A 144179-nucleotide genomic window follows, 5' to 3' on the forward strand; every position below is an offset into this window, starting at 1 on the left:
TGCTCAGTTTCTGTGTCCTTTTCCTCCCACAGAGAAGCATACAGACTAGGCAGCACTGAGGGCTGTCTCTGCAAGGAAAGTCAGATGAAAACAATGGGGAGATTAGCTCACACTGCTGACTCTTTGAAAGCACTCTCTGCACTTTAAAGTTGACCTCTTTCATTTTCTGAACACATTGACCTCAAAACAAAGCCACAATATTTTGAGGAACCACATTTGAAATAGCATCACATCTTTCCATGAAAATATTCCTGGAGAAAGCAATAAAAAATTTTAAAACAGACAGTCCACATGAAGTGAGAATACCTGAAAATGTTCCTGATTAAATGATTCTTGAATATTTCAATGCATTATGCAGTTTTGCATGTGTGCATTCATTTCTCATGTTTTGCATAATCTTTCTGATGACTGTATGCACAAGTGTACCATGTAGAAACAGCAATGAGCCAATGTGATTACTCATTAAATTTAATGAGAAGGTTAGAATTACATATTATTAAACTAAGATGAAAGCAAAATCACAAATTTGAAAGCCAACTAAGGGCTGAAACACATGCAAGCACAGTTAGTTAATACCCTCTTAATATGCCCAACAATAAATACATCATATAGATATACAGCAAATTTGGATGCATGTTACTCAAGTGGAACTCAGCTGTGATGGTGTATGAAATGATACATTTAACTCTAATCAAACACATAACTCAGAGGAAGCAAAACCACCAAGTACTTTAGGGCTCTCTTGCAACACTGGAACATTTTTGATAGCCAGATAGCATCCTGCCCTTTTCTGTTTAAACACAGTGAAGGAAGGCAGAGCTCAGTGTGTGCCTCCAGTAAGGGTGACTCCTACACACACAGGTCAGGGCTGTAACAACACAGCAAAAATCAGAAATGGGTGAAGCCCAGGGCCTGCAAACAATGTATGTGTGACAAGAAAGTGTTACAAACGAAGATGACCAAGTACAGCTGAGGGATCATGAAATTAGTTGACAAGGACTCACAAGGATCATTGAAGTCCAGCTCCTGGCCCTGCACAGGCCCATCCTCACACACCCTGTGCCTGAGGGCATTGTCCAAGCACTTCTTGAACTCTGCCAGGCTTGGCGCTGTGACCACTGCCCTGGGGAGCCTGTCCCAGTGCCCAAACACCCTCTGGGGGAAGAACCTTTGCCTAATAGCCAACCTGAGCCTCTTCTCAGCTTCACACCTGTTCCCTGAGTCCCATCACTGGTCACCAGAGAGAGACATCACTGCCTGTCCCTCCCTGTCTGCCTGTGAGGAAGTTGTGGACTGCAATGAGGTCTCACCTGTGTCTGCTCCACACTTACCAAGCCAAGTGACCTCAGCTGCTACTGATATGGCTTCCTCTCAAGGTCCTTCACTGTCTTTGTAGCTCTCATTTGGCTGTTCTTCAGTAGGCTTACATCTTTCTTCTATTGTGGCACCCAAAACTGCACTCAAGGTGATACTTACAGTTTAGTACTCCAAGAAATACACAAAAGCCCTCCTTTAAGAAGTGGCTTTAAAGACACTTTTAGATGTTTATTCTGAGCAAAACTCCCTGCAGAGGCCTGGTTTGGGAGCTCCCCGTTTTGCCCTCAGGCCTGTGGGCCCAGCCTGAGGGGTGTGCTCTGCCAGGTGGCTCCAAAGCCCATGAGGTGACTTTGAGCCCATATGTGTGTCAAAAGAGATGCACCTTCACTTACCCCTAGCCAAAACCCAACACTATCTTTTTGTCAGGCATTTTTCTCCCCTCAATTCTCATTTCTCCTCAAAGCATCATATTAAGAATGTACCACTCGCAGTGCCCACAGAGTTTGATACGTGTGCATGTGGAAGAGGCGGATTCACATTCAGTTGTTACCTCTGCAGAGGCATAATTAGAGTAAAAAAAAAAACACCAACAAAAACCCAAACCCTACCAAATACAAACCTTGCCCTCTCCTCCTCCAAACCTGTGCATGTGCTCCGACTCCCTGCCCATGGTGCTTGCAGGTCAATGGCACTCCGAGCTTTCTCCCTGTCATGCCATGCAAAATGCTTCCCATGCATTAGCACCAGTCTAGGGGTCATTCTCTCCAGACCTTGATGTCTGCAACCTGAGGTGAGAGGCCTTTTTAGTGAAGGAATGAAAAGGGGTTTGTTTTCTTTACCCCACAGTTTGTTTCTGTGGTAGAATGGGCTGCAAAACCTGAGTACCTGTGGGCATTTGAACAGCAGGTATGCAAAGGCAATATTTAAACAACTCTGTAAATGAGCTAGAGATGTGTGTTATTGGTAAAGAGTTTTTATGCTGAAAACACTTCCATTGAGACATGAGTCATATTAAGCTGCTTTGAGGCAGATGCCGTAACTCCTCTTTCATGCAATCTCTTTCTCTGAAAGCTTTGATTGAGAACTAAGCCACATTCAGGGTTTTGTGGTTGAGCCTGGGAGCTTCCTTCAGTAAACTTCTTCCTGAATTATTTGCTGCTGGAGCTCATCACCCATAATAATATTTCCAGAATCTTTCCCCTATTATCTTCATCTGTCAGGTTAAATTAATCTTTTTGATGTGACACACATTGAACACTGTAAAAGAGGAACAAAACTTTCACTACTCAACAGGGAGAAGCAGCACAGAGTCTTGTTACTGTCCACAGGTCTGCTTTGGCACTTGGTGAAATATGAAGGGCATTTCAGCAGAATGTTAAAGATAAACAGATGAAAATAAAGAATCCTCTAGTCCACAGTCCATCACCTCTGAGGAACCAAGGCTCTCTTCCCCTGGTTTTCTTTAGCTGTGATTGTCTTAGGCTGAGGGTATCCTATAGAAACAAATGGAATGATAATTCTTGCTCAAAATATTCAGCTTCCAGGCAGGCAGGTGGGAATTGCAAGTTAAAACACTCCTGAGCAGGGTAGAACTGCAGGCCATGGTAAATTATTAAATTAACATAGGTGCAAACCATGCATTCTCCCTTGTTAGGCATTGCTCCTATTGGGATTGCAAAAAAAGGTCTTACCTTTAATGAGCAGGGTTCCAGCTATGCAGGAAATGCAGACACATTTTAAATACCTAGGGATGAAAGGAGAGAAAGGTTAAGACAGTCTTGATATGTATCCCATCTGAAAATAAATGCAAATTCTCTTTCTGGCAGATGCTTTTAGAACACTTATAAAAAAAGGAACCCACAAAAATTATTTTTCTCTTATGCTTTCATGAAAATACTAAAGAATTGAAAAAATTGCTTGTGCTGTAAATATGAATGATGTATCTTGATGTATCTTACAGGTGTCCAAAAGTTTTAAAGCAAATCAAAAGAAACTGTTTCAGTAGGCTTAGATTTTCTGTACATAGGTGGAAAACATTTAGTTTTTCAACTTCTTAAAAAGCTTTTATACGACATTTGGAAAAAAATATCCCTTCAGTCACTATCACATTGTAAATATATGCCAGTATAAAATAGACAAAATATACTTTTATAGAAGTTACATAAATATAGGTTTATACAAAGATAAAAATACATTCACTCTTCACTGTGGCAGAATCAGCCACTTATAAATATGTTTGGTCTAATTTCACAAAATTTCCATGTTTTGTGGTGGCATCAAACCAAGACTGCACAGAGCTGAAGGATGATACCAGGTTAAGTGAAAGGGAATCAGAGCCATTCTGCTTTTCTGACTGCCATTATGGTAATGCGATCAGTACCTTGACAGATGCTAAGAAGAATAATTTTGCTGATTGACTTTTCTTCAAACCTAAGGCTGTGGGCAATCAAAGAAAATATGAACATCTGGCTGAGCTTTTGATTGCCATGCTCACTGATATAGTGCACCCAAATAAGCAACAATTAGTACAGCTTGTGTCAAAAGACCCATCAGTTAATTCAAATTAAGTCAGGAAAATTGAATCCAATTGGCATTCATGCATATTTGTATGCGAAGTTTAAATAAGATTCTCCTGCATTACATTATCTTTTATTTTCAAGGGAAACACATGCAAAGTTTTGTGATTTAAGCAAATATTTTCAAAAGCTTTTGGACTTCTTAAAGCCAAACTTCTGGGAAAACTGTGTCCTTTGGAAGGACAGTCTAATAAACATAAAAATGTTTTAGGTCGTATTTCTCACTACTTAAAAAATTTCACAAATTTGGACAAGTTATTCATAGGCATTTTGTCAGTAGCAAATACAATAATGCAGAACCGATATTTGGGTAAATTTACTAGCTAAGACGGTGGCCAAGATAACTACCAGACTGTAGTAAGAAAGAAAATTCAGAAAGCTGAAGACTAATTTCCTCATGTTTTTGCTTGATTCTGAGTGTAAAACCCTAGGAATATGTACTTTCTTTTACAAAAAAATAGCATTCATGTTGGAATTCTCTTTAAGGTAACAGTAAATTAGGTTGCATGAGAACCCAAGATTAAAACTAATCAAAGGCAAAAGACAAGCTGTGTGCCTGATTTTTTAAAATGAGAAATTTAGAAAAAAAAAAGGCCAAATTGATTTTTTATTTAATTCTAGCTCTTTGCAGTAAATAAATTTTAGTCATTACTTGGCAGATATAGATACCATTGTTTCCAAGTTAAGCTGTTAAAATTTTATTTGCAACTTGGTTATAAAATCTGTTTTTTCAAAAAAAATAGTGACAGACTCTCTGGCTGAGGTGCTATCTGTGCTCTACTAACTAGAGGTGAAATTTACTGTAACCTCACCTAAATCTCAGTTAGCTCAATCTGACCTGACTCTAAAATCCTATTATGAAATTCCAGGATTTCTGCAACTCATTCAGATGCGTTAATCTAAAGCCTAATGCAAACCAGTGTATCACAGACTACATGGGGGATAGGGTCACACTGGCAGCCCCAGCTGCAGCTTTGCTCATGGACTGGGGTCACATTGCACCTGTAGCCACTGCTCCTGAGTGCTGGTGCTGTCAGAGCCAGGGAGCTTCAGAGCAGAGCTGGGAATACCGAAAATACTGATAGAGCAGAAGACCACGTCAGAGGAGAAGGCTGGGTGAGTCAGTCCATTGGCCTGGGACTCACATGCTACATCATCAGCTGCCAATGATGCAATGAGCTTGGCCAAGCAGCTGTTACATTCTTTTATTTTCCTGTATTTTTATTTATTGGGGGTCCACTTTGTTTTGATGCCAAGAAATAGGTTTTCCTATTCACTGACTTCTGTGAATATTAAGACTCAAACACTCTTGAGAACAATCGGATCGATTAATTACAAAACTGTTAGCATGCTGCCTTCATAAATCAAGAGTTAGCTTGTGATCCATAACTTCAAACAGTCTTTTAGCAGCTGTTTTCTTGAAGTTCTTTTCTTTAAAATACTAATGTCTCTTGTACATCCATCTTCTGATTCAGAGGTTATAAGTCCTCCTACTAGTGTTACCTTGAGAAATATAGTTGATGGAAAATCCCTTAACTAGTCTAATGATATGGTCCAGTTACTCTCAAGTGCACAGGCCCCTTATAAATGCTACTGAAAAATCAATATCAATCCTTCAGTGCCTTCAAGAGATGTGGAGTAACACCATAACAATAGTGATGGCCTCCAGCAAATAGCTGTTCAGTGATTATACTGCAGTGGCCTGGAAGTCCAAATCCCCTTCAATAACTTTCAAAATGGATGCATACTGGGAAATGTAAAACCATCCCTAGCAGGCAGGTCAGTAGCTGCACTTTCTAGTCAAGTACCTACTTATTTACTGTGTTGCTCTCTCATTATTGACATAAGATTTTGGAGAAGAAAGTCTGCAAAGAAAAAGGTAAGCTGCAAAACAGTAGATCAGCATTTCAGACATGTTCAGTGCAGCAAAGAGGACTGTGCACCACAGGACAATCAGCTGGCAGCCCCACCCTTTGCCTGTTTTATTTAGGAATTTGAAAGTAGACTAAGGAGAATACATTTTCAAAGACAGTGGTTGCAGGGAAAAAAAATCACTCCAAAGTGTAAACAACAAAGCAGCATTCATAGTTATGGCCTCTGATATTTATTCTGTGAGTAAAGCTGCTGCTTGCTTGGAGTCAGAAACAGCAGAATACTTAGCAAAGTTTGAAGTAGTGTGGCAATTACTTTACGGCTAAGACTCTGAATGCAATGTCATGGCATTTTCCTGGTTTCCAAGGTTTGCACATGAGGAGGTTATAGTGGACAGTATCAAAAGCTCAGCACAGTCTGGATGTAGCAGCCATTGCTTTGACTCTCCACAGAGTAAGCTGCACCACTGGAGCAAGAGACTGGCTTGGCTTGGCTCGTCAAGAGCGAGTCATATAAAGCACATGTTGCCTCCGGGCATTGCCTTCCCATGTCATTATCTTCTGCATGCTGATGCTGCATCAAAACTAGCCAATCAACCAAAATGGTTTGCCAAGACATCAGGATTTTCTTAAAGTCTGCTCTTTGGTTGAATCCATGCTTGACCCATGCGTACAATTCACTCCCAAAAATTAAAGACATGACAAAGTTCTCTCTCTCCACAGAATTATTGGAAAATGAGTGCTCCATCTTTCCTAAGATAGGAAGTCCTTGCCACAGAATAGACAACCTTGCTGCATTCACACTTCACCCTATCAAAACTTTTAAACAAAAATATTAGAAAAAATTGTCCATATGCATGCATAGACCTACTGCCTGGGATGTTACTTGCTACAAGACACAATGAAGTAATGATATAATTTTTTTTTAAAAATTGGAAATATAAAGACAGTGATGTTTTTGCATGTTAGAAACAGGATTACAAAATAAAGGTTGGAGAAGGAGAAATCCCAACAGTTTTTTTAAAATCCTGCATTGGATTTAAAGTATTTTTATTTCAACCATCTCTCAAATATTAAAGTTCATTTCCTACCAGTGTTCCTACCAATTTAACTCTGTTTGCAAGTTCTGGAAAACCAATCTGTTCTGCATACATGCTGTACCACCATGTTGAGTTCTACAGCTCCATCAACCATAATAAAATCATCCTCATGTGTTCTTCCTTAATATATAATACAGTGTTTGTATAAATGCTCATTGCAACTATTGTGCCTTCTAGCAGCTGACAGTTTAAACAATGCATAAATATTAGAATAGAGAAAAGCCCAGTGTGATTTCAGAGCCAGTTTCATTGAAAATTCTCTGAACTGGCCAGTCTCTTTGTGACATCTGTTCTCATAGGATATTCTGGTAGCTGAGGGGGGTTTTATCTCAAAAACTTTGAGAACAAATGTTATGTCCAAATATATTCTCTGCAATAAGCATTAGGTAGTGAAATAAATTAGACTAAGTAGCTACCCAGGAGTAAAATTAGGTTTTACGGATGTGAGTGCTACCAGAGCTATCAGACTCAGGGAACCTGTTATGATTTAGACCGTAGTGATTATGGCAGTAATAAGACACTTTAAGCAAGCTGTTGGCTGAATCAGTCAAGTGAATCTCAACTGTGTGTTAGTGAAGTCATTTTATCCACATAAGTTGATTTTAGTCCATTAAGACAGGCCTTTTGCTTCACAGTGTGTATAGTCATTACATTTTCCTACATTCATTTGTCTTCATTCAAAGGAGCACTCAACCACCTTGGTGCTCATTGCCATTAAAAAGATTGTGGTTCACCTTACTACAGTGTCAAATGAAGTCACAAAGAGTCATGCGGATGATAGCAAGAGAAACTGCACCAGCGTGCACAATGTTATCATGCAGATGAGAAATATAAATGAGGGATGAAATGCAATTTTGGCAAACACTCAGATGGAAAACAAATGTGCCATTTCAGACAAACAATTCCTGAAACAGCAGTACAGGAGTCCTCCTTCACTTGTAATTCTTACAATGGGATTGAAAACCAGAAGAAATCAGAATTCTTAAGCAATGAGGAAATAGCAGATATTTTCCCTAAAGTTGTTGTATTTCAATGAAATATTACCTTTTACTGACAAGACAAGCATTATAAAACATACAGAGCTAACTGCATGAGCATCTTAAAAGCTTGTGTATTAAAGCTCAAAAGTTCATTTGGCAGAGAGACGAATATGCCTAAAAGCTTTCTGGCTCATTTTAACACCTTCTGGTTTTCTCTTCAGTGCTAGCACTGATGTTCAGTTACTATTGTAGGATCTGATCATATTTACAAACTCTTGCTACTTTTCCTCCTTAGAGACCTCATCTGAATCACTTTTGAATATCTAGCAGATGTTCAAGATACTCAGTTCTTAGAAAGATGCAAGACTCTTTAAAACCATGTGAAGCACAGCTACAATCTCTAACTACTGTGCCTAAAAAGGAACATTTTCCTTGAAGACACTGTCTCATACAAGTACCTGCTGCTGGTTTTATCCTCTGAATCAGATTGTCTTGATCATGGAGGATTCAGGATCCCAGACTAGACTAAGCCCACACAGCTGTACAAAGTCCCTGTGTTAATTTTGTCTCCAGCACATATCATGTTCAACATTTCCAGCACCACTTTTGATAAAAGTCTTTTACCATCAGTCCTTAGCTTCCAACCTTTTGTAGAAGAAATGTTAACTCCTGAGGCCACAGAGTTTGGATGAGAGAAGATAGTTTTGCCTTTTACAGTACTGAGCTTAGTAACTTTTAAAAATGCACGCTCAAGGGAATATGCTAATTTGACTGAGTATTCCTCACTTCATGAAAGAATCAACTTTTATCAGCATCTCAGGTTTGCTTGTATAAAATGAACTTGTGGGGTCTGTGCACAGCTAATAAGTTTAGTGCTCTTATAGAAGCAGAGTGTTTTGTCACTGTGCAGCAGCAGATGACCTGCTGAGACCAGATCAGATCAGAGTTTTAGAAACACTTGTAATTTTCATTTTCTCTGAAATTAAGAGTAAAAACGTCTTCAGCATAAGAAACATCTTCATTAAGGATGGGTTCCTATACGCACTCCTTTCTGTACACCTTGATCTCCTTCCACATTAGCCATAGGGGAGTTAATAAGTTGCTCAAAGTGAACTTCAGGAGAACATGCATATGTAGCAGGCAGTTAGAAGAAATCACTCATCTCTCACTGGCATAGCAGTCACATGATGAGGTGAGCATGGATATAGAGCTGAGAGGAACAAGAGTGATGCTATCCAAACTCAGAATGCCTCGATCCATCATCAGGGTCAAATCACAAATACTTCCCACCAGCAAGAGAGACCAGCCCCAGCTACAACCACCACAAACTGTAATTTTTTGAGTAAGCAGCAGTCCAGTAGACGATCTATGTCCATGTGTGGTAACTAAGCTCTTATAAGCTATATTTCTGATGCTAGCACACCTTTTTCCTAACTTTTCTTGTAAGACTAGCATTGGAACCAGCTTTCTCTTTGAAGAGCTTCTCAGGTCTCTTCCCTGCCTGCCCCTCTACACCACTTTTCCAGAAATATATTCCCATGTATTCATATTTGCTGTTTTAAACCCACACTGGGACTACACGAATCAAATCTAATCTGCTCATCTGCTAATTGTTGAAATAATGAAGTTTTTTCTGTGTATATCTGTATGTACCTGCCTTGTCAAATTCCCTGACCTGTGGGTGTTACCAATAGCTAACCCCAGTACTCCCACTGCAGCTGCACCTCTTAAGAATCTTGGCCTATTCTGCTCTCTGAGGAGAGAGGAAAAGCATCAACGTGACATCCCACTCCCCTTGAAATCTCTCCAAATCAGGAACAAGTTCATGCAGGACAGCTTGCTCTGATTCTGTCAGTGTTTACACTTAGGCAGAAAGGGGCTGACTCTGATGACTAATGGTACAAGGACACTAATATATAAAACTGTATCAATTAAAAGGAAACATCTACTTTAATATATTAATACAAGAATATAGTCAGAAATCTGAAAACCCTTTTTGTTCTTCCCAAATTAGATTACATATATATCATTATAGTCTTCATTTTATGGGTATGTGGAAAAAGAACATATGACTGACCTTCAAATCAACCCTCAGCTTGACAGCCTAGATCAATGTATTATCCAGACCTCTATTTCTCATTCTGTTTCAACTGTCAAATAGAATTTGTTTGTTATAAATAGGAACTCTCCAGTAACAACAGCAAATAAGATACAGGCAGCCACCTTGCAATGTACCTGTTCTCAAAATTCTCTTTGGTTTTTAAAGAACCCCACATTTCCAGGGTGCTTGCACGAACAGCATCATCATCTCTCGGACTGGAGTATTCATAATGAAGTGAGATGAACTGTTTACAATGTCCTGAAGGACATGGAGTTGACCTAAGTCACAGATTAATGGCTTTTTGTTCTCTGTGTGGGAAGGTCATAGGAGATCTCAGATTATAGCAGGTCTTAGATCATAGAAGGGTCTCAGTTTAAACAAAAATGTAAACCAGAGACAGAAACTTCAGGACAAAGACTCTATAACTTAACTGCAAACAACTTTCCTTCACTTTTTGAAGTCCATTTGACTTTAATACTGTGTTTAAATACTCTTAAATCACAGCTTCAGATAGCCAGAATTGTAACAAATGAAATTATTTTTAACCCAGGGTACCTTCAAAAGCCATGAATGTCACTGACATTCCCGTGTTGTGAAGACAGGTAAGGAGTGGGTTTCTGAAGTCATTGTTACGCCCTAACAGACTTGCATTCATTGCAGGCACAGTCTTTTGCTGAAGTACATAAGCAAGCCTTGGGAAAGAGCACATGCTGGGGAGGTGTCCTTAGGCCAGCAGTAATTAGCTCCCCTAAGAATCCTGTAGCCACGAGGCGCAGTTAGCATTAGGTAATGCACTGCACTTTGAAGATGTAAAAGGATTTCAAAGAGCTCATTGGTACCAGATTATCCACTACACTGGGATTTCAGCATTACTGTTTTCAACTCTTAATACAGAACTATAAATAGATATTCAGCCAAATTTGTAAGTTATTTTTGACAACCAGTTATTACACTTATTACTTGAAACCCCAAAATAAAAGTTTTCACTAGGAATGTCCCTTTCGTGTAAGGAAACAAAAGTTTGTTTTCATTTATTAAGGAGCCTGAAAATCTGTTCTTTTTTTTTTTTTCCAATTGTTTGCTCCTTAAAAAAAATTTGTGGTCAGTATAAAAGAACAGAATTCATAAAAGTAACTCATTTTTTCTTCCCTGATTATACTGCAAGATTCAATGAAAAAAACCCCAACAAACCACAGAAGGATTTTGTCACCTTTTGACAACAGGACAACAGAACAGAAATGTAAGCTGCAAAAGGCTTTCTTTTCCTCCAAAAGCTCAAGATTAATATGAAATTGATAATCAAAAAACCAAGTTGAAGGGGAGTCACATAGACATCAGAAAAAAACTTTTTCTCAAGGAAGGTAATGCTGCTCAGGGACAGGTCATTAGCGAGAACACCTCAGAGGTACTCAAGACAGCAAAACAAGGCCAGGACTGGCTGGACCAAGCTCTAGTAACAGCACCACCTCAAGTGAGGGCCTGGAGTTGATAATTCCCAGAAGACCTTTCCAAGCAAAAGTTCTCCTACTGCAATTACTGAAACTACCCAAGAATAATAGAAGAAAAGAGATTATAGGATTTTAGCAAAAAGGTTAAATATGGTAAACCCCCTAAATATAGAAATAAAGCCAAATATTGAAATTCTAATGCAAAAAGAGCAAAGCTTCAAATAAGGAAGCATATGCATTCCTCAAAGCCACACTATAATTTTGGGCTTTTCATTGAGTTGTACATACTAAATGGAAGCTAAGAAGGGACCCACACTTTTTTTTCCTTTCAAGTCATCCTAACAGAAATCAGATACGTTTACTTTATCACAGCAAGAGTCTGCAGACAGAAAAAGTATTTAATAAAAGTTACCCATATTATCTGTCATCTGCATTTCAAAAATAAACATGTAATTTTATACAGTAGAAATCCTTTAAAGGTAAGTATTATCACTTCAACATACTTTTCTTCATATAAGATTTTCCTTCCCAAAATTTCAACATTTCAGACTTCAAACTGTAACAAGAAATTTTCTTTTATTTTCCCTGTTCAGCACTGTTTCTACTCAGGCATTCAACTCAACGTTTTACACTAGCAGGGTTTGTAACTGGTTGGATGGGCTGCTTGTTCTGCAGGTAAAAATTTAAAATATACTAAATTCCTCTCTAATACTTGGATCAGTGTATTCCCAACAGGCAAGAAACTGATACTTTATTCTATCATCCTGAGAGCACACCTTATTGTAGACAAGCTAAAGAGTGAAGCCAGCATGAAACCCAGCTTCCCTTCCTCATAAGCACATGCCCAACCAGCTTATAAGATTGTTCTACTTCTTCAATGAATAAATAGATCATGATTCCACTACAGTTTCAGATACAGCAATTTCAAGCTACTGGGTTTTGGTGTAAGGGGAAGAATTGGCTCAGGCTGCAATTACTCATAATTTTAGAACCTGGAGATTCATGGTTCATCTTGTGTACCGGCCAATATCAAAGACATCACATCTGTAGCAACAATATTGTTCTTGCATGGGGATTTTCCCATATTTTTGGACTAGAACCTAAAGAGAATGATGTTTGAATCATGGTGATTTCACTACTAAACCAAAAAATGAGACCTACATTAACCCCACTCAGAATTCAGTGCCTGTATCAATTCCCTACATGAAACAAGTGACCATCTGCTCCACTTGCCCATAAGCAATACTAATATCTTCTCTCTCTGTCACCCTATTCATCCCCCTTCCCCCCCTCCCTGCTTAGCTTTAAATCCTTCTCTTCATATAACATGACCCACCTATTTTTAACTCATGTCTTCCAAATTTCCACTTGGCTGCTCACCTCAACATATGGTACCTCTGCTCACTGGTGCTACAGACCTCCTATCTGGGACCATTTATGAACCATCTTGTAGCTGGCACAGTCATTTACATGTCTTAAAGGCATTTACAGAATGTCACCACCTCAGAATATATCTTCAGATGAAGCTATAGCCAGATCTACTTAAAGCTGTTGATCTTAAGTTTGTTCGCTCTGTAGTGGGTCATAATTTCAAAAGTTAAAATAAAGCTTGATGTTAAGTCTGGTACTATCATTCTAATCCATCCCATTCTGATATTGAAGTTTCCATTTGATCTGGAAATTTCTCTTATATTGAAAAGTAGGGCTTTGTGAGATTAAGAAACGCTTTAGTATTTATATTTTTTCCCCCCTTCCAAAAGAAGAGGAAAGATACATTTCTACTCTTAATTTCTTCCACTCTTAATTTATTTGGAATACTAGATTCCCTCTTTCAGATGTCCAGTGAGAAAAGTGTACCTAATAAATGTTTTGTTTTTAAAAAACAAAACATAAGGATGTTTCTGAGCTTAGAGGGCCTTATTGCTGAAGTTTGAGTCTAGTGATTATCTTACAGCTGTTCAATAACAATTCTGGGTTTCATATAAATGTGTAAAGTCCTTCTTGTACATAAGCCAAGAAATGATGCAGAGCTGCTCATCTGAGCTTTTCTAATCATTCTTATACCAGCAGCACAGGAATTCGTGTAGATAGGTTTGTCATAATATCGTGTCATTTTTTATTTCACAATTGCCTCTTGAAGCTAAGCAAACCCTGGAGAAGAATAAAGCTATGGTGAATATAGATGCAATACTAATTAACATACATGCTAAATATGAATTTTTTAGTAAGAATTTAAAAAAAAATTTACCAGCATGTCAAGAAGCCAGGAAATACTTGGAAAATCAAGTTTTATTTCCTTGAAAATCTGACACTCTGCTCCATTAGAATACATTGAGCTGAAATGCAGGGCAGCAAATTAAAGCAAGGGTCTTGTGTGTGCCCCTACGCATTACTTCTCTGGTGTTGATGCTTACCTCAGCTGCCCTTTGGGTAGACTGCAGAATTTGGACAAATTTATAAACTTACCAGTAATTTCTAGGCTCTAAAATACTGCAATACAAAGTACTAACAACAGTCATCTGGAACAGACTACTGATTAGGCAGCCCAAGTTAATTATTAAAGACATAGTAGTTTTAACACTGCTGTCTCATGTTTGTAAGCAAAACAAAGGAAACGTCAGCAACATATGTACTTTGACATGTTCTAATACTCTGAAGAATGCCAAACCATGTGTATATAAGAAATGGCTAGAGAAACTCATCTGAGCTCCTCTGAAGGAAAAAAAGTTGGTAAAGTCAAAAGATAAATGAAAACAACTGATTCCTCTCCAATATTGTCTCAAGATATCTGATATTGTTGTCCTCAAGTAACTAGGAGTTCAAACTAATCCTGGTTCAGAGGTGAGGTCTGGAGGTAGATACAGAGATTTTATTAATCCTCCCCTAGTACTGCTTTTACTGTGCTAATATTAGTTCTTTATTTCCATCATGTGGCATCCTCAGGGTCGGGCTGTACCTAACCCAAGTATCACTATCACAAAGGAAGCTATAATAGAGATTGATTTGATTTGCCTTTATCTAGTGAATTACTTCATCCTGCACTCACTTTCCTTTATTTTTGCAATTTCCTGAATCAAGAGAATGAACTGTTATTGCCAAAGGAAAAGGAGAAGAAGAAAGAGAGGGGTAGAGAGAATGGAGAGGGAATCTTCATTTGTCTGCATTTCTCTGTATCTCAACTTCTGCCTTGCATTCACATAGATTCGGTGCTAAAAAATCCTCATTAATAAATAAAAGCAACCTTCTAACTCTCTATTGCTTTTAGTCCTGAAAAACATCAAAAAACTGTGCAAACCTAAAGTAAAATGCAGTCAATTACCAAGCTCTGGGGATTATTTCACCAAAGCAATTGATTTAACTTCACCACTGCAGCCACTTCTCATTGGAAACATATCAGCTGTTTAAGAGCACACTCATAAAACAAGGTAACAAATTACCTCAACATTTCCTAGGGAATAACCTTTCAGTCTCACTAGAAGAAGACAGGTCAAAAATCACCTTTTTTTTTTTTCACTTCAGTTCATATGATCTCTACTATACCTACAAGAAATGTATTACAACAGGGAATCCAACTGAGAATTTCATACAATAGAATGTATAGCTTAGGTTTCAGTAAATAATAGGATCTTTAACGACTGCATACAACAAGGATTGGGAGTTGTCACATCAAACTACATTTCTACTTAACAGCATGACAGGAAATAGATTTCAGAAAGAAACACGACTCAATTCACAAATGCAGGGTTTCCATCAGTGAAGACATTCTATCCACGTGTGATCCCAGAGGGAGTATATGCAGGAATTTGAGGACTGACATTTGTCTTAACAAAATGGAGAGTTCTGAGTTTGACAAGGGGCACTACCTTAGAAGGGAAGGAGACACTGTCTAAAATATCTTATCCAAAGTAACTTGTTTATTTCTTGGTCTTGCCACACACTTTTTTCTCTGTCAAATGAGAAAGTGATTCCTTTTCTTTCTTTCTCTTGGGCTAGGGCCACATCTTACTTTCACTGTGTATCTAAAGAGAAAACGCTCTCTGTTGATGCTGGTTCCCTTCAGAGACTTCCCATACTAGTAATAAGCAAATTCTATTAACCTTTTTTCAAAAGTGCTGAAAAATCTGTAATTGCCATTACAACTCAGCAAGACACTGCAATGTTTTTCACTGTGTTGTTGGTTTTGAAAAGCTACATAACATCATACAGAAATGAAATAACTTCATTTTCACCACCAATTCCTCTTTTTAACATTATTCAGTATGTGGATCATGTGTCTTGTATTCCCATGATCAGATATTGAAACTTAGCTTTAAAATTTAACTTTTCTCATAAACCATAATGCCCAGGACTAGAATCTTTGTCATGACACAGGGTTTTTTCAGGGAAATCCAGCAAGGTGAAATCATTCAAGCAAACACAGTTACATAGAGGAGCATAAATAAGTCATCATATACCCAGGTGGACAATACAGGAGCCCCAGGTGCTGAGTAGCAGCTGCCATTCTGATGGAAGTGCTCATTAAAAGCTGCCAGCGTTCATGCAGTGAGCTGGAAATGCCTGACTCTAGGAAAAAAAATAGGCCAGAAATTGCCAAGTGTCAAGAACACAAAGTGCAGACCACCAGCAGCACTTTAAAGCTCCTATAATTCCTGAAGATCTGTTTGGAATGGTATTCCTCTTGAAATCTGTCAGCCCATGGGCCTGCCTGACCTCTGCTGTTGCTTTTGTGGAGTCAGCTGTACCAGCATGCAAGTGTGAAACAGCATTTCTCTTGCTTGTAACCAGTCAGAATGAAAAAAGGGATATAAATATTATAGATTCCCAGATCCCAGTGCCTCAGGACAGGTGGGAACATGACAATGCACAAGTCTGTCTAAAAGCACACAGGGATGGTACAGGTAACAGCACTTCTCTGAATAAAAATTTTCACTGGCTTTGGCAACAATGACCCACTCAGGTTTTATTTTCTCCCCCTCAAATGAGAATTGTTCTCAAATCAGCAGTGTTCTAAAGAGTACAATTTGAAATTTAATTCAATCTTTATTTGACGTGTATTAACATGTATAAAGAATTGCCTTCACTACGGCAATTTTTGAAAGTTTTTTTCATGTTTTGTTTTCATTTTTTCTTTTTTTTTCAGCCAAACCTGTAACACAGTACTGGTATTTAATCATCTTCAGAGATTTTATCATCTTAATTCTTGAAAAATAAAAAAATTGTATTGATGTGTACTCTAGATACCTCATGATTTAAAGAAGAAATTTAGCATTCATGACTGATATTTTTCACTTTGCTGATGATACTACATTCTCATATAGCAGCTGAATACCCTGTAAGTATATAGGACATACCCAAGCACACAAAAAAGGAAATTAAGGTGGTCTATAAGGTGGCATTTCTATAAGTAGAAATAAAAAGTATGACAAACTAGTGAGAGAGTCACAGAAAGTCATTTGGCAGCAGTGGTTATGTCTGAAAATAATCCAGCTGCCATCTCATTTTAGACAGTCACAGGAATCTGACTGACTTTGAGCTAAGAAGCTGTCATCAAAGAGGTCTGAAAGCTTGGTAAAGTACAGAGAAATCAATTTTTCAAACCCAGCCAAACTTCAACTTGGATACTTGGGGGATACAGCAGAATAATTGACTGGTGTAAAGGAACTAGAAGAGTTAAATTACTCAAGATATTACTGGATTTGTCTATTTGTTCTGTCACCCAGTTTGCACACATGAATATTTTGTTCACTGTACTGTTATTCATTTTTTTTCCAGTTAACAGATAAAATGGACTCAGCGCTTCCACTTTTGGATTATCTTTTTTCCTCACTTGCAGACATTGTACTTACAAAAATCACTTCCATTTTTTTCTGCTAAACATCTTCACCTCCCAGTACTGTTTCTATTTATGTATACTCAAGTGTCTAAGTTCTGCTGAAAGTCAATGGACTCTTCAAAGAAATTCCCACATTTATTTTATGGAAAATACCTCTGCATATACAGTCCAAAAGGTTTAAATCACTTCTGGCAGTGACAGACAACACTGTTGCTTCATGTTTTCTCTATGGCTGTTTCCTAATTGTGGAAGTTGTGGTGCCCGTGTCCACAAGCCATTTAGACAGCTTTGAAAATGTAACCTCAGATCTCCTATCCCTTGCTCAGCTCCAAAGAATTCTCCACCTTCTCATATAATTTCTTTTACATCTGTTAATTCCAATTAAACTTACACTAAACAAGTTTAAAAAATATATTGCTGCTTTAAAATTATTGAATTCCTCTTTTTGTTTCATGCTCCCTCAAGGAATGTTTTAAAGAGTGTACTTACATATAATATTTTGCAATTTCTTGGGCATGTTGGGTTTTAAAAGTGATCAGGTTTCAATTACCAATAATGACCTTGCAGGACCTCAATAATTACCACAATTCTCAGCTGGTGCTTATTAAATTTTAGTGGGTTTTCCTCTTATTTAAGAAACTTTATTCCTTTTGCACAAAAAAAAAAACCCCAACCTAGATGATTTCAAGAGGACTATTTATGCCTAAAGCTACTTACTGATGATAAAAGAGTAGTACTGTTTGCTCATATTTTATTTTTCCATATTTGCAGCTATTTAATATTCTGCCCTACCTTGCTATGTACTAAATACTTTGCAGCTTTTAGATGCTTGATGTTATAATTTTTAACAGTCCTTATATTCCTTTCTGGTGACATCAGCTGTAATTTTAATCCTTAATTTTATTGAAATAAGTGTTATTTCTTTTCCTTATATCATAATCACCTCTAACATCTCACAGTAAACAGCAGGTGGTTCTAATCAATCTCCTTCCATCCATCACTTATTCCCACAAATGTTGTCTTTTAAAAGTTCTGTGGGTTTGGAACTATACATTGTATAAAACTGTCACGTAATTTTCATTTCTGATGATCCATTATCACAAGATACCAGATGTTCACTACTTCTTCTTAATTACCATACTTAGGGCTTATGTCTTAGGACTGAGATAATCTTTGAGATAATTTTTGATCTGGGTATTTTCTTCCAACACTGGGAGGACACAATGCTACATTACCTCAGGTTATGCTCACACAATATTTAGTAATTGCTCATAGGAAAAGCAATTTGATTGTTTGAGCAGCAAAAAGAAGTCTGCAAAAGCTGCTTTTCCATACATTCCTCAACTTCCTGTAGTCCATAGGACTACTCAAGTGCTATGTGTGTTGAAGAACTACCTTCTTAAACCAGGGAAAACAAGTTTTTGTCAGGTAGGAAAAAATATACATGCAAGAAAACATAATGCTTAGTCCTTAGGGATATCTTATTTTAAATATTGATTTTTCTCCCCTAGATCCTCACAGCTCTTACCAGAAATTACAACATTTTTGAACTGACATTCTGGGGATAGAATAACCTGTCTGCTGTCCAAAAAAAAATATTTCTTTAAAAAAATTAGAATTAAGAATTTTTTCAAAAATTTTAAATTTCATTTTTCTTCCAGTAAGTATTTCTCAAAATAGTGGATATTGTAGCCAGCATGTTGTCTACAGCCTGATTTGCTAAGCCCATCCTGCTGGTCTCACACCACAGAAAGCCTCTTTCCAGAAGGTATTGTCTGTCTTGACTGCCTGGGAAAGAGATGCTTAACAAGACCTGGATTATGCAGCCCACAGGTCATTAGAACCAAAGTCTCTCACAGTGATCCCTTTCTCTACCATGAGTTGCAGATTTTTCAGACTAGCACTCCACAGCAGTGTTAATGTTAAGGATTAAAAAAAAATTAGTTTGAAGCAGATTTAAGAGTTAAAATCTGATATTCAGCAGTGCTATTTTTAAATTGCCAAGTAAGCATAAAACTCTGCTTTAACTTCTGAGGTAAAGAAGTAGAGAGAAGAGCTTATCTTCAATGGGAGAGGGAATGTCTGTCTCTAGAGACTCTGCTCCACTGAGTGCTAAAAGGATGAACAGGCAGGTTTGTACTGCAAACTGAGACTGAGCCCAGCAGTCCAGCAGTGTGGAAGCCTGGCTTCCTTTCCTTGCCAAGTTCTCTCTAACCTTAGTTAGCTGTGCATTGCTCCACGAGTCCTTAGTTTTTGTCTTGCTCTCAATTATCGTTTTGAATGGCACTAATACAGGAGTGCACACAGTGGAACCTTCCAAGAAAACTTTTGAAATATTTAATTGGCAAAAATAATACATATTTCATTAACATTTGACCTACTGCAAATAAAACATACCTTTGTTTTCTGCAGAATTATTATGTCAACTATGAAGTCAGTTGTCTCTAATACAGGGCCATACCTTGGGGTTTGCTTTTGTCATTGTATTTTCGATGCAACTTTTCTAATGAGGTATATAAATTATAGTTCTGAAGTTCCCAATCAGAAGTCAGAAGTGTCTTTATTTGCAAGAATTCGGGTGAATAGTGAAAGATTATCCAGAAGTAAAATACTTAGAATAGTTAGCACAGGAAACAATTTTTAAATATTTTTTCTTAGCAAGAAAAAAATCACCTATTCAAATAGATTATGATTATCTTCCATTCAACACTCTCAAAGCAAATTTTTCAGGAGGTGTAAATTGACATGGCTTCACCAAAACCAGTATGCTTTTGGAGTTCTAATCCTCCATTATCCAATGTGACTTCTTAATACAATTTTACAGCCCTGGTATGGTTCTGAATCATTATTTTCCATATATTCAGAGACTCTCAGAATTCGACAGCTTCCAGCCATTCTAATAGCTCTAATTTCATGACAGTTCTTCAAAATTGGACCCCAAATTACTCAAAACTGCAAAAAATATCATCTGCATTTTCGAATCTACACACAAAGTTCCACCCTGATTTATGTATTTCTTAACTCTGCCGCAGATACCTGAGAGCTAAGTCTGCTCTAGTTCGCATGAATATGGATGATCTCACCAGATCATTCACGTACAGATTCTTCAACAGCTTAAACAAGCACTGTCATAGTTTCTAGTCTTGCAACAGGAACCATTCTGCTATCATCATCTTTACACTTCACAGGCTGAAGTATTTACATCTCATGGGAAGGATTATTCAGATCCAGTTCTTCTCTGCAGCAATTATAGATCGGTACCATTCAGTAACATGGACAGTTCTACTCCGTGTATCTGAAGCCATCAATACTGTTTTCCTGGGATGAGGTTTTTTGCTCATCACTTCCAGCTAAGTGAAATGACTGGTTTGGCATAAAGTCTCTAAGTGAAATGACTGGTTTGGCATAAAGTCTCTAAACAGCGCCTCACACACCCTCCCAAAAGGGACACATCTTAACAAGCCTGCAAACGGGGCAGGTTTTCCAAAAGCAGGACTGTTGCAGTTAGAGCTGCAGAGAACTTGCAGTGCTGCTGGCCTGTAGGCAGAGACAGATTGCACTAATTTAGATGGCTCCTTGGGGCGTTAAAAATTATGCCATGGGCCATTCCATGGGTGTGAGTTATGAGCTGCAACTCTTTGAAGAACAGCATTGAATTTCACCTCAATGTATAGGCTCTGCAGCCTGATATATATCATGTTGACAGAGTCACTTCTTTCACATCAGAGCTCTGTTGTTCAAGTCAGTGAATTCAGAACTTATTCAGGTTAACATCTGGAGCTAGTCCCTAAATTTCTGAATTTGGTAGGCATATCTAATGTAATTCTGATCAAGCTTTTATTCATATTTCTATGCTTTTATTTCCTACCCTATTTTCTTATATTTTTGTCTTTCAACCACACAGTAAATAACCTACTGTAAAGAAAAATCCTACTGATGGATTCATTACTTAGTTTGCAAAGCTGATGCTCAATTCCAGCATATGAATATTCAGGACTAGATAGTGAACAAGCCTCAGCAGGGAGGAAGAAAGATGATGAGGAAGAAGTCTTTACCTGACATATTATGCTAGCCTCGTTCTGCATGTTTTAGCTCTTCATTCTAGCACCTTCCATTTTTTTTATTACCTCATATTTATTTTTCTCCTTTTTTTGCACACTGATCAAACACTCACAGTTTGTCTTTCATACAGAATGATCCTGCAGTCACATTTTCCATCCAACCATTGCCATTGGAATAAGCGATGCTTATTTCTCTTACTAGAGCATGTTACAGTTAATATCAGACTCCAAGTAATGAACCCAAGGAACAAAAAAAATAACATCAGATTAGATCTCTGACTTCTTCTGATCCAAAATGTTCCTTCAGGTAACACTGGAGGTGTGTAAAGATTTCTCCAGGTGACCTTCAAGTTATTAAAAAAATGAACCAATTATTTCTTCTCCCAGTAAGCTTCCATTAAGGATAAAATACATTCTAATTTGATACAAGTGTTCAGTCAAAGACAGATGCTGCAAGGCATTCTGGACAACAGTAGTCACAGTTCCATAGACCTTTGCTAATTATGGACTTGGCACCAAGATTTCCCCAAATGAAAAACAAAGGGGCTGCATCCTTGTCTAGTTCAGCCTGCAGAGTGAGAAGTCATAAGAGAATGATGAGAGGCTCAGAGGCACTTTGCAGCTTGGCTAATCCTTCAGGGAAATCAGTGAAAAGCTGCACAGACTACCATATTCCCAATCACCTCCCAAAAGGCCTTCCAGGAAAAGTGTGGAAGTGAATGATTTTGCACAGGTGCCACCAATGCTGTGCAGAAATTTTCACACTCTGTAACTTACTCCAATTCCCTAAAAAATTTGCTCCTGCAACTGTCCAACCCTGGATCACTTCTGCAAAAAAGGCCCCATTGGCATTCTTGGTTTTAAACAGCCTTAGAACTTTGTGTATCCAGGAAGGCAATAAACAAGACCTGGACTGTGCAAGGGCAAGATCTTTCCCATCTTTCAAAATTGCCAATCAGTAATAACCAGCAAAAAGATCATGTCTCAGATCCATCATTTTGTTTCAAATTGGTTTGTTTCCCCTCCCAATTTTTCAAGTTTCACAGGGCTTTGAAAATGCAAAGCCATACATTGAGTTCCCATGATTTCCACAGAAATTGAAAAGCCTGAAACACAACACCAGATGCCTAATATTGCAGGACATTTGGTTTGTGGGATGCAGTACAAGCCAGATGCACTATTTTTCAGTATCTTGTCTCACCTTTTTGCTCCATTTCACATGATACTTCACTACTCATTCCATCAGCATTTTTCCTCCTTTTCTCCTTTTGCAGTTTGGGAAACTGAGATAAAGCTAATTCAGAACATGTTCAACTACCAGGATTGATTTTATTAAGGTTTATGTAGACAACTTGCAACTACTGCTATTGTTATAAATTATTTCTTCTGCTTTACCTTTTACTGAAGTATTGTAATTACTTCAGTACACAAAAGTACTAAAATCAGCTACTAGATTAATATACCAGAGTAAGACTACACCAGTTTTCACAAAATTAATAATTGTGGACTTGGTGTAATGGTATATATTATCTGGCTTCCCTGGAATTTTGTTAGCTGTTATATTTTTGCTATCAAGACCATAGTCTGATAAATGTTCCTTCCTCATCCCTCCCCAAAAAATAAGTTTATGTTCTAATTATTGTGACTGATAAGATCACAATAAGAACAATAAGAAGTTCAACCCCCCCCAATAATATTTCCTTGAAACTTAAAGTTAACTAATACCTGCAAAAGCCCATCATTTCTAAATTCAAAATACAGTTCAGTATGCAAAAATCTATTCAAGCACACATTTTCCTGGAAGACTTTTATTCCTCCCATTTCTCCAATTTCTGTATGTAACAACTAGAATCTGAAGCAGGACTAGAGCAAAACCACTTTGATTGTACTTTAATATTTCTCAAAGAAATTTTGTCAGACACAACTTGTTAGTCAGTGTCCTCTCCTTGCAAATCAATAATAGACGTTGCAGTATTCTAAGCACAAAAGGACTGGAAATTGGCCTTTTTGGCAAAAATATGCCTCTGAGTCAGCCCTCAGCATCTCTTTTCAAGACAATGCCCCTTTGCTTCAAGTACTGTACTCTGCCACTTCCAGAGCAGTGGCTCTCTTCTCAATCCATCTCCTGCCATAGCATGTATTCAACTCCCACAGCTTCATTAGAACAAGATTTCATCTTATTCATGTTCTAAAATGACTAATTTCTGTCTGGATTTGATCTACATTTTGTGACAAATACTCATTTGTAGACTAAATGCTAAGCCTAATGATTTTGATTTCATCATTTTCATGTTAGAGTCTGCTTCTCTGTTTCTAGAACAGGGTGGCTGTGTGAACCTTATTGACTCCAACTAAACCTTATTTGCCTCTGAAAAGCAGGCAAACTGAGCTGGACCCTTCATCCATCACTAATTAACTATAGAAAGCTGTAAAATAGCTAGACTGTAATATTTAGTTTAGACATAAATTAATCTTTGCATTTCTCATTAGAAAGCATTCTCTATTCTTCAAAGACATTTGTCACTGATTTTGAAGATCATCACACTTTGCATATAATCACTTCCTTTGGTAACTACCCCTTTGTTATTTCACTGGTTTGCAGCTACTAGCCTGTTCTTCAGCCACTTTTTCTGACCAGGTTAAGCAGTCTAATTTTTTCTTGTATCTGTTGAGACTTAAGCAGGTAATTGAAGAAAGTATATTTCCAATATAGTGGATTCCCCCTGTTTCTTCCTCTTGTCTTGAATTACATTCCTAGACAAGGTCTTCTATTTCTCATCCATTCTCCTCACCCCAAGGGAGGTTGTGGTGAAGCTGTAGAGAGAATTGGCAGAGAATTTCAGGAGGTGGCCTGGCACTGGTCAGGGACACCACAATGTACACAAGCTCTTTCCAGGAAAGTTCTGTGCACCTTTGCAAAACACAAGTCAGTTCTAACTTGCATTTCTACTGCTTGGGTTAAAAACATTACCTTCCTTTCCCTTGCAAGGTCATAGTGTTTTAAGCAGCTGTGATTTAGATCTAGCAGCTGCAATAATTTCTTCTTGCTGAGAGTCCAAAGACACACAGGCAGTTAATTTGGGTGACAAACTCAGATGCTGCGGATTTCAGATTCTATGCATCTTGTCTGCAGTCTCCCTTGTTCTGGTTCAATAGTAGTTCACACAAGATTTCAGGCTTGTTACAATTTATGTTTCATTGCATTCCTCCGATGGACCCTGCAAGCTCTGCCAACCCCAAGAATTTCTGTTAATGAGACAGACAATTCATCTGCCATCCCATCCTCCTCAGTCCTTCAGCTTCTTAACTGCAAATATAAATGAAAATTATTCCTAAGCATTCTGCTTGACAGAGAGTGGGGGGTTTTGAGAGATAAGAGAACTAACATACCAAGCCTTTTTTAAGAAACAGTAAGCCTTTCCATCTAACATTTTGCAGGATTTTCTCTCTCACCTCTCAAAAGGTCTAGATTTCCAAAGAACCTAATAAGCAGTATTTTTTTTCACTGAATCTTCATGTCCTCAAAGAAAAACATCTCTACAGTTATAGTTTTAATTGCTATTCTTCTTCACAACTTGTTATACAGAAGAAACCAAGGACTGCTTCTACATACTTGAAAGGAACCACTAAATTCCTATCAGTGCCAATGGCACTGATCAGGGTTTCAGGCCCAGCACTCAACAAGCATTATAAATTCAGCTGTCTAGTGGGATCTGCACTGAGACACAGGATAGGTACTAAGCTTTCAGGGTTCTTTTCTGAGAAAGGAACAGCATTCCTAAACTAGAAACAGAGCTTATCTTGCAGTTACATGTCAAATATTGGGGAAAGGGCAGGCAATACCATGGCTTGCAGCTAGGTGCCTATACCTAGGTCTCTGCTGTTAAAAAAAAAAAAAAAAAAAAAAAAAAAAGAGAGAGAGTGTGACACCAAATGGTAATCAATAGATTAAAAGCCTGACCATCACATGGCCATCATGTTCAATTGTAAGAATACTTAATTCAAAACAGGGTCTTCAGCATAGCCAGCAGGAATTTCATTTCCTAGAAAGGAACTTAAGACATCCTGGGTTTAAAAACAGGTTAAGTGGTAGGTTTTCCACCCAGCTGCACCAAAACACCATTTTTGCTGCATGCAAAGCACTTGAACAACTGTATGTTCCAGGCCTTGATGGTTCTGTGGCTAAAAGCTTTGATACACTAAATTAGTTGCCTGTTGCCTACCTTGACTTCCAACCAGCCCAAAATTCCCACTTTTTGAGCTGCAAGTATCATCTTGAATGAGATGGAGGCATTTCTTTCCACCTTAGTCTCCCTAACCAGACACAGGTTATTCAGAAGTAAAGTAAGTATCCCTCATAACAAACCTACAAAATGACATACATAATTACTCATTCTGACATATCTTTAATCAGTGCATATCCATTCTTTCATTAACCAGTAGTGTTGCAGTGGGGATCCTGCAACACGCATATATCAAACCAGGAGTCCCGTGGAAAGGAAATATATATGGACAGACAGATTCTTGATAGCTGTTTCAGAGGTGTTTATTTCTCCAGCCGCATGGCCGGAGCTCTGCCCAGGAACTGTTCCAGTCACGGGACCAAGGGTCCTTCTGCCCGCGCAGGGAACACAAACCAACCCATGGGAACGAGGCTGAGCAGGGACAGGGAAGCCCCGTGTCTGTGCCCTCAGGGCCCCTCTCCCAGGGCTACACGGCAGGGGAGGGACCCCGACACCTCACCCGTTTTATTTTAATAAAAGGAGAATGAAAACAACTGGATAAACATAACAAGAACAGTTTCAAAACAAAACAAGCCACCCTCCTGAGTCTTTAAATGTCCAAACAGATTCTCTGGAACATCTTAGGGCTGACAGAAGGGAGACAGGACTCTCTGAGAATGCTTTGTGGGGAAACTGAGGCAGGAGAGGGTTTAACTTCTTCCCTCCCCCTTTTCATCCCCCACTCGGCATTGGAAAGGGATTTTTGGGGAAACAATTGGCAAAAGCATGGTTTTGTGAGGGAAACCATGGATGAAAAAACGGATTGGGAATACACTGGGGGTAATAGGACATAGGGTAAAAGGGAAAGGTGGGATTAGGAAAGGGAGACTGTAGGGGGGACTTACAATAGAGATACTGTCTAACATGACTACGATTTTTTGCATATATACTGCCTTTTACAGGAACACCATCAGGCCCAGTGACCTGCGATGCTTGTAACCCTTTTCTCCCTAGTACAATATTAAATTCCACCACCTCTCCATCTCCCAAGCTTGGGATGCATTTTCCAGGGTTATTCTTTTTAATAGCAGTTCTATGCACGAATATGTCTTGCTGGTTGTCACACCTTGTTATAAAACCATAATTTTGCTTAACATTATACCATTTTACTATCCCTAAGATCTTAGTTTCTATGATCTTTTCCTTTTTCCGAGTGGCTGCTGTTTTCTGTCTCGCTGCATCTTTGCTCTCTCCTTCGGTCGCTCCCATGTTGGAATTGTCGGGGCTGCTCGTGCCTGCGCGCTCTTCCCGGGGTCGCGTTCGGGGCTGCGCGGGCCGGGCCGGGCCGCGCCGCTCAGTTCTCCATGCGTCGCCTCCTCTGGTCGCAGCTTCGCTGCCAATGCCGGGCGCTGCACCCACATCTCGGCCGGGCCCCCGAGCGACGACTCCCCCATGCCCCGCTCCAGCACGCGTTCCGGCTGGGCGCAGCTCTGCTCCACCGCCATCGCTGCCAGCCGCCGCCCGCGCGCCGCCCCTCTCAGTCAGGCATTCCCGGGGCTCGCTCCACCACGCGCTGCGCGGGGCCGGGCAGACACTGCCGGGTCCCGCCGCTCCCGCCGCGCCTCGCTCCGCCACCGACACTGCGGCTCGCGTGGCTCCGCCCGCACGCGGGAACTGCCTCGCTGCTGCTCGCAGAGCGCTCGGTGCACGTGGCCTGGGCCGCACGGTCCCTGCGCCAGGCTTCCCTTCACCAAGACACAGCTGACATTGCTCAACAGTCTTGGTAACTAAATAATATTCACGAAAATATTCTTCCATCGGCATATATTTTGACTCCAGTATTAACTGTGTCCAAACGGTTTTCCAAAAGCCCTTGGTAAGAATTAAATCCCAAGAAACATAGAAAAAGTTCTTAAACAACCATGCCAGGAAGTGTTTCAGTTCTTTTTGAGCTTGAATCAAGCTAAAATTTACAAATCGTTGTTCAAGAATCATTTTAAGTTTAAGATAAATGTCCATATGCGGCTCTGAGAGCCAAGAGTCTTCCCACGGTTCCTCTATAGTTTAGATATGGAATAGCAAAGCAAAACCAAGAAGAGGAATCCAAAGTTTCCAGGGTTTACTCACACAAATCAGTCGCTTAGGGATCGGGGATCGTTCTGCTCTCAATTCTCCACCATTTGTTGCAGTGGGGATCCTGCAACACGCATATATCAAACCAGGAGTCCCGTGGAAAGGAAATATATATGGACAGACAGATTCTTGATAGCTGTTTCAGAGAGATGTTTATTTCTCCAGCCGCATGGCCGGAGCTCTGCCCAGGAACTGTTCCAGTCACGGGACCAAGGGTCCTTCTGCCCGCGCAGGGAACACAAACCAACCAATGGGAACGAGGCTGAGCAGGGGCAGGGAAGCCCCGTGTCTGTGCCCTCAGGGCCCCTCTCCCAGGGCTACACGGCGGGGGAGGGACCCCAACACAGTAGCATTGCTAAAAATGATGTACTGAATAAGCACATCAGCAAGATGGAAAAAACTCCACATAATTTTTGAAGCACATCAGCTGCTTACAAAACACTGCTTTTTCCCATTCAACCTTGACCACGGTGAGAACTTGTTAGTTGTCATGGCAATAGAAGCACTCAGGTGGTAGGAAAGAAAAATTAGCAGATTCCAGTTGAAACTGCTCTGGTAGGGTGTGTACTTGGGAACATTTATATACCAGGCAAAGATTGATAGTATTTACATTTTGATGTAGTTGAATGTTTTGAAAAATCAGTCAGTGTGATAAATGTGAGTTTTTTATTATCTGCTATAACTTTATCCAGCTGTCTTTTGCCAGAATACACCAGTGGCTGACTAAATATCTTTTTAAAAGTTCTTCTGGTAAAATAAATAGGAAGGAAATTAAGTACGATTTTTTTTTTTCCCAAAGCCATTGCAAAAAAATATCAACAGCAAAATAGTGATAGAGCTGATTTTGCAGAAGGCTCTTTGACATTACTCTGTATGTATCAGAGAGTTAAACTTATTTTACAAGCAAAGCAGAGCAATACTGCTACTTCAGAAAGTCTTTGGAGCTTTTAATAAAGCCAGCTTGAAGCTGTAACAGTTGGGATAACTTGCATCTGGCCTTTATTGTTAGAGCATTTCATTTAAAACAAATCCATGTGTGATCATATGCCAGTAGCTATTTTCTGACTTAGGACATACACATTATTTTTTATTGTGGAAATTTTACGGTTTAAGCTTTCACTTTCACTGATATAAAACAATTAGAAGTAAGCTGGTTTGGTTTTTTTGTTTGTTTTTTGGGGGGAAGGGTGTTCTTGTTATTGCTTTGGGTGGGTTTCATGTGTGTGAGAAAAGGCAAGCAAGAAAAATTCAGCTCTTTTCAGTGAAGACTTCAGAAAAAGTCCTAATGACTCAACTACACCTAAATAATTCTTGACAGATACTTGCCTAGTTTATTCTTCACCATCCCCACTGATGGGGACTACACAGCCTTCCTAGGAAATCCCCTGCAGTGTTAACAATCCTAGTAGCTGGGAAATGAATCTTAAAATCTAACCTATGATTTTCATGCTGTAGTTGCCATCCTTTTCTCTTACACACAATGAATACAGAGATTGATGCATTCTCTTCCTGTTTGCACTAATCTTTAACATTTGAAGACTGTTATTATGTCTGTTCTCAGTGAGGATCCATTAAAAAAAAAAAAAAAAAAAAAAAAAACCCACCCAAGAGTAAATTTATTTCAGATCATGTGTTTATGCCACCCACCAACTCACCTTGGATAACTCCACTGCTCTTTCCTGGCTCAGCTGTGAAGGGAAGTACATAAATCCAGTTGAAGTTAAAAGCAAGGGCTCTTACAAGTGGGGCAAGATTAGAGCAATCTCATGGCTTCCATCAGTCAACTGACAGGAAATAGCTCTGATGGTTTCAGCAGAGCAGCTATACATTAATTTGTCTAAACAAAACAACTTGAGGCTTGTAACTGTTTCTCAACGATCTTGTCTTGTAACCTACTCCTTCCTATTTCCCTTCTACAAAGTAAACTTTTCCTCTTAAATTGTGGTCTGGTACATGCACCTGGAGATAATATTGAAACCTCTGTTAAGAGCATGATAAAAATAGTACCAACTATTCTATACCCTTTATGCCTTGCATTTTCCTTCCTCCTCTTTACAGCAGAATGATAGATTCAGTGGAAGTGCTGCTAAGCCAGGCATAACCCAGCTTCTACTCTGCAGTTGATTATCTGCAGTTGATTAGTATTGTAAAAAGCACAATACTTTGCACTTACCTTCACAGAACTGCCTTCCATTTTTTAGGTTTGGGGGTTTTTGGTTGTTTTTTTTAATTTCCTACTTGTCCACACTATTTTCAATTCTACTCTTGTCTTCTAATATGCTTGCAGCCCTTCCCAGTTTGGAGTCAGTGATTGCAGTGAATGCTCTATAAAGTGCTCAGCAATTACAGTTCCCATGCAGAGCTCAATTCTGCATATCTGGCACAACAGGGTTTGCAGACTCATCTTGCTGCTATTAGATATGGCCCTAATTATATTATGGAGCAGGTAGAATGAAAAGCCAAATAATTTAATTATCATGAAAATAACACTGCCTTCTAAGTCCGAAGGGAGTAGCATGGTCACTCTTGAAAACAGGCTGCTCATATGGAAAATGCCGTGTGCATTTTTTGTTTTGAAAGAGGGCATTTAATTCTGACCTTCATGAGCAAGCCCAGCAACACCATTCTGCGGGGCTTTTTTTCTCTTTGTTTTATAGTAGTTGCTCTTATTTCCAGTGTCATTGCAATACTTGGAAAACAAAATTATCTAAGGCAGTTGGAGTAGATGATCATTGCATGTCCCTTCCAACTGAAATAGTCTATTCTATTCTGTCTATTCTATTCTGCATCTGCACAATTAATCACATGTTACTGCTCCTTCAAGCAATGTTATCTTGTACTTTTATCTTGACTGTATTTTTATGTCATTTTAATGGGTGGCCTGGTATTAGTTTAGAACTGGTTACTGTTGCATTTGCAATATTGCAAAATTTGGATTTTTCATCTAAGAATTCTGGATCAGACTTTTGGAACAATATGCGGGGACAAAGGGTACCACACAAAGTACACCACACACATTTAAAAAAATTGTTATGTCTCCTGGGACATCGAAAAAAGAGGAAAAGCCACCCAGAAGATTCCCAAAGCAAGTGTTGAAAGAGATAAAGATGTTCATTAATACTAACTCATCCTTCTCATTCACATTTTAGAGGAAAAAATATGATTATTGGTGAATATTTCTGTATATTTTGAACACTGGTTTTGAGGCACTGGAGAAAAATAATGAAAGTTGACTCCTCAATTCCCTGTCTGTGATAGCTTAAGGGCAAAACCAAGGTTCTGTGTAAAAGCTGAAATAAAGGCACTGAAACTGACATTAAAGCACAGATACAGGAATATCCTCATGGATTTTAATACACTTCACTCAAATTGTCTCTGCCTTTCCCTCTGAGGGTAGAATTCAGACACTGTAAAATTCTACCACCATAGGAAACTCAGGAAAACTGCCCTGTTTCATTTGCTTGGTATCCTATTATTTCAGTTCAGAGAGTAAACAGGCTGAAACTATGGGAGCGTCTTCAAAGCTGAACCATTTTAAAGAAATGCATTGCTTTACAATAGGGGAAATCAAATTAAATTCTGTATTCCTTCCATTTCTATTGAGTCATAATTCTCACAGGTAATTAAAAAAAAAACCAAACAAAACAACTAAGGCAGATATATTGACATGTTTCCAAAGGCAGTAATATGTGCTAAACATACAATCCCATGACTTGCATAGGTATCAGTTAACCACTGGCACTTCACACTGCTCGATCCATTAACAGGAACAACATAACCAACCCTCTATCCTTTGTTATACAGATTTTCACTTCCTTTCTCAGTCATCCTTCCTATGTCCCCTGCTTATCACTTCTCATTGGATATTTTTAGCTGCTTTGCTCAACTCTAAGCAGCAACAAACATAGCTGCTAGGTACACCTGCTGATAGCGTTATGGAGAACACTTACAACTCTATTCGTATTTAAATGTTTGCTTCCATTGTTCATGTGATTACGCTGAAAAGATTGCCTTTAACTACAACATTATGGGATTGGAGTGCAGAGGAATAGAGAACCAGGGCTAAAAATTCCAGTTCCTCCTTACATTCATTTATATTTCCTTAACGTAAGTTCATTTTTTCATTTCCCTTTTTTTACAGTGTTCTCAGTACAGGCAAGCTCATTTCTCTCCTACTGCAGAAACATATTAAGGACTAGCTATATTTCCATTTGCTCAAAAGGTAATAATGAATACTCACTCTAAGCATTTTTAGTCAGCTTATAATGTTTTTTCCTGTGTCTTTTTCCTAAGGGCTCAGTAGATTTTGAAGAATAATGATTAATTGCTAAATATAACATATTTTTTCCAAATATGAAACTGAGAAACGTATGGGTTATTGTATTCATGTTAAGCAAGTAATTCATTAACATGTCACTTGGAGTATCCACCATCCTCATTTACTATTTCAGGGGTCTAATCTACATGCATTTCCATGCCAAGGGCTGACCTGTTAATAGCAACATCAGCAAGGCTACAAGATTTATTGTTGGCCTATTCTAGAACAGCCGCATTTAAGGATGAATCTGCAACAGTGACTGAAGAATTAATTAGAATGATTGTGCAACTTATCCAACATTCTTCAAGACAGTTAGGGCAAAATAATCAGAAACCACTTTTTTATTTTTCAAAACTACTGCAGCTAGAACACGATCAATGACGACACATCCTCATGCCTAGATGCTGTAACACTCGCAGATGGCAGTCATACATTCAGCAAACACATTTCATGTGCAACATCAGCAAAGCCTGCCAAGTGTTTAAAGCCATGGTTATGTGTCAGAATGTGTATTTCATTGACTGGAATTACTTGCAGAACTGGCCAAGCAGCTATAGGCATTAAGTACACACACACATACCCACACCATTTCTTTCTGCAGTACTGTCATGATGCTGTCATACACCACTCTCTCTAGGATCACTTCTGTTCAAAGTCATAGGATATGAATTAATATATTTACCTGATTTCAGCCTCTAATCATCTGTTTGCAAACTTGTCTTTGAGGTCTTTTTCAGTTTTCCTTTTCTATCTGAACTTAATTCAAATAGGAAACTTGCAGTAATTTATCAAACTTATTTGCATTATTAGTATTTTAAAGTTTTTTAAAAGTTGTCCTTCAGCACGGGGTTGATCAGATGGCTATATGGTTATATAATATGCTTCTCCTGAAATTTTTATCATAGAGCTATTGCAGCCTTAGTGGCCTAAAGGTAAATAAAAGCCAAAGCCCACAGGGAGAGGTGAACATTTGTCTGTAGCAACTCACCTAACTGGAAATGACACAGGAGTTTTCAGCCCTGCCACCGGAACACATGAAAGAACACTCATCTGCTGAAAGTTCATTATTCAAAACAAACCCTTCAGATGCTTCACCTGTGAAATGACATTGTGACTCCTTACAAACCTTGCCTAAAAATTATTTATCAGAGAAGAGAGAATTGCCTTTTTCATTTGCCTTACCAGCTGGAAGGTCTATGTGGTGATGAGCCACATCAGAGAGCAGAGTTGTGGGCTTCTAAGGTGGAAGGTACAGCAAGGCTTGGATAACAACAGATAAATTGGAGAACTCTCCTCCCAGTTACCTTATCACAGATTGTCCACTAGTGTGTTTCCCCTTTTTCTCTTCCTGACATACCTACCAGTATAATACATATATTAGAGTAATTTAGCCTTACAAAGAGATGGTGGATGGTCACTAAAAGACCAGTAGCCTTGACCTTCCTTTGTTCTTACCTTATTAGCAAAGAAATTGAGCCTACATTTCTGCTGCCAACAGTGCCAGTATTTTAAACACATTTTGTCCTCCTCTCTGTCTCAACTAACACATCCATAAAGATCTACATTCTTCATGAAGTTATCTACACTGAATCCCCAATAATGTAACTAATTTTCAAGAAAAGCCCTCCCATTATTTCCAGAAATGTAGAATGATTCTTTAAAATGTCAAGTAAACGTGGACAAAATACTCAATCCCGGGGCAAGACTTTGCTCGCTATTATAAGACCTTGCAATAAAGAGAGAAAGGTTTCCTGAGAAGGCAATAACCTAGGTGAGCTAACCCTTGTGAGAGTGAGGGGTGTCTTGAATCAAACTAAGATGATAAATTTTGCCACAAACTATTACTCATCAGAGTTCTGTCATTATAAGGAAAATGGTGATTTTCTCAGTTTCCATTCTCCTCCCGCTCCTCAAATTTCTTCATAACATCCAGTTATTTTGTACTTAGTTGCCTTGAGATCTAAAGCATTTCACCTCCAGCTTTTGAACCAAATATTGTTTTTACAGGCTTGCCCCACTTCATGTCATTTGTGGTAAGTAGCAGGAGAAAAATATACAATGACAGGCAATCACAAAAGGTTTTTCTTTTGTTTTGAGTGTTTGCTTGGGGTCCCCCCTCCCCCCAGAAAAATCCCTAACCTATTTTCTTGCCACTGCAGAAGTCACAACTCTTGTTAACATTCCAATATTCTCACAAAAGGAAGCCTCCTTGTTCTCCTTCACTCTCTGGTGACGTCTGTCACGTCTCTGCAAAGTGCTGGTTTTGTCTTCTCAGACCTGAAATTATTCCACTACTCTACAGCATTGCCCCACTTCTTGCAGACGTAGCTAGCTAGGGTTTTCATGCAATTATGGCAGCATAAGGAACAAAAATCTTAGGAGATTATTGTTCACATTAGCCCTGTACATGCTGACATGAGACCTCTGTAAAATAGAAAGAGAAATATAACTTGGTTTTGCACTTTTGACATGGCACTTGCAATTTTTATGGACTTGTCTCAAACATTGATATTCATTTCAGTTCAATGTATCTTTCTCTTTAAAAACAAGTTCTGGAAAGTATTGTATTACTGATGTAATGAGTCATTTCACCTGATCTGACATAATCAAGTAAATATCAAAACAAAGGTATAGTGTTGCAGAAACCCTTATATTAAAACAAAATATCAGAAGTGGAAATGTAATGTGGCAAAGAGAAATGCCCAGCAAATTATGGCTTTTATAAGCTTTGCTAGATCTCCAAGTCAAATTACTTATGGAGAGCAGAGAAATGTGCCTTGTGCAAATTCCTGATATCATTCAGGTCTCTCTTTTTCAGGAACAAAATTATAATTGTGTCATCATGATTCAGTGGAAATCCGTTTTCTCTAATAGTGCCTTCAGTCTCTTGAAATAAAACCCAGTGAAAACCTCTAAGGACAATGTTTCTGTAATGCAAAAGTTCATCGGTTCCTGAAAATGTTCTTTTTATAACCCTGTGGAGCTGGGGTCTAAGAGATGCTGCTGGATCTGGAATACACAGCATTAATCTGTTAATCCATAAATAGATATGCAGCTCAAAACTTTAATTCAGAGTTCCCTAAGTGAGTAAGGAAATTATTAGATTTAATATGATTTATTTTAACTCTTCCAGATATTCATGTATGTTAAGACTGAAAGTTACTTTTGTGAGAGCCCACATACTTTATAATTACTATCTTAAATATGAAAATTATGAGAAAAGGTATCTCACAGTCATTACCTTAAAAGTCTTGGTCATTTACTGTAACTACTCAATAGTGCATTTTAATTTTGGCATTCTGGAATTGTGTTGAAAATGTTCTTATAAAAAAAAAAACCAAACCAGAAACAAACAAAACAAAACAAAACAACAAAAACAAAGAAAAAAACCAAACCAACAACCCAAGGCACTTAGTTAATTCGCTATATGGCTTTTAGTACTGAGTAAAGCTTCTTTTCTAGGCCAAAACATTTTACTATTGTAATAAAATATTTAAAACTTGATACCAACTTTCCTCTCCTCAGGGAAAGTTTTTTGTATTTTCAAAATATCTTTACTTTCTTAGCCAAAAAATTAGTCAATGATATATATCTGACTAATAGTATGACTCCAAAACTTTCAAACTTTCTTTTTCTTCACAAGCATGATATTCTCTCCCACAAAGAAAGGTTCAGAGAAAGGCATTGTGACTTTGTTACTAATGATAGCGTTGTTACTGATAAACATGAAGGTTGATTTGCTAGAAAGAAAAATACGGATGAACGATGCCAGAGATACCTGATAGGAATAGGGCTGAGTGTACAGACTTTTACCAGCAGCAAGGAGGCCCAGCCCCAGCCAAAGCTGTGCTATCCCAGAATCACACACACAATGGGGAGGGTTAGAAGGCACCACTGGAGCCACCTGTCCAATCTCCCTGCTCAGGCAGGTCCCCCAGAGCACGTTACTCTGGGTTGTGTCCAGATGGGTTTGAATTTCTCCAGAGGAGATTCAATTATGTAACAACCTCAATTATGTAACGTGCTGCAAGAAGAGAATCAGTGGCTTCTCCATTGTAAAGAGTTGGTAGAAACAGAAAGGAAGAATCATATCTTTTTGCAAAATGCTTCTTAAGCAAAGGTTTTCAGCTTTAATCAGGTCAAAAAGGAAAGTCAAGCGCAGAAGAATCATCAAATGGAGATATTAAAGAAATCATGCAGCTAGAACCCATGACGAAACATGAGCAGACTCTTCTATGTAATCATAGAATATAAACAAGGTTAAAGAGTAGATTCCACTCCTTAGAAAGAGGACAGTAAATTAAGTGCATCTACTTAACATGTGTGAAATGACAGCTTTCTGCTAATGACTACAAAATGAATAAAGGAACACTCATATTTTTGCTAAATGATCTACTTTCAGAAAAGATACACAAAGACATGCATTCCCTCTCAAGTAAGCATCTAAAGGACAGGGATAATTTAGCCCTAACAGCTGTGTCACATTTTACTATTTCTTCACATCGTAAAGTTTATTAGCATTTCAGCAATAAGTATCTTTTCTTTTCTAATGGAACATAAAATTGTACTACTTGTGTATATCTTTCATGAAATAGTTATAGTGTGCCAGTTGGTTTGTGATTCATTTTCAACAAAGTTCCTTTAAAATCAAGTTCTTATCTTTTTTTCTGGAGCTGGCTCCTCTAGTTCCCAGATCAGGTCTGCAGGTCAGAAGGGTCTGGTGCCAGCTGGCTCTGCACTGGGTCCATGCATAGCCTGGCACTTGCCTTTGTATGAGAAATGAAGGCTAATGCTCTAACCTTCTGACTCAGGCTCAGGAGAGGCACTGATCATGAGGCAATTTCAGGGCACACAGGTATTCTGAAAAAAAGGATAGGTTGGGTTTTTTTGGTATGATGTCAGCATAAACTTCGCCTTATTGTGGTGTGACTGAGTTACATTCTTGGAGACAAGCAGTGTTACCCACTCAGTTCATTCAACATTTGGCAAAAGCCAAGATAACCACACACACAAGTTCCTTCAGCAAACAAAACTTCCCTAAGAAACCACTGCTTCTGCTCTCTAGGTTTAACACCCAGCATGGAAAGAATAGAAGTCAAAATCCCCAGAAACATCAACATTTTGATTACTTTTCCAGCAAGGTCCAAGGATATTCTTCTGCCGTAAGTTGCCACATGTTAGACTTTTCATCTGCAGGCTGAAGTTACTTGTTACCAGGTAGCGCCCATTTGTCTCTTTGCCAATGTTATTCTCAAGCTCTTCTTCTTTAATGTTGAGCTTCTATAACAAAGCACCCACATTTCTAGAAATGCCTCACTTCATCCATTCTTGCATCACATTTGCCTTTATCATAGCTATCTTTGTGGCTAATTATTCCCCTAAAATGTATCATTTTACACCTTCCTCCTCTTTTCTTTTATTTCCCCTCATCTTTTTAAGCAGAGGTGTGTTTGCATCCCTGTTTCCTGAGAGCTATGAGCATGTGTATGGAGAGCTGCCACAGCTGAGGTGTTGAGGTGGACTTGCATGACCATTTATTTGTCTGTGACTTGTTACTTGTAGGTAGTAATTTGGACACATGGCTGCCAACCTATTTTTTCAGCTTTTTTTAAAAGTTAATGGAATGTTATCTACCTCTTTTATTTATATCCTCTTCATTATAATCCCGCTCTTCCAAGTCAGGCATTTACATCAAATACATGACATTGTTATGGATTGAGCAGCTATTCCAGCTTCCCTTATGTCCCTGCTTTTTGCTGCCATTGACGTTTTTTATATAGGCCTTCCCAGCATATTCCCTTTTAACGGCAGCAGATCAATCATCCTTTCATGCACGATCAGGTATCAGAGACTACAGTCACTCCAAGATGGATTTGCTCTACCTTTATAGCCTGTTTTTTGCTACAATTGCACTTAAGGTCACATTCTGATTTAGCTCTTTCCCACATTGCTGGAAAATTTCTCCATAATAGATACCTTTAGTCATAATATTACTAAGTATCCTAACAGAAAAATCACAATGACACTTAAGCTTTGTTTTTATTGTTTGACAAGGGCTGTTATAATCTCAGAAAAAAAGTGCACCCTAAAATGTTTTGAGCATATTAAACCTATGCAAAAGATTCAGCAGAAGTATGCAAGGACCAGGGCAAGAAGGGCATCTACTGTGAGCATCTGTGTAGGGAACACAGGTCACAGAAAACACCTCAAACTCCAGATTTTACAGATGGTTCCTGCTGCCACCCAGGAACAAAGGATTCAGGCTCATAGGGACTTAGGAGAAAGCAGTTAGCATGGGCATTGAGGACCCTTGTCAACTGAATGGAAACCAAAGGAGTGAGAAGGGAAGAAAGGATGACCTGCTATCAAATTACCACACAGTGGCTCTGGTTTTATAACACAGATTGTACAAATTGTTATCATCCAACAACTCTCATCTTCAAATTTTTTCTGTAGAGTCATAAATCTAGTTTCATGGGATAATCTCTTTGCAGCATATAGTCTTTCAAATATATAGCATAACTAAGGTGTGAAATTGTTTGCACCTTGTGAAATGCAGCTGTGCTAAACCAGTAAGACAAAAATTCAGCTAAGCTGAAAGACAGCAAAATCAGTGGTTACCAAAAAAAAGGGGAAAAAAAAAAAAAACAAACCACAAAAAAGGAAGAATGCAAATGGCAGCTATTCCAGACAGTAACAGTGGGTGATATTCCATACTGCAGCATCTTGCTGGCAGATTATTACTCTGACAATAGCAGTGCAGAATTTATCCTACAATCAGAACTTTAACCATCTACTTTAGATTGTAATACATGACAATTTACAAATACAAAACCACTAGAACAAATGATCTTGTTTAAATGTCACCTTCCAACTCAGCTGTTCCACTCTCTGCTTTATAGTCCTAGTCTCATTCCTTGAATATAAAACAATACATTTTTAAATTTCACTAGCCTTAAGAGCCCAGTAGAAAGTGAGCCAAGTTTTCCCCTCCCTCAACAAGTATAAGCAGGCTTATGAACTGTGTCAGGTACCAAGAATAAATAAGAACACCTCCACTGAAGTTGGTAATGTCTGGTAATTTATACCCAATGAGGACCTGAATTGGATTACAAATTGAAGTCATTTCTGCCCTTAATTATAGTTATGCCACCTCACTGCAAAAGCAATTTCTACAGGTGGAGTGTAGCAATGGGGAACAAAGACGACAGAGCCCCCTGTACGTCCCCAGAAGATCCTTTTATTTCCAAAATCACCCCCTCTTTACACCCCCAACGCCAGCTGAACCCAAACCGAAGCGCCACAACAGAACTTAACAGCACGCGGGCACCCATTGGCTGGCTCAGCTGCGGCGCTGCTGTCCACGCGCCCTGTCACCCAATCAGCTTCCCGCTCATGCGCTGTGCACGCGTCCCCCCAGCCAATCACAGTCTCACTGCCAGCTGTCACTCACCCGGCTCCCGCTCACCGCCGCCTCTCGCCCCTCAGCCGCTCCAAGCGTGCGGCCGCGGCGGGGCCTTTCCCGCAGGGCCTTTCCCGCAGAGCCTTTCCCGCAGGGCCTTTCCCGCAGGGCCTTCTGGTGAGCATAAGCCTCAACCATTTTAACAAATAGAACCCCATACTCCACAGTGGAGCTTAGGGTCTGAGCTTACAGAATATTTATGAAAGGTCGTGATGCATGAAAAGGAGAAGATTTCAGTTGGCTTTCACTTCCATCTGAGCATTCACTTAGAATATGAGGGCTTGTTTTCTAATTTGTACTCTGGTAGTAGAATTTTTAGGAATCTTCTAGTGAAAAAATGAACTTCAATACTGGGTACCAAACCCTGCATGTGTTTAAGATGCAACTGTGGCTCTCAGTTGTTTTCAAATGTATCTGTTAGCAGGAATCTCAAAGCAGCCTTAAGAAACTCCAAATACTGTACACTTCTGTAGACAAAAATTCCCATAAGAAGTTCCCTGACTAATATTAAAACTAGCGAAGTCTGAAACGATGTTTTCTCGCTGGAATTGTACAGAACCACTGGAATCTTCAGGGAAAGCAAACACAGCTGCAGCATCTTGCGTAAGTGAAGTGATTAAGTGTACTACCACAATTGCGGTAATCCATGTTCAATTTGAACTCAGACTGAAACAAGTGAATTGGAAGGCTGCTGGCGCTATCAGAAATAAAGTGTGTATTACAGGTGGAGAGGACAGAGAGCTTGCTCAAAGGGAGCCTAGCAAAGGAAGATCAAAAGAGCTCTGGGTTTGTGCTGGATGGTTCAACATGCAGAAAAAAAAGACAGCTATAGGAGCTAAAACAGTGTGGCCATAACAACTGAGGAGATTGACAGCTGGACTGACAATCCTAGAATCAGACCTGAAACCAGTCAGAAATTACTCATTAAAATATTACAGTGAAATTCTGCAACTTTAGTAAAACCCACAGAGAAGGCTAAGAAGATATTAATGAGAGAAGATGTTCTGGATACGAGGGGAGGATGTTCTTGTTATGGGACACTGAGAGTGTACAAGGAAGGACTTGTGGATAATATGTAGCAACTATACTTTTGCTTGTATAGCTGATTCTTTACTGCCTGAATGGTCATTGTTTGCTAAGCAGCCAGTCTTAAATTAAGCCACAGCCATCAGTATAAGAATAGCAGTAGAGAAAAGAAAAAATCTTTCTACTTTTCTCGACTATGGATTACGACCAGTGTGGCTTTTATGTCTGCCTCGACAACAGCCACAAACAACTAACGTTTATCACCTAGGAGAAATTTAACCTGGAAAACTGAAACGTGTTTTAACTCCAGAAAATAATCTAATTTAAATGTATAATAACTTGACTTCTCCATGATATAGGACTAAAAAACTTAGGAGGAAAATACCTTCTTGCAGTAATTCCAGTACATCTTTTCACTCCAAATCATTCACATATATCACTGAAACAGTAATCCTTCTAATAGGAGTGGTGAAGTTGTTCTTTTTCTTAGTACAGCCACATATGGGAAGGACAGATATAAGCAATGAAAACAGATGGGAAAAAAAAAAGGTATGAAAACATCACAATTTGCATCATATTTGGTATGAAATTTTGGCTTCCTATCTTACCAGCTGAACCCTTTATTCACCATTCATTCCTTTTATGAACCTAATTATGATCAGTTTAATCAGACAGAAAATAGCATCCTTTATCTCAGCTTTAAGTCAGAAAATCAGGAGGTTTCTCTACGTTGTGCTGTTTAATGCTGAGCAATTGCTTTGTCCTTTTATTCTCCAAAATACCCAACTGCAAGACAGAGGTGCAAACACTTAGAAACTCTGGGGCCAAGAGATAAAAAGCACTTCCTAAGAGCAAAGTGTTCTCACTTGCTTATGTTCGTGCAGCTTTTCTGTTATATTTGGATCTTCCATAGTACTTTGGAGCCAACCAGACTTAGCCTTTGCTGTTAGAATACACTAATAAGTAACATTATACATGGGAAGATGACGGATTAATAACCCATTTTGAAATACTTAAAATGTGTTTTGACTGAGGAGAAATGTGTAGAAGCCCATTTACTATGGAGTGATGGACAATATAAAGACTACGAGCAGCAGGACACTTCCCCCAGCAGAAAACACTTTTAGCACAGAGACCTAGAGTTGCAATGCCTTTATTGGAGCAAAGTTCTGGGATATGTCCTCCGTATTATTAAAACTTTGAACTGCTTGTGCACATGGTTCCTACTGAAAGAAGCTAAACTTATCAGCAAATTCCAGAGGTTTGTGGGAGTTTTGACAAAAGGAAAACAGTTGATAGGATGCATTAATTTCAGCAATGCTTCATTTCAAAAAAGGAATTGGGGAAGTAGCATGGAAAAATCCTTGTGCTAAACCTCTCAGTCACACAAGCTAACTTCTTCAACATGGAAAAAAGTTACTTTCAGTATAAATACACCAAACAGAAAAAATAATAATATACTGAAAATAAATACATTTTAAAATATGAATAACGTGTTGAATTTTTTTTTAAGTAAAAAACAACATAGAGTTCTTTTAGCTGAAAGACTGAGCAGTTGTGGAGTTTATTTCATTCTGTATAATGAATTTTTTTTTCAGTTTTAGAAAGCTGCAGAAAATACTATTTTCTTCCCCAAAATAAAATTCCGTTCCTGTTCAGGTCTAGTAATTAGCAGTAATTATTTCCATAGTAATTGGTGTATACTGCCTTTAAAATGTGCTGCTCAAATGTTTATTTTTGATTTGTATCTGATCAGCTAAAACATCCATATGGTTTGCTTTGGAAAGGTTCACTAAACTTGTTTTCAAAAATAATATGGACCACAAGATATTCACCCAGTCAATTTTCAGAAGGCTCTATGAATCAGAAACAGGCATTTCTTAAATTACTGGGTGCCTGACTTAGCACAATCTGTCATTGATTAAAAAAACTAAAAAGTGGTGAAATCCCCTTGGTGTTCTTTGGAACAGGCGCAGATGGCTCCCATCTCCCTGTTTAAGTTTTATTTTGTTTTCCTGCTCTCAAAAGGGAAACTTGGTAACACTGTGACAAAAAACATACAACACAGAATAACAAGTTCAGGCACTTTAGGAGAAACTGACATATTTTTTTTAAAGGAGAATAGCACTTTCTTGGGAACTGAAGTGTTTATAGGATTATAAAATGCCTGGGATGACAGCACAATATATACCCAGACAGTAAGTAGTGCTGAAATCTTTGAGTCGTTCATGGTTGTCTCCCTCAGTTTTTTATGGCTATGATATCTCATAGTTTCACTAACATTGATGAAAACCACAGTTCCATAGGACAATCACTGGGCTTCCCAGCAATTTGCTAACACCAACAGACATGGAAAAATCTGACAATCTTCAGTTCTCGTCTAGGTTCAGGAAAATAAACTATTATGGTAGGCACAGGTCCATTTCCATTTCATCATTAGAAACTGCTTTGTAGCATTGCTTTTCTATTGCTGCTCTTGGTGTTTACACCCAGTTTCAATCTTCCTTACCCACTCAGTTAATCTCCTCCTTACCTATTAACCTCCTATTACCTCCTACCTCCTAACACCTGGGCTTTCGTCTCCAGTCTCTTTCCTCCAAATTTCCCTATCCAAATTCTCTGTGGCTCCAGCAGGTTCTGCTCATCCTCATTCTGTGTATCTTTGGCATGGCTCAAGGGAAGGCAGAGGAGAGCTACCACCTCGGTGTCATCACAACTGCAGGCAGCTAACAAACAATAGTCCCACTTGGGGTGGGTTGGACAGGAAACTGCCCAGTAAGAGAAGGAAGAGAAGTCCCGATTGTCAAGTAGATTGTGAGGGAACTGGATTTCAAAGAGAAAAAAAATAAATCTTTCCTTTTCATGGAAGCTCTACATTTGTGAATCATTCTGGCATGAAAAGAGTAGGAATGCACAGAGTCGTATCTGGTTTTCAGATCACAACATGGATTTCCTACAGTAGAACCGACTGTAGGAAGGAGCAAGTATTAAACTGCATAATCTCAGATATGCAACTGTATTAGCAGCAGCTAAACTAAAATTACATTACGATCTAGATTTAAGGATTTTCTATTTAAATTGTGGTTAACTTCAGCTGACATGATTCTTACCAACACTGAAGTTAGTAATCAAAACTCAGGGCTAGTCATGTATAAGGGTACTCTAGTAATTTAGTAACTTACAAGATAAAGCTCATTTGTTTAGCTAGCCATAACTTTTCTCATTTCTACTGTGATTGATAATCTGGGACTATGGATAATCTGAGGTGTTACACAGTAAAGCCTGTCAGAGAACATGAATTATCCATACCAGGACATTATTGTGTTATTCATTAACATATATTTTGATGAAATTGAGGTAATATAATAAAATTAGAATTTTAAATGGCTTTGATGGGATTATACAAAATGTAAAACTTAAAAAAAAAGCAAACGGAGAAAGTTAAATAGGCATTTTGAGCAGCCATTTCAAAAGAATTTCACATTTTCTATGAGATGACCAGCAAATTACCTTTCGTGCATGTAGAACTCCCACTTACCAACTCAGGCCCTGTCATTTGCCCATAGTGCTGACCACAGATATTTACAGATATTTTTCCAAATCCCTTCACTTTTCTGTTTTGTTATCTAAATTTCTCATCAGAAAGAATAGCTGAGGCTGTGCTCTTCGTTCTGCTGTGACAGTACTATCCCCGAAGACACACACAATTAACAATGCACAAACTCACCTTACAGGATTTTTCACTGACCTGCAAGTAATTATTTCACTGTACACCTAGAATTTGACTGTAATACTTCTTCTTTTGTCCTCTAGTCATCAGGTGCAGGGAGTTTCAGGGGGGTGGGGTGTTGTTTGGGTCTCCTGCCACCTCTCCCTTCCCACAGAAGTTACCAGAATTGTTTGCCTTTCAAACTGCTCCAGCCTATCTTCAAGGAGAACTTTAAAAAGCTGATCATAGCGGCAGCTGAAGCAATGCAGAAGTGCCCCTGAGCTATCTGCAGGGTTCCTCTGACAGCAACCTGAGTGCCCAGAGACTGGGAGTAAAGCTTGAGTCAACTCACGTGAGTTCAGCAGGAAAAGCTCTCTGCACACAATGATGTTTATTGAGGCAATAATCAGGCTGGAACTCAACATTTCAAAAGCAGATATATTCCACTAGGAGAGTTTTGTTCCGCTGTAATTTTTGAGTGTACCCAGTACAACTGCAATTCTTCATTTCCAATTGGATGAAAACAAACCAAACTAACAAAAATGCAAGTATGTGCTGTTGAAATATTTTGCAGTTTAACCTGTGTATTTAACCATGATTCACTGGGATATTTAAGGAATAAGGTATTTGTGAACTATTAAGAAGAAGCCAAATATACTGCAGAACATTACTACTGGTCACAGTATCAATACCTAAATCAAAGCTACCTTAACAACAACTTACAGGGAATAAAGATTGCTCCGTAAGATACTAAATATTAGAGAAGACTATATGGCTTCAGAATAAAAAAAAAGGAAGAAAAAAGATAAATCTTTATGAATAGACAGAGCAATATGAAAAAAGCAATGTAAGGTGGCAATAGGAAACATGGATTTCCTCTAGTCAGACATAGAAGATTGGTGTATATACAGAATGGGGGAAAATAATCCTGAATATACGATATCAATTCAGTAAAAAGATATCTAGAAATAAATACCTCAATATAAAGTATAAATACCTAAAAATAGGCAATAGAAATAAAAAATAGAAACCCCAAAATGCCTGTATTTCTAATTGAAACCTGTCTTGTGTTTAATACTGCACTATACACACTGCTTTTGAATTGCTATACTTATACATCTGAATATGTATATAATGAAAATGGGGTAATCAGAGGTAAGTACTCTTCCAAAATTTTATAAATAGCAAGTTTATAATATAACAACACATGTGCTGAGAGGTAGTTGAGGGTTTTTTGATGAAGTGATGCTGAAAATTAAAAAGAAGAATTAATGTATGATTTGCAGAGTCTTTTTACTTAATTACATTGGCATTGGTTGATTATAATGGCTGTTTTAAAAGATTTACCAGATTTCGAATTAATGTCCACAGTTTAACCCAAGCTCTCCAGAACTGCCCTTTTTTTCTAATGTAGAACAACCTACATGGAAGTGCTGTGGAATTTCTGTTTGTTTTAATTTTATGGCAACGAAGTATTTAAACGCACTGGTCCTGCAGCTGGAATAGTCCTTACGCTGACAGAGACTTGTGCTTTCTGAAACTCCCTGGCATGGTGCTATCCATGCAAGGTGCTGGAAGGAAAGTTTTGCTGCCTGTAGCATGCCAACACTTTGGGAACGTCGATGGAGTCCTGTAATAGTAGTTGGAGTTCTGTGGCCAAGAGCTGACTTAAAGGAGCTCTTGAGTCCATCACATCAGATGCGTGCTTATCTCACAATACTGGGTCTTCTACTAAAGTCACTGCTGTACTTGTTTGTATGGGAAACCAATTTTTCATTATTTCCTTACAGATATAACCTAGGGATTAGACCCAGAAAGAAGCAATGTGAATTCTTTGGTGCTATATTCACGAGGACATAAACTGAAATGGAATGCATTTTTGGATTCACTGTATTTAAAAAAAAATCAGTTTCCCTTTATATTTAGGATATTTTATTCTATTCACAAAATCACTTTATGTTTTCCCAATTTATAATCTTATCTGTAGGTACAAATGTTTACATCAATAATTGACTTGTATGATAAAAATGTGTAATGCTGCTTTTATAGCAGCATTGTAATAGCTTTGGAATTAATGATTAACTCGAGGCTAGAGAACAGCAATTATTATTCAGCTGAATTTATTTGGAAGGAGCAAAATCTTCCTTACAATTGCTTTAGCAAAACAATCACTGGAAAAGAGAGAAGATTAGAAAGAAGAAGGTAGCCTCAACAAGAATATTGTTTTTAAAGTGCCTTACAAAGAAACTGGCATATTTATTTTACCAAAGGCTTGAGGTGGAACTTCACTACTGTGTGTAATTATCACCATCACAAGAAAATGCAGGATCTTTAATGAAGCAGAGCTCCATATGAGTAATTTCAAAAGATATTTGAAACCTTTCTAAATCTGAAGCATTAATTGACTAAATCTTCTAATGACTTTAGGCCCCTTCTTCACCCAACCTGTCCTAGTAGAGGAAACCATCCATCTTCCCCCAAGAAAACCTCAAATTAAGGTCTTGTCCACCAACAAAAGTATTATTTTCTTCTTTCTATGAAAAGATCAGTTAACCAAATCTTACACCCAGTATTGTAAAGTTTTATAAATATGAATGATCTCAGGACTTTTTATAAGTTTAGCTTTTTTTTTCCCTACGTGTCTGAAGTAGAATAAAAAACACAGTCATTGGCAACTTCAGTAAATGAAAGTACCACCGTAGTAAATGTTAAGTTCATCTCAATAGAAGTCAGTGGCAAGTGATCCATTGGACTATTTATGCATTAGTACACACATGAGTGTGTCTACATTTGTACAACGTAGTTTTGCATCCTGGCCAAATTCTTTCCTTGGTGTAACTCAGTGCAGAGCAGAGATGCTTCTTCACTTCCTATCTGCGCTGCCTTACTTGGTCTGCTCATGGAATAACAGCCCCTGGTGGAACTCCTAAACACAAGTGAATACCTAATGAATTCAACAGAAACAACTCCAAATTACATTAAACTGATTTTCCTCACGTAAACGTGATGCTTAAGCATTCCATAAAGGAAAAACTGTGAATCCAAAATAAGAGAATTAATTTTGATTTGGAAAGACACTGCATGTAAATGCTGATTACTCTTTGATTATGTTGATTTGGGAGGGGGCATTCATAATGAAGGCAGTACATTTTTTACGTAATGTGTCACACTTTTAAAGGACTGCAGTAAGACAAGTGCAATCAAAACAGCAGATTTAGTTTACTCAGTCGGGAGCTATAAGCACAACTGTTTGTGATTTCCAAACTTGCCACTGTGAATCAGATTGAAGGCCCCCTGCTGTGAACAATAAGGCAAGGACTGTGCTAAAGCATCGAGGCCCCTCAGTCAAAAGGCTGACATTCACAGAGGTTACTGCAACACAACAGAGAATTTTAATTGCAACAGCATTTTAAAGCAAGCCAAGTCAAATAGCAGTTTGAGTTCAATGATACCAGTAAGTATGAAATTATATCACACTACAATTCATAGAACATCCAAGAGTCTTGTAGAAAAATGATGTGAAATTTTGAAAAATCCAGGGATTTCATCATGATATAGATTTCTGTAAGTACTTATATTCCTTAGAAGCATGAATTTCCTTCATTTCAAGTGGTGGATTTACTTCTAAATTACTTAGTTGCTTCTAAAAATCTCACTTTCTAGCATAAGCTTCTCAAAAATGTTTCTCATGTTTTGGATAATTATTTCACCTAAAGAGCTGCTGAAGATTTTTTTAATCCCCCTTTTAGAACAGCTGCAAGTGCAGTTGTTCCTGCTTGTATAAAATAATGATTTAGATCACATATTACTATTTTAACTGTAAACAGTGAAAAATCCCAGGCTGTCATCTCAAGGGTTTTGTTTACCCCAAAGACACCTGGAATAAAGGGTAACACACAACAAAACTAAAATACAATATTTTATATTTCACAAAACCATGATCATCAGTTAAATTTGTTATTTGGTTTCAGGTTTTTGGGGGCTTTTTTAAAAAAAAGCATGTTTGATTTGATATTCAATCATACAGAAATTAAGAATCTGGTTATTAAACTTTTGGCAGTTTTTTATAACAAACTCCCAAAATTGATTTCCACTGGCATGTTTAACATCCTGTTTAACCCAAACAGAAAGTTAATTAATTAATTTAACAGCTCATTTGTACAGCTCCAAGTAACTCATAAGCAGATACTAATGGAAATTTCTAAATGTTTCAATACAATCCCACTTTAATAAACTATTACGTTATTGAAAACTACATTTGTGCAAGAAGTGACTTGAATTCTGTTGATTTTGCATGAAAAAAATTTAAGAGAAGTAAATTCCACCTCTGTCCTCTCCAAAAATATACTTAGGCAGGGAATATGCCAATGGATAAGATTACTTAAGTAGAAATCTCTCTTGATTTGGGTCTTCATTTTACCTAACGTGTAGCTTAACAGCTTTGTTATTAATCAGGTCTTAATGTAAACACTTCGAAGCTGTTGCTGCTCAGTAATGCTCATTACAAATAGTCCCTGTGGGAATCACCAGCTTATTTCATTAAAACTCCTACCTACTTTAATTGCTCTTAGGAAAACATGAACAAATTAACTGTGTTTTAAGAGCCAGTGGTGTAAATTTGTACGCTTGCGTGTTTGGTTGCTGGGGCCTAATGATTTTCCTGATAATCCTCTGCTGTTGCACTCACTGTATGATAGTTGGCAGCACCAGCCTGTTTTAATCAATAGCAGTTACAAAGGCTAAAAAAGAAAATATGGTTTGAAAACCATAGTGCTCATCATGCCAGCAGAGACACAATATCATTCTGGGTCACAGGCAATTAATTTTTAAGTTTTAATGAATCTCTTGTGTGAAAGAAATGATGCTTGTTAGCTGGGGTGATTAATGTATATTAAATGAGCAAATTAAAAACCCCAGAATATTTTTACCATGACAGTGGCATAAATAGGATATGTGACACCTTGATGGTGAAATCAAGGGATTTCCACAATTCAAAGAGACATGTGACTTTGTATAAATTTTAGTAACATTCAGTTAAAATAGTGTAATAAAGAAAAGAGCATTTTATTTTAAATGTCCTCAATCAAAATGTTAGTGAATATGCTCTTAGTAGTAGAAACAGCCTCCAGTACAATTTGGCCTAGAATGTATGAGCAAAAAGAAAATTACCTTCTTCAAGAAGATTAAGTAATGCTTGAAACAAACATCTGTTAAGAAATAAAGTTATTTATTATCTCCCGCATAAAAACCTATAGCATTATAAGATATTCCAGATAGTTATCTGGGCTTCATCACAGATGCCTAAATAAATCCCCCTGGAAAATCTGTGGCTGGAACCCAAAAATGAAAAGGAATTGAGTAAAGAGTAATATGGGAGATATATTTATATGCCATTAAAGAATTCATTATTCTCTCTACTAGGATAACTGAACTTGAATTTTCACTTTGCATATTCAGCATTGCCCTCTGATTTCAAGGGAACCAACACTTCAGATTCAGCTAGGCATCTAAAAATTGGCAGTGTGATTGTCATTAATCATCATTAGCCACTTGATCTCAAAAAAAAAGAACTTAATGGGTAACAAAGGAATGGGATACTAAAAATGCTGATGGTAAGTAAACTCTATAGGGTTGATAATGATTAATTTAATTACACAGTAATGTGTATATTTCAGATAAGAAGGCAGTATAGATGCTTTTCCCTGTTCCTTTGTCTGTGTTCATTTCAATACTCCCGAATGTATAGTAAATAATATCATGTAACTGAAAGCTGTTTTGTACAAGAGTTGTATTTTAAATAATTATATGACTTCCAGGCCCTTGATTTTCAACACACATAATACTGCAATTAAATCTGACCACAATCAGAGGAATATTTTAATAATACATGCTAAAGTTTAAATGTTTTCTTTAGTCCTACTGAAATTTTCCAGTTATCCCATTTGTAATTTTCAGTCCTCGGTTCTATTATTTTTGCAGAGCAAACTGGAATTTCAGTCGCACTCTGAGCACTCCTGGTTATTCTTAGCACATGAATAAAATAACCAATATGGTGGAGGCCCAGCAGTTGTAAACAATGGCTAATCAGAATTAGTCCCTCTAAAAGAGAATGCCATTGATGATTGTTTGCTGCGTGTATCAACAATCTTATGACATTTTTGTTAATCTGTTTAGTCATGAGAATCACTTTCTTCTCTGTTGAGTGAATGTTTTCCTAATTTGATATTTATCAGAACATCATGAAGTACCACAAAGAGCAAAGCACTTAGAAAGTTTAACAGATACTTAAATAATTCTCTGAATTTCCTTGTGTAATCTTGATTTAAATGACAGGATCATGTTAAATACAGCCCTGTATGCATAAGGATTTCTTGCAAAGATGCACCTGTTAATTTGCAAACCCTGGAGTTTTTGAGACACTCAGCCCTCTACTTGCTGAGTTAAGGAAAAAGAGCTTTTTGCACCAGAAGGTGAAAAAAGCAAGCAAACAAACAAAAGCAAAACATGTAACTCTTGTTCACAGAACAAAAGCCTTTCTAACTTTTAACATATAGAGAAAACAGAAGTAACTTGACTTGTGGCAGTCAGAAGAACCCTGTAGGGAGTAGGAAAATGAAATGAAAACAATTTGGGGTGATAATTTCTTTTTTAAAAAAAGGTATTTTGAGTATTTTGTTTACTTGCTTATTTACACTTTCCCTATTTCCCTTGAAACTGTAACTTTTCAGATGCTAGCAGTACAGATTAAATAATTCATCTGAGGCATAAATTTGACATTTCAGGTCTCCACCAGAGAGTGTAGCTTCTACACAAAATTAAAATATTTATCTCAAACCAGTGAAAATCGGCTTAATATGAACTCAGTTATTCAAGTGTGGTCTCCCACATTCACAGTGTGCATAAGCCAAATAATCTGAGCCATCTGTAAAGATCAAATCACAGTTCTAATGGAGAGATACTGCAAAAGTGTTGCAAAGTCTTGCTGGACTTGGTAGCATTAGGTTAATGGATGGAATCCATGATCTTAATCTTTTCCAATCTAAATGATTTCATGATTCTATGAAAGCCATAAAAAGTGATGCTACAACTCCAGCCCATCCATAAGTAGCTCTGATTGTAAAGTGCAAAAATCTCTAATCCTTCCTTTCTGAAAAACCTTTCCTCAAATACCGACGGGCTACCCAGTGCTACACCACCCTCATACTGTCTGTGAGGAAAATGATGGAGTTTTCTGTAATACAATGGAAATTAGCAAAGGCATGGCAAATACAAACCTACTGTGCAATCTTACAGATCCTACAAAGACTGAAGAAAACACTTGCTGACACTGCAGAAATTCAACACCATCACCTGTCCACAGAGTCAGTGGTGCTTGTAAAAGTCTTCTCCCTTGCCAATGGAAAATGAAGTGAATTAATGCCTGAAGATGAGCAGCATCAAAAAAATCATTACGAACTTGACTTGGCAAGGGTTAAAAGAATGAAGGGAAATTGGTTTATATGTGCTGCACTGATTGAAGCAATGCAACCTGACAAGGAAATGCAATTCTCTGGCTTTTTCACTGAATGAGAAGGTCTAGTGTATGTTTCACAGCTGCAAGAAAATAAGATAATGTGCAGAAGAAACAAGCTTGGATCAGTCAGAAAGGACATCAAGGACAACATTCATGATGCATTTTCATGATAAACAGTCTGAAAATGTCAATGTTTTTTGTGTCAAAGAAAAACTACAAGAAATAGGAATATCCGCATACAATTTCCAGGTCAGTGGAAAACCAAAAACTGGAAAAACACCAGAGTACATTTTAAAAATTCATCAGCATGTTTGAGGTAATATGTAGTCCAAGGAGATATCTAGGATGATTCTATAACTGTCTAATTTGGAAGGTAATTTTATTGTTTGGATTACCAGAAGGAGCAAAATGCAATAATAAGTCTCCCACAGAGCTTGTTATTTGGAAGCTGGGTTTTCAGAGAACAGCTCCAGAAAGTGAGACTGCAAGAGTAATTCAAGGTGTGTGAGTATGGTCAGAAAGAAAGGGACAGGATTTGGTGGTGGAGATGGTGCAGTATTGTAAATCCCTGCACTGGGAAGCAGTGACCGGTATTTGCAGAGAGGGGCTCAGCTGGACTGCAAAATCACTGTGTCTGGAGGCTTACCATGGCTGTTAACTTCTTTCCAAAACAAAAAATGGCTGGCATTTTGGGAAAGGTCATACAAGGGCTGCTAGGATACGATTACAGTCTTAGGACATAAGAAACAGAAATTGTTTATGATTTTGCAATGCCCAGGTTTTGCACTGTTTTGCATTTTTTATGGTTACAGTCAAAAGTAGAGGCAAAACTTGCAAATTTTTAGTCCTTTGGGATTGCATTTCAAAATTCACTGCAATAAGTGCTGAACCTCTCAAGTGTGAATAATGAAAAAAATCAATAGATTCTCCAGATCTAGGGTAATTTAAAGATTAGATTGACCAGAATGGCAACCAAATCTCCTTTTTTTTGAACCCAAAATAAACGCATAACCTGCCTTAATACCTGGTAGAAGTATTTCCTCCACATCAATCTTGCTGAAACCTATCTGGAAAGTAGAATATAATTAAAAGGGGCATATTTACTGAAACAGATACTACTTATCTTGAGCTTACAGGCTAAGGGAGAGAATACAACTTACACAGGATATTTAACAGTGACTTAAGGGAGGATATTTTTCTGATATCACTTGTTCACACCATCAATGTAACAGTTACATCACTTCTTATTGAAATGCATTTTTTTTCAAGCCTTTGAAAGATTCTTGAAAGTTGGAGGGGTTTTTTTAATGTAGCATTGTAGAGCATAAGGAAAAAAAAAATCATTTTCCTAAGATTCCAAGCATATTGGAATAATACATCATTAGTCCTGCCATCATTAGATCTTCCACAAAACTTAAGGAAAAAATAAAACTGTGGTACTGTACATATGGGCACTTGCAGTAAGTTCCAATATACTACAGTTAAAGAGTAATATATATTCTGCTACTGTCATTATTCATTCTAATAACGGTAGTATTCCGTGTGAGGTGAGCTAGACCAGAGCCATCAATTAGTGTTAAAACTCCTGTTACAGGTTCCTGAACAGATTACAAGCAGTGATGAAACTCAAATTATATTTCAATTTTTAACTATTTGTTATAATAAATAACATTAAAAAATCTCACATCAGCTTCTAACCAGGTTCAAGAAGTAGACTAAAAGAAAGATTTGATCAGACACACAAACATAAATGATTGTATTATAATCCCATATACCCTGAGCCTAGAAAGCAAGGTTACCTTTTTACATTAATTATAGAACTACAACCCACACTATTGTAAATCAGAATGTTTGGTTTTCCTTCTTAGAGCATGAATGACCAAACAATTCCCTCAAAAAACAAGGACAAGGAGAACAGAATTAATCTGGCCTTGAGTTTTATAATTTAAAAAGAAAACATACTATAACTCATATGCTTGTAATTTCTGGCCTCCTGGTTTTGTCAAAAAACATCAGGCATGGAGAGACTAATTTTAACTCAAGTTTCCAAAGACAGGCTGTGGAAGGCACCTACAGATGCTGCCTCATTCTCCTGGCAGTCTTAGTTTGGTCAGGAGAGAAATCCAAATCCATGAATGGTTTTGGCAGTCACAGGCCTTCCAGAACAGAAGCCAACATTCAGCTTCCACAGACAAGTGCTCTGAGGGGGAATATGGCTTTGTATTTCTAAAGTAATCCACCTGTATTGAAATTTATTGAATGAACAATACTCAAAGAGAAGATACCTGACTAGTAAATTACTGGGAAAAGACAAATATGCTAAGAGCCCTGCAATTAAAAAACAAATCAATCAATTTTTAATTGACATGCTAATTAGTTGAATGTGTAAAGCCAGACACAATGCTTTAACCATGTTTATTTAATGTATTCATTTAACTGTTACTTTAACAATCAATGACTGTAGCCCCAAACCCAGAATCATCTCTACTAAAAAGACTGCAAAATCTCTTTTTAAGCAGAACTTTTCCCTGATTTAAATATGTTCCAGAATGGATGGAACAAAATAAGCTCAGAATGTTTAAGAATGCTACATATAGCCTATGCCCTGCTTTTGCTAAAATGTGAAACTAATTTTTTTTTTTTTAATCACATAAACTAAAAGTCGTTTACCCTGTGCTATTGCAGAATTTAGCTGAACTGCCCTAACAAGGAAGCACAGCCTTACTCAAGGACACCCTACACTGAGAGAAAAAGCCACAACACCCAGATCTCAGTAAAAGAGTAATTTTCTATAGTTCACATGGACACATCTGTGATTAGACTTAGGCAACCAAGATCCAACTCTGATGTACTGACATTCATGGCAACGTCTCACTGTCTGTTCCTTGTAACTCATTGGAGCATAGGACATGCTTAATGACTTCAGTTACAAAGTCAATTGCTTTTCCTGATGCATGTCACACATTTGTTATCATAAAGCATTAGTAAGTGTCATAGGAAGAGAAATGCCTCCCAGAAAACTAGTGAAGCCTAAGAGAAGCTGAAAGCAGAAATTAATAAAACACTGAAGCACACTTTAGTGGGACAGGTTAAACTCTGGTGGGTTTGGACTCTAATTCAAGAAATTGCTGTATCCACTAGTTTTACCTTGAAGTTTGTGATTAAAAATGTTTTGGTGATATCATATAGTCTGAAATAAAAAGCAACCAGTCTTGCATAAACTACAGCAGGCTAGGAGCTTGTCAGAGTATCAGTTGAAACAGCAGGTTCCAAGTCATTAAATCTAAGTTTATATCATACTCCAGAGATTTCTTAAGTAGCAGAATGGTGTGCATTACTGTGTAGGCAAAATAGGAAAGACAGATGCTGAATTGACTTCTTCTCACTGCAATCTAGTTCACTATACTAACAATTGCACTAGAGATATCTCTCAAGGTGCACAGTGAACTCCACAAGAATAAAAATGAAAGGCGAATTCATTAAGATAATATCACCTTATTCACATTGCAAAAATACTGACAATTTTTTTTGTGGGAAAATGTTTTGGGGTCAATTAATAATGACCAAAATCACGCTCTAGCATAATCAAATTATTTGTGACCAATCCTAATGAAGAAAAAGGAAAACAGAAGAGACATTGATATTCTAATCCAACATCATTTAAATTATCTGGGAAAGCTTAAGTGAGGGAGCTTCTATATTGAGAGAACTCAAGCAACATCATAAAAATGTGCAACTCTGTTGCAATTAGCATAAGCATAATTAATGTAGTTTGAAACTTCTAGTGTCTGCAGGAATTAGAAAAGCCAAAACAGAAAAGCAGTTTAATTTTTAATGGTTAGCATTATGTTATGCTTTTAGGGTTGACTGGGCATGCATTTAGTGCTAGCATTATAAAATAATTAAATTGGAACTTAAGAACAAAAAGTCACTTCCAAAGGAAATGGCAGGAAGAAAATGATGGATAAACAGGTCACACTAACAAAGCCTGGAGGAATTCACACAGCTATGATCTTGTTCTATCAGGGCTCCATGCTGAGAATGTCAGATGTTGAAAGCTCAGCAACAGCTCAGCAAGTACCAGACTGCTCAGATGAAGAGTTCACCTCTGCAGCAAAGCTACTCAATGACATAAAATAAAAAGACATGGCATCAAATCCCCCAGAACACAGTGGTAAAGTTTCTTTGGATACAAACCACACCTCTTCATCTCACTTTCCCCCTTCCCTTCAAAAAATTCAGTAAGTATCTATCCACTCAGTCTATCATCTTTACTGGTGTTTACCAATTTTTTAAAGCTTGTAAGAATTTGGTTGCAATGGGAATTAACTGTATTTTTCCCTAAATTTAAGGAAAAAATTATTTTCAAGAATTCTCTGTTTTTCCGTCTTTCTCTTCTTTATGTGGAATAATATTTGTTTCAATTTTGCACTAACAACCTCAGCTGTGGCATTATGCTCAAGCTACTTGAAGAAACAGTTGGTTTTGGCAATATTGATCAGAACATCCAAGGACAATTAAGCTTTTGGGCTTACCACTTAAATCAATTATTGCTTTGTAAAGAGTCTAATGATCTATCAGTCCTTTTTGTGAATTGTACTGTCTCGTGTTATCTGTGCTATCACTCCACACAGCCTAGCAAAGATACATAAGTATTGGAAATGTTTCCCTGGTGCTTAAACAATCAAAAGTCTTAAATCATTGAGGTAATTGAACCTGTGTGTAATTTTAATGTTCTGAAGGCAGTAAGGCTAGTTATATGCTTGAAGCTGTATGGCCTTTTTTATACCATACAGGAGATTTCACTTCTGTAAGAAATACGAAGAAAATGAATTGACTTTTACAAATTCTCTGATAAGATTCAAACCAAGACATACTTAAACAAAGAGTATTGGGAGTACTTGCTCAGGGGCACTGTATCATTCTAACACTGTCCCTGATGTTTCCCCCATCTTTCAGAGCTGGGTATTTGGAAGACTCCCCTCATCAGGGCAATGCCATCTGGCACATACCACCTGGCATACCTGGGCTGCAATGGTTGAGGATAACTACCTTAGTTAAACACATTTTATCTGCCTCACAGGGATGCCAACAGTAATGGACAGTAGTGGCAAGGTAGAAACTTGCACACACAATGCACAAACACTCCCTCATTGGATCTGCAAGGCATTTGGAGAGCTTATAAATACAGGGGATATGGTAGAAAGTAGTATTAAGATTACACAGCACCCTTTTCTTCCAAATATCCTGATTTTAGCTTTTCTTTTTCCACCACTTTTCCTGCATCTCACAGTTGTTCTATGGCAATAATTTACAAATCCCACCAGGACTTTGTATATATTGCATATTCAAGCACATTGAAACATTTCTGTAACAACTCTGCACAGTATTCACTGCAAAAGAGTGCAACCCTTTGGCAAAATTTCAGCCAAAGCTGAAAAAGAAATACATGTTAGAGCCCTCAAACACAGAGTAACTGGAAAGTATTAAAATGGGCTAGGTATTAAATGGAAAGGTATGTTACACATTTTAAAAAAAAAAAAAAAAAAAACAACAATAGCCTCTGAATTGTTTATAGAGTTCTTAAAAGATTTCCTGCTAAGATTTAGTACGTGACATGAATAGATTATGTGTTACCTATTTTGTTATATTTAGGACAAAATAAATTTACAGGAGCTAAGAAGAAGATTCAAAGCCACTGGAAATTGACCATAGCATAAAACTGGGGGAGAAGTAAGAAAACCTGCCCGTCTCAGCTCTGTGTGATCAGTGATCAGTGAGGCAGAGCTGGGGATCCTTGCACAGTGATCAGTGAGGCAGAGCTGGGGATCCTTGCACAGTGACCAGTGAGGCAGAGCTGGGGATCCTTGCACAGTGATCAGTGAGGCAGAGCTGGGGATCCTTGCACAGTGATCAGTGAGGCACAGCTGGGGATCCTTGCACAGTGATGAGTGAGGCACAGCTGGGGATCCTTGCACAGTGACCAGTGAGGCACAGCTGGGGATCCTTGCACAGTGACCAGTGAGGCACAGCTGGGGATCCTTGCACAGTGATGAGTGAGGCACAGCTGGGGATCCTTGCACAGTGATGAGTGAGGCACAGCTGGGGATCCTTGCACAGTGACCAGTGAGGCACAGCTGGGGATCCTTGCACAGTGATGAGTGAGGCACAGCTGGGGATCCTTGCACAGTGATGAGTGAGGCACAGCTGGGGATCCTTGCACAGTGACCAGTGAGGCACAGCTGGGGATCCTTGCACAGTGATGAGTGAGGCAGAGCTGGGGATCCTTGCACAGTGACCAGTGAGGCACAGCTGGGGATCCTTGCACAGTGATGTGTGAGGCACAGCTGGGGATCCTTGCACAGTGACCAGTGAGGCACAGCTGGGGATCCTTGCACAGTGATCAGTGAGGCACAGCTGGGGATCCTTGCACAGTGATGTGTGAGGCACAGCTGGGGATCCTTGCACAGTGATGAGTGAGGCACAGCTGGGGATCCTTGCACAGTGACCAGTGAGGCACAGCTGGGGATCCTTGCACAGTGACCAGTAAGGCAGAGCTGGGGATCCTTGCACAGTGACCAGTGAGGCACAGCTGGGGATCCTTGCACAGTGATGTGTGAGGCACAGCTGGGGATCCTTGCACAGTGACCAGTGAGGCACAGCTGGGGATCCTTGCACAGTGATGAGTGAGGCACAGCTGGGGATCCTTGCACAGTGACCAGTGAGGCACAGCTGGGGATCCTTGCACAGTGATCAGTGAGGCAGAGCTGGGGATCCTTGCACAGTGATGTGTGAGGCACAGCTGGGGATCCTTGCACAGTGATCAGTGAGGCAGAGCTGGGGATCCTTGCACAGTGACCAGTGAGGCACAGCTGGGGATCCTTGCACAGTGACCAGTGAGGCACAGCTGGGGATCCTTGCACAGTGATGAGTGAGGCAGAGCTGGGGATCCTTGCACAGTGATGTGTGAGGCACAGCTGGGGATCCTTGCACAGTGATCAGTGAGGCACAGCTGGGGATCCTTGCACAGTGATGAGTGAGGCACAGCTGGGGATCCTTGCACAGTGATCAGTGAGGCACAGCTGGGGATCCTTGCACAGTGACCAGTGAGGCACAGCTGGGGATCTTTGCACAGGCCACTGCCAAGCAGGAGCTCTCTGGAGCAGCAGGAAGTGCATGTGCTGCACGCCTGCTGCTTGACAAGCAGAGGTGACGAAGGAGGGGCCTGCATATTGAAATGCTGTACACTGCCAAGATGATAAGAATTAAGTGGTTCCAAGTAAGTTATTCCTGTTGGGAGGCCTGGGATAGTGGTATAAAAGAATGTTAAATAACCAGGAAGGGCAATTGAGACCTTGTGTTGTGCCACCACATGAGGGGAAAACATGAAGGCTATGTCTCTACTAGCAAATAAATTTGCTTATGGACTTTTCTTTGACCTGCTCTTAACATTAAATTATGTCATAATTCAAAGCAAAATATCCACATAAAACCAGCATAAAAATATCTACCCTAGTGAAAACTGAGAAAAGAAACTAATACAAGCCTTGGGATCTGCAATAGCTTATGCTAAAGCCAGACAATTAAGAAGTCAGTCATCTTGTTGATCATTTCTGATCATCAAAAGTATGGTCCAAAATTAGTATTGATTATTATGGTCTTCAAACACAAACATAAGCAGAGCATTTCTTTCCAAGCTATTCTTGTTCCTCCTTATTGCAAAAGTGGAAACAATTTTGATTAAAACAATTTGGTTTGGATTAAAACAATCCTTTGGGTGTCTTTTTTCAAATTATTTTTCTTTCTTCTTTAGCATGCCATTTTTCTTATTGAAACACAATATACAATGACTCACCAAACCATGTTCAGAGGAGGAATCCTAGGTGGGATGAAAGAAATAAAAGAGCTGCATTGAATAAAGGGAAAAGAGAATCCACAGCAATGATAATTATGTGAAAGTTCGTAAATCATTGTCAGGATCCCTCTGCTAGTACTCCACAAATATGACTGGCAGCTCACTTAATAATTCTTCAAGGTTAAGTATTTCTGCCTTTTGCATTTTTATTCTCTCTCAGAATTTTACTTCCAAGCCTGCAGTCTTCCATGTTTGCAGTGAGTGTATTTGTAGAACTACAACATACCTGCTGAAAAAAAAAAAAATCTTAAAAGATGATCATTCAAACAAACCCAGAGGAAACACTTAACAACATCCAAAATTGATGAAAGCCATTCTTACTGGAACACAAAATGCAACCACACAAATAATCCTGGCCAAAATTAAAACTGTGTTTGTAAAGAACTAAAGCTTTGTGTTGAATTCTCCCAAAGCTGGCTGTGAAAGTTCTGCTGGCTAAATATTTGTAAATCTTGTATGCTTGGCTCTTTGCTACTGCCATTTCAATTTTAGCGCTGGAAATGGTCATGTGATTTCCAATGGAACAACTGTCGAAAAACCCATACTAACTTGTGCAAAAAAAAAATACCTAACAAACAAACCAAACCAAATTAAAACAACAAAATCACAAAAACCCCCAACTTCAGTCTTGCCTAGGTGTTCACAGTAAGTTTAATCTTTTAAACTGCAGGGACTGCTATGGCCAGCTGCCTAACACATGGACAATTCTTTATTAAACCAAAATTGACATTTGGGCATGCAAGCACAGATACATATTCTGATTTTTTTCATAGATTTCTTCTGTATATTCTTTTTCAGTTGGTCAAACTTCTTCAAACTAAAATTTGTGTTCACTTCATACTTTGACAGTTCAGAAACAGTAAATGATAACTCATGGTGTGGAACTCAGAAAGCCATCTGCATGTGGGAAAATTGTTGGTTGATTCACTAAATTGGTGAAAGTAAGAATACAACACTTAATATGCAATAACCACTAATTATAGTGAGAAAAATGCAACATGAACCACTAATTATAGTGAGAAAAATGCAACATGTTTTTATGGATACATTTTAACACATTATTAACATATTTGAAAGTGCTACCTGATATTTACATATTAAAGGTCTATACATTATATCATGCACTGTGTACACACACACACAGCCACTGTCATGCATAAATATGCAGCTTTCCCCAATAATCCAAGAAAGCAAGGTACAGTTGGACTTCCAAAATACCGACACCTTGATATCATTCAAACACTGTTAATTTATTTTGTTGTATGCATCATACCACCAGTATGATACCATAAATAAATTAGAAAAAAAGATGAGTTCTAGTTAGTCCTGAGGCTGCTTTCTGTCCTTAAGTTTTTCTGTTGCCCCCTTCACCTAGTTCTCCTTTCCAGGGATCACTTCTTGGCAGAATATCAGTGTCTTACTTAGCTAATCCCCTCATCTTCAGCTTCTCTTGACTAGCACTGTCCCCTGGAAGTCCTGGAGCTCTTTCTGAAGCCCTAGAATTTTTTATAAACTGCCTCCTGCAGACAGCAGAAGGGCCAAACTGACCAAAATGCCATATTTTGCCTATTTGCCAACCTGTATCACAGAGACTTAAAGACTCCACACAGATTCAGTGATGAACATGAAGACACAAACTAAAGCTCTTTTTAAAATTACTATGATGAAAGTAATCTCAAGGAACATTGCATTATTAATGTATGGCTAACCTTTTAACTTCCCTTTTGAGTTTTTACTTTGATCTAAGCATACTTCTTTCATTAAAGAACAACCAACCCATTTTAATTTGTCATCTTAATTTTTCAATTTGTTCATTGCCATCTGAAAAAACCTAAATCATCCCATCAGATGATGTGAGAGTTAGCCCAATTTCCATAATATTCACTTGGTGTTTAAACTACTTGCAATATCCAGGCACCAACTCTTAAGTTTTTCTGTCTTTTCTTTCTGACCTTGTCCCTTTCTATTTCTCCAAAAAAGATATTTTTCTTGTTTTAGCTGGAGTTGAAACTGGTGTGATTTTTTCTGGCTCCCAAATCAAAAAGCCTCCACCTCACATAAAGCAATCTAACCCATCAACACCCTGCTGCACACAGCAGCTTCATCAACCAATGGCAACAAAGTTCTCAGAAAAGTATTCTTTAGCTAGCTATTGATGCCAAGCCAACATAAACAGCATGAATGATTTTATTTATCTCAAGCTGTACCTTTAATATTTGATGTACTGATTGAACAATGTAAGCAATAAAGGTTGGCGGGGGCAGGGGAAATACAGCAGATACAGAGAAAATTAAAAGATGGGCAGACAAATGAGAAGGCTGTGATGAAGAGCACATACAGGGCTAGGCATAGTCCGAGGCCTTAGACCAGGCTTATCTGGATTAAAGAACCTTTTAGTCTCCAGTCAGCTGCAGCCTCAGCTGCCCCCACAGCATCTCCCGCGTTGGGCACTCCCTGTCAGACGGAGTGCACGGGAGGTAGAGCTCTCTTAACTGTTCTATCACAGTTATTGCCCTCAAAAACAGCCACTATTTTCATGCCTTTACTCCAAACTTTTAAAACCAGATAAATTCTACTCCCAAAGAAAATTGCAGGATACTTCCCTAGTAACTTCACTACCACCAATATCCAGCAGCTTAGAAAGGCAGACCCTTCTATCTCAGTCCCCTGATGTTTCTACTTTTAGTTGCCATTCCTCAAGACAGGTAAATAACTATAAACACTATAAACTGGTGGTGAGGAATAAACTCTTCCCTCCCCTTGGAATACTCTTTGCCAGTTAAGAGTGCTGATAAAACCCTTTACAAACCTCGCCATATCCAAAACAATAGTCTGTACTCTTCCACAGCATTCACCAAAGTACATATATTTACACCATTTTTCATGGAAGACATGTTTTGTAAAAAAGCACACTATAGAAGGAAAATTATTTCATAGTGAAAAGGGTTCGTGTATTTATTTCTATAATTGATAATAAAGGCATCCAGATAAATCTCGGACAAAACCCTTGTTACTATTTCTATGCATCTATGAAAAAAAAATTGTTGGTGGGATTCTCTTTAGCATCTGTACCAGCCACAGAGACAGTCAGTTTGTTAGACTTTGCATTAATTGTTTGGCTTTGTCATTTCAGAGGGAGGTGAAGCATCAATCCTAATGTGTTTTTTTAAACCTCTGTCGTGATAGAGAATAGAAATGCCCACGCTATTGGGAACTGTGTAAGGAAATGTTTGTTACATATGACAAATTCATAGTGCTGTTTTAACAATGTTAGAGTGAGTTTCTCTACTAAATTAGAGTGCCTTTTAGTATTAAAATGACTACTAACCACTTATAAAAATAGATGTATACTTATTTCCATTTTAGAAGAATAGCAGTTCTATAGCAGTTTGTTCATTTGAGAGTTTAATAGAGATGAATATTAATTTTGCCTTTAACTCCATTTAAAAAAACCAAGCAACTTGTACTTAGTGACTTTGTTTCACAGGAATTAATTATCTGCAGAGAAGCACATTAGGATATTGATTTTTCTTAATTTCTATTTAAAAAAATAAGTATTGTCAATTGTTCAGAATGACTTGCAAAACAAAGAACTTTATTAATAATGAGGATATGATTTAGCATGAATAATTACTATTAGCATGATGAAAAGTGCATCAGGAATCATCACATAATTATAGTATCTCCCTCCATCTTTACTTCCATTTGTTTCATTTATTTTTTTAATTACACTTGAGAATGAACATTAGAAAAGACAAGCCAGGAAGAGAAGGAAATGAACCTAAGGTTCACAAGGGCAATTTATTTCAAAAATGGAATGGTGGTGATTGACACAAAGTAAGATATATTGCTTTACTTTATCTTGTTCCAGAAGATCAAGGAAGTCCAAATGCAAAGGAAGGAGATTTCTGAAGAGGGAACAACCTACAGTGTCACAGCCTTCAGCTTAAAGCATGGCAATGCCTTAGGTTTATGGATTGCAATTGCAAATCAATTACATTATGGCTCAGATTTTGAAAAGGAAGCAAGAAATACTTCTATGATGTCTTGCAAATATTCTGAACAAACAAAAAAACCCCAGCAATGGGCAGAAGTGAATATATAGAAAAGTAAAAGAGATGGATTTTGCACTCAAGTCATTTAAAAGATTGTTCCTAAGCTCTTCTAAAACAAAGCAGTGGTGACATAGTAGCAAATTAAGAAAACCCTTTAAATACTGTAGTTTGCAGGAAAATTACCAAAGAAATGGAATCCCTTCCCCACTTGAAAGAGAAATTCCTGCAGTTCTGCAGCTCAATTGGTGTTCTAATTACACTTTGGCACAGCATTCACAGTCAGTGCACAGTATATGCCCAGCTGCAGAGGGTAGCATGATTAGCTCTTCTGAGTGTGAAAATTCGTAATAATACCAGTATTTAAATATTGTGATCAGAACCAAAATTTACGTTAACACCACTGCAAGATTTGCTGGATATCTCAATTTTTCTTGCAATCATAGTCAGCCAGAAAAATATTATTAAACTAGTCTCTAGTGACAGCCTGTTTCTCTACTGAAGAAAAACAATAGTGTAGCATTCACTGGTTTAATTTTCACAAAAAATAAAAAGAACATACTTATATTAAGAAACTCCACTTCTGTAAATGGACTGGAAAAATAACTTCTAAAATTAAACTTTCTATTTTAGAGGACAAAGTATTCCAGTTCCAGATATGCTTAACGACAACCATGAAGTAGGGATCAATAAAATCTAGTAACTGTCCATCAAAAATATGAAGATAAACCTAAGAGCTGTGCAGTGAAGCATGGAAAGACCTGTCTTCTGTTCTTGAATGTCACAGAGAAAAATAAGTACTTCAAAACAGTAGAATAAATGGTTGAGGTTAGGTAAGAGACCGACAAAACCAAAATTGAATTGTCTTGTTTATACTACCAGAAAAAGATAGGAAGATTCATTTAGAATGAGCTACATATTAGCGTATCACATATCACAAGGTGGTGAATGTACAAAGATTAATACAGATAAGAAAAAAGAAAGCTGGCTTCAAAACATGCCCTCACTGATTTTTTTAATAAAATACCACTGCAGGAACACTTCAAACAGCTCAATTTCAAATGGATGATGGGAAGGATTAGTGAGAAAAAGCTTGTCTTTGATGCTGTTTCTTAAGAGTTGCTTAAAGGAAAAAAACAACAGACACCAAGACCCCACCCCCTCCCCCCCAAACCTTGACAAATAATCTGTTTATTATCAAGGAACCACTTACCCTTCTCTGCTGAGGTGTACTAGGGTAGAGATGAGCAGCATAAGCCATGGATTAACACCCTTTTTGTTCATAAAACAGAATAAAAGCATGGCTTATGCTCTCAAAGCTTACAAGTGGGAGGGAAGAAAGAGCTGGGTTTACACTAAACTGAGTTGTTACTGAAATGCCCCACATTCCCAAAACCTAAACAATTAATATGAAGTCCCATTCAACCAACTTCCAAGTCCTGAACAAATTGAACATGCAGCTAAGGCTATAACCATAACTTCAATTCAGTGAATTCTCTCTTTTTAGCAGTAAGGGGAACTAAATGCTATAAAGCCCAGTCAGCCTCAATGCTACAGAACAGAGCTGATGGACCCTCTCAGCTTTCCTGGTGTCTGCCGGCCAGCTGTAATCAAAATGGGGTCAATGCCACAGGACAGCTGGGACCTCCTCCTCTGAAATATCGGAAGTTCTTTTTCCTACTAGCATTTTCCCCCCGACTTTAATCTGTGATGATAAAAATACAACAGAGCTCTGCAGCATTAATTGCATTTCAGCACAGTTTTTAAACCCTTCAGAGACTGGTATATTTTTAGCTGTTGAGGTAGCAGCCGCATTACCTGCTGAAATACTAACTGCTGTATTTTATCGTGATTTCAGGTAGGTATAAAAGAACAGCAGGGGACTCAAGGATGAGAACAAAAAGCTCCAAAATACAACAAAATTGTTGCACCTTTTAATAAATAATGTTTACCTAATAAAGACCCTTGTTCTTCTACCTACTGTTTAAACAAGGGCATTTGAAGAACCAGTTAACATGAGCCATGAATCATAAATCAGAAAACAAGTATCTCTGACCCACACATCTCTAGTCTTGTGAGGGGTTAGAGAGCAAAAGAGAAATTCTACTGTTCCTTGGGGGAATCCAAAGCTAGAGATGTAACAAGTTTAGAAGGATACACCAGAAAAACAGCATATAATCTTTTTCTTTAAATACACAATACCTCTTCTTTTCTACTCTGTCCTTTCTGGAGATACACATGGTGGCATTCTTTTTTTGACATTTTTGCTACTCTTTATATGAAATCAAACAGATCAGTTAAACATGACAGAACCACCAAGAGAATTTTTCAAAAAAAGCAAATGAAAAACCCATACCCCATTTAAATGTCTTTACTTCACTGGGAATTGTTTCTAGTGGAAAAGTAGTCTAAAAGTTCACTATATATATCCTTCAGTTCTTCTCCCTCAGCCCCAGATGGTCTGCCAGCCAAGAGCTTTATATCTCCTAAAAATTGTGCCTTTAGAAAACAGAACTATTTTAACTGAAAAAGAAACAATGATGAATATTTTAAAAATACAGTAACACAGTTTCCATGGTAGTTGTGTTGATGATGGCATTGAAATTTCACCTGTGTGTTTTGATTTTTATATTAAGTTTATCTCTTTTCTATGTTTACTTTCCATAAATAATCTTGCTCTTTTAACAAATGTTCATGAAGTGAGTGGGACTGCAGTTGTAAACTAGCCAAAAGTCATTTGCCATTTACTGTTAGAAGGCAGTATGAGGGAAAACAGAGTTCCATTCAGCCTGGCACTTTGTTTTTAACAGTGGGCAAATGAGGAAGGAATGTATCCTTAGGTAAGAGCATAAGACAGAGATACACTGGTGATTGAATTCTGCTTGCATGACCTTTATACACTTTGGTAGTCATTCAGACTGTGGACAGGAACCGCAGTCCAATAAAGAGAGATTTTTAGAATTACTTCACCTCAGGATTCCACTTCTTCCCCCTAAGTGGTGGGTAAATGCAGTGGAAAATGTGTGTTTACAATATTTTTGTGAGCATTCATATTATAAATCCAGTGCTAGCAGTTTTGCATCCCCACAGAGAGACAATGCACTTGAACAAACGAGACAATCAACTACGTGCAACTTCAACAAATTACCCACAGGCAAGCAGGGAGAGGTAGAGTAGTATTTGCACATGTTGCAAACTTCCAAATAGCTGAGATGTCCCAATTTTCACAGGTTTATGTTTTTAACAGGATACTGGGTGACTTCTTACACCATAAATAGCATTTTCAACTCTTAGGTTGCAGTGCTGTGGTGAAATATGAAGTATTCAGGGGAATGCAGTAATAGAAACTACCCAGGTATACTTTATTTCTTCTAATGTATATTTATTTTAATGTAAAAGGGGGAGAAAGAGAGTAAGACCTAATTTAAGATCTTGTTTGGGTCTTACTTGATCCCATGCTTTTAAACTTTACCAAATTCTGTCCTCTCCCCACCTTTTTAAAGGAAAAAAAATTTTTTTTTAAATCTTCTTTAAGTTTGCTCTACTGTACATGCAGCAACAAAAATCATGGACCTAAGCAATATGTGAACAAGAACTACCAGTACCTAGATATAAATCAAATGTATATTCTAAATTGGTCATTTTATTCTGTCCTAAATAAATATAAAAGTTGATTTCTTTTCTTCTCAGTCGTGTACAGACTTGGGCTGTCTGATCACCATAATTTAGGAGAGACTGAAAGAGACATCCTAATGAGGAGTTCTGTAATGGCTGCTTGCCAAGAAATCAATCAAGTGATCTCTTTCAAAGTCTATCACTAACCTCATTAAAGTAGTGAGAAATGAAGCTGTGACTCTCTCAATTCATTCCCTCCAGGTCTCTGCCACACTGAAGGCTCTCAGTGAGGAGCACTGAGTGCATCCCCAGGTGTGGGGACTGGTCACTGCCCCAGGGCACAGACACTGTGGATCTCATGGTCACAGGGATGAAAACGGCTGTAGGGGTGCTTTAAAGACTTTCTTTATTTGCTGTATTTTGCTATGTAAAAATCGAGGGAACTTAAGCCAATGTCAGCTTCACCTTTCAGGCTCCCAGTCTTTATCTGGCTCCCAGTTACTATCTTGGTGATTCATCCCAATGAGCAGCAAACAACTGCTGGGAGGTGCCCTGAATCAGTATAGCAAGAGGCAAACAGACTGGCAGGAGACTGTGTTTAAAGCACAGGTGCTCTAGAAGATAAGAAAGCCCAAAGGAACTGATAAGAAGGAAGGTGATGTATTTGCAGCTGTGTTTTGTTCACCTGGCTGCTACAAGCAGGCTCATATAAAGCTTCCTACTGCCTTTCCCTCTCTCAGATCTGGTGCCATTCTCTGGTCACCTCCTGTTCTGTCCCACACGACCGCATGATATGAATTCACTTTGAAGTGTCACACATGGCACCACCCTTCCAACAGGAATAATAGGATTTATTTTCTAATAACAGCACTAAATTACAAACTACAGATGGAATATTCAAACAATTGGTATATACCAATACGATTCCAAAACCCAACTTTCCTGAACTCTATAGAGCCAAATGCCTGCTATAATTATTGCAGCTCTCCAGACTAAGAGAGTTTTTCAATCCATATGTTATAAAATATTTGTCTGCTCACCAGCTCTTAATCTACTGGAAAAGTTCCCTAACCTCCAGAGTCTTAATAAATTCCAAGTTAATGAGATTTGATTAAAGACTTTCTAGCATGAAAAAGGTTTCTTTTTTTGTAATTATTACATTCATTCAACATGACATCCACACACATGCTGCAGTCCAGCATAAGACTTAAGCTGTGCTTAAAACATACTTAATCCCACAGGCCTTTCCTTTGCATAAATCAGCTTGTTCTCTACATCTCACAGCACTAAATAATGACTGAACAATGTTATCAAGAGTTAGAATTAGACATCAATTTACATCACGCAATGGAAGCATCTAAACAGCAGTCTGAGAAATACTACAGTATTACCAACCTATGACATATACAATATATCATGAATCCCACTGAAAATTCAAAGATTTCAAGTATACACTCCCTGAGCAACAAATTTTTGACATGCTTCTGAACATTTTGAATATACGTAGTCAAGACAATAAGAATCTCCAACTTAACTGTGCAGTTATCCTAAGAATATGCTGAACTCAATGTTTCAGACAAGCACTTTTAAAAATAGTAAAATATGGGTCTTTCAATAGGAATATTTGCTACTTAGGAGAACTGTTGTTTTTAATTAGACTGGAATGTACAGGCATTTCTTTAAGATGTGCTTAGAAAGATCACATTTTACCATAAAGAAACACTATATGAGATTCATCAGTGTTAATCCCACACAATGAAATGACAAAAATTAAAGTATAATCTGACAGATTGATGTTTTGCTGTTTAATTGGTCTAACTTAACCTGGCCATCAGTTCTGACCAGTCCAGTTGTGATATCATATTTCACAAGTGAAGGATATAGGCATAAATTAGTCCCCAAACTCTTCCCCATACTGATAAAAGAGAGATGCCCTTAGGAGAAGGTGAGAATTTAATTTCCTCAGCAAATGTTCTCCAGGAAACCTCCAAGAGAAAAACTACAATTTAAGGCTTAGTCTTAAGCATTAAAAATGTGTGGGGATGTGTGTTATTGACTCTGTCTTATCAGTTATTCAGTACTAATCAGCATACTTTGTTTTCTTGTTCAAAATCAATGTGGTGGGACAACTCTTTGCATTATTTTTAATTAGTTTAACAGTATGATTTTAAAAGTCTCAAATAAAGATGCCATAACCCAGAAGTAACAAAACAAAAATGATCAATACATAACTGCAGCTTCAGGAATTATATGGGCTCTTTACCATAGCTGAGGTAGAGGGTCACAGGCTGGGGTTTACCACCCAATGAAGCTAAAAACAGAACTCTCATAGATTTCACAGTATTATGAATAAAACTATAAATAGTTTTACTATTTATAGGATATTTTATAGTTTAACTATAAATAGTTTTCACTAAAAAATAGTGAAAATTATTCCACAATACTATCCAGAATAGTGTGGATCCCACTGCCCTTACTGGCATTGATACTGCTATAATATATTTTTAAATTATTTTATTTGGAGTAGTCTTCCAAATTTGAGTCACAAGAAGTTAATGCACACTGCATTAGAAGAGAATACGTGAAAAAACTGGGGCAAGGTTCAAGAAAAGCAATCACAGAAATTTATTTACATGAAAACTCAGAGCCCAGTTCCCAAATTATCCTAAAATCTCCCCTGGAGTTTCATTTAACACTGAAGTTACTCATACCAGAAAGAAACATCAGTTTCTCACTGTACAGGTCTCCAAAGACCTGAATACCAGAATGTAACTCAGTTTTAGTAGCATTGCTCAGCAGCTTTTCACATATATGCCTAGCTTGAATTAATTTTCATAAGCTGTTCCTGGTTTGAATTCATTTTCATAATGCTGTTCCAAGGGATATGAAAGGATTAGACATGCTTAGAAACATTTCCAAAATGTTAATTTCCTGGGTTTGGCCTCTAATTTTTTATTGTACCACTATAAGGTACGTACCACTATTTGGGGAAAAATTTCAGCAGCATGAAGATTCCTCACCTTCTCCCTTGCTCCTTTTTTTCTATCCCATCATCATGGTTAAGGCATCCTCAAGAACCACATGCCAGGAATATTAACATTTTTAGTCAAAACTGAAAAATTAACCTGGACCTCTCATATCGCAATTAGTTACTTCAGTATCGTAGTTACCACATCAAGACAGGAAGACTTGGTTTCCTTCAGACAAAGTTCAGGTTTTCTGTCAATCCCAAGAGGATGAAAAGTGAGATTTAACCCTTACCAACAAAGACAGGAACATTTAGAAAGTGACCTGCAGATGCACACTGGGGGCTGCTCCCAGTGTGAGGGCAGCATGACTTCAGTCTGGCCTTGATGTACAGACTTATTTTCTCTGGAAGCCAGAATGTAGGTTTGAGAGGAGGAGATGGAGACCATGAACAGGTGGGGATCGAGTGTTAGGGATTGCATTAGCACTTGGAGTGCCAGAGTTCAGGGCCTCAGAAGCCATGAAGCACCATGAAGCTTCCCAGTCTGAGCAGCGTCTCCCAATGGCTCTCAGAGAGAAGGCTGCTGGTGATCTGGTACCCCCCTGCAAGGCAGGAGCTCACCTGTGGTCTGCTCAAGGAGCTCATGGGCCTCTCACTGTACCTAAAACTGAATTTTTACAACACCCCACATCCCAGTGACTGTCTTTTTTAGGAATACGCCTCAACAGAAATGAGAAAGGCTGAGAGAAAGGGATCAAAGAAAACCACAAAATTATACTAGTGGGATTATACTAGAGAGCCAGGCAGTGATCTCTCCCTGCTGAACCACCACCACTGCCAAGATTTTGGCAAATGCTAAAGCAGAATAGATCTGAAGCACAGGGCAGAGCTTCCACTGATGGAAGCTGGAAGTGCAGCAATGGCCAGAAGGGAAGATACAGCCTTTGCTGAAAACAAGCATGTAGTAATCATTGAAATAGGGGTGCATAAAAGTAGTTAGTAAGTTACAGGAAAATTCATCTAAATATGTGATAGATTTTCCAAAGAAAAAGCCCTGTCCAATGTATACATGACATTTCTACTCCTGCTGTACTGTGTTTTTTCAAAACAGTTAATTTGTCTTTGTCCTGAATGCTTACAGATACAGAGAATATTTTGTAACATTTCAGATCACTTCCCATCCAACATAAGCTTTATTTCCTAAAATAAGCACAACCAGAGAAACAGGTGGTTTAGGAAACAAACCTGAGCCAGTGCAATTACAGCAAGACTTGACTTGCCTTCAGAATGTAGCCTTGATGTCTGCAACAGATTCTAATTTAAATCCCAGTGGGAAACTTAATAATTAGAATGCTTATCACTACCACGGTGTTCCTGTGTGTTATTTCATTTGGATTTGGACATGCAGCAGTAGGTATAACTGGGTGAAAGAATGTACATATATTACCACCATGCCTACCTTTTTTTTCACTTTTGCAGATTCTTGCACATCTCTACTCATGTAAATACACTGAAAGCAAAGGGATTATTACTGTGGTTAGGGTTAAGCAGATGCTAACGTGATTTACAAAATTGGAGCCCTAAAAAGCAAATGGTTTCAGATAGGAAGGAGTAAACCCAATCATCTCTGATTTCCATCTCCTCCCTGGTTTCTTTAAATTTTCTTTACTTTCACAGTCTCCTTTTGTATCAGCACCAAGTGCTACGGCCTTTTGCCTTATTTTTATTTTTGATTAAAAGAAGGATTAACTTAATAGTTCATGTAGGGAATCACAGCTGAATGTGTTTAATTTCTGTAACTGCCAAAGCAGCTGCTATGCATGGATAGCAGTGTGTATGTCTGAGCAGTCATGTCTTCATTTAACAAAGAATACACAGCCCTGTACAAGACAGCTATTCACCACCTTGATGAATGACTGCCAAAAGAAGTGAAATACCTTGTGGCCTCTCAGTGTCCAGCACCCATAACATGCCACCTCAGAATTCTGTAGTCAGTGCTGTCACCAGCAATCATGCTGGGCAAGCTGGACATGCCATCCTTCGCCCTGTACAAGCCCTCAGTCCCACCAGCAGCCAGTGACCCCTCATCATCAGTACCACGACATCTCTAGGTGACCCTGCTACCTGAACCTTCACAAAAACCCAGCCCTAATCATTTTTCCATAGTTTAGTGATAGTTTCCCACCTCAACCTAAAAGGTTGTTTTCAAGTGGCACATGCCAGCTTCAGGTCTTGGATTAGTGTTAATAGCCTCTTTCTGAATTCACACCTTATTCTAGCTCATTTGTATTTGCAGTTCATATGTTATGATTTATATTTATATATATATATATATATATATATATATATATAATGTTCATACATTAGATCTACTCCAGACACTCTTTCTAGTAATAAAAATTAGTCTTTACCAGCCACCGAAGTCACTGAACTAAGTGCTGAGGCTACCTGTCAGCATCTGTCCTTCGCTCAGCCCGGCAGCACCTTTGGAATCTGTGGCTCACTGAATTAGATCCATATCCCATGCACTGCCCTGCACTGCTTTACACCAGCACTTCCTTACTTCACTTCATCTGTCAGTACCATGAATTAAAAGATGCATCTCAGCATTTTAATCTCTGCTGATACAGCCTCAACCTTTCAACTAAAATTAGCACATTTTCACCTACCCCCTAAAAGCAGTATAGAAAATTTATAAACTAATATAAATTATTTTCTAACTTAAGAAAACTGTGTTTTATTATGGGAGATGGGAAAAAAGCCTCTCCTTTACTTTCATTAGAGAGACAGCATCCTACAGAACACTGACATACTGCTCTGCCACTTCCAAACAGGAACACCATTTCAACCTGCTCTGTTCTGCTGCTTTTCTTGAAATCAAATAAAAGTATTTCAGTAAGAGAGGGAGCATATGCTGTCACAGTACATCTGAACATAGTGTGTATATTGGCCAGCACTGAAAAGAGCAAGAGCTGAAATGCAGTAGAGGTGTTTCGCTGCAAAACCTCATTTGAAGGTATTTTCCAAGGAACGAGTCTGAAAGCTTTTCCTTGACTTCCTGAAAGATTCTTACAATTGTATCAGCAGGATGCTGATGCAAGTGCCTATGTTTATTAATGGCAGTCAGCCCCAGAAAAGCACAGGATGAACTTTCTTCCTAACAATGCCCCTCCCCAGTATCCTTAGGGTTTGGATGTGTACACTGATATGTACACTACTTTCTCAGTTTGAGGGTAACCTCTCTTGTTCCCACACCAAACTCCAATTCTCTATATATTTAAAGAAGAGGGACAGGCTGAGCCTCTAGCAACAAACACATGACTAAAAATTATTTGGAGGTTTTATGGTTCAAGTGTAATATAAAAACATCCTAGATTTGGACTTACTTTACAGAATAGGCAAGAATCTTACAAATATACACGACCACATGGACATTGGTGAAGTTCTTCTACTATGTTATCTTAGAATCTGCCACTTTGAATGGGTATAAAATTCATTATTTTTTAAAATGCTGAGTATACACTTTCATCCAGTATATAATTTAATTATCATATCTGGTATGAAAATATGTAGGTAGTTGCAGAATAAGCAAAGTGGAATATGAAACCTGAATTAAAGTAAAACTCTCTTGTAGAGTAATACATATCTTTTCTTTTTAATATGATGGGGGGAAAAAAAAGGGGTTGACATGATGGTGTTTTAAAATCAGAAACATCAACACTGCATTATAAATGATTTTATCTCTCTTTGTACTTTGTATTCAAGTAGTCTTGTGATTTCTCATCTCCAGGCATCCTAAGTATGCTTGAGAACCAGAATAAATGCAAACTCAGAAGCCTTCTTGAACCTTAAGATGAAGGAAATTCCATTAAATTCCTCATGACATTCTCTATTGTCATTTCAGCACATTTATGATAAGAATATGGAACTGCCTGCTTTCAATGACTCTTCAACCTGCTATCTACTGGCTTGCCTATCTCTTTAATAGTTCTTTGGATTGCAGAGGATAATACTGACAGTTTCTGAAATGAAATTATCTCAGATTTTAAAAAATATCCTCAGACATTAATTTTAAATATGAAGTAGAACTATCTGTGTTTAGCTTAAAATTGATTAATGGGACTGGATTTAATGTGCTAATTTATCACATTACAGTGATTTTATAAGCTGTGAATCTTCTTTTCAGAACACCTTGTTTCTAGTTCTTCATAAAAACATTCCCTCTTTCATTTATCTGGATGTGAACACGATGTGATGATAAATTACACACCACAAGTTCCCACATACCATCACACTCCTCACCTTCTAATACAGAAAGCTCTCTTAGAATTAAATTATCAGAAAGACATGTTAATGTGTTAATGTAAAAGGCAGGAACTTAGTTTTATGGGATTATACTGAGCAGTATAATGAACCAGAGAATCCCAGGTATTTTGAGTATGCATTTCATACTCAGCAAGATAACCAAAAAATTTTCAAAAAAGGAAGTCTACTGTTTATTATTTAGGGTAAATGTTTTAAAGCACTTACTTGATTTTGGGTCACAAACCCCTAATAAAAACCAATATGGTTTAACATTATTTCAAAGGTAATTATGAACTAAGGGATACAGACAAGCATCCCATCATAAATACCTAACTGTCCCTGTTTTCTACCTGTAAATATTTTCTCTCCAAGTGGAACAGAAGAGGGAAAAAGAGTAGTATGTCAGTTATATCTCAAAAATGTCACCCTACCTCGACATAACTAAATTATCTAAAATAAAAGAATATAACTTGAAAACTCAGAAATATATGATATTAAAAGAGAATAGTAAATTAATGCCTGCAATGAATTCCACATGATCTAGATGTGTGCAAAGGATCAGGATATATTACATGATACTGATACCATATCATATCACACATACTGTGGTCTAAGAAGGCAGCACAGGTATTAGTCCTTTGAACTTATACCTAACACAATTTTGTTTAGACCAAAGTAAAAATAACTCTTGAAGTCACAGAAATATCACAGCTAAAGGTTATGCAAGTAACACGGAAGAATTATAGTTTAAAATTTAAAATAACTCAGTCAACCTGATTAGACTATGCTCTACCATGTCATCAAACCCAGAGCATCTAACATATATTTTTGATTTAAAAATGCTGTCTCTAACCATTTGACGCTGATATTTCATAAGGCTTCTTGGCTGCCAACAATCACATGCATCTGTTATGCTGGCAGCGTGCTCAATCACAAGGTGTGTTGGATCTCTTCATTTTAGGCACCATTGCCAGAGAAATACAAAACCCTTTGAACTGAGTGCAAATGCATTCAGAAAGTACCAGCTAAAGGCTTTTTGGATGGGGCAACAAACTTCGGGCAGAAAATAAAGCACAGAGGAAAGAAAGGAACAGATCTAAAGAATGTAATAGCTCTAACACCAGTCCTACCTTTGCTTGAAGAAGTGAACAAACATTGAAAAGAGTCATTACTAACCAACAATCATGCTAAATGATACTTCCCATGAGACACATATTGGAAATAGCACTCTCTCCTATTTCTTCCACAGAGCTTAAAGACCACTTTCTGATTTCTCTCTCATACATGTGCATATAAAGCTATACATACATATAAATACACATGCATTTCCTAAACATATACATATGTATAGCAAATATAAATATTATATACACACAGTAACAAAGACATGCATGTTATATATACACATACATAATTTTTACTGACAAGCTCTCTGTGGTTCATTACAGCTACTAAGGAGCAAAATCTACTGTGCTGTGAAGTCTTTTTGTTTTTTCCCTGGGGGAGGAGGTAGTCACTCAATGCTTCTGCATAGCAAACACATTTTCCTGCACAGTTACAAGGGAGAAAAGCCACAAGAGAGTGTGGCTAATTCATTAAGACAAGTTCTGTATGTTCTAGAAAACCACTGCAGCTCCAAACTTGCTTCCCTTTAGAAGGAGAATTAGGAAAATGTCTTCACTTGGGCAAGAGTTTTTCCAGCCATCATTTTCCTGCTACCAACCAGTATATTGGTTCAGAAATATTTAAGCATGGAAATCTCACTGGAATTTGTGGGTTTTTTTTCTCTGCAACTATCAAGAGAGATTTAAAATAATTTATCAGCTATAAAATGTGGTGTCAGCATGCCAAATAATTTTCAGATTATTTCCATCTATTCCACTAAACAAACTCAGCTTTGTTACTCCTCAAGGCCTCAGTAAAACAGTCTAAGAGACAATTTTGAAAAAAAAATCCTAAATTTTAATTTCCTTGTAATTTATTCCTCCACACAGTCAGCACACCTCCCCCCCCCCCAAAAAAAAAAAAATACTAAATTCATAGGAAAAATGCTCCGTATTTTCCCAATCACTTATAGATAGTCGGGTTTTGCTTCTCTAGAGAAGTGGTGTCTGTGCCCTTCAGGAGAGCAAAGGAGCAGTGTTGGAACCCCTGCACTCAGCCCAGGAAGCACTTTGCATTACCAGCTGTCGCCAAGGGCTGAGCCCTGTGGGAAGAATCCCGTTCTGCCTGCAGCAACTCTCTCTCAGCTGTTTGGCCAGGGGCTGCATCAAGAAGCATCCTCATGCCAGCAACATTACAGTCTCCAGCGAGAACTGATCCAATTTGGCAAAAATGGGCTTTATCTCTTTGCTGACTGTGACCAGAAGAGATGAGGTCCCTACACAGTCAATGCCTAAAGTGGCACACCACAGTTCATAACTGCAAATACAGCACCAGTGGGATGTTCAGGTACAAGCTTGTCAAGGATTAGGAGCTTTCTTAGCACTCAAAAGTGCTTCATGATACCAGCTACAGAAATTGCTGGAGGAATCTACAATATATAGCACTAGATGTCAAAAAATGACAATAAAATGTGAGAATATTGATCAAACCAGAAGAAAAATAAAAGTCTGCAGTAGAATGGAATACTTTAGCTAAAGTAGTGAAACAGTAATATATATTTCATTTTTAGTACTATTTTTGTAACAGCAATTCTCTGAGGTTTCAATCAATTACTGATATTTTGTAATTTCTACGTGTTTGGGGAATGTGCCACAGAATCTTCACTCAAGAAGCCCAGTGTATGAAAGCCTCAGTTTACTCACCACAGAGCAGTTCTTCATCTATAATTCTGCTGGCTTGTAGATCTCTGCCTTTGTGAACTTCAAATTATATGGTTCTCTTCTTGGTCTGGAGGGAGACAAAACAATTCACCTCTTGTAAATACATTCATGAATTTTGAACACAAAAATACATAGACAGCCTGCAATTATTTTAAGAAACAATACAGCATATCAAAATTAAGTCCAGAACATGACTCCATCACTTTGATGACTGAAGCAATGTTTTCCAGCAATAAGACTGTTTTACAAATATTGTACAGTAATGCCAGTGTCAGTGATGTCAGTGTCTGGCTGTTCAGTAAGACTCTGCAAGTCAGAAAAAATTAACTATGTTTTTCCGCAGTGTGACAGTGAGCAATGAGGACTGACAGTAACTGAGTGACATCCAGTTTCCTCAGACTTTAGACCTTTCACCTGTCATATGCAGGGACACCGAGTTCTTTTTTCTTTTTGTATTTTATCCTCTTAAAAATTGCTTTTCTTCCCTAAATATAAAAGGCTAGTCTTCCACAAAGATTTATTTAAATTTCATTTTCAAGTTCAATTCACTTATCAGATTCCTATAATACTGGAAAATGCTAATTATTAGACAAATCCATAAAATAATATAATTTCTAAACTGAGATTTTTATTTTTTTATTTTAAGCTGCTTTCACTTGTGGGAGATGAGACTATATCTGAATCACAGATTGGCAGTTATATACATAGAATTGGATGTGGAAAAACTGATAGAGTTGTACAAGTCCCAGTTTCAGTTTTAAGAAGGATGATGCCTTTAGCTTGAGATCTTAAAACAGTCAACATTACAGTACAGGTTAAAAGTATCATAACCTGCACTAGTATATTTTCAAGGCTTACATCACAGAAATAGTAAAGAAAGTAGCCTTTTAAGTCCGTCAGGGCATTATATCCCACAATTAATTACTTTTCTTCTTTGTTATTACATGAACAGATCATTGAGAAGTAAAAATCTCTCTTCTTCCCAATTTCCATTTTTTCCTTCCAGTAGATCTTTCCAAAGTTTCCTGTAGTTTTATCAAACGCATGGAGTCACACCCATCCCTAGTGATACTTGTGGAGCTGATATAGTTCTGGTTCTGAGAGAACACCATCATTTCATATTGAAAAAAATCAATCAGGGAACTATTTCTCCCAGAGCTTTTCATATTATTCCTGCTATACCTCAGGCAAATTACATTCTTTGCTAAAGTAACTCATAGAATAATTTTCCCAGAAAGCAACCAATAAAAGCACCCCTCATGCCCTTCCATCTCTCTCTGCTTTCCTGAGAAATAAAGCCACCAGCTGCGCTGGCACATTTGATAGATGATTTAAGTGAATTTTTCTGGACATATTCCCTCTCTCTTAAGCATATAAGTTGCAAAACTGTTATTCTGTAGATCCTATATATCATTGAAATAGGTTCAACCTTTCAGTAATCCTGGAAAAACAGCAACTGACTTCAATCCTGAATGAAAGCAAACCAGCCCAGCTGGAAACCTGGAAATGTATGACAAAGTCACACTGAATGCTCAAAATGAGAAAAGAATTTTCACCAAATTTTCAGCAGTATTTTCTCTAAATGAATAATAAGAATTGCATTATTGCTACACAACAAATACAGAAGCAACAAATCCTCTTCAAGATTTAGGAGATTACATACATTTCTCTTACTCAGTTTACTAATGGTAGTATGTATTTTTAAAATATTCTACATTCACATTAAATTATAAACCTAGCAATTATTTAAAATTAAGGCATAGATACATTTCCTTAGCAGCATGTGAAATTATATAACTGATCTATTTCTAATCCTAAGTAGTGATAAAGGTTTGTAATGACAAGTAGTATTTTATCACTGGTTATGATTAATGTACATTTTTGTTCTAAAGCAAGGATATATTTAAACTTTTCCTACTCCTTAGCGCAAAATTGCAACGATCTTAATTTAACTTAGAAGTAAAACAAGAGCTAATTCAACTACAGGAAAAGCTAGTTTAGTTATGTAAGCCTTGGGATGAAACTTCACCTCAAATGAAACACTTGACATGAAAATCAGCCCCTTATACTTGCCTTTTTACTGGGCCTAGAAGCAATACAGTTGCAGCTCATCCACTCAATCACTTCTGATTTCCAGAGCTTTTTTTCCAGAGGGATGTTTAAATGAGATACCTAAATGTATTTTATGCCAAACAGTCCAACAGAACTGACTTTGGGTCTTATACCTAAGAATAATCTCAAAAATCATTTCATCTGTCATGTGAAGAACCCAGAACAAAATGAGCTGTCACAAAGCATTGTGTCACATCACCATACACATGCACACACACATTTTCACAAGATATATTGCAGCTCTTCACTTTCCCTCCTACAGGGACACAGTCTAAGGTGGCAGCTTTCCCTGGGGAATATGCTATCATTAGATTTCCCATGTGGGCCTTTTCCATGAGAGAGATTTTTCCTGTATCACAGATTAAATCATGCTAATTTCAAACTGGAGGCAGTCACATCAAACTGATTTTTAGAAGCTGAAGAGAGGAAAGAGATGTTTGGTGCATGGTGTGAGAGGAGGCAGCAATGCAATACACATTCTCAAAATCGTCCTTGCTGTATTCTGTATTTCAGAAGCCCTTGAGATTTGCATTGCTCTATTTACCTCATTGAACATTTCAGCTCTAGTAATTCCCACTCTCACATGCACTGTCACATCACTGGTAGCACTGGATTTCTGTGTTGTAAGCAGGATTGTGGCTCCTTTTTGAAGTTACCCAGTAATTTCTTCAAACAGAACCGAGATCTGTTCCAGAAAAAAAGCATAAATATTACAAATAATAATAAAATATCTCTGACAATAGGAAGAATCATCTTAAGAGTCCCACTTCACTTATGGAAAAATGAAAAGGTCATCAGATGTCAGAAGACTGTGTCTGAACAAAGTGTCCTTCTGTCCAAGGAGCTGAGTTCCCAGATGTAACAGCACTTACTGCTCAAATGCTGAAGACATGAGTTCTCTAATGAGTAAGTCACCACATTATAATAGAAGTTACACCAGAAGAAGCTTTGCTTTTTCAAGAAGTCTCCTCAGTTTAGTCCAGCTGGCAGAGATGCTGCCATTTATTTTAAACTCAACCAAAACAGCAATTTTACATTTCCAATACATTTTAATTTTCCAATATGTTTCAAAATTCTGAATACAAACCTCATTATTGCCTGATAGAATCAATTAAAATAAAGCACAGGTTTGTAACAGCTGATTACTAGACATTAGGATTCCTGGCACCTTGGAAAAAAACACTAATTCTTACTATGCAATAGCAACTCTAAGTGACACACCATTGATCACTAGTCTGTAGAATTGAACTAACAAGACGCCGAAAAGCTTAAAAATTGATTTTTGTAAAAATAGGAGGCAACTGTGTTTTAGTTTAGTTACAGTTTACTCCATATGGTCCAAATTGTTACAGTTGACAAAACACATCTGTTCCGCAGAATTCCTCAACAAGAATTCTTCTTCTTCCATATTCTTTTGAATATTTTTTATTATTCCTCAGAAAATTCAATTTTAATTAAGGCAGAAGCATTTAGAGTTTCTAGTTCAGGTATTATGCGCTGCTTTCAAAAACCTTACTTGCATATGCTAAGTGGAGTGCTAATAATAGACCAGTACAATGCAAAGTTTGTTTCAAACTCCAAACTTTCTGAGAAATTACCTTCTGGCAGTCTTGAGGAGAGCGATTAATGTCAATTCAGTATCGCTTTTGATTTCCTTAGAACAGATTTAGCAGTAGAACTCAATGAAGCGAGGTGCAAGGGAAGATATCCTCAACGTAAGCCTTCCAGACTTTTATGTTTAGATCAAAGGGTATTGATTTACAGTTCTGAGGATGAAAACAGTGGTGAAAAAACCCAAGCAGCTTTAAGTAAAGTGCTGAGATCAGTGACAGATCTGATTTTAGCTGTAAGTTCCATCAAATAAAAACCAGGCCAATGGCTTGTCAGAAACATGCTTTCCTTTCCCCACCCTACTTGTAACACTTGTAACTATGCAAATGCAAAAAAAGTAAAAGAAAGCTATGAAGAGGAAAAAAACAAAAACAAAAACCAAACCGCTTATATGTCCCAGCTCAATCACAGAATGAATCCAAGTGAGAAGCTGGAGGACCACATGAAAAACAGCAGTAAAAATGAGTGCAGGAGAAGAAAGGTGTCCATTGTACAATATAGTGGGCTCTTACTCAAATCTAAACACAAACCCTTTGCTGCCTCAGCAAGGAGAGGAACAGACACCCTTCCTTTTAAAGATGCAGTCCACAGCCAGGGGTCATCCAATACTAAAAGTTCTGCAGATCACATCTATGCTTGCTTTTGTTTCAGGATGAGTAGTTATTTTTAAATCTTTTAGCCATTTTTAATGTTAGCATTCGTAAGGGCCATTTTAACATAAGAGAGAGGAAAAGCTTTTTAAAGTGGATCTTTTTGAATGGTAACTATCACTTTTAATATTTGTATGGGTACAAAGTCCTCCTTTTTGTTAGTCAGCTGATTTTCCAATTTTCCTTTTTAAACTTCATTAAGGCAGCAACAAAATTCATAATCCTAAATAAATTAATACTAAACAAGAAGAAAACATAGGATACCACAAGTTTTACAAAGAGCTTCCATATGCTCAACCAGAATTCCAAAAGGAATGAAATAAGCTTGAACTCTAAGATTCCTGATGGAAAATACCAGGAGGAAATTAAGCACATCTTTCATGAGGTTAGTTCACTTTTCTCTCTGAGAAAAAGCAGAGGAAAGAGCTCAGAAGCTACCAGTTCCTCGTAGTAACACGATTCATGACATACCAGTTCCCTTGCTGTGTCTCAGTGTTTTCAGCAGCATCAGTCCTAGTATTCCTCCTAAAAAAAAGAAGCAACAAACAGTGCAGCATCTGTAAAGTTTGCCCTGGAAAGTGGCAGAAGAAGGTGGAAAGTGTAATGCAGAACAGCACAGGGGAGAAGGTGACTGTTGAACAGCCCTGCAATACAGCTTTGTTTTCAGAAATGGCACTACGACAATAAATACAAATTCATTTAATTCACTGCACTCAGTGCAATCCCTAAACCCAGGTGTCAAATTCTGCTCCACAGAAGAAAGAAGAACTTCAGCAGAACAGTGTATTTCTTCACAAAGCTAATACCAAATGGATGTGGGGAGTACATATGCCTTAACTCTGGAATTCTTGGATGACAGTATTTCAGCTGGATGATCATACAGTAGAATAGTTTTTCCTATTCCTCCTAAAGACAACAAGAAAAGCATTTCTTTCTTGTCATCACTGTGTCTGAAAAACAGCAGGTCTTTAATCAGGAAGTGGGTATGCTGATGTTATATGAACCGCAAGGCAATAAAAAAGATTAGTTTTCATTCACAGGAATGTTGTTTTTAGAAGTCATTGAAAGATAGTAAGAGTAATGACTAAGAGTAACAAATGGATTAATGTCTTTGTTCCTAATCAATTCATACAAACACACTTTCATTCCTTGAACTCTGTTTGTCAGTCAGCCTTTATGGAGAACCAGTTCATTGATAATTATAAATTTAACCTGACCAAGCACAGCTGGTAACACGGACATCACCAGTTTTTGTATCTTTTTACAAAAGGTTCTTTTTTTCTCAGTGGCATGGCTTCTTCAGCTTGAAAGAAAGAAGCAGCAGCCACGGAGATACTCTCTTGAGCAAACCTCTTATCAAGTACTTTATTGAACCTAATAGAAATAATAATGCATAATTTCTCAGACTACAATGGCCCACACAGTTTAAACCTCAGAGTACATGAAGGCATCTCGATAGCTATCTAAGGGTGAGATGCACTATTGTCATAGAGAGATCAAAAACTGCTCTACAGAGATAACATGGGCAGAGGGAGGATATCTGAATTCCTCCTTAAAACCCAGAGCAGCAGAGCTGCTTTAGTCTCTTAGATCAATGCCAGAGTTGCTGCATCACATCGCAGGGCCCGTATGGTGTCCCCAGACAGCTCTGCTGGCACTACGTTATTTTCCTTCATATAAAAGCAGTCTTCATCAAGCCATAGTGTCTCTTGCCCCCCATACATCCAGGGAGCATAAAGACTTGTGACCAACCTTCCATCTCAAGGCAAAATCACCCTGTGCACCTATCCTGGTGTTGTGGTGAGCCGTGACCAGCCAAATCAAGAGGACCAAAAGGTCCATTGGTTTGATGCTTCCACAGCCCAAAAGCCTTGAGCATTCAAAAGGCTGCGAAAAATCTATTTTCCCCTGCCTTACCATTGGCCACAGCCCTCCCCTCCCCTTATTTCTCATATGAGATTGTCTTTCCAGAGAGTTCTATGTATTTCGATAGTTAATTGGCCTCCTCCCCGCCTACCCCTTCTCCCCGCCTTGGTAAGACCCCCTGGCCGATGTTCCATTGGTTACTGTGTGTTTCCCACGCCCATATTGTGGCGGTGCAAGACCCCCTGCAAGCCACGTTTCTTCAGCTTTCTCCGTGGATTTTTCCTCTCCAGTAAAGCCTCTCCCCCCACAAAGAAGTCCCTCCGCTTCTCTCCTGCCTCCTTCACACGCCCTCACCATCGGGGGCAAGGCGGACCCGAGCGGCCGCGCTCGGAGCAGGCAGAGGATTGCCCGGTGCCCGGGACACCGTGCTGGCCGGACAGCACTGCGGCATCCCGGGATAGGAGATAAACAAATATGGAGAGCAGTCTAAAGGAAAAAAGCTATCATAGAAAATATGTTAAATGCACCGTAAGATCCAAGCGTTTAAAGTTATGTGGTTCTCTATCCTATTTGAAACATTTTAGGAAATGAAAAAGAAAACATGATAGGTCATGGATAGGGCTCAAAAGCCTTCAATTCAGTCCCTCTCCTGTCACTGAATTTCCCTCAGCTTCTTGTTTGATTCAGAATGAATGCATCAGCTTAAACTGGGACTGTTTACACATACGCTAGCAAAGGCATATAAAGTAAGAGCAATGTACAGACAAAAGGGATATCAATGAACAAATCAATTTTCTCTCAAAATACTGCAGTGTCAGCAATGTCCAACAATATTTAATGCTTTGCTTTGTAAAAATGAATTACTACACTGTGTATTGCTAATATGTTTCACGTAATTACTTGAAGTTATCTGAACATCACTCTGCACAATAGACTTCAGAGTAAAGTAGAGCCCAGTCTGATTCATGTGCAGACATGGGGAATAGAACTAATCCCTTTTGGCAGGCAGTAGGGAGTGGACGGAAAAAGGAAAAAGTGGAATCAATAAAAACAGGACCTTTTCTGTTACAATCATAGTATCTTAGGTAAATTTTAAGCATTTTTTTTCAGGTATATGTTATTTTTCCTTATGTGGAAGATAATGGCCCTGGGTTACGAAAAAAAAAATTGTGTTAATCAAATAGATTGTTTTTCTAAGCACTTGTGTATTGGAAGTGATATAAAAAAGAGCAAAAAATACATAGAAAAGGGTCTTGTTTTGTCTTTATCCATTAATTCTAATAAATTTCACAGTAATTTTCGTAAATACAGTTACACTGACCAATTTTTTCATGGCACATTTTCCCTCTAGAAAAATCAGAAATAGAAATCTGAGGTGTTTCAGTAAATTCCCATGATTGTCCACAGCAGGAAGTGAGAAATGGGATTGATCAATGTTTTTAATCAGACCCTGTCATAGTGTATTGTTGCACTTGTTACAACAAATGTTAGGTAACTATGCTACTAAATGAGGCTTTGTCGCAATTTTATCATGTCAGCATTATAGATTAAAGATTATTCTTTTTGATAACATCACAGACACATAAAATGATACTTGTGATACCAAGCACAATCTATTTCACCTCAGAAAACAACTACTGTCCAAAAAGGGACAACTGAAGAGAAACTTGCTTTGACGACTGAGGGATGAGTGAAGCTCAGAGAGGTGTGCAGCTGCTGAAAGTTAATATACTTTATATATTGCAGTTGTATTTCAGGAATAACCTAATTCTTAAATGCACTTATTTATTTCACATACTTAGGTCAATAAGTAGGAAGTTTAAGCTCAGCATGATTAACAAGAAAAATGAACTGATAAAGTACAATCACAATCCACATTCTCTTACAAACAATAAATATAAAGCTGTTTTCTAATTTATACAAAGAAACACCAAAGATCGGAAGATTCTGCAGAAAATACTTTTTTGAAGACATACAGAATACTAATCATTCCATGGCAGGATGATAATAATAGCACCCATAAAATATTTAAATACACTCGTATCTATTGTAGAATTACACCCATGAATAGGATTGGCATTAAAGTGACAAAGGAAAAGGTAAAACAAAATAATACACACCAAGAATTTGAAATACTGTATTTTCCTAAAACTGCCACACTACGCAGATCACAATAAATAATTTGTTGTTTAAGCTACAAATCTAATGCCTAAATTACCTATAAACCATTAGCCTGAATAATCTCAGGGGAATGTAATTACATATACAAAGTCTTTCATCTCAATTATACTGCATATAAAAACAGTAAGTAGTGAATAACTTTCCATAAACAAAAATCTGCTACCATTAAACAGATCAAGATTTTTTATCACTACACATGGGGCAAAGAAATAATTACAAAATGAAGATTCTTCTCGTCTGGATTCAGCAGCACTCAGACTTTGAATGTTTAACTCAATGGGTCTTCACGGGAACCCCAGTGATGGAATCAGAAATGGATCTGAATGTCTCCATAAATCATAAACTGGTCTAGATGTCACTGAAGCAAATTGAAGTAGTTAAGAAACCAACATGTACTTGAGAAGAGGAACCAGCTGTCATCTGGCTTCAGGGCTACACAGGCACACAGCCACTTTCTCCTCACACAGCCCTTGTCCTTACTGACAAGCCCATTCCTGATATTAACCACGTTACATCCCACGAGAGCTGTAAAGGAATATTGAGCCACCTTCCTTGCACAGATAATGAAAGTAACTTTTTTCCAGAAAAATCTCATACGTGCTGCAAAGTGAGAGTAAATAAAAATCAGAAGATCATTCCCTTATTAACAGCAAATCAATCTAGTTTTCTAAATAAATATTTTAGTATAAGCAATGCCTAACTCCCTTACAGATAGAAACACTGAGGTCCTCTACATGAATGTATATTTTCTAGGAGGCTCAGTAAAACTTTGAAACAAGGAGTTAGCATTGCCTTTAAAAAAATATTTAACATGATATACTCTTCCTATTTTTACAGTAAAAAAGCCAAGAATCTTCACCTGCAGATGCTGTAATGCTTTTATTTGTATTAACATGCCCCTGGTGAAGCATAAAAATTTTTAGCCAATAATAAAGAAGGCTTATGTTAATGTTAACGTATGAATGATGTTAATTAAACGGAGTACAAATGTGCTGCAAGACCTAGTTGCAAGAAAGGATAAGAGTAATCGACATAGTTTCTCTCCATTTCTACTTTTCCTTTGGAAAATAACCTCCCCATTTGCTAACCTGCTCTTCTATTTTATGGTTATGACACTTTCATCCAGCAGCTTTGTTGTGCCTGAAACAAAATTCAATAGAAGACAAAAGGCAGTTATGATATACAAGTCTGCAATATGGATTTCCCTTAACTATAGCTACAGAAAGACAAGAGGTTGACATACAAAGGAAAGATTATGAAATACATTAAAATTTTTTTTTCTCTCCTAATCCCAAAATTATTTTCAGCCTTTTTATTACCTAGCATGCAAGTCTGACTTGATGGAAACTAATGATTCGTGATAAAGCAATGAAGCCCATTTTCAGACTTTGGAAAACTTTAGTGCCAGGTTCTGTTCCCTGAACTCTTTTAAAATCTTCCCTAGTTATATTCTCCCAGTAAAGCTGCACAGTTAGGCTACAATTTCACAAGGTACTGAACTATGTGTTAAATGCATTTTTCGATCACTGCTTTATACCATACTCAATCACTCTGACTTCAGAGTGACTCACACTGGAATTTTACCACTTTTACTCACAATTAACTTTCTGAAAGCCTGACTGCATCTTAAGTTTTCCCTTATTCCTCCAGCATCATCTCAGGCTCTCCCTATTTGGTCTCCACACATCAAAGGGATTCTGAATGATAACTGAAGCTTTTGCTCACCAGATACCCAGTACTAAATTCTGCTTCAAAGACAGCCAAAAATACTGCATGCTCAGTAACAATAAAATAATAAAACATCTTTGTTTTCTTATCTGTTGTCTTATGTGAGCACATAAACTATGAATGCTTTTTAAATTTCCAGAAGCATTTAAATACACTTGATTGCTGTTTCCCCAAAGTGTTTTCCTATTTCAGGAAATGTGTCAGACCTTTGGAAGAAAATTCAGTGAAACCCTAGAACTGGACAAAAATAAATTCAATTCTATTCATACATACATTACCTTTTAGTAGTTCAACAGCATATTCTACATCTTATACTTATTAAATTATCATCAACTACCTTACTTTCCTTTTTACCTGCATTTTAATGTAGGATTTTTTTTCTCCCCATAACTACAGTTCCAGGCTCCAGCCTGCATTTTTTCAGGTAATGTTTTCTCTTTCACACGCTTTGAAAAAAAAACCAAACCAAAACAAAACCAAAAACCACAAACCCTATTTCTAATGTCTGTGCATTACAACCTCTAGGCAAGAGTATTCTCAAGTTGACATATAAAATTTCTTTGAGTTTTTTTTCAAGAGCTTTGAATGGTTTTTCTGTTACTGTAGCATTAAATCAGCTTTGTGGGAAAAAAAAAAGTTATTAGCTCAAACAAATAATATCTCTGTATGATCATTTGCTTCTAGCAATCATTTGTATTCGATTCATTACATGTAAGATTGAATTTTGGTACTATACAGAAAGATGTAATGATCAAGAAAAATTGGGGGGAAAAATCAATCTAAAAATTAAATAAAAGGTTTCAGTAGACAAAAAAGTAACTGTGAAGAAAAGCAGTAAAAAAAGGGGATGCTTAGCACTTCACCTTTAAGAAAAAATGGCATCAGTGACAAAACCCCCACACTGTACTCTAGAAAAGTCATATTACCATTGCTGTGTAGAACAGAGAGAAGCCCACAAAGAGCACTCAAACTCTAAGAGAACACTCTTTCTCTACAAGGTATCATTTACTTACCTGGCCCAAGAGAAGATGCAGGTCTGAATTCTGCACTTATTTCAGAAAGGCAGAATTCATATTTCATTATACTTTCCTATTAACTTGGTTTCTATACCTTATCACATATTAATCACTGCAAGATTAAAGTCAAGTTATCACTACAGTATCAGCTATAAGTAACTAAACAATGAGAAGCCTATCATATGTAATACAGGAGAAACCCTTTTTAATTTACTATTGTCTCCTTGTAGAATGCTTGTATTTTCAGAATTTATTTTAATGAGAAGTTCTTTGAAATAAAAGTTTAAAAAGCAATTTTTATTAATTAATATTGTATATTAAAATGAAGTTCTAGGAAATTGAGGACAGAAGCTATAAAAGGTTCAGACTTCAATGAAAAACTCATCCCTACATAATTCTGATTTCCTAAATACAGCTCTATTTGAATTCATTCCATAACTAATTTGCAGGTCAGTCTACCTGTTTCCTGTCACTTTAAAGGCCCACAACTTCACAGCATACAGGAATGAGCCTTTGTTATCTGGTGAACTAATTAGCTATAATTAGTACATTTCCACACTCTACGCTCCCGGAATTTAAAAAACAATCCTTGTAGTCCTTTTGTGTAACACAGTATTTTCCAAAGAGCAGAGAAGAGGCACAAGAAGATAATTTCAGTTTTGAAGATACTTCTGCAATTTTTGTGACATTTAGTTAAGAGCTGTTTATACATGTGTACATATATATGGAATATAATATAAATAACACTAAAGCAACATGGTTGGTGGGTTTTTTCCTTGAGGGCTCATTCTAGTCACTTTCATTTCTTAAGATGCTACTATTTTTCAGTATTTAGCAGAGGTGGTGACTATATATTCTGAAAGGTAGATAACTGCCCCAGGTACTGGTGTTTCTGTCTCAGTTTTCCCTGAATATGCTTTCCATTGCTGGCACTTCTAGTAGAACTCTGCACCCACAACATTCCTGCTTGCCACTGTCCTGAGCCATTATAAAGATGGTGTTCTAAATTTGAGTATCAGCACCTGCATCCCCACATAAAGGAGAAACCTGGCTATCACTCTCATGAGCACATCAAAGCTGATCTCTTGCTCCCCCGCTACATCAGCACAGAACAGTAGGAAAGCCCTGAGAGAAACTTGGCAGTGGATACTGTCCCACTTGTCTAAGGTTCAGCTGGCAGAAAGAGCCACAGGCAGTGTAGGGAGCTCAGTGAATTTGTGATGACCATTTCACTTCGGTGCAGATATTTGAAAATTGCAGTAGCCGAAGATTTCTGATGTTTATTTCCATTAACTGTATATGTGAAAAAACTCTCTGTGATGCTAAGCAAAGCCTCCCTCACCTTCTGAAGGCATCTGGAAGACAAAAGTTCCTACAACCTATTGGTTGTACAATTGGTTGTAATTTTGTCCCCACCATGACACTGAATTTTAAGTTTCCTTAATCTATGTGTGTCTTTGGCCTACAAGCTTCAAGCACAAAAAAGTACAAGGGTTTTAACTGTCACACTGTTAAGTGTATCCTATATATAAAAGCCATTTGCGTCCCATGCTTGGGAAAATAAGGAAGCCTAATACTTTTTCAGATCAGATGCCACTGATCAGGCAAATAGTAAAAGAAATTACACATAAAATCTTACATGCCTGGGAAAAAACCAAGAGGATTGGACACTTAAAGGAATCTAGAAATACTAAAATAGATATGTCTCTATCTAGACACTGTATTACAACTTGTATCTAGGGATCTACTTATCACTGAAATAAAGCAACAATACTTCCCAAAACACTGATATAAGAACAAAATCAGTAAAGAGAAATATCCAGTAATTACTACAGAATAATGCCATGGAAAAATCAACAAGGTAGTAATAGGTCCAGGAATATTTATGCATCTATGTGACCAGGTAAATGCCTACCAATACCTTTCAAAATATACATAACTAAAAGTTAGACTTCTGTGAGCAATTTCTTTCTCTGGGGAATGATGACACTGATGAGGAAAAAAAAGCACGCAAATTTTCTATCAAATTATGGAAGAAAAAGAAAATTTAGAAAATAAAATATTTCAGGCTAAAAAATATTTTATTCAAAGTAAGTGCGTTTGTTCAAAATGTGACTTTTATTAATATTTTCCATTGTCACTCAACCTTCATTTTAGCTAAAGCTTTTCATACAATTTAAAAAAATCATACTAATGCATAAAAATGTTACAACTCAAAATTTTATCTGCTCCTACTGAAAACTCAGTAGGTGTGAGTGAAAAAATGATTTTTTTAATTTTTCATTGTCATGTGGGATAACTCAAATACTCCCCCACCAAAACTGCATTCAGTTGACCGGCTTTACTGACTTCAAGGACCTTTGGCAAGAGTCTGGGTTGCTCCTGTGCACTGTGTGTCTTGCAGAGTGATACATATGTCCATAAATTTTGAAGTATTGCATAAACATCTATAAATTAAACCTCAGCATGACACTGTATCAGAAATTCAGTGTTTCCTCATTTGTAAACTGAGGTATTGTGTAGGCCTATTCCCTTGATGTCATTGAGATTTCTGTTGCACAAAGAATCACAACTCTAGTCATGTCTCCTCAGCTATGAAAATGAATGGAATTGATCTTGTAATTAGTTCTAAAATGACAAAGGACATGTAAGAAAACTTGGGTGTGGAAAATTGTGCTTAGGCTTCAGCAGTGCAAGTAAATTTAAATGCCTGATGTGCCCAGAGACAGCAGCTGAGCTGCAGGGTAGACACTGGCATGGTAAGGTCGTGCTGGTTTAGGTACAATTCAGTGAATACACGTGAACTTTAGCGTCCCCCTGTCATCTCACTCCTTCTGCATCCCTGGAGTATTGCTTTGTCCCAGTATTTGGGGAAGCTGACCTTAAAAGAAAGTGTGAGTTGAGGCTGTCACGTGGATTAGCCATAGGGGCAGAAATCCTTTTCTGACACATCTGAAAAAAAGCTCTTGCTGCTCCTGCACAACATTTTCTAATGAATGCAGGGCACAGCTCTCCTAGCAGATCACCAGTCTATCTTCACACTAACTTTGACCTCTTTATCAAATCCCCTCTTGTACTTCAGCATGCTCTGTCCCCCACACAGCCCCTCCCATTGCAACATCAAGTTCAATGACTGTCACGGTGTCTGCTTCTTCTTACCCCACCATCCCTCTGATCCTGAAGTCATGCTTAAAATCAAGTTGATGAGATTCTAATCACACTGATAACAAGAAAGGAGAAAGTTACAAAGTCATTCTTTTCATTAAAGGAGCAACAATTAACTACTTTTGCAAATACAAAGGTTTTTCTGTTTACAAAGGAAAAAGCAAAGTACAGTGGTACATTTTCATTTGTACACTTCTGTTCTACCAAGTCAGCCCATTTGAAGTCACCCAACTTGCCATCCCCTTTCCCATACATAATCAAACAAATTCTTGCTATAATAGTAAATATTGCAAAATAATTTATTCTCAGTTGGTAAATTATGAATTAAGATTCAGCCTAAGGCACATTTCTCATAGCAGAAATGCAGCCTCTGGAAAACAGGGCATTTATAATATCCAGATTCTCAGGTAGAACAACATAAATGATGATGCTATGGTAATTTCAAAAATAAATCTTTTTATTAATTGGATCTTAAAATTTCAAACTCAAGGAAGATGTATGAGTCATATACACATGCTCACAGTATTGAAACACTTCTTATCTGCCATCCTGCCATGCTTCTGACAAATTGCAGAGAGAAAATACTAACTTTCTTTAATCAGATTGAAATTACATAAAAGTAACCCCATGTTACCTGGCTCCTTCCTCCTATCACCATGGTGTATATTACCCTTCCACATTCTCAAGAGAACTGAACTTTCTGTGAAGATTAATGCTACACTCACTTCACTGCACATTAACGTAGAAGACATTATTACTTTGAGCTCCAGGAATTCCCACTGGCAAACAATATTAAATCCACGCATTATCTCCAGGTATGCTGACATGTTGGCCTTAGACCTGCTGTAAATTCAGCTATGTCTGACACCAGGACTTCAGCCAGAACTTTGATTAAAGTATGCACTCACTTCAAAAAAAAAAAAAAAAAAAAAATAAATTAAGCTTGGAAATACATTCCAATGCAAAACTACAATTGTTTTTTCCCCTGCCATAACATTGGTTTCTGTGGGAACACTAGAGAAGCTGCCTAATTTCACTTTGAAATAGTAATATTTCTGTAGAATTATAAGACCTTCATATTAATTATATTCTTTAATGTAATGTATTCATCGGTAAAGATGTGTTTTTCAGAGCACTAATATTCTTAGAGATTTACTTCTACTTTTTTAAGGGAAATATCCTTGAAACTGCTCTAAGGAAAAATTATGGGATAAGAAAAACATTTTGTTTATATATTCCCTATGTCTTCTTGCCCAAATAAATAAGGTAACGTTGAGAAATTTCAATGTTCTATGGTGTCACCATTCTCTAGAATTAAGTGAGTATAGTCTGTGCAGAGACTTAACAGGTCCTCTCCATCTGCAGATTTACTTCAGTACTTACAAAAATTAACTTCCCTTTCAAGCCCTACAAGATTTTGGGTTAGGAAAGAAAAATAAGCACAAGTTGATAAGATCTGAAAACTGTACAGATGCTTTCCTTCTTGGATGCATCCCTAACTGGTATTGCAGTAATTACATACACAGATTAAAATCATATGTATCAATTTTGGGGCAGAAGTTAAGAGAACAATGGAGAAAGGAGCATGTTCATGAAGACTGCCCATAAATCTTTAAAATTCTTGGAAAGCAGGATCTTACTCAGCAGCCCATCACCCAGCAAAATGTCTGGCATGAAAAATCTGTCTCTCTGGAGTTGAAGGTACATTGATGGTATTAAATCCCACAGCTCTGCATATTCCCACCTTAACACCTGAAGTAGCAAAGCTAGCAATTATGAAACAAGCCAAGGAGAATCTACAATCTAAAGGTCGTTTTTAACTTTACATTTACTATCTGGAGCGAGAGCAAGACTTGAGGTATTTACTACTTCTGTATGGCTTTAATACGGGCAGCAACAATTTAATGGTAGTAATCTTCTCATCCCATATTATTGATTTCCAGTCTTAGAGTCGAGGTTCTTTTCCTGAGAATTCCCAAGGGAACAGAGGCAGGCAACATGCAAACAGAGGAAAAGGGACGAGATTGATCAAAGTGATGCAACTGAGCACAGGCACTTACCACATATATCAGGAGCAGCAACTTTTTTTTTTTTTATTTATTTTATATTATTTTAAATATATATCATGAGGGCTTTACTTATCACAACCCCCCTCTTCAAAAATGTGCTTTTATCATACTTTTTATATGGTGAAACTCTTTCTGTTACAGGAAATAAAAGTTCTCTGTAGATAAAAAAGTTGCAGGTAAAGCAGCCCTTTGGGAAAAAATGTCCTGTCAGTCATATGCTTGTCATAGTCATGCGCTCCATCCTGAGAAGGTCTACTTCTTCCAAGTCATGCCAGCTTCAAGCTGCCTGTTTGATGGATGCACTCAACTTGGACTAAAGAAGTCTGATTTGTGAAAGCTGGGTTTGGATCCTAAAGGCTTCTCATAAGATTTTAGGATTCTAAACTAAATGTCAAATGAGAAGTGGGACTTCTTTTGATAATTTTCACATTTTAAGTCAACACAAATGTACTAAAAAACAGCACTATGGAGCAAAAAGCTACTTTTTAATTCTTGCTTCTCATAACAGCTTAGATTTTGCACCCAAAACATAACACAAGAATTCACACTATTTCCCTTGAAATATTTTTTTTTAGATTCTGTTCAACTTTAGAAAGGATGAACTTGAACTTATTCACTTTGTGTCATAACTCTGCACCATGAAATACCATGGTTTTCATTTATAGCCTTCTCCACTAGCTCAAAACTCTAATACTGCCAACATTTCCACAAAGCATCCAGCAGCAAAACATGGCCAGATTCAGAGATGCCTGTCTCTCTCTCTCTGCATGTGATCCAGATATAAAAGCCTAGTGAACATGCATAGCCTAGACCCTGTGCACAGCTTAGGTGTGTTAACAGTAATGTCAGTGAAAATGGCACATAGAAGCAGTTTTACATTTAGAATGTATCTGAAACTGAAATTGCACCTTGAGCTGAAAAATCATTTTTCCATCATTAGACTCCAATTCAGAAAGATACTGAAAGATGAAGGTAATTTTCCACGTTAAAAACTCACTTTCAAATAGTTGGCTTTTCAAGTTACTAGACAAGATTGCATTCCTTAAAATGAGGCAATGAAACTATTTCTTGTGTCTCCACCTGTCAATATGACACTTATTTGGCTTTCTATAACAATCAACTGTTTACAGGCTGCTTCTCTTACCTCAGTAGTAGCAAACAAAAACAACCATGAATACATATTTTCAAAATTAGACCAGCATCTTCTAAGTACTTTAAGGCTGCAGATTTGATTTTAAATGTTATTACTGAATTTCTTGGAATACTTATTTGTATAATTTTTCTCAATTCATGTCTGTTGTGCAAGATTCTTCAGAAATTGTTGGTATATAAAAGACCACTTTCTCCTTCTGTTTTTTATAAGGAAAATCCACTGTAAATCCACTTGTAGATCTAGGTTCTATAGATTAGATTCTAAAACTAATCTCATATTCTCTCCCTTGTTGATCTTTATGCATGATCATTTTTGCTTTGATGTTTAAATGGAAAGAAAAAAAACAAATGTGTAAGGTCTAGTGCAATTTACTAACTTTGATGCCTTTGTGAGTCAAAGGCAGTAATTTACTCAACACAGCCATGAGACTTAGGTGACTTCTTTCACCTGATGGAAGAAATCATGAAACTCTCTTCCTTTCTTCAAACCTACATGGGCCTGGGTGCTCATTGTGTGAGGAGGAAAGGTCTGAAAAATACTCTGTTTCTATTTTTTTCATTCTTACCCAACTTTTAAACACTTTTTATGCTGTCCTGATTATATTTTATCAGAGAACTGGACTCCTTGTGAAACAAATACAATGGATAACATGTTTCAGGGATAGCCCTGATGTTTCCTCCAAACTCTGCCATTTCCCAAAAAGTTATTGTACCAGATGGCTAAAATATAGCTACTCCCTTGTCTTTCTTGAATAACTTGCATATCAGAAACAATATTTTGTTAAGTAATGGCTTACATGCCTGGACAAGTCACAGTACTCAGCTAATGCTAATTGCATTTGCAGCTGATTGAGAGCGCCCCGTGGCAGTTCTTTCAGATCAGCAGCCAGCCCCAACCTGTCACTCCAGAGCAACATTTGTGTGACTGTGCTCTAATTACTCATCCTCCCTGTTCATATGACCACGGGACTTTATGACTTGCTAATCTATGGAGCTCTGCCAGACACCAGATACTACATCTTCTGTTGCATTTAAGAACAATTTACAGTATTTCCAAAGAAACATTCTGCCAGTTCCCACTGTGGCTACAAATAGCTGCAACAGCTGGCCCCAGAAGATACATTCTTAATGTGCATCTTTTAATGGAAGAGGCTCAGACCTGAATCTCCATAGAAGCTACCCGGTTTAAGGCTCTACCTGGTACAAGGAGAATGCCTGAGAGAATGGCTTGCAGAACAAGAGGCTAAATTAGTCTTGGAGAATTTCTACAAAAGAGAGACAAAGCCCATTTTAATAAAGCAAGACTATCCCTATTCTCTGGATAAACAAACCCCACCTCTTCATGTCACTCACTATGTGAAGATTCTCCCTGGATTTTATTGCTCTTTCTGTCAGTTTCCTGTTGCATAGATGAACGCTGAATTTTCCTTAAAACCAACCCAATGTGGCTATTGATGTAAAAAAGAGCTAATGGTCTATTGTTTCAGGACAAAAGGGAGTGGCCCTCCCAATCTGTAGGGAGAGAGCATGCACACACAGACTTTTAGCTGTCTGATCAAAGTGTACCTATTGATTAAATTACAATGGAAATAAAATGTCAGGTCTAGATTTTGGAACTACAGGAAAGTAAATGCCAGCTTATATGCATAGCCTCTTTATGTCTCAAAAATAGCTTTCTCCTTCATGAACAGTGCCATTGATTGATGCTATTCAGGCAAATGTCTAAGAACATTTTGTTCAGCAATTATTGTAGGCTTGAGCACACAGACTATAGAAGAAAAATCTATTTTAAGCCCAAAACTCAGTCTGCCCTTCACTGCAGGCAGGGCTGTGACTAACAAAGATGCTATGCTTATTATCTTTACCAGATGCGGAAGCTCAAAACAAACCATTGAGCTCATTAAAGACACAAAGCATGGGATAGCATCCAACAGTCATAGCAACAAATTACTGGCTCCAGGCAAACTAGCTAACTACAAATTGAAGTGGGAAAAAGGAGTGAACGTAAGATATACAATAATTATTCACAGCAAACACAAAAGTCAAACCAACAGCCAAATTCTTGATGGTCTTTGAGCTGTCAAGGAGGAATACACAAAATGCTATCATGTCTTGCTGCCTAATGGATGGAAAACTGATTATTATTAAAAATTAGACAAAAAAACATTCAATAAGAAAGTACTGCAGCCCGGGTCAAAACTTCATATAGGTATAAAACACATTTCTATAAAAGCACTTCCATGACAGTGATGCTATGTACCTCCTTCCCTCAAGCATGCCTGCTGCACTTCTGTGACTTTAGCAGAGTTCTAATTCTTCTGGCCAAAGAACAGTTTCCCTAAAGCCACATAATTTCTTAGAGTGCTATCGCTGTTGGGTAGAAAGAGAGATTTATTCTTCATTTTCAATTGCACAAAATTGTCCTCTTACCATTTTGCTGTCTGCATCTAAATATATCTTGTGTTCTTTTCTTTGTTGTAGATCAATTTCCACTGGAATTACACAATGTAAATTAGAATAAGAAAATGAACAGGGCTCAGGATTTGGGCAAAAAGTTTTATAGGTTTTTTTCAGTTTTGCCTTACTTATAAATCCATTTCTGTTTGTTTCTGCTATTTTTATTTCTCTTTTTGAGTCTTGTATCTCACAAAGGATTCTTTCGGGTTTACTGATACAATGCTTTACTCACAATTCTGTGGCATTCTGCAGAAGAAACAGACCTATGTTTTGCATGAGGTTGGATTTCTGTCTCTACATTTTTCTCAAAATCCAAAAGTTATAGGTAGGCGTTAGAAGTGTTATCCACCAATCTCAGGCTTTTGGATATACTGAAAAAACAAGCATTTGCTTTAACAACATAATTTTTATGTATTCTAATAAAAGTTAGCACCGAGAGGTCAGTGGTACTTTATCACTGAGACCAACAGTTTCATTCAGAAGTAAACTGGTGTTAAAACACACGGGCTATAATCCAGCACCTGCCTTGAAAGGTTTGGATAATCCTTTGAAAGGATCCATGCAGAAAGCTGGAGTTCAAAAGGGCTCTTATAGTGGTCCCCAGTCCATGCCTAATTGCAATGAGCAGAGCCTGGTCATGAAAAAGCAACGTCTTCCATCCTGAGACAGCCAAAAACATCATGAGAGGCTGTCGGGAGTATGAATATGTTTCAGCAAATCAATGAATAAATGGAAACTTGATTTCAGCATCTTTATCAGACTATGAAATTGTTACCAGTTGTGGCTGAAAATCAAAAACAACTTTGAGAAAGTAAGCAAAAGTCTGCTTACATTTTATGGGCATTTTTTCTTCAGAAGAGCTCTAAACAGACTGGAAATCCTACCAGATTGTTGCTATTCTCGAAAAAACACATTATCACAGCAGTTAAACCTTGGTCCATTTCAGTCAAACAGAAATATTGCGGCCTCTTGCTCTGCACCTGTCGTATTTTTCACCTCCTCTGTTAGACTGCTATAATTCATTGTTACAAGTGTGGAATTAAAGCAACACCTCTGAATCCAATTAGAAAAGTGGAATACAGTCAGTCTAAGTTTTAACAAATAAATATAACTGAGTAGAACACACTGGTATTCCATAAGAGCCTACTTTGTCTCTGGATGCATTTTCAGTGTCCATTTATTATATCTAAAAACATCAGCCTACTTTCATCCATAAAGACAAAGTAACTGTGCTGGTCAAAGTGCAAAGTTTCATGTAGACTTCTTGTGAAACGATAAACTATGAAAGGAATAGAATCTTCAGTATGAAAAACCTTCGTGTTAAGCAGTCTGCCAGCAGATACAAAGGGTCATCTTTAAGGCACAATCCAGTATCTGCAGAGGGTGTCAGAAAAAAAGTCATTAGAGAGAAACAGCTAGGTCTAATACAAAGAATATGCTTCTTTCATCTGAGATTTTAAACCTGAGTTATCTTCCTGAATGCACTAAGATTTTAAAAATAGCATTTTAAAGGTAGGTATTCAGAATCTTCAAAAAAAGAAGGTATAGACTAAAATCAATTCTCCATGAAATAATTTCATTTTAAAGTATTCTACAATACTACAAAAGGGTTCAGCAACGTACTGGGTATGACTCATTTTTCATGAAAGTGTCTTAAAAATAAAGCATAGAACCTTTTTATGAATTATCTCCTTTTGAAAAGACTTGAAAGACCAGACTGCAGATTGTTGACATGAAGATGTCAGATGAAAAGAAAAACTATCCAATCCATTTTATTACAAATTGGGTATATTTTCATTGGACTAGACTATGCACTCTCATGAATCATAATTCTAAGATACCAGGAAAAATCGAGAGTATTAAGACTTATTTAAGGGATATTACTGTTGGCCCCTATGACACTTAAAAAATAGGGCATAATTTTAAAATTACTAAGTGAAAGTTATAAAAGATAGTCGTTAGATATTCATTAAACTATGATCATTTACATTTTGATGGTCTATAATAGTTTTAAGATTGTTATGAAAACGTTTTGCATGCCTTTTTACGCTGTAAAGGCTAAATCCCTGCGGAATTACTAGGACTTGACAGCTCTACATAAAGTTGAAATAATGAAGTTTGGCATCTGAGAGCTCCATAATCCTCTTCCATCAATACTGCTGCAATAATTGCAAATGTCAGGCTAAAATGACTGTGAGCCTCAGACATCTGTCACTTACAATTACACAAAAAACCCTGCTCTGATTATTACAGTGTAAGTTCTATCACAGAATCGCAGTACTGAAAGAATAATTACTACAGCATGTGCAGTTTGTTTCAATATAAAGAAAAAAAAAATTTAAAAAACCAAACAAAAAACAACAACAACCAGAAAAAACAGCACACACACAAAAAGCCCACCCACTTGGGGCTTTCAAGGAAGCCCTAGACAACTATCAGAAGAAAATTTTCATCTTCCACAGGATAGGACAAACTGTAGTTTCCAATTCATCCGAGCATATGAAGAATGACATTGATACTGTCACTGAAAATTACAGTCACACATAACATAAACCAACAGTATTCAGATGTACATCTGCTACCCCTTCAGAGCAGCACCATGTGATAGTTGCAATTTTAATCAATAATTTTTTTGCCTTGCTCTTCCTTGAGATAATCTACCTTTTCTGACCTGTTAAACTATCACAGATCACTGTATACTGATGAAATAGTATACTGTAACTTCTTTCCTTTCCACAGACATTCCTCAGCATTTTTGTTCTTCCTTACAGGTTATGGTGACTGCAAGTTGCTGAAGGATTATGCACATTTAGCTCAGTCTGATCACATTGTGATACAAAGATTGCTTAACAAGAATTGCGTAAGTATTTCAGTCAGCTTTGCTGAATCAGGATGATTTCAGTTAGTTCTTTTAACCCTGTTGCCTTATACAGCTTTCACAATATTACCTTCTCAGAGCTAAAAGCTTTTACTACTTTCAGTTGTTTGGTAAATAAATGCGGTTAATTTTTTTTTTTGTTCATTCTAGAGTACAAATGTAAGGGCTTGCACTAACTACCCATATATTCAAATTTCTGCTTGGAATTAGTGCTGTTCTTAAATAATTGCAGTTGCTGTAGAACCATTAAAAAAAACTTTTATCTTACAAAAAGAAAATCCTTTGATTAATTGCCTCTCTATTCTTCCTATGCATTTGGCTATGAAGGCTGAGGCACTGGCATTCTACCAGACTTCTCAATGGATAATTTCCTCTAAACGATGAACTAAAACTATTTTTACTTCTGTATTTTTAGATGCTCTGCCAGTTTGTTTTTCATTATTGGTATGAGGAAGTCATTTATTACATTGTTATGGGATAGTTAGCTTCTTCTCTTTCTCTATGTATGTTCCTCTCAAGATATAGAGATAGATTAGATAGATCGATAGACAGGTAGATAGATAGATAGATAGATATCTGTTTACTCATTGAAGTAATTAACCAAACTCATCTCGATATCAGAGCTAGGAAGCTCACCATTACTTGCTCATGCAATTTGAAGTGAAATATTTGAAGGGAAAACCAGTGTTCTAACACCGAGCCTTTAGAGTTGTCAGTCAAATAAGGAAGGAATAACTGTAACAGTCTTTGGAATCTCCCTTAGCAATTTCAGACTATCTTCATTAACACCTCCACCTACTAACTTTTTTCCTACCTGTATTCTAAATATAGAGAAAAATGCTAATAAAGCAAGATGCATCTTACCCTCAGTCATAAGTTAAATGTTATTCCCTAAAATTGTATAACAAGCTGCATTGTCTGTTAACTTCCATACAAGCTAACTCCAGCTTTTCTTCCATATTCCCTCTCATGATTACAAGGATTTCTCTATAAATATTGTAAAGATATTCCCTCTCCCTGCCCTTTAAATCCTTTATGAAAACTTGGCCTTTCTGGGAAGTCTACAAAATCCTTGATGCTGATATGCCAGGAAGTAATCTGTCTTCCTAACTGGCACTATTTATTGGTTTTTTTTACTCTTCTATTTGTCATACCTACACACCATCTTATGTCTTAGACTTAATTTCTAAGCACCAGGGGCAAGGATCATTTATTAACTCTGTTTGTACAACATCAAGTGCAACAGGGTTATGATTTATGCCAGACCTGACAAATTAAATAAATAGCCTGTCTTTCCCCTGAAAGTCTCAAACACTGGTTTTTGGAACATTTGTAAAACAAGTACTGGAACTCAATAAAATGACTTGGATGGTGAGCACAAGCAATAAATTCTATGGACATTCCTCTCAAACTTAGGAATACTTTTCAACTCTGCTGGTTTTCCTAAAAATTTTCTATTTCAAGAAATCTTTCAACATTTTTCTTCCCAAACACAAAAACCTGAATAAAGTGAACATAAGTTTAGGTGCATTGCCCTGGGGTGACGTTCTGAAGCCGCTTTATTCCTTAACCATCCGCTCAATGCCCAAGGACGCTGTGCCTTTAAGACAGCCCCGGGGGCGGGGCTGGAGCCACAGGCCCGAGGGGGCCCAATGGCGCCGGGGCAGGGCTCGGCAGGGCGCTGGGAGCGCTGGGCTGTTTTTCTGGGTTTCCTTTGTGCTCCAGCTAGCTGGGAAAAGGTTCTGTTGGGTTTTTTCTTTTTCTTTTTTCCCTTTCCTTTCCCTTGCCTCACTGCCTCTCTGTGGATACAATAATGCTACTAGCAAAGATTTTCTTTATTTTCTAAGTCCGTGAGAGACTTTTTCTCTCTCACAGAGATAGTGGCAGAGTTCTGTAAACAACCAAACACCTGCAACCTTGAAAAGTCTTGTTTATAGTACAGTAGAAAAATATTTTGAACAATGGATGTTTTAGGATTCTAGCCAGTCACCCCTAAGGGGTGGCTGATCCTTTGTCCAATTAGACTATGAAGAAAAAAGTCTATAAAAGAGTTTGTAAAATAATTAAATAAATCGATCTTGGTGCACAATTCCTGCCTGCTGGATCTTCTCCTCCCCCCTACGGCTATGGGACACAATAATATACCCTAGGGCATTTTTTTTTAATATTTGGTGATCCCAACGTGATCTGCACGCTGCGAAGTGTCCTGCTGCTGCGAGCCAAGCCAAACTCTTCTAGAGGTGCGCTGTTCCCCTTCCCCACCCCGGCACCCGGAGGTCCGACGGGACTGAGAAAATGGCGAACAGCGGCTCACAAACCGATGCTGTGGTAATGGTCTGGAAAGGTGTTTTCAGTATAATGCACACCTCCATTCCTGAAAACTCACTTCGCGAATTATTAGATTGGGCTACCTTGCAAGGGATTCCTATGGACAGAGACACTGTCCTGGACTTTGGCTTATGGCAGGAACTTGGCTATGATGTCCAGCACAAACTCCCATCTGGGGACCCAGCAGCGCTAGAATTATTCCGAACTTGGCGTTCATTATTTATGCTGCTGACTGACCTTGACTGTGACAGCAGGGCTGGCTCTCCTATTTCGGTGATGAGTGACAGAGGGATGTCTGAACAGGACCCCACTGACCGGACTTCAGGGGTGTGTGGTGCTGGATCCAAAAAAAACCCCCCCGGCTTCATGGGCAGAGCCTGCGCTGTCTCAACCTGCACAGTCGCAGGACTCTGCGGCCCCCAGGGACCCCGCGCCGGCAGAGGCGGGGGTGTCAGGGCAGCGGGAAGCCACACAGCCTGCCTTACCGCTTGGCTCGGCAGTGGCCACGGCTTATCCAGGGCCGCAAATTAGTGGCTTAGAGAATTAGACCATGGCGGCTCCTAGCCCATCTGCGCATGCATCGGCTGTGCCAGGAACGCCCGGATCTACCTTCTTGGCCAGTGTAGCCCCAGGCGTGACTGCACCGAGACTGCCTGGGTGTGGTCCATTGCCCTCCCTGGCGCTGGACTGTTCTGCACAGCTGCAGAACCGAGCCATCGACCTTTTAATAGAGCATCTGCCTTTGCTGACAGAGCTGCCGAACATATCACCGCAGCTGGAGGAACTGCTCAGCTTGCAAAAGCAGCTACTGCAGATGCCAGAGGCACCCTGCCGTGTGGGGTGCGCTGGGCCCACACCACCCGCACCGCCTGCGCTGCCTGCGGGAGATGTGGCTCCAAACCAGGAAGCAGCACGGCCAGCAGTGAACCCAGAAGTAGCGCTGATGCGGGAACACACGGAAGCGGCGGCAGCCGTGCCCTGACCGGTGGTGGTGCCAAATGCCGCCGCGGAGCAAGGACCAGCAGCGGTGCCAGGCGCTGGTGCGGTGGAAGAGAGGAGCGCGGCGCCGGGCGCAGCTGCAGAGCAGGGGCCAGTGGTGGTGCCGAATGCTGCTGTGGAGCAAGAGACGAGCGCAGCGCCAGGCACGGCTGCAGCCCCGGAGATGGCTGTAGCAGCTCCAGTACCAGTTTGGTCGGGACCGGCCGAGAGAGCATCCCGTAAAGAGGCTGCTGTTCAAACTGCAGCACAGCCAGCTGCAGTCTGTGCTGTCTGTTCTGCCCCTAGCCAACCTAACCAAAGTGCCCCTCCCCGTCCATTTCTGTTCACTCACAGTGTCTCAGAGTTGCCTTTGCCCGATGATTCCTCGTCAGGAAGTGAGGCAGATGAGGTTCTGGCCCCAGGGCGTAAAGCTGCCGTAGCCGGGTGGTGAAGGAAAAGGCTGCTCCGGTCTCACCCCTGGACCTTTCAGGACTGCACGGTAACAGTGCATCCGACCCGCTACAATCGCTTCTTAGAGTCAGTTAAGATGCGAGCGTTGGAGGAGGGAGATGGGAAATTATTGGAAACACTTGGAGTGCCAAATAGATTTGAGGATTCTGGGGGTAATTGGGAAACTGTTACACTCCATCCACAGGCTGTACCAGAAGTTCAGGATGCTAGTGACTCCCCAAAAGGGGAAATCCAAGCTTTCCCAGTGTATAAGGCTCTCCCAAATTCAGGGGAGCATGACAACCATGAGGTAATTGCTTGGAAAGTTGCCCAGGACCTCCAATCCAAGGTGGCACAATATGGGCTTGGTTCTGCTGAGGTTATGCAGATAATAAGGGTGATAAATACAGATTTGCTTGCTCCATTTGATATCAGACACTTAGGTCAAATCCTATTTCAACCTATACAATTTACAGTTTTTGAGAAAACCTGGAGAAAGCTGGCCGACAAGGCTGCATTAGGGAATATGCAGCTCCCAGCTGCCGATCCTAGCAGGAACAGATGCTTTGATGGGGACTGGTCCCTTCTCTGATCCCAGCCTACAGGGTACCTTGTCCTCTAGCGTCCTGCAGAAAGCTCAACAGGTCGGCATGGCTGCCCTGTTGAAAACCATAGAGTTGTCTGCACCCAGAAAGCGATATACTGAAATAGTTCAAGGCAAATCAGAGTCATTCCTCTCCTTTGTAGAGAAAGTCACTGCTTCTCTCGAGAAGCAGGTTGAGGATGACGGGTTAAGACAGTTGTTGTTAAGGCAGTTAGTGAGAGATAACGCAAACGAGGAGTGCAGAAGAATCATAGATGCCTTACCAGGGGATCCTGAGGTAACAGACATGATCGAAGCCTGCGCTAAGGTGGGATCTGGGAACCAGAGAAGTTCTGCTTTGGCTGCGTTCCTGCAGCCTGTTCACGCATCCTCTGGTCGTGAACCAAAGCAACCAAAACAGGCGAAAAATCGGAAGCAGCCTAAGCCAAACCAAAAAGAAAGCACACCAATCCCCCAGTGCAAGAGGTGTGGGAGGCCAGGGCATTGCTCGGGCTACTGTAGATCCCAGACTCATGCCGATGGTCGGCCGTTGTCGGGAAACTCCCGCCGGGGTGCAAGGAGGGGGAATTGCTCTCCAATGCAGTCACTCCCCCAGAGAGTGGCACAGGTACAGGCACAGGCCTACCCAGCCACCCTAGAGACAGCACCCAGGGATCAGACGGCACCCACGGATCAGACGGGTTTGACGTCCACACCGCAGCCGCAGTCGTCTTAGACTCTAGCGGTGTTTATAAGGTTCCTTTGGACGCATATGGACCCTTAGCCCAGGGATCCAGTGCAATGCTGGTGGGAAAACCTGACGTTGCCCATCAAGGAATCTTAGTGCACTCAGGAGTTATTGACACTGACTTTAAAGGTCAGATTTGCGCTATGGTCTCCACACAAAAACCCCCTGTAACTATTCCTGAAAAGACCTGCCTTGCTAAATTAGTGCCTTTTAAGTCTTGTGTCCCCAGGATAGAACAACAAACTCATGAAGATAACGGCAGGGGATCTACGGGCATTCTGCAGGCCTTCTGGACTGCAGACATCGCTGACCAAAGATGACACGTACCCTGATCCTGCCGAATGCCCGTCCACCCCGGATTCAGCTTCGAGGTTTGATTGATACGGGTGCTGATGTAACTATCATCTCCTTCTCTGTGTGGCCTCCCTCATGGCCTTTAGCCCCAGTGGGATCGGCCATCACAGGATTAGGAGGATCCACACAGAGCTATTTAAGCGAACGGCCTGTGGTGGTGAAGGATTCAGAGGGGCACACAGCTACAATTAGGCCTTATGTTACTACCACTTCCCTTAACCTTTGGGGACGGGATGTGTTGGCAGCTTGGGGGATACGGATTGGGACAAATTTATAGCAGGGGTCACTGTGCGTAAGGATGCACAGTATCCTACACTGTCTTTGCAGTGGTTGATTAACACACCAATCCGAGTCAGACTCTGCTTAGTTAGTTGAATTAAGGGCTGTTATCATGGCTTTTCAATGATTCTCACAGGAACCTTTGAATTTGGTTGCTGAAGCCAACTAGAAAAAGCTTTGTATACAATTAATCAGCTTACAGTACCACAAAATTCAAATAATCCTGTTATTCTGAATCATTTTCTCTCATTGCAGTCTGCAGGCGACAGACAGCTGCCCCGGGCAAAAGTCTGGGTGCGGAATTTACTTACTAAGCAGTGGGAAGGCCCTCATGAGCTTATCGTTTGGGGTCATGGGTATGCTTGCATTTCCACAGATACTGGAGTACGGTGGCTACCTTCAAAATGCATTCGCCCTGACCTGCAGCACCAGAGGCAGAACAGGCAACCTCCAAATGATGACCAGAGCACCAACCATCCAAATGGCGACCAGAATGTAGATCATCAGCCTAATGGCTCTTCTGATGATGACCAGGATGTCAACCATCAGGCAGATGGTCCTTCTACAAGCAGAGACTGGGATGGTCCTTCTACAAGCAGAGACTGAACTTTAAATTTCTTGTTATGGAGTCAGATAGTTAAAGCCTTAAGGACATATTTAGAATTAATAACTGATGTAAATTTCTATTTAGGGCTAATAGTAGAGTTGTTATCTTATAAAACAAAAAGGGGGAATTGTAGATACAATAATGCTGCTAGCAAGGATTTTCTTGCTATTTTCTAAGTCCGTGAGAGACTTTTTCTCTCTCACAGAGATAGTGGCAGAGTTCTGTAAACAACCAAACACCTGCAACCTTGAAAAGTCTTGTTTATAGTACAGTAGAAAAATATTTTGACTATGGATGTTTTAGGATTCTAGCCAGTCACCCCTAAGGGGTGGCTGATCCTTTGTCCAATTAGACTATGAAGAAAAAAGTCTGTAAAAGAGTTTGTAAAATAATTAAATAAATCGATCTTGCTGCACAGTTCCTGCCTGCTGGATCTTCTCCTCCCTATGGCTGCAGGACACGGTAATATACCCTAGGGCATTTTTTTTAATACCTCCCGTCCCTCCTCACTGGTCTGGGGAGCCTGCAGGGGTGGCCCGGCTGGTCCAAGCCCATGTGTCTGTTCCCTCTCCAGGAATTTGTTGTATTTTGAGGGGCTTTTTTATCCTGTTCTACCCTGCTTTCTTTGTATGTTAATAAACAGTTTGGTTTCTTTTTCCCACTTTCACTTCTTGTGACCCACTTGTCTTATTGGTGGAGGAAAAGGGGAGGCCGTTTCCTCCTGAAGTTTTGTCTCCAAAACCAAGACATGCATGAATAGAATACTACAAATGACAGACTTACAGACAGAGGTATCTATCAATTACAAGACACAAAAGCAGTATTTGTTCATTACTCTCTGGTTCCCTGGCAAGCACTTGATCAAACCTTAAAGATTCCCTTTCAGCAGAAATTAAGTAAACACATATGGACACAGATTAGGCTTTTACATTTATAAATATTTCTTAAGGGGCTTATCTATCTATGGGTTCATTTGACTTATCTGTTTTATAAGGACTACATGGTTATATGTATGCAAGGCAGGGATAATTTGGCATTCCAGATTTCTGAATGTGTATTATTCCTTCTGACTCTTGAGAATAATATAAAAGAGATTTTTTAGAAATGGTTTTGATGAAAAACTTTTGCACTCTATTCACTGATAAGAGTCAAGCAGATTCAGTCAGAAGCATTAGCCTTCTATTTTGTCACTCAAAGGTTTTGAAATCAACTCAATATTTAACAGTTACAGCTTGCTGACTTTGGTAAATATGTGTGTGTGTGTATAAGCTCTTGCCTCTATTTCGTGACAGGTGACAGAGAAAAGATGATGTCCTTTCAATCTTTTCCTCCAATCCAGCTTAGCTAGTGAAAAGATTCTGCTGAAGAATAAAAACTCATGGCTTTGAAAGAAAGTGAGAATAACGGTGGGGGAAAGAGAAAACAAAAATGAATTGTCACAGCTGGTAAGGTTAATGCAATCTGGCCTGTCCTAATCACCCCACCAGGACAGTACCTAGATTTTGAGTGACTTAGTACAGAAGATAGGTCAAATTGGACTTCAAAAACTATAATACTACCATTAATCTCTGATAGACCTTTCAGTGCATTGCCATATGGTCCCACATATCCTGTAACTTAGCAACAGAATGCAGTTTTTATTTTTTGCCATTATGAAAGACAGTTTTTCAAGGTGAAAATTTTCTCAACTCAGAGACCAATATAAGCTTTTTATTCATGCAAGTAGACCTGCTGGTCTAAGGCTAGGGTTACAGTTCTCATGTATGCTTACAGAAAGCTTTTCAAGGATTCACAGTTTCCCAGGTTTTTCTCCAATAAATACGGAAGCAGACTGCATACTCCTAAAATTTAGGCCTGCATACTGCATTGGAGAAAAATCAACTGTGGTTGTAAAAGGATGCAAGAGAAAGGATTTTCACACAGTGTATATGACAAGCTGTTGCTATTTCAGTACAGGGGCACTTAGTCTGATCTGTAACCACCCTCAAATTATATGTGCAAATTCTGACCTCAGACAAACTACTGAAAGAATGAAGAAATAAGCAACCTGTTCCTATAAACTCTTGAATTTTCTGAAATCTAACCCTAGGGAAATAGATTTCCAAAGCTAAAACTGTGTCCAGACCTACTATTTTTCATCATTCACTCAGATTTGGATGAAGTTTTCCCCTCTTTGACTGACCATATTTGTGTACTCGTACTATTGAAACTGAAGAACATATGATTAACAAAGGACAAAGCAAATGCAGAATGGTAAGAATGTAATACTACACTTCCTCAGGAAGATAGAAACATAAAAGATGGGTAATGGCAGAAAGAACAATAAATAGAATCCCTTAGTAGCAGGTTTCCTTTCCTAATTAGGTAGAAATCCAGTTGATAAAACTGGACACAAATGAAATAGAAATATACTATTACAATCTACATTACAACGTTCTAGTTAAATTTGACTTAAGGGTATTCTCAGAAGCAGTGAGTTTTCTGCACAGGTAAACACACCAAGGGAGGAAAAGAATGAATTCCAACATGGACAAAAGACATGCTTTAAAACCATGTGTCAGGAGAAAAGCATTGTTACTTGGAAGAAGGGAAAGCACAAAGAATGTGTTTTTCATATCAAAGGCAGTGTTTGGAAGGAGAACGGGCATTGGTTTCCTGAAAGAAAGAATTCTTTTTCTCAACACAGTCTGACATGAATGCCCTGGGACAGAAAAAGAACCAAGTCAAAAGTACTGACATGAAAATGACTCATGGTCTTTAATCTTTGTTACCTGTGTTTCATACAACTTAAGAGACACAGCTTCTCCCAAAACAAAAATTCTGGGGATTTAAGAATAAATCTGTCACACTCTGTTCTTTTTTAAAATTGCAGTCTTTAGTCATCTTATGCTTGTTTTTCTGGTTTTACTTCTGGAATAGCAACTAATGATATATCTTGACAGATAGAAAAGATTGCCAAGGGGGAAGATCCTCCTGGCCTATGGCAAATGGAAATCATTACAGAGAGATCTAGACTGCAGGATGTCAGAGCAGTTGGAACACACACTGGCAGAGAGGAAGCCCACTGGCTGTGGGACACCAGATAGAGCATGTAGTATTATATGGCTTGATCATGAGTACTATGATACAACCATATGTTGTGCTTCTCCCGCAAATTATCCATAATCATACCTCACAGACATCCATGTATTTAATTTATATGCTTGTAATTCAGCTGAATAATGGCTCTCCTGTCTAGACGTGAACCATTGTCATAGTCTGTAGTCAAATTACCACCACTGGGCATGAGTTACTTTACTGTGGGATCACAACTGTTACATGATGAAGTAGCAATGGCATTTTGCAATCACTTCATGTTGATTTCTCACTTGCTGCTCATCTGTGTGCACCTGGATGACTTAAGTCATCCAACCACTTTAAAATGTTATCACAGTCACAAGAAATTATAGACAATGGATATTGATACAGCACAGCCGGATATTTAATTAGTCTTTTTCTAAGTAAGATCTTTGGAATTTTAATTTGCATAGATTAATGCTAGAAACCACGTATGACCAGTTATTAGACCAAACCAGGTTGATCAGGGCTTTATCCTGTCTGGTCTTGAAAATCTCCAAGTATGGAGACTGTAGAGCTTCTCTGAGCAAACTGCTTCATTGCTTAACTGTCCTCATGGTAAAAATGATTTCCCTAAATCCACTCAAGCAAATGCCCCTCCTGAAAAAGTAATGCATGAATAAGCTCCAGATACATTTTATAAACCCTGAAAGGTTCCATTAACAGTTTATATTTAATGGAGGGCTAAGCATGAAACCTAAATTATCAGAGTAACTCTCTAAAAGCAGAAGAGAAACACTGTGTAACATCCACAAAATTTGCATTACAGTTAACTGAAATACACAGAAATTTGTTTTTAATCACTCTCATATCCCAGCAATGAAGACTATACATGAATATATACTAATATGCAGTTAGCAAAAATCAATATGCAGTGAACAGCAACAGAAGTGAAAATAGGTCAATGTATTCACATCACATGGCTTATCATAGTGCTTGTTTTCTACTGAGTTAAATACTGCATGTGACACAGCTATACCCCATTATACATTACAGACACTGCAGGTTACAGTGCTAAGCTTGGTCCCTTCCATAATGATGAAATTACTTACTTGCTTTTGTTCTTTAGATTTATGTCATGCAGACTGAACTGTGCAAAATGACAGCCTTGCAGTGAATCAGTAATAAGCACTGCTTTGTTTCATTGTCCAAACACAAGAAAGGACATTTGTCTGAAGAACTGCATTTGCATTTAAATACTTCTTCTTTATAAAAGCACCTTCTACAAGTAGTAATTAGGCTACAGTATTGAAATACTGTCAAGAATGTGCTTAGTTTAGCAATAGAATTTCATAAAGACTCATTTAATGCAAAAACAGTACAGTGCAAAATTATGACTGTTTTACATTACTGAACACCATTCATATAAAAACAACATGTTTACATAGCTCTCAGATTTCCTTCATACAAGAGTATCACAGAAATCTGTGGAGTATTAAGCAGTTATGTATTGCTTTTACAGATGGCATATGCTACACAGGTTATGAGTTTGATATCAATTTACCTGACTGCCAGGAGTTAAATCAAGCAAGGCTGCTAAGGTGAAAATCAATGGAAAAGAGCACAATGGAAGAAATAAGATATTCAGGCTGCTTCAAAGTGGTAAAAAATAACATTGGCTTGGGGATTTTTAGCAGGTGGGAGCTAGTGGTCTGGCCCCACCCAGTCTACTGGATAGTTTATCCTTTTCTGGCTAATAGCCTGTAGTGGAAGGAAATCCCAAACCTTAAAATGTTGGCCAAGGAAAGCAAGAAAAATTGAATAATTATCAGGACCTTACAGCTTAAAACCATGTGAAAGAAACAGATGGACAGTTACTGTGGTACCAAATGTATGAGAGAAAGGTAAAAAGAAGCCTGGTTTGCATACTAAGTAGCTACACTTGAAGCCATTAGTTTCCAGAGTTAACCATCCAGGCACTTTAAAATGCAGACTTTCCTTGGAAAATACAATCCTGGGCTGTCAATTATCTAAAGTCATCTCATGCTCCTGATTTTCCTCCTAGCTCTACGGCTACACGTTGCCCTTCCACTGCCAGAATTCTCATCCTCCTTTAATATGAGAAGGCTGACCCACCCCTCTCTCACTCTCTCTCTTTCTCTCTTCTCTGTCTCAAAGCAAACAGAGCTTGTTCTTTCAAACACAGTACAGTTTGAAAAAAACTGAGATGGGTTTTGAAGACAATTCTGACATGCTCATCTGTTCACATCTCTACACTGCTATTTAGGAACCCACTAACTTTTCATGATAAAGATTTGTCTTCTCTTACAATGTAAAGTACACGCTCAGAATTTTAACTTATTTCAGTATCCTCTTACACTTCCATGCTCCCTCCATTTTATTCTTCCCAGTATCACCCAGTACCCCTTCCATTTTCTTAAACATATTCCAGTTCTTTATTTTTTTTATGCACTTGAAGCAAAATTTCTTACACAGAAGAAGCATTTGGTATAAAATATGTCAATTCCATTGAGCTAAGAAGAATGGACTACATCTTCTCATTACCTAAACAGTAAAAAGCATTAATATGAAATTCAAAAGATAAAATTGGGAAAACATAGGGTGCTACTACATTCCAGCTTTAGAGAAAACATCATTAAAAAGACAGGCATGTAAATGGCCTAAGAAGTGTGTAGCCTGTGGGAATATGAGGAACAAGTGAAGGAAACACTTGAAAATTCTACAGGAATACCTGTTATTCCAAAGATGCTCACTGCAAACTCTTTTAAGCAGACTAATTTAGAGTTGCAAAAATAGCTTCTTCATATGAAATCAGCATAATGGATTCCTCATTTTGGAATCATAACACCATACCTGCTTCTCTTACATCTCACCAAGGAAAGCACTGCATGCTCAGTAAAAAGAGGCATGGGACCATGTGTGACCTGGCAGTGACAGCAGAGCACCATTTTGTATTGCTTCTAATAGAAAAGACTGCTCAGACTGCAAAGCTCCATCATGATGCTGAAAACATGGAATACAAACAAGAAAATTTTTAAAGCTTTCTTCTTAAAAAATAAAAAGGAAAAAAGCCCACCCAAATGTGCTTTTTCTCTCCCACCAGGCTGTTTATCTTGTATTGAATGAAATATTTATTTCACATATGAATACAAATATTTTACAGCATCTTCCATTCCATCATCTGAAGGCTATCATGAAGATCCCAAATGTCTTTTTAATGACTGACCAGACAGGGGGTACTGTATAACTGAGGGGTGAAAAGGGGGTTGCAAACAAGCTGTACTATCCTTTCATGATTAAACTTGAATATTAGATCCAACAGTCAGTACTTAAAGCTCTACGTATTAAGCACCAACTTATTAATACAGTGGGAATTAAAAAATGTTTACGCCCATTTCACTGCTATGAAATGCTCTGCAACATACATATGAGCTTATTAAGGAGCCAGTCTCAGTCTGGAAAAAAAAATTGAATCCAGGAAAAATTACTAAATACTACATTGTTAGTCTCTGGGCAGTCTCATGTCTGTTTGGTATATTTATAATGTTAAAGTCTTCCTAATGATACACTCCTGTTGATTACAGATACGAAGCAGAGGAAGTGCAAAATGGAGTGGAGCTGATCTTTCCCACTGAGCTGAGTAAATAATTACACTGTCCTTGTGATACCAGTGAAGCTAATGGAGCAGAAAAGAGGCCAATTCTTTGCTCCTGAAACTTGGTACATCATCTGAGCAATGAAGGTTAACTCATCTGACATTCTGTTACCTTTTGAAATACCCAGTCACTAATATGAAATGGGAAAAGAATGGGTTTATGTAGGACAAAAATTAAATGACTTCCCTTGACTTACCAGCCAGTCTAGACAATGGTTCACGATATGCTGCCCATCTGCCACCTCTAATCCCTGCACAGGACAGTATATCATCTCCTTTGCTACTCCTCTGCCTTTCAGAAGTAGGAAAGAAGGTGGGTATATAATGTCATAAAGATGATAAAATGCCTGTCGTCCTAGTTTGGTCTGCTGCCTGTCTGGCAGTAGTTCCATATTTGTGCCAGATTACACTGACTGAATGCTCAGAGTGTTCTGTCCATGTCTTGCCCCTTTCCTGTCAAACTATATACACATCTTTTACTGAGCTTTCACAATGGGAGGGGTCAGTGTACTTTCCTCATCTCTCTGATGAACCATTTCACAGTTCCCTCTTCTGAACTGCAACTTTTTCTCTGAAGATGATCGTGAATTTATACAAAATGTGAACAGCTCAGATCATGGCATATATTCTGATTGTTACCTGACAATTATGATAATTGTCCTCTTGCAAAATTTTCCATTGCTGTTGATGTACTCAATAGGTTCACCACATCTTAGAAAGTAAAAATAAAATTACCATTGTATCTGGTGTCCATGAAATTATTCAGCGCTGTTTTATTGAATTCCAGACTGTGGCAGTTAGAATAGGAGATAAATTGATTAAAGATGGTACACTGTTTTTCACGTTCTGCTATTTTCCATCATCAAAGTCCTGAGCATCGCATCGCATCACATCACATCACATCACTTTCTGGCATCTCATTTGGAGGCTCATCTGCCATAATTTTATCCATAGTGTAAATGGTAGCACAGACACAGGAATTTATGGTATCCCCAAAGAGCAATTCAAAGCTCTCCTCTTAGGAACCAATGGGGCTAAATTTTGTTTAGAAAATTTAGTCTGGGTACATTCATACAGGGGAAAAAAACCCCAAAAAAACAGGAAGGCAAGTTGAGGTCAGTAACATCTGATTGATACTGGTATGATGCAGAGTAAAATTTCGTATGGTAACTTATCATTAATTCAATTTTAATATGAAAAACTCTGAGTAGCAAAAAAGCCAAACGAGGAAGGAAAATCCTTCCTCTACTTCAGGGACACTAGAAGCTCTTCCTGTACATGCTATTGGGGAAGTAAAGGTAAATTGAAAATAACAGGTACAGAAACAGCCCAACAAGAGCAGCAGATACTCTGAGAGTCTCTCAGCTCTCTCTCCCCATGTAAGTGGCTGTTCTGAGCTCGTCTTCTTTTCTCTCTTTCTCTGCACTATATTCATTTCACTGCCACTCAACCACTTCATTCCATTCTCCTTTTACTTTGCCACCAGAGCATTTCCTTCCCCCCCAGCAGTCACTTTGCTTGTTGGTAAAATGCCTCACCCACCTTGTGTCTGTCCCAGCAGTTTGGGCTGTGAGCTGACAGAAACCCTGCACCCGTCTGTGTTTGCTCACCCCGTGGCGTGGCAGTGCCTCCTGTTGGTCATCAGGGGCTACCAGCGTCTACCCCAGTGAGAGTACCTGCAACACACGGCAACGCCACACAGAGAAAGGCTCCTGTGCACATGTTCCAATAGAAGAGCCACGGCAATTAACTTTGTCACTAGTGGTATGTAAAAACTGAGTAAGTGGTGGTAGGAGGCCGCTGAGTGGTTAATTACATGCCTTGTGGATGCTGAGAGCTCTCGAGCTGTAATTTATACTGTTAGTCTAAACAGTATTGGCCAGGATTTACCATTTAGGCTAAGTTCTGTCAGCATTCATTTACAAGTGAACAAAAGTAATGCAGACTGCAGATACAAACAGAGCCATGGCCCATTTCCTTCTAAATAAAAACTGTACATTATTTCTGTTGGAAAGGATTTAAAAACAGAAGTTCAGCTGACGGTGTTCTGTGTCAAATTCCAGAAATACACAGATCCATTTCCACGAAGCAATTGTGGGTTTTTTTCTTTTTTGGACTATATTCATCTGGAACAGTAGTAAGAGAGCAGGATCTTTAAGCTCTTGTGTGAATATGTCTGTCCATTACATTTTTGTCACAAGCTGACATACAGCCGCTTATTCATTCACTGATAACGTCAGATGCTTTAGATCAATGTGGAGAAACTATCATGTTTTATACCAGCAGAAAAAAATCAACAAGTATCAAGGTCTTAACTTTATTTGTAGCTCCTAAAAGAGCCCAATTCTACACACTACTTTCAGCTAATGTAATTTCTTATGTTTTTTAAGGTGTAGAGCACAGAATTAATCTTAATGCAGGAATTTAGGATTACTGGTGTCATAAAGTATCTCCAGATCTTTCCAGAAGTAGGTAACAAGGACATCTTCAATGAAGACACTGAGCCATATTCTCAAGTAATTTCAAGTGAAATTCAAGTCACAGATGTGCAAAGCACAGAATTTTAAAAATAAGTAAATTGAACAATTCCCTGTTTGGACAGAATGGTGATCAATTCCAAACACTCTGAAAACAATGAAGAGGATGCGCTTACATTTATTTTTATATTATTTACCAGTTTGACTCTCCCAGACAAATCTTATAGCTGGTATCCACAGAGATAAGAAAGTATTTTCTACAGACTCTTATTAAATTGAATTATTTACTCTTACATGCACCTAATAAAGGTTAATCATTCTGTTAAAATTACTTCTTATAAGACCTTATTTTCCTTTGTGCAGCATGTGACCCACTAAGATTTATGGTACATTTGTAAAGATGCTGTCTTCATATTGCCTCTCTCATAGTCCAGATCGTCAGAAGCATCCCCAGACTTTATCTTATACTGCTTAATCTTACAAAGGTCTCAGGGAACAGCTCTGGGGCATGTCACATGCATGGGACTAGGTTTAGGCTAAAAAAGTTTTTCCTTTTAGCCTGATGAAACACAGAAAATACCCTCAAAGCCTCAAGTCCTTTTCCAGATGTGATCTATGCTTTGTGCTGGCGCTGATGCTTCTCTCCTGTTAGCATATTAATGCATCATCTTAATTTTTCATTTCTTTAACTTTTAAATTTCAAGCACTGCTCAGACAGCAAGAGGAAAAAATCTCTCATGTGAGGTTTACCACTAAGGTAGTAAACAACCAATACAGCCCAAAGGTAAAATAATCAATGTCCTAAAGTTGCATTTAGCTTTCTTACATGTACTGTAATCAAAGGATTATACATACACATACACACAGCCTGGACTCTTGAGACTACTGGATCTAGTCCACTCTTCCTTAATTTAAAAGGGAAAGGTTATTTCTCTCTTATGGGATGTCATTGTGAGAATGCTGCAGACATGCTAAAGTTTTCAATTTATAGTAGAGGCTGAGGTGTGCTTTTATCTGCTCCTACTGAAATACACCATTTAATACCTTCACTAGGTTGCTGCAGAAGGAATAAATAAATGAGAATCCAAAATAATGTAAATAGTCAGAAATGAATAAATAATAATAATTTAAAAAATAAAAAATTGCACAGGCAAGTCTGAAGCACCCGTGGCACTTATAAGTTACTGTGTGTATAATCCACAGGAAATGCATTGAAAGTTTCAAACCCTTTATATTCCTGACTAAACTTAAACAATGCTAATGGCTTTAAAAGCTTTTATGGTATTGAATGAGTGGTCAGTTAATACCATTTTTTCCACCAATTAAATAAAACAACTGGAGATTTAATAACTCTCAGAAAACACAACTTTCTGTAATTGTCCAGTGTATTAGAACAGGAAAGTTTGAATTTTAAGAATTTTCCAAGTGATTTAGGAATTCAAGTCAGAGCAAGTTTTTCTTTTTTTCAGCAAGAATTTACACTGCAATTTCAAAAAAATACATCTGTGAATGCATCTTTGTCACTACAGCCTTCTAGTCTACAACCAGTTGCAGCTCACTTCTCAGTGCAGTTGTACTGGTGTCTAACAAGCCTCAAATATAACTGATCACTTCCCTTATGATCATTACACTGCTGGGCCTAAGATATTATTTAGGTTCAGGCACTTCTTTAATTTTGGCTATGTGCAGTGAAATCCTGGAAGAGTTCAAGTACCTTCAAGCACTGTTTCAACTCATCAATCTTGTTAGCCTCATAATTGCTTCTTCCAATTTTACTGGGTGGTTTGGGTTTTTTTGGTGGGTTTGTTTTTTTTTTTTTTTTTTTTTTGCATTCCTGGATATATCTTACACCAGGAGCTTCACAGCAAATGTAATTATTAGTCATTGTTCATTTGATATAAAATAATTGTTTTATTAGCATGAATTCTGCTCTTAAAAGGTAGTCTTAAGGAACAGAATATTTTTCAGACTTTGAACTAAATGATAGAGTGTCTCTTTTTCTACTTTGATAATAATTCAGAGAAACCCTGAAGTGAAAATATTTCATACCAGACTTGTTGAAGCCAAGTGTGAGGAAGTGCTAGAACTTTCATTAAGTTATAACACTGACATCCCAGGAGCTGAGAAGCAGGGGGGCGGAAAAAACCCCTCAACACAAGTTCCACAAAGCAAAGAAATTCAGAGAGCAGAGAAACAGTAACTTCTTAAATGATAATGAATCATACCCCATCATCAAAACTATCCCTCATATACTTGTTTAGACGAATAAAGGAACTCTGGAAATCATTAGCAATACAATATCACTACCACAAAATACTTCCATACATCTTGCTGGAACAAGACCAAAATTGCTAGGTGTACCCTTTAAATTCCATAAGAGAATGTCATCATTTAAACACTGAAATTCATTATTGTTCAAGTTCTAAATGAATACTTAATAAATGCATGGGAAATAGTGAATACCTAGCAGACACAAATTAGCATAATAGGATTTTTTTTCTTAATAAACTGTGTCTACAGTTTTATTCAAAAGCACATTTAAATTAATTAAATGTATACCATTTGTATTAAAGTCACTAATTACATAGAAAAATGTAACAGCTCTTTCATTTACCTGAAAAATGCTTTTTTAAATTAAAATTTCTCACCTACACTACAACTTTATGCCCCTTTTCTGTCTTAATAGTCCAAATAGTCCCTTTTTCTAAATCAGGAGTTCTGCTTCTTCCTCCCAGCCATGTATGTTTGCCTTTGCTGTATCAAATGCTCTGCTTGGATTTACTATTCTAAATATTTCTTCAACATGTGACTTTTTACACACCTATAGGAAAAAAAAAACTATCTGAAAAAGTTGACACACATATGTTGGATTTATAATCTCCTCTAAACAAAGATTACAAGTGCTGTATTAAAAAAAAAAAAATTAAATTATCAAAATACAAATTTGAACAAAAGCAATCAGTAGTTATTCCTGGCTTTATTTCTTTATCATTCTATAACTGATTGCCCATAGATTAATAACATTTGCATGTTGGCTTTCATCAGTACATTAATAAGCACACAGTAAATCATCTGAAAGTAACTTCAGTATATAAACAATGCTCAACTTTCCAGTCAAAGCAAAACTTCTGCTGGTATAACCTGACATCACCAGAGCCACCAACCTGGACTTCAGCTCTGCTGGTGGAAAAGCAAGGTGGCAATCTTATTTGGCATAAAATTAAAACTGTATTTTAAAAAGTGGGGAGATTAACACACAATATCTCACCCACATAAACCCACAATTTACTGTTTATGCAACCATTCTGTTCTGTAATAATGATCTGTATTTAGCATAGTATTTTCAGTATTTTCATTTTTATACTGCTAGTGCTCTAAAAACGGTGTTTTTTATCCACCTTGCTTTCTAAATATACTAGCAGGAATCTGTTTGTCCCAGATGGATTTACTAAAATAAGAATGTAAATTCTTTATGGAACTACTATGTTTCTACTAACTTGCTACATTTATTCCTTACAAAACTTTGAGACTGTCTCTACAAGAAATTAACCTGAGTGTACTCCATTTTGGAAATTGCATTAACTCCTCTGCTCTTCTTCCAGTAAGGGCTGTTTTTAATTTTTATTACTAAGGTTTGGTCAGCTAGAAAAGCTTACTTTTATATCCATAAGGAATATGCCCAGTAGAAAGAGTAATATCTAGAAATTCCCATTTTTTTAGTTCTTTATTTTTTTAAAGAAACAGAGATGACAAAACCAGGGTGATTTTGAAAACACCCTTGTCATCCTAATCAGCCAAGTGACTAAGAAATTAAATTGCTTAGAAACCAGATCACGTCACCTGGAATTGCTTCAAATTGAAAGAAGGGAGATTTGCATTTGATGTTAGGAAGAAATCCTTCACTGTGAGGGTGGTGAGGCACTGGAATAGGTTATCCAGAGATGCTGTGGATGCCCCATCCATGGCAGTGTTCGAGGCCAGGGCGGATGGGGTTTGAGCAACCTGGTCTAGTGGGATGTGTCCCTGCCCATGGCTGGGGATGGAACTAGGTGATCTTTAAGGTCCCTTTAGACCCAATCTACCCCGTGATTCTTCTATGACATACTCCAGAAGGGAGATGCCTAAAGGCCTTGTAATTCCTGAAATTCAGAATTCTGCTCTCATGCACACAGGTTCTCAGAGAGAAAAGCACCTAAGCACATGCCTTAATATAAAATATGAAAGAAATCACAGGCTTCATGGAAAATAAAATAAAGTTCACACTCTTTTTTTACACTTAATTCAGAGAGCCTGACACTTTCAAGTCCCTGGAAAGATTCCTGTGTATGAAGCTAGTACTGGCCTGTGACTGCTCTAGAGCGTTGTAAACATCCATTACTATTACCAGGGGCATAGATACTTTATAGGTAATCTCCATTGCTAGCAAGTCTTTCCTTCCTCTGTTTATAACTGCAGTGCACCTATCTCATACCACAGCCAAGTGAGTGAAGTATGACAATTTAAACATGCACCACAGCTGCTGTCACATAGAAGAATAAACAGAATCATTCAACTGTAGAGGCTATTTTTGTCTATGTGCTGTAGTGACTGACCCAGGTAAAAAAGCAGGTATCAATGATGTGATGCTATCCATGGAACACTTACCACAGACATAACATACGTACCCTGCTATATAGATATTGACTAAAAAGTCATTACAAAACTCCATCTGATGACTGAACCATGTGTGAGCAATCAACCTATGCTACAACAGAGAGCAAAAGAGGAACTGACTACTTGCTAGAAAAAACTGAAAGGTCCATAGTCATTTGTTGGCCTCTGCAAGCAATCATTAACCACACTAGACCCTCAGATCAAGGATAATTTAGTACTGATGGGTAACAGATTCCCATAATCAAAGCAATTTGAGAGCAACCTACCTCAAAGCATGTTTTTGTAGAATTTAGTACTACTTTACTCCAAGTTCAACTGTAGCCTATTAACTTCTAGTCAACCTAGCTCCCAATTTCCAGTGACATGAACAAAATCTTAAGGACTCAAAAGATTGTCCTGTTCATTCAGCATTAGTACTAGGGCCTAAAAGTCTTTTTTTCTTTTTGTATTTCTCTGAGTAAGACTTCTACATTATACATAGACTGTCATGGCTACGGCTCCATGACTGAAGAAAGTGGAAGTCTTAGTAGTATATAAATAGTGGAAATATTATTCCTAGTTCAGCATCACACTGGAGTAAACTGAGCAAGGGAAAATGCAGCTGACAGCTCCTGACTCTCTTACCACACTGCACTGTGATCTGATTTATGAAAGGAAGGAATGAAGCCATTCCTAATTGACTCCATTGCTCAAGGTAAAGTCCAATTACATCAGCTAACACACTGATTACACATAATTCCTAAATCTAGGAGATAAACAGTTTACCCTCACACATTTAAAACAAAAATAGTGATACTACACACAATTCTGTCTGATCTTTTTTCAACTGATTTTGAAACCTGAGTAGTTTTGGCCAATTTGGGAGTCTCAGAATTTAACAACAGACGTATATTTGATTTCAGTGTCAGTTTGGACTGTATGTAAATAATGTAGACATGTATAGACTTATTTCTAATTTGGACACTATTTATCCCTTTCTTGTGTACAGCCCTACTGCACAAGTGGCAGCCCATAGCTGGGCAAAGACATATAAACAAAAACTTTGTAATCATGCTCTCAAGCAAATAAACTCTCCATAAATCTGGAATTGGGACCATTTAGATCATAGAGAGCTGAATGCCTTTTCAGTTCTTTCGAAGCTTGATTTATGCAAGCAGCTTCTCCTGCACTTTCCAGTAATTCAGTCATACACCACAAGTGCCTTAAAATGGCTTTGACTCCTTCCCTCAGGTAAATGCTATGTAATCAGGGAGAATTTAGTATTTTCCCCGTAACTTAGCTCTTTTTCTCATTCCCTGACAGTTCTGACCAAGTTAATTGGCTTGATTCGTCAAGAAGAACACAGCTATGTAATAGATACTATGTCTTTCTCAGGCACAACATGTCACGATCAATCCAATGGCTTGCTGGGAGAATCCAGACTTTCAGCTCCAAGCAGCTTCTCTGTCCTCTCAGAACATCAGTCAAACTCAGGAGTCTGGGTATCATTCACTGATGGTCACTATTCTCCCCTGACAACTATTTTGGGCCAATCTGAATTGCACAGTCATTTCCTGCAGCAGGAGGAAATCACAGCAACCTGCAGTTAACTCCCTGCCCTTTATGCCAAAGTTGCACATCTCTAATGGATATACATTGCTTCTCATAACATCAATGCTGCTGCTGACTTGTGCCAATGCCTCCTGCTGCCTGGACCATTCTCAACATTATTCTCTGGCTTAAAATGTTAGTTGGAATGTCTTTATTATCTTTCAGCAAGCAGTATCTTAGCTACACACATAGCTCTTTCACAGTTTTCAAGTATATATAGTGCAACTTCACATATTTTTGCTTCCCCACAAATTATTTCCAATTAATCTTCACATTCCTGCTTCACTGCTGCCCAAAACCAGAAGGTATTAGTCCAGGTTCAATTTTCCTATGTTATACACAAAGAGATTGTGACCTCACAGGTCTGTAAATTTTATTTCCATCCCTTATTTGTATATTCAGAAAAGTCAGTAAAACATTTCTTTTGAAACTATTATAACTTCTGCAAATGTGATTTATTGATTAGACAGCAAAGCATCAGTCATTGGCTTCCTTATACACTAGCATTGAAGAACATCACAAGAGACTGACATTTGCTTTCATTTATTAGCTTTCTAAGCTTATAGGAAGGCTTTCTGGTTCATTGGTCGTTAATAGCAGTGCTGAATTCCTACCATCAAACCAAAAACACTATTACAAAAATCAGACTTCAATCCAACACATTAAATGGAAAAATACACTTTGTATTCATTGAAGAAAGAAATACAAGTGATAAATTATGAAGATAAATACAAACCACGCCACTCTATGAACAACAGTTTCCTTCCTCACACTGATGAGAAATATGAGCTACATAGTAAAGCCTAGAGTAGCCTAAAATAAACACAGATCAGAATCTGCCTCCAGTGAATTTAACCTAAAAATTAATTAATCAAAATTATGAACAGGTAGTTTTTCTGGTCTAATTTTTGCCTGGTTTAAAGCAGACTCCATTACACTTAGACCACAGTTGTATTCATATGGCTGGATTTTTCACTGGAGTTTATACCGCAGCCACCAATACAAATGAAGACTCTATGAAGCAAGACAGAAACACTTAAGATAGCGATGAAGTAGTTAAATGAATCATCTGCAAATCACAAAGCAGCTGATTCCATTTCCCACAGCATGGAATATGAGAGGAGATCATGAAGAGTGCTGAGCCTTTACATCAAGCAATATAAAAGGTGTTTATGTGTTCTAGCAGCTGTTGCATAAGTGCTTCTGAAGGATAGCCTGCAGGTTTCTTCCTGAATATTAAAGAGAATTTCATAATTGAATTCAATCATGTTAATAACCTAAAGAACTTAATTCAAAAGTGGTTTGTTGGATTGTGTTCTAGAGGCAACTTAACAGAGTTGTGTTTTTGTCTCCATTCTGCTGATGAGTTACATAAAGAAAACCATAGTTTTTTACACATACAAAGTGAGAAAATGACAATACTTACCTTCTTCCTCATCTACTAATGAGAACTGAAATATAAAAGCTAAGCAAAATGTTATTTATAAACTGACACCTTAGCAGAAAAGAATCAATAAAATTATTGAAAAACACATTAATGTTGATCTTTTGTGTCTAAAGATCATTTAGCAACATTAAAACTTACTTTAATGATAACCCAGAGCAGTATGACAAGCTCTCATTTACCCTACACTTTCTTAAGCTCCTTATTTATTTTTTCCTTTGTTAAAATCATAGCAGCTACTTGAGTGAAAAGCAGCATCGTTAGACTCACTGCCGTAAATCCATCCTTTTCTTTTAAATTTATCACATTCGTATTAGGAACACTTTCACTGCAGCATTCCAGTTGAAATAACCTCTTGTTTAGCACCACACATTGGGAAAACATGAAATTGCCTTCTGAGGAAGATTAAATATTGGCCAATTTTTCTGAAAATTAATAAGTAAGTTGGAACACACCATGATGCCCTCCTACAATGATTATTAAACATGTATAAAGCATGATTTATCCAGTTAAAATAGTTACAAAGCCAGAAAGTTTGTGGGAAGCAAACTCATTCTCAGTAGAAATCCAGCTAAAGTCCATGGAATTGTACTAGGAATTAGGCTTTTGACCTACATTTCCTAAATGCATGAAAATAAGATTCACACTTTCTTATGAATAAGGCATTTAGCCATTAGAAACCTGGGCGACCCTTCCAGCCGTGACTGTCAGTCTGACCCAGTAATTCCCTGCATTAGTATTACCACCATGCCACCTTGGAGGAGAAAACTCCTTTCAGAACAAACTGTCAGCTCCCTTTTAGGACACTGCAATGTATTATAGGCTCTGACATTGATTTGTGAATCTTTAAACTGGTCAGTGATTTGCTGCAGTCAATGGCTCTGGCTGCAGAGTGCAAAAACAGAGCACCTCTCACAACATGTAGCTGACTCAATATTTTCCCAGTATAATTGCAATTCTTTTTATGGGGAGGATATGGACTATGATTCATATCGTCTCCCACAATCCCTTCTTGATAACATACCGTTTGAACAAGAACAAATGATTTGGAGGCTGTCACTGCCAGTTCTCTAAGGAACTATCTATTTCTACGGCCTGATGGTAAACATGTGCCATAGACTTTTGAATTTTGAAAACATTAAAATTGAAATAGCCTTTCTAACATTTATTGGAAACATATGGCCATAACTTAAAGCTATTAAATGCTTCTGTTTTCACCTTCCTTGTGAATATTCCTGCTGGGGACACAATAGAGGTCCACAATATGTGTGCATATATTATGCATACTTTAAATTAAATTATTACACAATTTTCATTTACTGTGAACAGACAAGGATTTCAAGATTCTGACAATATGTCTTTTTGAGGAACTCTCAACTCTCTAAGCAAATTAAGAGACGGAGGAAAGGAAATCATTGCAGGACAAGATCTGCTGACCTAATAAAGACAGGATAGAAAAGACAACTGGATTGATAACACAGAAGTACAGAAAAAAAGATGAGACAGACCGTGACAGAGTGTTTATCTTTGCTTGTAAATATCTAAACTATCTACAATGAAGAGGAAATGCACAGAAGTAGACATTTGGAGCTTAATTGCAGTTTTAGTAAAATATGGTACTCCCCAAAATGTATCTGACCTGCAGTGTGCTGCATCAGTTCAGTTACATTGGTGCAATACACGTTGTTATAGACCTTCTGCCTGACAGGCTCCCTCTAACCTCAAGCACTCCTTTCTTACGCTCCTATCACTTTAGATTTATGCATATTCTTCTGTGGGATCACCAAAGGATCTTCTATTATCTTCCCGAGTTCAGGAGGAGTCCAATCTGCCACTCCCAATTTTACCTCTTCCAAAACTCACTCTCTGCCACAACTAACAAGAATACAATTTTCTTTACTAGCTACCACAGCTCAACTTGGACTTATTGTGGAAAATTCTTAGGGGTGAGAGGATGACCTGATCTTGCTCTTTTCAGAGTGAGGGAATCCTATCAAAGGAACCAACTGCCTAGGATTTCCAATTGGTAGGCAAATTTCTAGTTAGAATAACAAAAGCAGCTTTGCTTTTCTAGGATTCCAACTTTAGTCCAACCAGAAGTCTAAATAAGCATTTCACTTAAATGAGATTCTTCATAAAAAGCAACAAAATGCATCACTGTTTAATATGACTGGCCTCCTCAATTCTATATAATTTTAATATTTGCAATTGCAGAAGCTCAATTACAAAAATGATTTTAAAATATATCAAGTCCAGTGACAGTGGTGCAATATTTTAAAATAAGCAAAAAACACAACCATCTATAAACATGGTTAGATAAAACACAAGACAATACAGTGGGAAATACACTTGTCAGAAATACTGTATCATAAGCCAACACATTTGCCCTTGTAACTCTGTTGGTTACCACCCTAAATTACCTGCTATTTTAGGGCATTTAACAACTCATCTTCCTTACTAACACCATCATTTCTCTAAAAGGCACAAAGCTGTGATCATAAAAGGTTCTTAAATGAGCAGACTGCTCCAGTAACAGGAGTGAGCCCTCAGGAGTAAGAAAAATAAATTATTTATCATTCATGCTTTTACATAGCTCACTTTTTGCTAAACTTCTCTTTCTCTTGAAGGCTGCACAAACTTGGAGAAAAGTATAATCAGATTGAAATATGGAAATTCACAATCAGAACACAGTGACAATGCCTGTTGTGTTTGCAACAGAATGAGCTGGTTCTATACCTTGACATATTAGCCTGGGGAAAGAAAGAGTATTATTCAGCCAGATTTGCCTGCAATAAAGCTCACTGTCAGGTAAGCAATGGGCTTACAGGGATGTGTTCCCTCACTGTCTCCCAGCAGGATTATCTGAGGTCATGCTACTTGGACAAGCAGAAAGTTCTAAACATCTACAAGGATATATAGTAGCAGGACAATGGGAATGGCTTTAAACTGAGAGGGAGTAGGTTTAGGTTAGACATTAGAAAGAAATCCTTCCCTGTGAGGGTGGTGAGGCACTGGAACAGGTTTCCCAGAGATGTTGTGGATGCCCCACTCCTGGTAGTGTTCAGAGCCAGGCTGGATGCGGTCTTGGAGCAATCTGGTCTAGTGGGAGGTGTCCTTGCCCACAGATCTTTAAGGTCCCTTCCAACCCAAACCATTCTATGGTTCTAAGAATCCATAACCTGCATGCACTCACTCCATATGACTATCACCAGGGGTGACTGAAAACTAACTGGTTTTAACTGGCAAGTGGCTACAAGTGTTCTGGTGGGGGAACATTTCCCTAAAAAAAAGAAACTGAGAGCACATGAAGGAAAATTTTCCTTTGTAATTCCATGGTATTTGTAGTACTGAAGAGGTTGTAGGCAAAGAGAGGCTAGGTAAAGCAAGAGGGAATTTGTTGCATCTTTATAATATTGTCTAGATTGTCTTTTCAAGGTTTTGGTTGTTTCAGTATTTTTTTTTTTCTTGGCTAAAATAAGCATAATTTTAAAAATGACTAAAAAAAGTACTAAGACATTAGAGAAAGCTGCTATTCAAAGCACAGTGTTAAAAAGCGCAACATGAGATAACCCAGCTGAGAAATAGGAAAATGGCCAATAATTATGGGGGCAGGTAAGAAAACTAAAAACTGGGAAGAAAAGAGAATGCCACAGGGATTAGTCATAGGAAGTGCTGAGGTGAAGAGCTAAAAATGTATCTGCTGTGCTTAGACACAAAATTTGTATCTGAAGGTGATATCAAAGCTGTGCTTGCTCCAGGTCTCATTTAGCAATTGTCAAGCAAAAGGAATATAAAATGATCTCAGTTTAAATTGCTACAAAGTTCAAGACACTCCATGTTTTAAAGAAGCTTTCAGTTGGATACGTATGAAAAGCTCTAAGCTGAAATAAAAAATTCCTACTTCTTTGCCTTCTCCATGACTCTTCTATTAAACATTTTTGCAACATGTTTTAGGAGATGTTGAAATTGGAAAAAAAACAAGAAGAGCCAAAACAGTTACAATCTTGCCAACATATAACACAATTAAGTAAAGTAAGTGATGAGCATAAGGCTAGTAATTTTTATTTATATAAGAGCACTGCAGGAAAGACAAAATGAAATAGGCAGTAAGGAAACAACGATGTATTTTCTCAGGGTATGAAGTTATTCAGTGTAGAGGTGATCTTTTGAGACATCTGTATTAGAAATATACAGAGATTAAATAAGCACCTGGTTCTAAATTTTATCTTGGTACCCATACATTTTTTCATGGGAAGCCCTTTTTGTACTGATCCAGACATGGCTTTTGCTAGCTATGAAACATATACTACAGCAGTTTCTATTATTACTCATCTAGGGTGTAAAGAAGCTCTTTGTTCTGTAAATCATTAGGATTCAGATGCCAGGAGACCAGCTCATGGTGAAACCACAGTGTCTTAGATACTCAGAAAGCCACAAGTTACAGCCCTCACAGTCCAAAACTTCAGTAGTATTAGGCGCTAAGTAGTACAAGCCCATAGAGTGTAAAAATGAAACACTTCACACTCTAACAAGATCATAAAAGCTAAGAAATATGGAGAAAGACAAAAAGGCCCTTCTGTTCTTGTGACATACTGAACAAGAAAGTCCAGAATTCAAACTACAATGAGAAGCTAGCAGCACCCTGATTCTCAAGGCCTGAGTTTTCTCTTTTGCCCTGCCCAGTCAGCTCATCTGAACAGCCTCTTCTTGAGGCTAGAAAGGACAGAAATATTTTTTCCCTTCAGGAATGAAGCTCTTTTCTTTTTTTCCACATAGACCTACCATGAAGTGTTCCCCTCTGTAGTACAGAGGATCCTTTGGCAACCTCTGCTCTTCCCAGACACTAACATAAACTGAGTATGTACCATTTTTTCCAAAACAAGTACCTAAAAATTTTACATTAGAAAAGCTTAGACTGCAGGAAAATCACAGACTACATTTGCTATGAATATAAATGAAGAAAAAGATGCTACACTGCTGTAGCAAGAGCAGATGCCTGCTCAACCCATAAAATAGAAATATATTGAGCAGGCTATAATTAATATTTGCTTCTCTTGAATATAGGCGTAGGTGTTCTAAATTAACACAAACATACATGCCATCCTGTATAACCATTTTTTAACAGATAAGACATAATAACAAAATGGACAAGAAATATAGAAACACCTACAGTGGGAGAGGAAAAACAGGGAAGACTGGCTTTCCCCACAATGCTTCCATTTCCTCTCAGCAAAGAGCTCCATAGCCTGATATCTCAATCTCAGTGACTACAACCACATCCATCAGCACTAACTGTACAGCTCTGTGGCACCACCATTAATTTAGGATGAGCTTGTTAAATAAGATTTGACTGCTCTGAAGTGGTGACAGTTATTACCAAATTTTATAAACAAGCACTGGCAATATGCATTGTTACTAAATGTCACTCCAGTATAGTTCTCTTTGAAGCTTCGAAGTGGCCTGATTTATCAGATTCTAAATACTCTCATTGCTGAAATCTTTCAACCTCTTATTCCCTGACTTGCACATACTTACATTCACTTGCAGCTGAGCAGATAAGAAAAACATTGCTGCAAAATAAAGTGTGAAAATACTGAATCTGAAGGTTTGGAAACTGATTTTCACCTCACCAAAGTTTATCGGTCTACATTTCTAGAACTTTGAAGGAAAGTACTGACTTTTTTACCAGCAGTTCTCAATCTGTCAGAGACCTTTTTACTGAGTTCTGATCTTCTTCTGGCACTATAATCATCAACTGAATCCATAATAGAGTGCAGCAGTGTCTCTTCTGCTTTAGGACTCTACACAACAGCAGCAGCCACCCTGCAAGCCCCAGGGTTCATTCCCAGAGGGGCTGTGCTGTACAGCACACCTCTTTCCCATCAAACAACCCTCTCTCCTTCCTCCAGCATTTCTATATCACACTCAGGGGCACCTCTATCTCCCTTCACACCTCCCTCCAAAATGCAGAGTCTAAAGCACTGGATTCACAATGTTCAAGCATCTGTGCTGTTATTCCCCACAGCTATTGCCTTATGGCTTAGCATAAAGTGGAAATTTTACATAACAGTTTACATGATTGTTTCAGAAAAGTCTCAATAATATTGTGGGACCAGGCAGGTCCAGGGAATTTAAAGAGAGAAAAATACTACTACTGATACAAGTGTGTTAATTTAGTCTCTTAAAGGTCAGGTTAAGCCTGCAGGATATAGGATATCTGCTGTCTTACACCAGCTAACTTTATTTCTGAACTGACAGGGAATTTAACACAAGGGGAAAGGAAAACATATGTGCAACTGACAACATAGAAGGGTTTCCTTGGAGAATGAAATTAGACCCCAGATTTGGCCTGTGGTACAGGTATTTGCACCAGTACACACTGCAAATCTCTGGAAAAATTAGCAATTATTTCCCCTCCCCACTATGACCTCAAATCACCTCTACCCAATTCATTGGCACATTCATCATACAACAGACACGTTCCTTCCTACAGCACTCACTCAAGTTGGTACAGTGTTAGGAAAGAGAACAGGCTCATTCAGTGTTGCTGTCTGGAGCTACATGATGTGGCTGCTTGTGGCTCCCCACAGTGTTCTGACAAGTGTGGCCTCGGGACACCTCCAGTAGCATGAAGGAAGAACACATAAGCAGTAAAGAGTTCAAGGACATATTGTTTCAAAAAGTTTCTGCTATTGTTTACGCTGCTTCTTGTGCAGCCTGTACTCAATACTGTTTACACTTCTGTTCAAATGATATTTTAATGACAATGTTATGAATAGTAAGTCATTAGAAGCAGAGAGAATAAATGAATAAAATAAATTAATGAAAAGCAAAGGCAAGAGAGAATTTCAGGGGTGAAAATGCAGATATTTGCTTACTGATGCTTTCCTCTTGCTACATCACTTGATTCATTTTTAAATGGCCCCTAAAACACTAAAGAAAAACATGCAAAAAAGCTTTCCACTGGAAGGGTAGTGGACTAGTTGAGCAGATGATACGTATTTGTTCCATCTGCTCTTCTCTAAAAGGTCTCTTGTATGTAATGCACTTAATCAATGTTGTTTACAGAATGCTGTTGTTTACAGAATGCTGTTTTATTTTTGAGGAATCTGCAAAGAAATTCTGTTTAATCCTAATGCCAATATGGACTTCCCATATGCAAGGCATCAGCAATAAAACAACAAAGCCCAAACTCAAACCAGCATAGGGAAGGAAGTGTGTTTCCAATTAAATTTGTATCAGAGCGGCATTGAGAGAGAATGAGATAGCAGTGAGAGCCCAAGGATATAGGAGGTCAGTTTATACATAATTAATTTGTTAATCTTCCATGGCATTTCAGTGAAATGTGTTATTTTCCCAAATACATCCAGAAGTATGACAAGCTGTCTTTTCAAGTGGTTTTATGTGCCTCTGCTCTGCATTCTGCATTTTGATAGGAAATAGAAAAGGATGATGATATTTTAAGCACTTTCAAACATCTCTCTTAGCATTCTGGAATTTGTTTACTTTGACATATGCTATTTAATGGCATGTTCATGTTCAATCAGAATGTTCAATCACAAGAATCTAAAAATACCAAATGCCCTGGGTTTTTCTTCACAAGGAAATCACAGGAAATTAACTCTTTAGAAGTAATTCATCGCAATCCTTTGTGTTTGATGTTCCAGGTGTTTCCAGTGTTTGGGGTTTAATTAACAGTTTGGAGGTAAGAATGCAAGCCTTTTGAATCATTTAACAGATCTGGCTTTTTTGTTTTACTAATTATAAACTAACATTTGTTCAAAGTGTGCTTTAAAATGTAGAATTAAATAATTCCTTAATACAGCGATGTGTTAAAATTGTTTTGTGAGTTCAGTACTGTATGGGAATTATCATTTACAGTGTGACAGATTTTAGGAGGAACACACCAATAAATGCATGCACTCCTGGACTGTTTTGCTATTTTATGAGACATTTTAGTGTCTTGTATTTCTCAAATTCTCTCTGAGAAAGTAACAATTATGAAGTTGATTTAAAAATATATATGTAAGGAGGAGCTGTATTATAAAGTAGTTTTATTCAGGTTTTAAATGGTTAAACACATATATAACTGAAACAATACTCTAGTTCAGAAGGCTCTTGGTCTGCATGTAATATCAAAAGAAAAATCTTGCTTCAAATACAAGGAGCAAAACCTGCACCTCACTGACTATTATGAACAATATTAACAGGAAGAAATTGATGCTGACCTTGAACACATAGAAGTAACTAGTGCTAAGTGTCAGTGCTGACTTGTTGGGATGATGTTGACCTACATTAACAACTGATTACCTTTTGGCACTGCTTTTAGGCTGAGCCAAGATAATATTCAGGCATTACTAATTTCTTCATTGTGCCTGTTTAAAATAGAGCCATCTAGGTAAAAATCAGAGAAAGAAAGAAGAAATTAAATATACAACAAAATGTACTTACATTTAGATTGAAGAGATATGTTAAATATTCATCATGACGTATTTATGATAATAGCAGTTTTCTGTTCTCAGCAGCTCTGATCTTCTGTTATGCAAAATTTGAAGTTACACGAGTGTTTTTTAATTAAAATCCTTACCAGGTATCTACTTTCAATACTCTGTATAGCTAATGCTAGAAGTTGCAGGTAGTGTAAATTTTTTCAAAGAGATAGATAGATAGATAGATAGATAGGATACATAGATAGTTTGTTTTCAGGATCAGTTTGTAAATTACCACCTTCTAAGGCATAATGTTTTAGATTCTTCAGCATCTTTAGCTCTTTTATGAAGTTACCAAATTACATGATGACAAATTACTAGCATGACAATTGCATTTCTGCCAGACTGTCAAGAAAGTGAAGAACTTCAGGAAGCCAGAAGTCAATGTCCTCAGAATTACACAGGCATTTAAGGGGGACACTAAAGGGCATAATCTGGCCGTTGTCATACTCTGAGCCTAGTGGTTTCCTCAGCCTTCACTCCAGCGACTCTTCCTCCTTCCTCACTGATGTTGTCATCAAACATTCACATGGTCCTAGACTCAGCAAACAAAGAGAACACTCCAGAAACAAACTAAATAATAGTGTCTAGGGAAAGCAGACAAGAATGCGAACCTAAAACCCCCAAATACTCAACGCTTGGCTTCAAAAGCCAATTACCAGCTCCCCCAATCTTTTACTGTAGCTTTAGCACCTTCGGTGTTTAAATTACTTTTGTCCTGCTACGTTTAACCTGAATATTTAAGAGATCCATAGCTCCAGTGCAAGAGAGTGAACTTGATCTATAAACTGTACTTCATAAGCTATTTAAAGCCTGTGCACAGAGAAAGAGAAACAAATGTTTACAGTGAGAAATTATGTTTTGCAAATGGAAGAGAAAGCTTGAAATTATAATTTCATCCATAAATACATGAGAATAAATACAATACTAAAGCTTCATAAAGCTTCTGTGATGGATGAAGAAAACCACTATCACACTACTAAAAATGTATAAAAACATAATTGGAAGGGAGCTTTTCTTTTTTTCTTGTCTAAATTAATTTCATAAGCAAATGGAATGTATTTAGACTGAAAATAGAGGAAATGCAAATCTATCTTTGAGTACCAAAGTCTTTCAGTCTTTGCTAATGAAAGCAGAAAGAAGGCAGGAAACAAGAAGAAGAGACAAGGGAGAGAAATGGTAAAAAATGGCTTCATGTTATAATAAATAAACTTTTAGACACAATAATTTAAGCTGATAGCTGTTGAATTTAAATACAGGCAGAGGCATCACTTGGAGCCTTGTGATCAGCTTCCAAATGGTGTGGTAGACTTCCGGGGGATAGAGATATCAAAAACAATGCACAAAGACAGAAAAATCAGACCTATTACTTGAAAAACTTTCTTTAAAATCCTTAGAAAGAATAAAAAAATAGCTTTTGAACTGCTGGGAAATAAAAATCAGCTGTGTAAATCATGATGTCCAGTGCCAAATGGGCTAACACATTTTGATTACCTGCAAAACCATGTAGGACTAGGCAAGTCTTGCTCCTCTACTACAAGGAGCAGGAAGATTTATGTGCACCAAGTGATGTGTCTGTGAAAGAGAAGAAGTATGAACACGAGAATCTATCCCATAGCTTCTATCCCTGAAAAGGCCAATCCATAATCTACTTTTTCCTCATTTTATAAATGGTAACAGGAGAGTATGTGGAAATATCTGTATTCAGAGTTGGTTCTCGTCCAATTAACGCTAAATCAATATTGTAAAACAAAGTATAGCCTTGATGTACATAAAACCCTACCCTATGTTCTTCAAAAAGGCCCACAAGGGAAGGAATAAAATTGCTTCATCAAGCAGAAAGATTCAAAAGCTTAAGAACCAGCAAATAGCAATCATTCCTGGATTTTTAAATACAAGGTCAAATCCATATATAGCCTTTCATCTTCTTCATAATATCTACTTTCTATGAAGTCCAACCCTTCTTTCATCAAACACAAAACTTGAAAGTTTTGGATTAATGTCAGTACCACAACACTCCAATTTTCTAGAAAATGCATAAATTATAACAAGGAGCCACAGAATTTTGGCACTAGTTCTCCTGGGAGGCAAAACCAGGGTGCTCCGTTCCTGCTTTCATTAATATCCTTCAGGACCTCCATCTGCATGCTATTTGCCAACTTCAGAGTCAAAGGTATTTGGGTTTCCTCTCCACATCAGATTAGCAATTTTCCTTCATCATTCTATACACAGTGAAGCATGAATACCTCTCCCAGCTTTTTAATTAATTTACTGTATTTTGAGATATATACAAGGCTATTTAGCATCCACAGTTACTTCATGTAGCACACTACAGTTACAACCTTTGATCTTTACTATAGTACTGAAGATCTTATAGGCAGATAGTTTAGCTACTGAAGTGTTAAGTATCCTTTGAGTTTTTTAAACTGGTCCTCAAACTGTGCCTATGTATACAATAGTAAGCACTGGAATTGACACTCCCTTTGAAAAACCTTACTTCTAGCCCTGGCTTCCTCTCAAGTACAAAGAAAAGACTGAATACACTAAAATCAGCGATGCATGATTTTATCCCATCCATTTTCTGTTGTTTTATCCACGTTACATCAATACTTGGATTTCGTCCTCTCAAAGTTCAAATATTATTTTAGTATTTGTAAATTATGATGGGAGAAAAGCAGGAGCTGGAAACAATTTGCTCCCCAGAAAGTTTTCCCAGTTGTGATGACCAGTAGTCAGTATTTAAATCGTAGATGTATATACAAACTAAGCTATAACATATAGATGTATAATGTAAATATAGATGATGCATATACAAACTAATTATCAACACAGAATTAAGTTCATGAGGAAATCATGAGAAACATAGAACTAAAATATCAAAACCACAGGAAAAGAGAGGATTTAATAAAAAGAACATTTTTAGTTCTTTTGTCAGTATTTATCCAATGATTTTTCCAGTTCAGAGACAGCTGTTTTGCCATGTGTATTGTCATCCAGAAGTCTGGTACATCAGAGGCCAAATGAGAAGGAAGACACTGAAGTATGGACACCACAGTCAGTCACACAGAGACTGGAAACTGCCAGACAGAGAAACTGGGAAATAGCTGGACAAAAAGCATAAGGCAGGGAGATACAGCAGAAGTATGAACTGAGAAATGCAGGGATGATTGGCAGGCTTCACACACTGTAGCTTGTCCCACTTTGAGACAAATTTGGAGCAAAATGTCCTCTGATAGGAGGCGGTTTTCAGCCACCCCTTCCCCACCAGGTTTGGGAAAAACTCCTTGGAGGAAAAGTGAAGAAAAATTATTTATTTGGCAAACACGGTGCACTGCATGCAGGCACAGGGAAAATAATAATGCTAAATAATAAAACCTCTCGCTGTGGAGGGAAACCTGGGAAGATTTCAGTCCTTTCTGTGGGTGTGGTCTCTCCCTCTCTTTTCTCTGGAGCTGGGTTCAGCGTAGGCCCCTCTGGGCCGGGGGCGTAAAGGTCCCCCAGATATGTTCTGGTGTTGCTGAGCAGTTCCAGAAGAGAAGAAGGAAAAAGCCAAAGTCCCAGGAAAAAAAAAAAAAATTAACTCTCCATCTCCCTCCAGAGAAACAGAGCTGAAAGATGGCTGAAAAGCAGGAAAAGGTGCTTCCTCTGCTCTTGCCACGGCAGAAGCACGCAGAGGAGCGGAGTGACCTTGGAGCACAAACTGCTTTGAAAAGTTCATCTGGCTTTTTCCTTTCTCTCACACCCAGTTTTAAAGGCACAGAAAGGCACAGGATTCATGTCTGGGCATAGAGCAGATGATAGGGGATACAACATCATAAAGTCACCCCAAGACAAGTGTAAATAGGAATTGTCTACATTCAAGCATACACTGACAACAGAAATGATGACTCAGATCACTGAATAACAAGAAACGCAAAACTTTGCTGGAAGAGAAAATCAGGCACACTACTATACATGACACCACATTTCTGGAGGGATTGGGACTCTTTTGTTAATCTATTAAACTGTAGGAATAAAAATCTCATTCATTATACTCTTCTGAATGAGTCATAACAGGCAATGAATCAAATCCCTTTCTGTTTTCATGTCTTTAACTGTTATGAATGAGTGGGGTTAGATATCCAGTTAGAAAGACAGAACTTGTTTTGCATCAATGAACTGTCTGCAGAGCAAAAATAGGCAAAGGACTATGTATTTCATACTATAAGTCACCTTAAACAAAAAAACCTGAAAATAAACAACCCACCACACGTTGATCGCATGAAGATAATCATGCAATTTCAACAGGAGAAATTTGCTACCGTCACCAGCCTCTACAAGCAAGTCTATGCAAACATTGCTTATGAAGAAAGTGGTACAAGCCTGCACAAAGGCAGAATTGAGAAGGAAACAAAACCTCAACAGGCATACATATACATAGGACATTCATTTTTTCCATGCAGGACTGAATGAGTAAAGCATTAAAGAAGTCTTAAAGGCTCTACCACACATTGCATCAGAAGTGCCAAAGAACACCAATGACACAAGTAAATGGAAGCAGGGTAAGTTTTGTTAGCAGGTAGAATTTTAGAAATGACTGCATGATCAGTAGTCAGTATCAGGAGGAATAGTATATAGTCACATTAGTAGCAGCAGTAGTACCAGTACCACCATATTAATAGCTAGTAGTAATCTCAGTCAGATCAGTAGTTCTCATTAAGGGTAGCTTTCAACTTGAATTACCCCATGGCACCAAGCTAAAGAACTCTACTGCACTCATATTTTGCAACATCATCTTTGCAGAGTAAATGGGTTGTGGCACTTGCTCATACCTACTTAAATCAGTGTGCAGGCTGCTATTTGCTCCTTGACAGCCTTCAGGTGACCTCTTAGGTATAATTGTGGTCACTCTAATCAACAAACAGAAAAAGCACTTTCAACACCTTAATATGCACTTGTGGACATTAGGCAGAGAGCTTAGCTAGAGAACATGCAGTATGGCCCTTCAGGATAAAAACTTCCAACTTTGAAAGACAGAAATTATGAACAAGTTTTAAACTAAAAATCTAAATACAAAATGGTAAAAAAACTACAGAAAATAACATACTTTACTTCATTATTACAAAACCTTAGTGTATTCAGTGTAGCAATCATATATTGGGAACTGAATTTCTTTTCCAAGATTGATTCAGAGCAACTGAGTATTTGACTGGAGATCAAGACTCTAGTCAGGAATCACATTACATTTTCATAGGAAAGTTAATCAATGAAAAGTAAAAGTGTACCTAACACTACTAGAAAAAATAGGCATTAATTCATATGATATCTCAGCATTTAATGGTGTATTTGGTCAATGGATACTTAGGGATAGGAGGACAACTGCACTGCCTAATTTTACACACTTAAGGTACACGGTTTAGCAGGCTAGCCTCCAAAATTCACATATATTTTTATCCAATCCAAAAAGGCTTCCACAAAAGACTATACAAAAACAACCAAATCAGCACAGATAGTTATTCCTGATGCTGATTTCCACAAGTTTGCCTGTAATACAGGTCAACTTCTGATTACTCACCATAGAGGCTCAAAATCATGCATGCTGGATGATTCCTTAAAGTCTGGATTCCTTAAAGTGATGCTATACCATATTCACTGAAGTCCTGAGCAGGTTTCTCTTTCCAAGTGGGTTGGTTTTTTTTTTTTTGATCTATCAGCTACTGTACAACTGGTTAGCTTGAAGTTTGGGGAGAAACTTCTACTATCTTCACTGTCTTGAGCATGGGTCATGAACAGAAAGCAGTGCTATGAGGTCTACTATGTGAGCTGCTGTTAGGTAAAAAATTAACAGAATTAATAATGATTGACCCTCAGAGGCATGTAGAGCTAAAAATCAACTACAATGGCAGCTCAGGTATCTTTTATAGCTGAATTGTTTAATCTGCTGCAAGATACTGGAAGCCTAAGTTTTTGAACATACTGCAAATATGTATGTCAGATGATGTAAATACCTTTTTCTCACCCTTGGTAAAAAAAATGAATACTTTTATTTGAAGGATTCTTACAAGAACTCATAAATCATACAGTTTTCACTACAGAGAGCAAATATTTCTTCTCTGTAGTTTCCTTCTGTCATGAATGTCAAGCATTTCTGAGTCATTACGAGAACAAAGAAGTTGCTACAGCAAAGGCAGCTACACCATCTTCCTCCTCAGTCCCTCTTGATCCTTTCAGAGACACCTTTCAATTCCTTTTGGGTGTTTTTTAGCAGAGGCATTGTTGTGACTGTTGCTGGAATAATTAAGTGTTTCAGGAAGAGTGCTTGAACTCAAAAAGCCACTCTTTCAGCTGAAAAGGAAGCGGCTGGTACCCTGTAACTATGCAACAAAGAATGCATGAACATTAATTTCAATTCCATCATGCCGGGTAACATGAAACATACTGCTTTAAAGCAAACTGTCACTGAAATCTCTTCCTTATTTCAACCTGAAAATACACTACCTGAATCACTTCTGCTTGTCTTAATTTTTACATTCTCATTGTATGTGTACTTATGAAGGCTTAAGATAGAATGGTTCCTTGCAGACAAGCAGAACAACTGTTTTTTCTCTTCATAAAAGTATACTAAAAGCACCTCTCAAAATCTTTTCTTAGAGCTGTCTTGTATCTGGACCTCTGATTAAAACTGGTCTTGTACTTTGGGGTATAATTTCAATGATAATAAGCTTCTTTAATTTTTCCAGTATGTTCCTTCTTTGCTTGGGAACTTTTTTTTTTCTGCACAAGAGAGATATGAGGGTGAAGGAAGCAACATGACTATATTTAGATAATTGTTTGTATAAGATACTGTTAATGTTTACGGAACCACGACAAAGGGGATTTTTTGAATAATGAAGTTACTCAATTAAAAATAATTTAATGTGCTGGATTAACAGGGTGTTGGGAAAAGACTGAAACAGTTACCTGGCAATTGATCAAGCAGCCTTGTCTCACAGAACAATACTAGCATAAAAATAGCTCATAAATCTGAAAAGCTGATTACTAAAACTGTTGTGGGAGCTTTATGTTTTAGAAGAATATTGAATTAATGAGAAATAATACAAAGGGGGAGTTTAATTATTCTGAATAGAATAGTTTTCCACCCTGGCCTCTCAGAATGAGTGTGATTATGTAGGTCACATATCTAAAACAACTTTAATGCATATTTCATTAAAAGCCACATCTTTTTATGAAGGATAGTAAGCAATAAGCCCTCTTCAGATTGTACTCTCTCTATAGTGCCTTAAAAGAAAGCTATTTCCTTTGTGGTTATGGAGCTGTTAAGATGAGCCATCAATAAACACAAAACCAGGCGTATCTCTTTTTCAGGTTATTGCTTTCACACAAAAATAAGTTGTTTTCCTTCGCACTCTCTCCAAGCGCTCACAATCACTTTGAGTGTACACTAATTAGACACTGACCAGGATTCCTAGTCTGCTTGTACTTCTGGAGGGTTACTATCAAACTGATGAGAATACTAGGTAAGCATTTTCATGCTTCATCCAAACATTAAAGTCTTGATTCTGTATTGATTTGTAAGAATTTTCAATGAAATTTTACAAATGCAAATGAAATTAAAGAATCAATAATGAAATTATTGATCAAATATATTCATTTTTTTGTAGTAGACAGCCACTTTGCCATTTTCAGACAGGAAACATTTTAACATCCCATTTTAGTATTTTTCTGCTTTAATTTTTAACTGAGTTTCAGAATTTTTTCAATGTAATAAAACGTTCTCACTAGATTTACACGTCAATGCTTTCAGTCTTTTAATCACTGTTGTCACCTTTTCTTAGCTGCAAGACTGAGATTTAGTGTATTGTGCATACTTAGACGAAATGGTGGAAATGTTTGATCCATTAAACATCAGAAAGACTAATTACAACTTAAATGATAATTTCTTGCCTAGTCTTAAAAAGCTAATGTGCATAGTGCAGGATCAGAAGGTTGATAAGATACTGTCATACATAGTAACAAAACCTGGATTTCCCAGCTCAGTAACTGAATGTGGATAAAGTTCTAGTTTATCCAATACATTGTACTGGTGAGCTGAACTGTACTTCAGCACGTGTCTTCAGAAATGAAGGTCTATGGATTGACTTAGACATTACTACACCCACTTAGAGTCCTAATTAATTGCTTGCCATTTTGGAGTTTAGGGGAAATAACTTCCCAGGTATTCCTGAACTCCGCTTTCATATATATTCACACCTAGATGTAAGGAACAATAAAAATAAAACTGTTGTTTTCAAATTATGAAGCCACTCCTGTCACATCTTGGTATATATCTTGGCTGTGGTACTTCTGAGTCTGAAATGTTTGATGGAACTTCAGAATTATTCCTCCAAACTTCAAATATCAAAATTAATTCCATGATTATTTTCACAGATTAGCTATTTCAGTCTTCAATGAACACTACTTTATAGAAAAGGTAGTTGGAGTTGGTAACGAGAAACCAGGAAAGAAAGACATCATGCAAAAGAGATGTTTTAGCTAAGCAAAAATGTTAGTTCAGCACTGCCTCAAAGAGCACAGATTATCATTTATTACTTGTTTCCCTTGATGAGAGAACTGTCATCAGTCCCTCTACCACTGTTGAGACTGCACAGCCTTCCCTTGAAGCTTTTTACCCAATTCCTCCCTCAGTGTTCTAACCCTCCTTAGCACCTTCTTTAATGCCATTGTGCTCTAGTGGCTTATCAAGGTTCCAGTTCCCTTCTGATAAAACTGTACCAGCAATCTGTTTGTTGTCTGATGAACTGTGGCATTCTGAACTATCTTCTCAATAGACAAGACACAAAGAAATGCTTTGGTTGGTGGGAAGTTGCCAACCTGCACTAACCTGGAGTTGAGGGGAAAAGCTTCCCATTCCCCAGAGAGACTAACACACTTAAAGCTGACAAAAAACCCAGACACATACTAAATCCAAAGGAGGAAGGGAGGAAGCTCTACTCTCAGTGTGAGATAGAGCTAAAGCTAGAGAGTGCACAGGATTTGTACACACTCCATCTCACATATAGAAATATACTGCACTTATCAGCAGTGTTATTTTGATGCCCCACACTACCAATCCTGTCAACTCAGTGAAAATAGACAGAGAAAACCTTCCTTATCTCCTCCTTACATCAATGTCATTTATAGTCCACACAGGCACATACTAAATGTCTGAAACTGTGAGAGGCCCTCAGACTAGTTCCCAAGCAAAAGGAATCATCTTCCAAAGGACCCCTGGCTTCCTCCAACAACAATACACAGGGCAAGGATAGACAGGGTGTACACTTAGGTCTAGTACAACCAAATGACATTAAATTCACCACTTCTCCTGACCCATTTTTTTCCCACAGGAATTCATGAGCCTTAGCAGATCCCATACAATCCCACTCCTTTCGTGATTCATACACTAAGCAGTTTGAACAGGTAAGAAATATGAACTTCTTCAGAGTTGCAAGTGATTCATGAGCTAATGCCCTGGGGCCATTACATTTCTACCAGAGAGTGAAAAATTATATGGATTTTCACATTTGTTAACACAAAGACCATAATGCTAAACGCTTATACTTATGGATACCTTTTGTGCTTAGCTTTCCACTTTTCTTGTGATGCTTCTTTTTGCTTAGTTTTCATGTGCTGTTGGCATTTCAAGTATTTAATCTGGCACGGAAATAACTCCTAGTCCGTACAAGACCATATGCCACACTTGGAGAGTAGAGCAAATACAAATAAGGAGCTTTCATCTAATCTCTCATTTAATTTGCAAAGATCTAAACCACTGTAATATGGAGTACCATACCAACACCAACATTTAAAATCAGCAAAATACGCCAGAGAGCACACCTGCAACATCAACTGGATTATGTCTAACCTCACCCACATATAAATTGTGACTGGGCACAGTGTGGGTAGCTTATCACAAGGCTCATAGGAAATTAACATTTTTCCAGCAATTACTCCTCTGAAATTTATAGAAGAAACAAAATGATTCCCAGGATCTACGTTCTCCACTGTTTTCAACTGGCAACAACAGTTAGACTTAGTCTCAATGTTTCGATATATATTAGCTTGATAGCTCCTGGTCTGAGCCTAGTAGAGAAACCAGAAAACAAAACTGGGTTTTATAAACACAATTGAAAATGGAGAGATAAAATCATTGAGCTTGGCACCACAGGTAAAAAGTAAGAACTGAATAAACTTTGCATTGTCAAAGCAGATATGGGTAAACTCCAGTTAGTTGTACTCATTCTTTGCTACATCTGAGGTTTTCACACATATTTCCTGATACTATTCTGTGATAGCAAGGCAGCAGGTGTGCATTCTTCAAGACATCTCAAACAGCTTATGAGAGAGAAGAAAAGACGTTCTTCCTTCAATTCTGACTATGACTCAGATGTTGAGATGTAACAGGGATAACAAAAACATCAACACAAATATTTTCCAGTGTAAGGGATACTTCATCATCATCATCAGAGCAATTAAACTAATTTTAAGATCACTGTACCATATACAAGGAAAAAAAAAAACAAACAAACCAACAATATCCTAAGGAGTTGCCTTCTTCTGCCTGAAAGTTAAGTGACATTAAACATTTCTAAGGCTCTGTGTTAAACAATAGATACAGCTTTCTTAGCCCTGTATATGCATGTTATGTATGTCATTTACACTGACTGACAGTGACTTAAATGTCAGCATACAAGCAAACCAAGACTCTTGGGAATGGCATATTGCAAATTAATGATGAGTAAATTTCAAAAGGTTCCTCAATTCCAAGTCAGCTCCCCATCTGTATTGAATGCTGTATCTATAAAAAGAAGTGTATCAATGCCACAGGGTTGTATCTCGGGTCCTTGCCGATTAAGAGTCGACTTGAAACATTACAAATACAATTACATGGGAATCTTTTTGCATTTTCAGTTTTAGTTAGTTGAAACTCAAACTTTATAACATAACTCAAAATAATACAAATTCAGTAAAGCATGTGTCTTTTGATGTGCTTAAGGTTGGGGCTTTTTAGCCCAAGTAGGTAATCGGAAATTAAGAAAAAATTAGATTTTTTTTTTAGATGTTTATTAGATGTTTTTGTTTATTTTTATTTGACTTTGTCAGTCAGTATTTTTTGTTTCAGTCGTTTCCCTCTTTTTATACCTCTGTTCACAGTCCTGCCCCTTCTGTTACCTTCATTTCCCTTCTACTCCTATGTGCATAATAAACATCTGCACTGTATAAACATCATCTAAGATATGACTCCAAACATTTTTTAAAAATCTGTAACTGATGAGGCCAGAAAATATCAAGATTAATAGAAAAGATTTCCTTCTACTTCATGTTCTCTTAGTTACCAAACAACGCCATTTTTCCTCACAAATATTGAAAACCGTTTACAAAAACCAGGAATACTATTTCAGTTAGTCTTCCCTGTGTGCATGTAAGTTTTATACATATAAAAATAAGTTAATATAAGCAGTTTCCTATGCAACTTTTCAACCAACCAACCTGACAACCAACCTGAAGACTACAGTTGAAGCTCTGAGATACAAATAGCAGAATTTTATGTAAGTACTTCTAATATCTTCCTTTACTAACCTGGAAAGCTGTGCTATCTTTACAAATCTTTGTTGTCTTATGCAAAGCTTCTTGAGAAAGCACCTACTGTTCATATCTAGTTTTGTCTTTTATGAATGCCTTTGATCCTGCTTTGATCTTCTTGTTTCCGTCAGTCTCACAGAATGGGAGACCCAAGTTGCATTAAAATCCTTAGCATGTTTCTAAAAGATATCATTTAATACTTTGGAAAAATCTTTCAGCAAGATTTCTATAGAGCTTTGATTGAAAAAATCAGTTTTTAATTCTTAGATTAACATCAATATAATTCAAAGAATTAATTTTCTAAATCTAGTTAGGCAACACATTTTCTCAGTTTAAAAGGACAAATAATAAAATCAAGATCCTCTAGTTCAGTGTTTTTGAACAATCAAAATATGCAGAATGTCTTTAATTTCATTTAGGTGAAGACAAATAATTGGAAAATTGCATTTTAGAACATAGCTAACCACATCCTATAGAGTCTAACGAGTTAGGAAATGTCAGTAACAATGGCCTCATGTCAGCCCAGGGAGCCTGCTGTTTCCAAGGTAATGTTACTCCTCTATCTAACACATAACTCAAAAATGTTTGAGTACAAGTGATGGTTATGGGTCTATAAGATAATATAATTTAGT

General features: G+C 37.9%; 1 long non-coding RNA gene across 2 annotated transcripts; it reads right to left on the reverse strand.

Moving 5' to 3' along the window:
* Positions 1-2415: 2415 nt before the first annotated feature.
* On the reverse strand, positions 2416-103077 carry LOC116448030. 2 transcript variants are annotated; one of them, XR_004241788.1, is made up of 7 exons: positions 102802-103077; positions 82196-82249; positions 81062-81229; positions 80008-80148; positions 77334-77418; positions 3009-3061; positions 2416-2810 (listed from the first exon to the last, which is right to left on the reverse strand). It is a non-coding gene; the product is annotated as an uncharacterized LOC116448030 (long non-coding RNA). The 2 variants fall into 2 exon arrangements; XR_004241789.1 differs by lacking the exon at positions 81062-81229.
* Between the last annotated feature and the right edge of the window lie 41102 nt (positions 103078-144179).

This window comes from Corvus moneduloides, chromosome 9, assembly GCF_009650955.1.
Source record: "Corvus moneduloides isolate bCorMon1 chromosome 9, bCorMon1.pri, whole genome shotgun sequence".
Classification (NCBI taxonomy): Eukaryota; Metazoa; Chordata; class Aves; order Passeriformes; family Corvidae; genus Corvus; species Corvus moneduloides.